Source organism: Cavia porcellus, unplaced genomic scaffold (assembly GCF_034190915.1).
Source record: "Cavia porcellus strain 051 isolate PalLab524CR breed Dunkin Hartley unplaced genomic scaffold, mCavPor4.1 scaffold_10, whole genome shotgun sequence".
Taxonomy (NCBI): domain Eukaryota; kingdom Metazoa; phylum Chordata; class Mammalia; order Rodentia; family Caviidae; genus Cavia; species Cavia porcellus.
Genome location: NW_026947493.1, coordinates 48,931,212 through 49,075,390, shown reverse-complemented (window position 1 = coordinate 49,075,390; position 144,179 = coordinate 48,931,212). Strand labels below are relative to the sequence as shown.

The 144,179-nt window shown below is 40.2% G+C and overlaps 2 protein-coding genes, 1 long non-coding RNA gene, 1 other non-coding gene and 1 pseudogene across 14 annotated transcripts; 2 read left to right on the top strand and 3 right to left on the bottom strand.

Annotated features, from left to right (window-relative positions):
- Positions 1 to 5,917: 5,917 nt before the first annotated feature.
- Positions 5,918 to 6,989, top strand: LOC100731352 (mortality factor 4-like protein 1; annotated as a pseudogene).
- A 23,519-nt stretch (positions 6,990 to 30,508) lies between these two features.
- LOC111754717 (U6 spliceosomal RNA) lies at positions 30,509 to 30,615 on the bottom strand. The gene has a single exon (XR_002789386.1). It is a non-coding gene; the product is annotated as a U6 spliceosomal RNA (small nuclear RNA).
- Positions 30,616 to 59,537: 28,922 nt separating this feature from the next.
- LOC134477899 (uncharacterized) lies at positions 59,538 to 82,044 on the bottom strand. 2 transcript variants are annotated; one of them, XR_010050181.1, is made up of 4 exons: positions 77,670 to 82,044; positions 75,494 to 77,325; positions 73,725 to 73,788; positions 59,538 to 59,869 (listed from the first exon to the last, which is right to left on the bottom strand). It is a non-coding gene; the product is annotated as an uncharacterized LOC134477899 (long non-coding RNA). The 2 variants fall into 2 exon arrangements; XR_010050180.1 differs by having other exon boundaries at positions 75,494 to 82,044.
- Positions 70,106 to 95,896, top strand: Sbspon (somatomedin B and thrombospondin type 1 domain containing). The gene is made up of 5 exons (XM_013143771.2): positions 70,106 to 70,377; positions 82,041 to 82,235; positions 90,605 to 90,695; positions 92,214 to 92,390; positions 94,286 to 95,896. The coding sequence occupies exons 1-5, from the start codon at positions 70,164 to 70,166 to the stop codon at positions 94,401 to 94,403; spliced, it is 795 nt and encodes a 264-aa protein (XP_012999225.2). The 5' UTR covers positions 70,106 to 70,163; the 3' UTR covers positions 94,404 to 95,896.
- Terf1 (telomeric repeat binding factor 1) lies at positions 85,348 to 139,648 on the bottom strand. Of its 10 annotated transcripts, none has more exons than XR_010050175.1 (13): positions 139,228 to 139,648; positions 132,914 to 133,009; positions 125,928 to 126,049; positions 123,368 to 123,454; positions 119,832 to 119,981; positions 118,706 to 118,815; positions 114,187 to 114,272; positions 110,356 to 110,447; positions 108,134 to 108,387; positions 104,276 to 104,944; positions 101,804 to 101,973; positions 87,833 to 100,751; positions 85,348 to 86,358 (listed from the first exon to the last, which is right to left on the bottom strand). XR_010050175.1 is itself a non-coding variant. In XM_003479926.5 (9 exons), exons 1-9 carry the CDS (start codon positions 139,535 to 139,537, stop codon positions 108,211 to 108,213), a joined length of 1,230 nt encoding a protein of 409 aa, XP_003479974.1. In that variant the 5' UTR covers positions 139,538 to 139,648; the 3' UTR covers positions 107,602 to 108,210. The 10 variants fall into 10 exon arrangements, 1 of the variants encoding a protein (XP_003479974.1); XR_010050177.1 differs by having other exon boundaries at positions 85,348 to 87,969; positions 90,871 to 100,751; XR_010050176.1 differs by having other exon boundaries at positions 85,348 to 93,534; positions 100,672 to 100,751.
- Positions 139,649 to 144,179: the final 4,531 nt, after the last annotated feature.

The window sequence follows — 144,179 nt, the reverse complement described above, 5'->3', positions numbered from 1 at the left end:
CAACTTGCTTCCAAATCAGCTCTTGCTTCCAAATCAACTCTTGCAAGGGTCTGTGTGGTCAAAGGAACAGTGTTTGCATGCAGTGTGGCTTCATGGAATGTCTCCTGCACAGTCCAGCAGAGCTTCTCACATGAGTTCAGTGCTCGGCTGCTGTGATCATAAATGCTTTGAACTTGTGCTTACATGTACAGTCTGATGGAACATGTGTGTGTGTGTGTGTGTGTGTGTGTGTGTGTGTGTGTGTGTGTCAGGAGATATGCGTGGGGGTGGTATGTGCATACATGGGCTCAGCCCACAGGCATGAGTGGGGTTGGAGGGAGAATGTTCTGAGCAGTTGGCCTGGGTGCCCAGCATTGGATCCTTTTTCTGGGATAGTCCAGGGTACCTAAGATTCCCAGGTGGTGGCCTGGCAGGGACCTGGCCTAGGTTTTGTGGTAGCAATAGCAACGGGGCAACAGGAGAAGGAGAAAGAGGAGGAGAGGGTAGGAGAAAGGGAAGGAGAAGGAAGAGTAACAACATCTGTGGAAGTTGAGGGGTGGGATCCTGGGAGAAATGAACACTTTGTATAGTGTAGGCAGAACCATGGCCAGCTTATCTTTGAATCCTAGCAGCACCTGCACAGATACTGTTTTTCTAGCCTGAGAACTGGGTGGGAACTAAATGTACTGTAAAAGTTCTTACAGTTGGGTGTGGGATAATCCTAGCACTTGGGGCAGTGAGGCAGAGAATGGCTGTGAGTTCAAGGCCAGCCTGGCTGACACGGTGAGTCAAGACCAATTTAAAATAGATAGAGATGCCATCCCAGCGCTTGGGAGGCTGAGGCAAGAGGATCATTTGCAAGTTCAAGGCCAGCCTGGGCTACAAAGTGAGCCCAAGGCCAGCCTGAACTGTGTAGTGAGACCATCTGAAAAGGACAAAAAATAAAATAAAATAAACCACATAGAAAGACTGGCCTCAAAAAATTACAGAATAAAAGCATACACAGAAACATTGCAATAGTAAAGCACATCAGGAAATTGTTAGAATTCTTCAAATAGTTTAGGTCACAGTGGCTGTGAACTTAAGGCCTGTATGCCACAGAAGCCTGCTTGTTATCACTGAAGGCTCTGAAGGTTTGCCATCATTGATTTAGGATCTCTCATTTTGAAGACTGTTGCAACATTATACATTAGATATCCACGTAGTAGACTGGGTGTGCTGGCACACACCTGTAATCCCAGTACTCGAGAGACTGAGGCAGGAGGATTACTATGAGTTTGAGGCCAATCTGGGCTTCATAGTAAGTTTAAGACCAACCTGAACTGCATACCAAAACCCTATCTCAAAAAGAAAAAGAAAAAAAAATCCATAGGGTTAGTAAAAGAAATTAAAGTTTGATCATTACATTTGATGGAAAAGAACTTTGGTCAAATATGAAGTTTTAGATGAGCCAAATACTAAGAAGTTCATCTTATCGTGAGTTTTTCTTTGTATTAAGTTTATAGTGACAGAATGCACACATTGACGTTCTGAATTATACACAAGTTACATTTTTCTGTACAACCTTACCTAGTCACTGAAATAGCAAAGGAAATATTACAATTCCACTATATATATATGTATATTTATATATGTAAAATTCAAACTAACATAAAACTTATTTGAATAAGGAATTAAATCTTTTTAGAACATTAGTTCTGCAAGAATCATCAGCTCTAGGTACACTAATATTCATATTTTAAAAATATTAGAAATTTATCTGAATGTTGTCTTGCTATAAAATACTTCTATGAAAAATTCAGCAATAGTAGCATCAACAAAAATATCATTCTCAAAATTAAAAACTGTAGGGGCCAGGAATTAGCTCAGTGTGTAAGTGCCTGTCTAAGAAGTGCAAGGTCAGGAGTTTGATCCTCTATACCAAAAACAAAACAAAACAAAACAAAACAAAAAATTGTAACAAAATAATTTGAGATGTTGCATTTGCCAGCCATCACTTCAATTACGCTGATTAAAAATGGTGTTGCCAAAAGCATAAGTCTTGGCCCACCAAATAAATTTGCATGAAAGCAAATTAGAAAAAAATTTATAATTAATCACACTAACATTATTCTTTATATTACTTGAAATTGACATTTTTACAATTTATGAATCTTTAAATATATCACTACTACCCCACAGTACATTTTGTGAGTAATAGAATATTTTAAATAAAAACAAATTATCTTTTCATGCCTTCAACTGTACTTTTCCCCTACTTTTTGCCTGAGACCCCATTTTTGAGACAAAGTCTTGCTCTGTGACTTATCGTGGTCTCCAATTCACAATTCTCCTGCCTCAGTCTTCTGAATAGTTGGGACTGCAGGCCTCTGTTCTGGGTTGGGTGAGGCACCACATTTTTGGTTTCTGCTGGGCCGTATAAATTGTGTGGCTGGCCCTGGTTATACACCCATATTTCAGGTGCAGGATGGTAGCTGGAAAATGTAGTTTTGGAGAATTCTACCTTCGGAAAGGGATTTATAATGTAAGAACCCCCTAGTTAAGAAAAGACTCTGTCCACCTTGCTGGCTGCCAAGCCAGTAACCATATTTATTCTCTCTTGATTTCAGTGACCTTAGCAAAGCCTGAAAGAGAATGAGGTTCGCTGGATTAATCCCACCCTTCTCAGGAAGGTTCAGCATCTTCCAAAGGCCAGGGTGGTGCATCAAAGGGAAGCAGGCTGTGCCTCACTCTGTGATGTGAGGGGTGGTTTCCCTGGCAACAGGTAGCCTCTTGGCTCCAGCCCCACTTTCTTGATGCTTCTGGATGCTTGCCTGCCTCCCAGAAGCTATTTTTGGTCTTTTTTTGCTCTCCTCATGCTCTGTAATGCACAGATTGGATCAACTGCTAATATTTACCTTTCTCAGAGCTGGGTCCCAGGAAGCTGTCATTGATTTTAAAAGGTTAGTCATATAATCACATTCCGTTTTCATGTTCTTTGGATGGCCACCTGTAGTCCTAGAGTCCTTTGCAAATACCCTGAGAGGGAGAAAAGAGCAAGTTTCTTTGAACCGAGGAGTGAATTCAAACACTTAAGTCATGAGGCTCCTCTAAGGGCCTTGGCAAACATTCGCTGTCAATGTTTGAGTCCTTATTTTCATGCCTTGAAAGACACTGTTAAGTGCTTGTTTGTGTGGATGACTAGTTTCTTAAACTAAATCTATCTTTCTTTCTTTCTTGGTGTACAATTTTATTTTTTTCATTCTTATAACTTATTTATTAAATCTTAATCCTTAAATTAGTCAGCTAAATTGGAAACAATTTATTCTCCTCTCCTTTCTCTGACTTCATGTTGGCTCAGAGTTCCTGTCTCTCTTATCTTAGATATGGCCCCAGTGATCCCCAGCCCCTGCTGCACTCTGCTGATTGTGAGGTGGGCTCCCTGCTGATGTCCTCCACTACCCTGGCTATGACTCTGGCTCTGTACCTTGTGCAGTAAAGAGAGCTCAAAGTTCACCTTTATTTCTGCTTGAAGACTGTGGCCTTGTGGTAGTTGGGATCTTCCATAGATGGTCCTCTGTAACAGGGATGAGTGTGGTATTCCTGTAGGAAGAGGGGCTGTGTCCTCCCTGAGCACCCTTGAACTGTTTGACTTTTTCCTTTGTTTCAATCCAAGTGGTCCCATGGTAGTCTAAGGACCAGAAATGAATATTATGGTGTGTGTCTAGCTGTCCCCCCAAAGCCTCATGCAGTCATGGCAGGTGGACTTTGCAGAGGTAGATGAACCTGGGATTTGTGATTGGTTCATTGTCTAGTGTTGGGATTAGGAGTGTGAGCGCTACACCGGCCCTATATTGGGCAGCCTGCGTGCAGTGTGAGGGAGGGAAAGAGGCTTGTTCTTCCCTTTTTGCTCTTGTTGCTTTTGCTGTCTTCCACCGCCAGGAACTTTTGCTCCTCTACTCCTGGCATTGGAGCCAGCCAGTGGACTAAAATGCTACATACTGAGGGCTAAATAAGCCATTCCTCCCTTAACTTGTGGGCATCGGGAATTTTGTATCAGCAATGAAAGAAAAGTAACTAACACAGTGGATAATCTTAGTGTTGACTTTTCCTTCCCATTCATTATATAAGAGCTCTGTCCTCCATTGTCTCCCTCCCTTGCCTTGGGCTGGGAGACTGTCTGGCTTCTAATGTGGCCCTCATTGTGGGACAAGGTGTTCTGCTATGGAACCATTTACTGCTTCTGCAGCAAACATGCTGTCGTGTCTGCTCCTGTATACATGTTTATGCTGCCCTCTGGGGAGAGACCAGCAGCTTCTGCCAGTGGGCTGGAAGCACACACCAGTGACAAATTTGCATGTACTTGCTCACTGAGAACCTGCTTTGGCAAGCTGGTTTACTTTCTCTTTGGATCCATGAAGGTGCTCCTGCTGGTGCTGTGTGTCTTGAGTCTGCAGAAAGGTTTCCCCATATGCACAGTGCCTGTTTTTTTGCATGATGTTACCCAGGCTGCAGCTTTTGTGTTGGGCCCTGCAGATGCTATGGTTGGAGGAGAAGAGAGAACATATTTCTATGAAAATACATGTGTAGGAGGCATGTACCATGCATTTCTTCCCCCTAAGTGTAATCAGAGGAGGTGTTCCAAATACCTTAGGGACCATGGAAGATTCCTGGTGGAGATGCTCTTCTCCATGGAGTTCCATGGTCGCTGGACTCTGCCTCAAACATAGGTATGTTCAATGTGTCCTCTGCTGGAATTGTGTGACTATGGATGTAGGTTTTCACAGGTGGTCTTGGGAGATAAATACAAATTTCCCATGGAGCAAAAGGACCTTCAGCCTCTGAAGAGGACATAGCTGAAGGTGAAGAGTGGACAGTGGAGGCTTCTGGGGCTGGGTGGTGGGTTAGTGGTGGTGGTGGTGCTGTGCCCATGACTCTGGGTGGCTGTCTCCCCAAGTTTCTAGGGAAACAGCCAGGAGACCTCCAGGGCCTTTGTAGGCCAGTAGCCTGTTGCTTGGGTACTTCAGCCACTTCAGCAGTATGGGTCAAGTATTGCTAGGCTGGCGCTGGGGGATATGAGGTTCATAGTAGCCATTTCCATGACACCTTCCTCCATCAAGACTCATTTTTTGTTGATCTAGAAAATGTCACTTTCAAAGGTCTACAAGGTTAACTTAAATTTGACCAGGGGTTTCTTGGTGTCTTGAATCCTCATGTAACGTGGGATAACTCTCCCTGCAGTTGTTGCTGCAGTTCTAATGGGGGCATTAAGCATGCCCTCTGCTTTCAATTTTCCAGTGTGACCTGAGGTAACACAGTGATGCTTCTGCACACCTTCCTCCCCACACCGTGTGGGCTTCCCATGTTCCCTGAGTCTCCTTGGCACATAGCTAAGCTGTGATCCTGTATGTACCCTCACTTTGCTCCACAGCAACCTGAGGGGACACATAGGAAGAGATGGGGGTATCTCATTCATCACCCAACTCCAGCCCTTCCATGCCAGTTGAGATGATCCTTTGCCAAGATCCAGATTGCATCCACTGAGGGCATGGAGATGTGGGGCATCATCCTGAGCTACAGCGCTGAGCTTCTTGCCTTCCTCCTGAGCCTCCCTGTGCCTCATTCTTGTTCAAAGAGTAACAACTATCAGGCTCCTTGGGAAAGGATGATGGCTGCAAAAGGAAGGATGGCCCATTCATGATCTCAGAAAGAGACCACCAAAACACAATGCATTAATGTTTTATGGATCATTGGAGCCAAGTCCTTTAGTTAGAGTTTAGAACCCTAAGCCCAAGTTCTAAGAGGGTGAACCAGTACTGTGTTTTCATGGGCCTCTACCTTTTGTTTTGTGGTGTTTCGTTTTTTGTTTGTTTGTTTGTATTTTTGAGACAGGGTCTTGTTGTGCCCTTCAGACTGGCCTTGAGCTCACTTTGTAGCCCAGGTTGCCCTCAAACTTGCAACATTCCTCCTGCCTCAGTCTACAGAGTGCGGGGATTATAGGCATGCGCCACCACACCTGGTAGATGGGCCTCTTCTTTATGAAGCAAAATGTGTAAAAGTTGCCATAAAGGACAAACAAGTAAAATACTTTGTACCCTACAGTGACTGGGATAAAAATTGTAATGAGTGGGTTCCAGGAAGCAGAGTACTCAAGTATGTGGACACCAATCTGCAGAACTAGCACAAATTTCAAAAGGCCAATCAGGAACAATACACAGAGGAAAAGATGACAGGGGCTTCTCCAGGAAAGAAGACATCTGATCTGCAACAGAAAAATGTTGACGTGAAAATTAAAAAGAACAAATGAAAAACCCCCTGTAATGGAAATGGTGACAGTGAGACACCTCAGCCTCCTCGGAAGAAGAGGACCTGGGTAGATCCTACTGCAAAAAATGAAGAAACATTTATGAACAGAGTTGAAATTAAAGATCTCCAAAGAACTAAAACCATGGCTTGTTGATAACTGAGACCTAATTACCGGACAGAAACAGCTGTTTTTATCTTCCTGCCAAGAAGAATGTGGACTCCATTCTACAGCACTATGCAATTATAAGAGATCTTGAGGAAACACAGATAATAAAGACCATGCAGTTAATGAGGTGTAGTGGGGATTAAAGAACACTTAAATGTGATGCTGGGCACTCACCTCCTCTACAAATCTAAGAGACCACAGTGCACTGAGATCCTTGCCAATCACCCCAACACACATGTCCGAGGCCTATGGAGCACCACACCTACTGAGATTATTTGTATAAATTGGAGCGATGTTGGCCTATACACTTCTGAATGAGAAGAGCCTTGCTTTTTGAGTGAATAATTTGCACGATTTCCTTAAGTATCTGACAAAGAATCTGGCAACTTTGTTTAGTGCCAGTGATTTTGAAGTGGCCCCTTCTGAGTACCAGTGGAAAGCAGTGTGAGGCACCCTCACCCCATTTGGATCTCTGTCCACACATTTTTGTTCCTAGTATTTTTCTTATTCAAATGACATACTGTGAAGATGTTAATGTGTAACAGAGTTGATGTTCATTTTGTTTGATTTTTAAGCAGAGAAAATAGAAAGGGTTATAGCTTCTTTTTTCTTTTTGTTTTTTCATTTCAAAGTTGCTACCAATGTATTCAGTGATGGACAACAGACGTGATGGAGTGTTTTATTGCTTAGAGGACAAAGCTGCTTTTGAATGCTGGTGGGTCTGTTCACTGTGCACTTTTATAATTCATGTTAATGTTATATGACAGAATGCCCTGATTCTGATTCTACAAGTCAGTGTATATAACTGAACATACTCATCCATTTGGGCTTTCTCTCTCTTTTTTAATAGTGCTTAAAGACCCCAACCTTTGCAAGTCATCCATGTTGTTCCTTGGACACTTTATCTTTGCTCAAATTGCTGCAGAATGGTGAATTTTGTCACGGTTTTTGTATTTGTGTCTAATGCATGTTTTAACATGACAGACACAATGCATTGTGTAGTTAAAGTTTTCTGGAAAAGTCAGTCTTTTAGGAATTGTTTTTAAGATCTTCAGTAAATTTTTGTTTTAATTTCCAAAAAAGAAAAAATAAGAGTTAAGATCCCTGTACCCAAGAGGCTGGCAGAGTTGGGGTTTCCTGGGTCATGATCCAGGGCTCATCTGTGTCCCTCCCTGTTGCCCCACCATTACCAGGATAAAAGAAACAGCTATTTTTGTGATGGTATTTTAAAAGATGAGATTGGCATTTAAATCATATTCCATAATGTGGGTGAGCCTCATTCAATAAAGTGGACGCCTTCATCGAAAGAGACTGACTTTCTCCAAACTCTCCTGCCATTTCTATCTATGTATCCATGGTTTCTGCATCCATGGATTGAACCAATCACAAGTCAAAAATATTGAGGAAAAAATTCTATCTATTCTAAACATGTAAGGACATCATTTTAATGTCATTAATCCCTAAGAAGTACAGTATAACAACTGTTTATATGGTATTATGTGTAACACCTAAAGTAATTCTCAGTAATCTCTGTGTGAGAGGATGTACACAAGTTATGCACAAACACTGCACTGTCATATAAGACTCTTGAGTGTCTGCGGATTCTGGCATCTACAGAGAGTCCTGTACCCAATCTCCAAAGATACTGGGGATATATATGATCTTTTTGACTTTATGAGGGTCTGAGGGCATAAGGTCATTCTGTTTTTCACTCTCAGAACAGTGTTACATGATTTTGCCCAACTGGAGGCTAATGAAGTGTTCTGCAAATGTTTATTATGGGCTAAGCTGGGATGCTCTGTGGGTCAGGGGTACATGTTAAATTAATTTCCAAGTTATATTTTTGGCTTTGTCAGAATGTAACTTCCTCATGTGTTAAGGCATAGCTACGCTGGTATACACACATGCACATGCATATTCATACGCAGGCACATACACATAATTGTGCTTTTTTAGAGAATCTGTATACAGGAATAGTCTCTGTTAATATTGTCCTCCTTATGACTCTTGCATTTTATTAAGCAATTTTATTGTTTTTTTCTAATGATAAAATGCACATTGTAGAAAATACAAATGTACAAAGATAGCCTCTGTAAGTATTTTGCTGAGTATCCTTTTTGCTATATTTACACAGACAGACGGACTCCACAAAGTTTGGATCATGTGCTTTTATTTTGTCTTTTTAAAAAATGAGATTAATTATAAGCATTTTTAAAATGTCATTAAAATAGTGTGGAATGATGTTAGGGCCTGCCCACTGGTCTGTTTCTGTGGGACATTTAGGTTGTTTCCTATTTTCTACTATAAATAACTCTGCAATGAAAGTTTTCGTACATAAATCTATGTCTGCTTTTCTGATTATTTCCTCAGGGAAGATTCCTGGAAGGGGAATTACGGAGAACTTTGGCCTCATAAATGAAAATTATGAAAAATGGAAGGGGAAATGCAATACATTAAGTAAATTGTGCTGCTTGACTCATTTTAACAGAGAAAATAAGAAACACCTGATATCCTGCAGGGGACAAAGTGGGGGTCATCAGTGATATTTGGGGAGCTTGTAGGTATGGTAGCAAGAGAACCAGATTAAGAGTCAGATTGTAGGGTTCTGGAACTGCTTCCTTTCTCCTACAGCAAGGAAAGGCTGTTTGCTCCTGGTTTCTCTGTCTGCAAGGGGAGAAATGGTAACTGCCTTGCCCACGTTGCAAGGGGTCTGGAGGGCCATGATGGACTGTGTGTGCAGGACTCCCTCAACCCACTGGCCTCCCTCCTCCTCTGAGAGGAGATGGAACCCTATTACTTCTGGAAAGTTTTCCAGAATAAATTTAGTTTTCCAAGAATAAACCAGTGATGTTTTTCTCTAGAATTTCTGCAAGCTCTTTTCTAGCATATGTAATGTGAAACAGTAATAATCAGTTTGTCAGATGGTCCACAAGTCCAAGTCTTACTTACCTTTTCTTCTCATTGGTGTTTAATACACTGTAAAGCATGCAAGAGATGCCTAATTAATGTTAATTAAAAGAAATGATATACAAGTGACTGTGATGCCACTTGTTGAGCTCCAAGTGCATGTCTCTTAACTTGAGGCATTCCTACTACAGCAGAATTAATATGACATTCACTAAGTTCCTGTTTGGTCACACAGATGCACATGCTGGAGAAACTCGGCACAGGTTGCTGTGGTTAGCAAAGTCTTCTCGTGCTAGACCTTGGTCTCTGAGAAACATTCACCTTCAATGAGGAGAAAATAAAAAATGTCACCCTAGGAAATGGAATCTCATAAGCAAAGTAGTACAGTGGCTTTAGGTGTAATGTTGTATAAATAGCTTGCTGAGTGGGTGGATGAAGACAGTGCAGCCTTACATATTCCAAGAACCAGATGGTTGAGTGTTGCTTACCCAAAGGAATTGTCTTTTCCATTAATGTGGAAACACACTGTACAGTCAACAGGGCTCAAGCACTTTAACTCACCTCATTTCAAAGCACAGCAACAAATGCCATTTAGCTAAATTTCCTCAGTGCTAGATGTAGAGACACAGGCCCAGGTACCTACATCTACCCGTCTGCCTCTTTGGATTCTCATTGGACCCATAGTGAGGGATCGGGCTACTCTGTCAGAACAGCTCTCAAGAGTGAGAGACACAAAAGTCCAGGCTACTTTATCTGGCTGATAGGACCCAACCTTTTGTTTTTTTTTTTAATCCAAGTAATATTGTTTTCTAAAGACCAAAATTTAGGAGTTATGCAGATTTATCACAAAATCATCAATAAGTTACCAAATAATTGTGTCAGACAATATATTTTGTCTCTTGGTCTCTTCAAGAATGAAGTTCAAACTTGTCTTTAAGATTGATGGGTCATACATAGATTGATATTTTTGAGGCAAAATTATTTTCAACTATAATTAATAGTAACCCTCCTTCTATTTTTCCCCAACAAAAGTAAATAAGACAACAGTCTAATTCACTGAGGTAGGTAGTCCAAAGTTCATATGTGGACTCTGTTGTCACCTGGGGCACTTAGGCCGCTCTAATCCTATTCCCAACCATCCTTAGGACAAGCCCTGCTTTTTCGTGTCCAAGATGGCTGCCACCATTTTAACTACCTTGGCTGCTTTCCTATAGGATTGGAAGAAGTTCAAGTGTAAGGGTGAAACTTCTTATAGACCTTTCTGGAAATCCCATACAATACTTTTTGTTATATGTCTTTGACTAAAACATAGTTGAATGGCCATAAGAAAATAGATGTGTTCATCTAAAAAACAAGTTGATTTGCAATAGTAAAAGATGTTTCCCAAGAAACCATTCACCTTTGTCACAGACTTGATTATACCTAACATTATCTTTGACTCACTTCAGAAAGCAAAGCAATGTCACATGCAAGTGAAAGACACAAAAATGTTGCCCTTAGGGAGAAAATTGTTTTCTGAGTCCTAGATTAAAAATTTCAGAGATGTTACAAGCAAGGACTTTTACTTTCTGAACCCTAGTTGCACAGGAAACAGTACTGAAAACAAAAAACGGATCATGAAAAATTAAAAAGCTTCCACACAACAAAGAAAACAACAGAGTGAGCAGACAACTGACAGAATAGGAAAAAAATTTTGCTAGCTACTCCTCAGACAGAGGACTAATATCCAAACAGCATTGAGATCCCATCCTACCCCAGGAAAAATGGTCATCCCCAAGAAATGAAATACTAACAAATGCTGGGGAGGCTTCTGGGGAAAGAGGAACCCCTTTTACACCATTGGTGGGAATGGAAACTAGTGCAGCCACTCTGAAAATTAGTATGGAGAATCCTCAAAAACTAAAAATAGAAATTCTTCTTGATGGCTATTTCTCTCTGAGGTATCTTCCCAAAAAAGTTGAAGACATCATGTTACAGTGATACTTGCATCCCCATGTTTATAGCAGCACAATTCATAGTAGATACATTTTGGAAGTTACCTGTCCACTAACAGACAGATAAAGAAATTGTGGTATTTGTAAACAGTAGAGTACTACATTGCCATAAAGAAAGACAAGTGAGTCATTTGTAGGAAAATGAATGCACCTTAAGACTATAGTGTGCGAGCCTGTGGAAGCCACATGGGGCGCTGGAGGGAAACAAGTCAATTCTCTCTTCCGGTGAGTCAGTGGAAGCCATGCTGGGCCTGGGAGAAGTAACAAGAAACCAACTGGCTCTCCCTGTGAGCAAGTGCAAGCTATGTGGGGTGCAGGAGGAAAAACAAGGCAATTTACCTTTCCCATGAGTTAGGAGAAACCATGCTGGGCTTGGGAGGACTAACAAGAAGCCAACTTACACTTCCTGTGAGCCAGCCAGCATGCTGTCTGGGAGACAAGAACATCCTCGCCCTCCTAAGTAGCTGGCTGATTCAAAGGACAGGCTGAGTTGACAGCAACTGAGGTACCAAAACAACTTAATGCTTGTATTGTTTGACTGATATGCAGGCCTAAGGCCAGTAGTCTGAGCATCTATTAAGAGGATAAAAAATGGAATATAGCAAATATGGGGGATTTCCTTTCTCTTGTTTTTGCAATCCAATATTGTCTTTACTGTCTTGTTTTTTTTTCCATTTTATTATTTTGCTTTATTCTATTTTCTGTTTTGATTGATTTTGTTCTGTTCTGTTTTGTTTGATTTTATTATATCTGTTTTATTCTATTTTCTGTTTTGGTTGATTTTGTTCTGTTCTGTTTTGTTTGACTGTATTATGTCTGATTTTATTATGTCTGGAGAGTTATTTTGAAGATAATAAGAGGCATTATGGTAGCCATTGTTATGTTCTATTATCCTGTTTTGAAGTCCTGTATGACTTTCACTGTTCTGTTCTGATTGGCTTTATTCTGCTTTATTTTGTTTGGTTTTATTTTCTTTAAAATAAAATTTAAAAATTTTTAAAAGACTATAATGTGCAGTGAAATAAATAGGACACACAGCTTAAATATATGATTTGTCTTACATGAGAAATCCAGATCATAAATAAAGAGTAAAACAAAATACAGATAATAGAACTAGGGGTATAGAACTTTCTCAAGTGGGAAGGTAATCAAGAGGTAGATGGTGAGGAGAGGGAGAAGAGGGAAAGGGGATGAAAAAATAATTGAGATATGTTAGGTATATGCACTGATTCCACACAAGGAATATAATCATTATGTTCTACAAACAGTACTAAACAATCAGAAATGTATAGCTCTATTAGAGCACTGATATGTGTAATATTCTAACCATATGTATATATATATGTATATATACATATATATATACATATATATAAAATAAATATAAATCATTAGGGTAGCAACTAATATTTGAATAAGGTACCTCCTATTTTACAAATTTGACAACTACTCTGTCAGAGTATTTTTTCCCCTTAGGTTTTTGAGACAGGGGTCCCACTCTGTAGTTCAGGCTGGCCTTGAAGTCACTACGTTCCCCCAGGCTGGCCTTGAGATTGAGGTAAACCTTCTGCCTCAACCTTCAGAGTGCTGGGATTACAGGCATGCACCACCATGCCCTGCCTATGTTACATATTTAATTATTTCAATTTTTTCTTATGAAATATAATATGCATGGAGGAAATACATAAAGCATAAATATTTCTTACTTTTTTGTTGTTTATTGAGATAGGCTCTCTCTCTGTAGTTCAGGTTGGCCCTGAATTCACTATGTAGCTCAGACTGGCTCGAACTCATGGGGATCCTCCTGCTCCACCGACCGACGTGCCCCAGACATGCCCCACTTTTAAACAGAGCATTCAAGTACTCCTACAATGTTAAGCTGGCCTAGGCAGCTCTGTGACGAGGGCAGATGTCAGTCTGTCACTTGCACGTCCTGAACGAGGAAGTGTGAAGGGCAGGCAACTTCCACAGGTTCAAAGCTGACTGTGCAGCAGAATTTGAACGCAGCCTTCTTTCTCCAGTTCCTGAGCTTTTACCCCAGCTTGCTCTCAGAAACTATAAAAATCCTGTGAAACTTGGCAGAATCAGAAGGAGGTGAGAACAGCTTCCTGGAAAATTATTGGTAAGTGAAAATGCTCGAATGGAGGAGTAGCCAGAGAAGATATTTCAACAAGATATCCCTGGAGCTCTAGGGGTAACTGCATGAATCACTATGTGAAATAAGCAGTATCTAGGGAGAGGGACATGCAAAATTGCTCTCAGAGATTGCAGATTTTACTATAAATGAAATAAAGGGAGGAAAAGGGCACAAGCTTGGCAGCCCTTTCTCTTTGTCACTATTTTTGGTTCCCTGTCTGAGGAAAGTTCTGAAAATTTCCTTGTAAGGACAAGAAAAAAAAAAAACTCTATGACCTCAGGGCCTCAGTAGAAGCGACCATGAACAACATTCCTCCTTCGCTGTAGTTGGAAAGAACTGCTAGTGATTGTAAAATCTTCCCCGTCTCCCACAAGTGGCCCCAGCTGATGGGATCCACTCAGGCTCAAAATGTCACTTCTGGCTTCATTGGCTTCAGCGTTTCTGTCATGGAATGCCCCTGGGGTTGGAAGGAGGTCACCCTCTAAGTAGAAGGCATGTTTTTCTTCCTTATGTAGGCATTGGATCCCAGCCCTTACATTAGCTACTTGGTGATATGCATTCGGTTCTTATAAACCCTTTCATCTATGGAGTTTCTTTTAGATGGTGGAAAGAAGAGAAGCAATGAAGACTCACTCCTACGCATCTGCAGATTAATTATCATAGTGTGAACAAGTTTCTGAGCAACACGAATAAAGGGTAATCTGTCTCTACACAGGAATCTTTAGCAGAGCCTTCTCATTTATTTATTAAACACATATGTTTGATGTGCATTGAGTGCCAGGTGAGAACTTTACAAATAGTAACTCACTTAATACTCGTAACAAAACTCTGAGAGGATTACTTTTCAAGTAAGGAAATTGAGGCATGCTAAGTTTAACTAGCTGGCCAACATCTATAAGCTTGTAAGTGGATGTGACACCCATACCCAGAACTCCCTTGTGTGGGCTGTCTCTCATCATTTTGTCTACAGTCGTCCAAGAAGATTACCTACTGGGAGATAAAGTAACTTGGTAGTATAGGTTGTAATGAGGAGCTTACTAGATTCAGGGCCTTGTAGAGTAAATGGCAGAGTATTCAATTTATGCTTTTCTGGAGGAAGGAAGGAAAGAAGGAAGGAGGAGGGAGCGTGGAGGAAAGACCATTGTATACTCAGTAGAGGATCTGGTTTGAGAATTTTCTTGAAGGATGTCACTGGAGGATGAAGCTGTTATCCTCTGTGTCCTCATTTCTTCAAATAAGGATTGTCGCCACCAGCCTGCTTCCATTAAAGGTTGTTAATAAATTAAGTCAAATCAGATTATATAGGTCAAAGTACTTTTTTGTTTTCAATTTTTCCTTGGTTTAGCCTTGCTTTGACTTTGGGATGAAGGAAAAAAAAAAGCACAATTCAAATTAAAATTCTAGTGTTCTCCAGAAGTCATTAGAACTAGCTACTAATCTTTTCCCCTTTGGCTGAACATTCCAACTATTACACCACTTCCCCAAATACAAAACATTCATTATTATAATGACAACTTCAAAAAGGAAACATTTTCTGAATGGCATTCATCCAAAACCTTATAGTACACTAATCTTTGAGGCTTCGAAATGTTTTATTGGCTTGCAAACATTCAGATCTCCTGTGTATCATGAAAAATAACCATGACAAACTAGTGATTACCTGTCATCTCCAGCAATAGTTTTCCTTGGAGGAAGCTTCAGATTTTAAGGCCCATTCCTAGTTTTCTGCCGTCTCTTTCTTGATCACAGAGCAGGGCCTTATCCACTTTGAGGTGTCTACTGTCTCTTTTCTTTCCTTTCCCTGGGAGAGTTTCAGGTATAGGCATTAGGAGTCCCTCAGGAGGACTGAGATTGGGAGAGGCAGCATCTGTGTCTGAGCAATAACTGGCTTCAGATTTTCTTATCTTTCTCCTCAATGGGATATCCCACAGGCATCGAAAAACCAACATACCTGAAGCTGAACCCATTATTACAGATTTTCTCCTCTTCCTCTGCTCTTCTTCAGTGATGGACCACCACTCGACCAGCCCTGGAGCTAGCCTTGGCTCAAAGATGTTTCTTGCCCACTGTCACCAAGTCCCACCAATTTATCTCTTTACTGCTGCCATCATGGCTCACTTTCCATTTGTCTTCCATATTGTGGGGGAGAGAGCTTCTGCAGCACAAAAGAATTGAAAAACCTTCAGTGGTTTCTCCTTGACATAGGAGAAAGCCTGCTATTGTTTTAAGTGTCCCCAGAGGTTCATGTGTTAAAAATGCTTGGTCTTCTACCAGTGGTGCTAGTAGGAGGTGGTGGAACCTTTAAGAGGTGCAGCCTACTGGGCGGTCTTCAGGTTATTGGGTATGTGCCCTTGGAGGGGAATGTGAGACCCCAGCACTTCTCATTTGCTTCTTGACAATGAAATGGCCAGTTCTACTTTGCCATAGACTTCCGCTGTGATGTGGCACCACAGCCCAAAGCAACAGGACCAATTGCTCACAGACTGAAAACTAGGAGCCCAAATGAACCTTTTCTCCAAGTGAACATAGGCCCTATCTGCTAGTATAGCAGAGAGGTTTTTAATGAACTGTTGCATGCCCACCACCCTGAGAAGCCTCTGCTCCTCTGAATTCCTCACGCATACCTGCCCTTAACCACACTGGCTGCACTGAATTGTAACATCTCCCGCTATTTTTTCTGGCTATCTTCTCCTCTCTCAAGTACGCACACCTCTTTGCTGCTATCACAGAGACCCTACGCCAAATCCTATGCTATTTGTTTGCCTTTGTGATACCCACTTTGGCCAGAAGATCTTTAAGGTTTTTAGCTGATTAATTTTTAATTCCAAACCTAATACAATAAAGTATGATATAAAATATTCATTCACAAAGTTGTTAAACGAATGAATATGTCCTAATATGGCATGATACATTGCTGCCTGTGCTCTCAGCCTTTACATGCAGGCAGAGCATACTATATCCCATGAAACAGTGTTGAGCAGGACATCCACTTCCAACAAAGTAAGTGTGGAGTGGACCCACGGCCACAGAATCCTCTGCTTGTATCGCAAAATGTGCCATCTAGAAGCAACCACTTCATGGAGTGCAGAACTGCTGAGTAGATACACAGCTAAGGATTCAGCTCAGAAGCAATTCTCTGAAAGGAGGGGGACTCTCAGACAACTCGCTAAGTCACTGTGACCTTTGCAGGAGGGCCACAGGGAACCAAAGGGTAAAAGGAAATGCCTGCACTTACCATCACTTCTTGGGATCCAATGGAGTCTTTGTGCTTCTCACCTCCTTCATGGAGGTTGTTGTGCCTCAAAGGGTGTCACTGATACCAAAGGGCCCAGGAAAGTCCAGGGCTCTGGTACTTGTGTCTCTACTTATCTCTCAGATGTGTTTTTCTTCTGATTGACTTAACTGGCAAGTATCATAGGTTGTAGGCTTCAAAATCAGACAGGTTGGGGGTTCATATCCTGGGTTTGCCACTTGTTAGTTATGGAAGCCTACCTGGTGAAACAGAAAGAGTAACATTCATTAAGGTATGAAGGGTTGAACTGAGAAAATGAATGTAGTGTGCAACATACAGTAAAAACCCAGTAAATTACAGATATACTAGTGTCATTATCCTTACTCCTAAATCAGGGGATACATCTAAGATGCATTAAAAGTCTACTAAACTAGGGGGACTGATGAGGCTTAGTCCTTTTCTAGTAAAGAGCAGAGATGTCAGCAGTGCAGCTGAAATTTATTTTTCCTAAGATTGCTTCCAACACAGAGACCTGCTATTTCTGTCATTGTGGCCCTTCACATAACAGCTGTGAACACGAAATGAGAAGCCTGCCAGTGTCTGCTCAGCCTTGCTACAGACTACTGAAGTCTCTCAGTCCATTTCTGCTGCTAGAACAAAATACCCTGGACCATGTAATTTATGTGCAGCGGACATTTATGTCTCAGAGTTTGGAAGGCAGGGAAGCTGAGGTCAGGGCACCAGTAGATTTGATGTCTGGTGAGGTTCTGTTCCTCCTAGAGGGTACCTTGTTGCTGTGTCCTCACATGGAGGGAAATGGAGAAGGTGAATAGACTCCCTTAGGTTCTTTTATAGGAGCCCAAGTTCCATTCATTAGGGTGAAGCTTAATGAATCATCGCTTCCCAAAATTCCACCTTTTAGTACCTCTACGCTGGGGTTAGGTTTTTACATACGAAGACACAAACATTTTGACCTTAGCACTCACCTTCAGAGTCAAGTTTTGCTTCACATGAGCTGCCAAGATCAGAAGCTAGGGGGCTCTTTCCTGTTTCTCTGACCACTGCACTGTCATCTGACCTTGCTTCTCGGAGGGAAACAATTTCACCTGGATAGTGATGAAGTGATTAGAAGATGAGTGTAGTCCTGCTCAGCGTCTCTCCTTACCATACAGCCCTGCAACCTGGACCAAGGTTATCTATTCGCAAATGTCCTGTTACTAGCAGCCAAATTGTAAAATGGAAAATAACCCTAATATCTTAAAATGAAAGAGAAAATGTTACTGAAATGGAAAAAGAATGGAGAAAAATTGTTTCTGGTGTTTGGAAAAGTCAGATCATGGTTAAGTAGAGGATCTTGGCATTATTTTTTTCCATTAAGAAGTTAAAAATAAATGAACTCTGAAGGTTTGAAAAGAAACTTCTATTCAGAGACTATGGAGACTGTATCTTTAACAACACTGAATCTTTACAAATCTGGGTGCCTGTGATAACATGCATTTGCAAAAAAAAAAAAAAGGTAATATGTTTTCAAAGAAAGTAGACTCTTTACCATCTTTGGGTTTAACTGAGCTGCAAGGTCTTATTTTTATTATGCATCACACAACTGACACGAAAGGAAACTACACACAGGGGCCTGAATAATTTTCTATACTTTCCTACAATTTATATAATGATGAATAAGATTAACAGTTAATTTATAATTAAAGTGAGCAAATTCCAATCCCTAAAACAAATATAGATTAAACAAACAGTGCACTGTTTTATATGCTTTGAGATTAAAGTTTACATTCCAGAAAATTGTATTTATCTTTTAAGATCGTCCTTGAAATAGGAGCACACAATGAGGTTGTGACTATCTCAAAAGGTTCCTTCATTCTTTGTAGAAAACATAGCAAGAGGTGGCACATACATTTCAAAGAGTGTGAATACACTTTTCTGCCCTGAGCGAATCTTTGTACTACAAAACTTACTGGAATAAAAATGCTTCCTAGCCCACCTCCTTTTTAATGACTTGTAGTTGATGTAACAGGATTTTGCCCCCAAGACATCAGATTGACTCTGATCTATAATTTCTTTTCATTTTAACCAAGACACAATCAAAGGTTTACATTTCTGCTGGGGATATTGCTCAGTGTCACAGTGCCTGCTTGGCAAGTGCGAAGTTGTGAATTCGATCCCTGGTACCCTTCCCCTCAAAGTGTTTAAATTTCTATTTTCTTATCAATTTATTTAATCAGACTTCTGAATATGGAAGTTATATTTTCCCATGTGTTGCAGTCAGAGGTTGTGCAGAGAACAATTAGAATCAGGACATGGAGTTTATACTATTGTTTTATGATAGTCACCCAGAATGAACACAAGAAGCTGCAGGAAATCTATCTGCAACACTAAAGACATAGAATATTTAGCCAAGGGCCTAAATCCTACAGCAATGTCCCACATGAGTCCAGATGAAAACCCAGAGCTCATGAAAATGCCTCCCAAGAGTGCAACTAGAGGTCCAGGGCCCACAAGTAGGACTCATGCCAGTCTGGTAGGGATCCATGCTGGGAAGGACCAAAGGTCAGCGGTGAAAGCCAGGAAGTCTATGCCAGCGGGGTGAAGGAGCTGTACTGGTAGGTTGAGGTTCTGCGCTGGAGCCGAGAAGTCACACTCACAACAAAGACCGGGGCTGTCCTGAAAGGCACCACAGCCATCCTCAGTGACACGGAGGCCCTGAGTTCCTCTGACGATTAATTTAGTTGCTGAATATCTGAATATTGAACTAAGTACTGAATCAATGAAAGTACTATTAAATTCATGTATGCATGCTATAGTTTTTCATAAATGGATGGAATGTAACACACCTATAGAAATATCAAGAACTCATGAAGTTTAAAAATTATTTTGTTTTCGATATATGTTGGCAGAAGACATTACATTCTACCATAGACTGATAACTCTTTGAGCAAAACAAGGATAATCCTTACATCAGCCATTAGTCTCTACCTGGTTGGATCCAATGTTAATTTTTCTTTTCTTTTTGACAGAGTTGATAGAGTCTTACTATGTAGCCCAGGCTGGCTCAAACTCACAGCAATCCTCCTGCCTCAGTCTCCCAAGTGGTGAAATTACAGAAGTAGTCCTCTATATGATTAAATTTTAACAATGTCAGGATTCCTTTCCTACAATTCACTCCATTAAATATGCAAGTAAAATACACGGTGGTTGAAAATATGGAAAATGTTTAAATTTTTAAAAATTACAGTAGAAAACACATTGCCAAGAAAGATGGGATAAGTATATTTAAAGTGAGCAGAAATTTTTAAGAATTTAGAGGGTAGTTAATGGTAATATTTTTATCATAATAAAAATTTTAATTTAAACATTCACTGTATTTCTGATTACCCCTCGTGTGTGTGTGTGTGTGTGTGTGTGTGTGTGTGTGTGTGTGTGTGTCTATGGCAGGTTAATTTCCTGGTTTGCAAGCAGGGTAAAATGTCAGACTCTTTATAGTTTCTGACTTACCCACTTTTGAAAAAGATTCCTTGGGAAGGAGGCTGAGGTTTCAAGTGCTGAGATGGTTTGTCCTAGTGAGTGGCCAAGGGTCTCCTCTGGACTGCTCATGTGAAAATGCTTCGAGCACCTTCTCAGTACCTCTCAGAAGTCATGCTAATCACTAAGTTTTCCTCTTAAATCCTCCACTGTGTTATAATCCTGATTGTAGACTGTTTATATCAGCACTCTGAAAGTCTGTACTCTAAAAGCGATACAGGAAATAGTTCAAAGGAAGAAACACACAGGAAATGAGAAATCAGACCAGAGACTTTGTTAAGAATGAGATAGATTTGTTCTGGGATTTTTAAAAAAGAGTTTGAAACTTGATGGATTCCTGCTTGCAATGAGTTTATCAATGAGACCCTCGATAAAAGAACCATCACATGTAGTGAAAGTGGCATCCCAGGATGCATTGCAAGACCATGCCCCATCCACACATTGCCCCTCACTATGGTGTCGCCTCCCATCAGGTACAGCTCAACTTTGGTGTGCGCTGTTGTGCTTGTTTCCTGTCGCCTAAGGAGAGCAATCAAAGAGGAACGATCTGCTGGTTTATTAGTTGGAATCTATTGAATGCTAAGCAACAGACAGTCTTGGTTAAACTCACAATTCCCAGTTCCTACCAAGCATCTGCTTTCTAGGAAAAAGTGCAGTTCAGATCCAAAATCAAAACAAAAACCCACTTGTTTTCTTAGGCAGTGTCCCTTTCCCCTTTATTGATCTCTAGAGTCTCCTGTAAAATCAGTTCTTACAATGAGTATTTCTGTTTCAGGTTTGCATTTCCAAAGGAATTTATCACACAAAATTTTCTCCACATAAAAGTGCTACTTGCTGCAATACTGTTCCCTACTGTAGACTGAGGGAAAAGTTGTAAGAACTGATGTTTTAGAACAGTGACAGTATTCTCTGGGAAGGTTTTTTTTTTTTTTTAATGGATTACATATTGTCATCTTAGAAATATTTGTTCAAGTTACAAAATTAAAGCATATAAAATGGACATTCAAACAGTGAGACTGCAAACAGTTCTGTTTAATGATCCAACAAAACTCAGTAATGTCATTGTCTATCTTATACACTTAAATATACATGCAGTTATACCATTTAGAGCACTTTCTTTTCCTCTCTTTTGTACAATGACTATTACACATTTTGGGTTTTATTGCTCCCACAGTTCTTATTACTTTTTTGGAAGAGAGTAAAACCAAACGTGACTTAACAGAACAAAGTCGGTTAAATCAAAAGGGTGGACATAATAGATAATGTAAAAACATAATACAAGGTGATCAACAATGGTTACCATAATGCCTCCCACTATCTCAAATAGAATTGCCTATATCATCAATTATAATAAAATTGAACAAAACAGTAAAGAATGAAACCAACAAAACCAAAACATTAGAGACATTACAGGTCTTCAAAGGTAGATAATAGTCAACCAGTATGGGCATCATGATGAATCCCACTATCTTCACAGCTGTTGCCTAAACTTTCGAACCTGGTACTATCAAGCAAAACAGAATAGAGGAACATCAGTCAAAACAAGATGGTGAGACCAATACAGGGCTTCAAATCAAGTTAATAGAAAATCAAAGTGGGTTACTATAATATATCCTGCTATTTTTTAATTTATTTTTCCCTTAATTAAAAGGATAAAAATAAAAAAGTAAATAATAAAATGGAGATTGAGATAAAAGAGGGCATAACAACAAAACTGCAGATCAAAACATAACTATTTAAGCAAAATAGTGTTTCACCACAAGATAATCCTGACATAAAAGTAGTTACCATATGGTCTCTTTCCTTGAAATCTTTTGAGTATAACTTCATATACTGTAGCATCAAATATATCAAAACAATGTAAAACCATTCAAGAGAATGACAGTATTACAGGGTATTTAGAATCAACTAACAGATAATGAACTATGGTTTCTGTATAATCTCCTTGTCTATAAAAGTTTTTGTTTATACTATCACATATAATAAAATCCAATAAAATACAACATGTTAAGACCTATGGAGACAGAAGAACAAAAGCTTGATGGGACTTCAAAACAAGATGATACCAAATCAGCACTACCTATTATGATGTCGTTTTCTCCAAAATAGCTGTTCCTATCATCCAATCTTCTCTGCCTCGTTTCTCTTGAGCTCTTTTTCTGTCATTAGTTGTCAGTTTGTTTGCTTCATTTTGTTTTCTGCTCCATTCATTGTGGCCTCTCGGCCACTATTTCTGGATTCTTCGTATTTTTCTTTTTTAGAATATCCTGCAGTATTCTCTATAGAGTTGAATTGGTGGTTGCATATTCCCCTAGTTCCTCTTTATCCTGGAAGCACCTTGTTTTTCCATCAATTTCCAGGGATAGTTGTGCAGGATATCTCAATCTTGGCTGGAGGTTATTATCTTTTAAAGCTTGAATTATTTCCCCCCACGCTCTTCGTGATTTGATGGTTTGTGCCGAGAAGTCTGCTGTAATTCTGATGGGTGTTCCCTTGTAAGTGATCTGTTTCTTGTCTCTGACAGCTTTTAATATTCTGTTCTTATATTGGATTTCTGGTATTTTGATTATTATATGCCTGGGTGTAGCTCTGTTTGGGTTGTAGGTGGCTGTGATCCTGTATGCTTCATACATCTGAGTATCTTTATCTTTTGCTAAATTAGGAAAATTCTCCTGGATTATTTCTGTGAGTATCTTTTGTAGTTCATTTGTTTGCATCCCTACCTCTTCTTTTATGTTCTTAATTCTTAAGTTATAGATCCTCTTATCATCTTCTAGTCTTTGTATTGTTGCTGTTTGTTTCTTTGTTATTTTTAAGAAGTTTTTCATTTCATGCTCCCATATTACAAATCTGCCCTCCAGTTCAGATAATCTATCCTTAGTTTCTTTCAAGCTGTTATGCTAGTTTTTGATTGAGTTTTTAGTTTCCTGGTAATCTCTTTGAACCTGCTTCACGTATTCTATGTTTTCTCTATTTTCTTCATCAAACAATTCTCCCCTCTTTTTCTGTTCTTCCATTCCACCATCTGCTTTTTCTTAGGTGGTGCTTAGCATTTCTCTAACTATTCTGCTTATGTCTTGCTTCAAGTCATTAATAACTTCATTCCTGAACTCAACTATGAGGCTCTGGAGATAGCGCTTTATCTATTGGTGCCGTGTCTGCTATTGCCTGTTTCTCAGGGTTGGGGGCCAAGGAGCCTTTCTTGTTGCTCCCTCTTCCCATATTCTTTGTTCCTTATATGTGCAAGCATATATAGGAGGCCCAGCTTCCTTCCCTGTTGGCCACAGTCTGATTGAATTGCACTGACTAGGTGTTCCCGCCCACCGCAGCACACCAGGGAGTTACCGACTGGGCAGCCTATTCGGGGCCCACCCCTCCAGACTTCTAGGGTGAACCTCCAGGTGCTGGGACCTGGGTTGTGCTAGCCTACTGGGTCTCAGCCATCAGTGTCACGTAGGCTAGGCACTGCTCACCAATCCCGCTTGAGAGGGGGATATTTGACTGAAGTCACTACAGCGCCCTGTTCTGGCAAGTCTGCCCAGTCCCAAAATGTCCTCTGTTGGAGCCTCCTAGACTGTGGAAGAGTCCCAGTTTCCCTCATTCACCAAAGGTCGATGCATGGCTCCCCACCCGTCCAGCTCTCAACTCCGTTCACCGATTCCCATTCTCAGAGCTTTTACGTGTCTCTCTCCCTGCCAAGCTGATTCAGACGCTGCAGCGGTGGCAGGAAACCCAAATCACGGCTTCCAATGGTGCGGGCTCTAGCTTTCATGCTGAGGCTTTATCTGTTCCTGTTATAGCACCAGGATTGCATTCCCAGTTGGTTTCTCTCAGCCCAGTTTGTTCTTGGGTCAGCAGGGTATATCTCCTCTTGGTTAGGATTCCTCCCTCCGCACAATTCCTGGATTCTAAGCTGGGTCTCAGAGAGCTTCTGTAGCTGCTGCTATCTGTCTGCCATGTTCTCCCAGAAGTCCCTCTCTGAGAAGGTTTTAAGGCAGAGATTTGCAATCTTTTGTGCTGAATAACTTACCAAGTATTGAAGAGAAAACTTGTTCCAAACATTATAGAAGTAAAAGCACAACTTTTTCCAAAAGAGCATTTCTACATATACATACATGAATGTCATTAGCTTACAAATTTTTGAAAACACTGCTTACCACCCAGACTACTTCACCAGACCAGTTTACAGCATTGGTAGTTGACCTCAGGCCAGGTAGACTTATATCCTGAACATAAGTATTTGGTGATTGTTACTTTAAATGAGTGATGTTTGATATTTAGGTAATTTGTAAAACCACTGATCCCATTTATTTGATTAGTGGGTATCTCTTAGGGGTATCTTGGTAGTACATTTCTGTTATGTCATAAGCTTATTTTCAACCTCTTGTTTTAAATAATAGGCAGGTCCATAGAAACTGCTATTCTGGACTGAGAAATTCTAACTTAAAAGTATTTAGCCTAGACCTTGTAGATAAGGAAACACTTTGGTTCTTTTGAATCTGATCATCAAGAGATATAATACAGCCACAAGTACAGCTCAAACAAGTGTGTTCCCTCAATTCATTGGTATCTAAGTGCCCTGATTTTGTCTCACTGTTTTGGCCCGAGTGATACTCCAGATGGTGCTTTGAAATAGCCATGTGTTGCTCAGTGAACTGAGCACCTTCTGAAAACTGCATTGTTAGGTCACTTTTCAGATGTGGGAACACTTTCCCATTCCAAACCTAGATAATATAGTATGGTCACTGGATGTGCACACTTTTTTCTCTGTAGTACTGCAAATTATACCCAGGGTTTGCGCTAAGATACATCCTGTTGAAGTCAGGGTTTGCAAGGGGAACAATTTAATATAGGACACATGATTTATAGGTTGTGTGTGTGTGTGTGTGTGTGTGTGTGTGTGTGTGTGTGCTTTTTATGAGACAGGGTCTGGCTTTGCAGTTTGGGCTTGCCTGAAGCTCACTTTGTAGCCCAGGCTGGTCTTGAACTCTCAATGGTCCTCCTACCTCAGTCTCCAAAATGCTGGAATTATAGGTGTGAGCCACCACACTTGGCTAAAAGAATTCTTTTTTTTTCTCGTACCAGGGATCAAACTCACAATCTGGCTCTGGTGCTGAGAACAGCTGAGTTCATATCAGGAAAGCCAACAGGACAAGCTTCTCCAGGAGAACCAACAGCACCACCTCTTTCTCTCCAGTTCTACTTTTTATTCTGTTGGCAACAAACCTCAGCTGGGTCCTACATATCCAGTCCCATGTTGATTCAATTGAGCTGGATAGTATAAGCTGACCACCAGTTGTCAACCCATTTCACATCCCCAGCTCTCCTTTATTTTTATCTTACTCCAGCGTCTTGAGTTTCCCAGGCTAGCTTTGAACTTGTGATCCTCCTGTCTCAGTATCCTAAGTAATTGGGATTCCAGAAATGTACCAGCATGCCTAGCTCTGAAGGTTTCAAGAAACCCTGTAACATAAGACATGTGAAACTGCTGGCAGTGAATGTAAATTGCATATTTTTATAGTAAACTGATTTTTAATAACTACAGTAGAAGAATACTCTAATATAGTTTAGTAGATACATAAACCAGTAATCTAGTCATTTATTATTACTATCAAATCAAATTTCCCCACAGGAAGAACATTGAACCTAATCATTGAATTTGGTTTGTGCCCAGAATCATGGAAAGAATTAAGTTTGTGAACCAAGGCACCACTGTACATAACTCATGTGCTGTTCTTCTACATGTCTGGCAGCTCAGTAGTTAGTTATCACCAGAACCTTTACTAACACACAAGTAAGGCACTGCACTACCATGTCACAATGACTTCAGTGTCACTAGGTGATAGGTGGTGCTGTTGGTTCTCCTGGAGAAGCTTGTCCTGTTGGCTTTTTGGGTCCATTATTCTCATGGGACCACCATCGTGTGTGCAGTGTGTCCCTGGCAACATCCCAGTGTGGTGTGTAACTGTGCTGAGCTGCCTGACTCATTGTCAGCTTTGTGTTCCTTTCTGTCACCGTGACATTGTGGGATGAGAACTGAGCATGAGATGTAAAGATTTAAGGTCCAGACCCGCTTTTCTACAGATGCGCTTGTGACTCTGGCTAGACATGGAGGTGTTTCATAACATGCCTGAAGTGGCTATGGTAGGGTTACCCTTGAACAGTCTGACTCTGAGTTCTTACTTGCTTCTCTATGCTGTCCTGCAATGGGGGTGCTATTGGCACTGGTAACATACAGTGCTGTTGTAATAATCATGTCTCACTGAAGTGAGAAAAGTATATTAGTTTCCCAGTGCTTGAATGTGTTAAGGTAATTTTCTTTCATTGCTTAAAAAGATGCCTTTTATTATTAAACTTCTATGATAGCTTTTTTTAAAAACTTGGTTTTATGGTTCCACACTCTTTCATCTCATGGCCCATTCCAATCTTTTTGGAGAACCACAACCATCCTGTGCCTCACTGAAAGAGGAGAAATCAGGAGGCTCAGACACCAACCCATTTCCTGTATTTCACAAATGGGTGTGATCTTGTGTAGTACAGTTAACCTCCCTAATGCTCAGGGTCCACACTTACAAAACTTTATAAAGGAGCTCCATCTCCTATCAGATCAACATTAAATTCCTATAGAAGCATGAATCCCACTGCAAACTGCCAATGGGAGGGATCTGAGCTTCTTTCCTTATGAGAGGTGAACATCTGATGCCATGAGGTGGAGCTGAGGCAGTGATGCTAGTGCTTAGAAAGGCCACACATACAGGCAGACTCTAGCAGGGAGACCAGCATAAATCAGTTGCTTATAGACTCATATTGAAACACTATCAGTGAGAGGCAAGTGACAAGATGCATATGGTGACTGACTTTAAGCCAGAATTCAGTGCTTTAGTCCATGAGTGACCTGTCATGTCAATTGCTTTATTTCCCACTTCCATCCATTCCTCTGCCCAACACTGAGCACTTGTCGCGGTCAGAGTTTTAGTAAAGCCCACAAGCTAGCCTCAGCCAAAAAGAGTAAAAAGGAACCATCACTGGAAAGCATCTTTGACAAGAGAAAGACTCAAAATTAGACTAAGACTGCCAACAATAAGAAAGCTGCATTTAAAAGAAAATACTAAACATTCTGCATGAATATGGGTTCATGTCAACAAATGGTTCATAGTCTCTTAACCTAATTTTGTGTAGTATCCTCTTTCCCTAAAAATAAGCCCTAGATAGAAAATAATCCGCCTTGAAAACCAGAGATCAAAAAATGTCAGCCCCAGCTTCTGGGGAGGTAGTGGAATTGTGAGCAACAGAGAAAGAACCTACATGAGATTTGCTGTTCAGACATTAGAGTATAGCAACATGAGGAAGAGAAGAAGGAGTAACTTGGGTCCCCAGGACCCCAGAGGGATCTGAAGTAAGAAGTGACGCCCATAGAGACAACACAGAGGGAAACTTCAATGAAGAAAGAAGAAGAGGACACTCATCCAGGTGTCCAAGAGGTCACCTGAACTCACTAGGTGGATGAGTCCACTTGAACTGCAGATGCGTGATGACTGCCAGCGACCTCAGAGGTCTCCATGGAGAACACCGGTGAACTGCAGCAGACTGCAGCAGCTGGTGAGATGCTACTGTTGGAACTTCCACTAGAGGGCAATTGGCCAGGAGCCTTTTTGCAGAGAGGCCAGCTGAGCTCAGCACTTGGAGGGACTACTGGTCCACCAAGTGGCTCCCAGCCAAGTTCAAGCTTATAGTGGGCATGGGGACTGCAGCAAGCTGGTGGGTCTGGTTCCAGCCTCACGGCTGGAGTACACTCTGAACTTCATGGACACAGAAGTGCAGGCTCACTGAGATCACCTACTAGCCTGCCGTGGAGCTGCTGCTGGCTTGCCGGAACTCGTTGATGTGGATCTGGACTCTATCTGCTCACATTGTCTACCAATAGCAGCAGAGACACAGCTTGAAGTGAATATTGTTTTTCTTCTTTATTTTCTCTTTTATTTCTTGTGGGGTTTTTTTGTTTTGTTTTAGCTTTTTTCTTCATTGTTGGGACATTGTTGTTCTTTTATATGAATGTGAACATGATTTCTAGTCTCTTGTCTTCTGCACAAGTTTCCCGAAGTTGGGTTCACATTTGTCCTCCAGTCTTGCTTTTAATATCCTCCTTTACTTCTATTTCTCTATTTTCCCCTCTAATTCCTTTTAAATTTTCTCCCCCGGGATAAAATTGCCATATTGAGGGCTTATTTACAGCACACAATTTTCTTTTTAGTATATTTTATTTGCTTTTGTTTTAAAGAGAAAAAATTCAAAATAAGACAATAAGAGAGTCACAATGATTGTGTGTTGTTATTTTTAAATTAGTTACTCAGTATACAAGATATTGGAATTTAATTGTCCAATGTTAGCACAAACCTTTCTTTTCAATTAACTAAGAGAAATTAGTAATATAACTATCTTAACAATTTTATATATTGCTTTTCCCTTCCTTTTCTCCATTCCCCCATCCCAGTTTCTTTTTCCTTTTGAAACTTCTTCCTATTTTATAATATCTATTGTACATTTTGGATTTTATTTACTCTTTTGGTTTCTCACACTAGAGAGACACTATGATGTTTACACATGTGTGTCTGGTTTATTTCATTTCTGAGTATGGTCTCTAGTTGCATCCATTTACCTATAAAAGTCTCCAGTTTATCCTTCTTTATGGCTGAGTAGTACTCTATTGTATAAAAAGGTCACATAATTTTTATCCATTTCTTGATTGATGGGCATTTGGGTTGTTTCCAAGATCTTTCTATTACAAATTGTTCACCTATAAACATGGGCACACATATATTGCTATAAGTACAATGTTTTAAATTCTTCTGGAAAGGTATCTAGAATGCGTACAATTTTCTGGTTCATTTTAGATTTTGTTATATAATCACAGGTTTAGCTCATATGGTTAAAGGTGGCAAATTAATAGTTACCTCAGTTTGTCATTTCAGGCTGTGTTTGATGCTATTATTATTGCTGATTGTACCACTTCAGTCAAAGCAACATAATTGTTCTAATCAGTTTTTCTTCCTGGTAAACCAAGACTGATATTGCCTACGGATCATAAAAAATACTGTAGGACAGTGCCAAAGAGCCAGGGACTGGGCCAAGTAGGCAACAATGTCCCATCCTCAACAAATTGAAGAGGTAGGATCTTGCAACAGACTCAAAACTCAAAAGCCAGCTATACCTAGAAGACATCTCTAAAAAGTAGTCATTTTCTAAAGGTTCTAAATACTATCAAAGAAGCTGCTCATCATAGGCTATTTACAAGCATCAATCCAGGAATTAAACTAAAAACACACACTCAAAATAAGAAGACACTTAAACAAATGTAACCCTAGATGTCCAGGCACCAAAGGAAAACTCAGGGAGTGATGAGATGGAATAATCCAAAAGCCACCCACCTGGACTCTCTGAGGTGGTAATGACAAACCAAATGAATGACAAACCAAATGAATTGACAAACCAAATGAGGCATTAGAAAAAGTCATATCAGAAATAATTTCTCAGATAACTACAGAGATGGTGACCATAATGAAAGACATGTTTCATGACTCTGGAGCAGATACAGATTAAAAAAATAGAGCCTAGGAAAACTATGCAAATCATAAATGCTCAACATAGGAAAGAAATGAAGTCCACAAAACAGATTCAAACAGATATGCAAGCAATTGAAAATTCTATTGAAAGTATATGCAGCAGAATGAGCCAATATAAGACAGATGCTCAGATACAGAAGACAGGATTGCAGTTAGTGACTGTGAAAAGAAAGATTTCTTAAAAATAGTAAGGGCCCACAAGAGATCGTTCCAGTATCTGCTAGATGGGGCAAAGAAGAGTAACATCAAATTGATCAGGGTCAAGGAAAAAGCAAGAGATAATGCAAATTACATATTTTTCAGACCTCATGGCAGAAAACTCTGACAGGAAAAATGAGTTTCACATACAGATAAGCAAGGCATATAAGGCTTCAATTAGCCAACACACACAAAAATGTACAGAAAGGCATAATAATCAAGAATAGAATATTAAAACCTGTTGAAGAAAAGAAACAAATCACTTATAAAGGAAAGTCCATCAAAATCATGGTAGATTTCTCAATGTAAATCTTCAAGTCAAGGAGAGCTTGGAGTGAAGTCATTCTCTCTCTCTCTTTTTTTTTTTTTGTACAAGGGATCAAACTCACAGTCTTGCACTTGCCATGCAGGCACTTATGCCACTGAGCTATATCCCTAGTACTTTATTTCTTTTTCTAAAATATGAAACACTTCATGAATTTGTGTGTCATCCTTGTGCAGATGCCATGCTGATCTTCTCCGTGTCACTCCAACTTTAGTATATGTGCTGCCAAAGCGAGTGCAGAGTCCTAAACGAACTCTACAAGTTCAAGTCCTAAAAGAAAATAATCTATGACCCAGATTTATGTACCCCACAAAGCTATCTTTCAAAATTGATGGTGAAATAAGATACTCTCATGACAAAAAAGCAATTGAAGAAATTTGTTACCACCAAACCAGCACTCCAAAGTTTTTTGAAGGATGTTCTATAAAAAAATAATAAGGATTAAAACTCCATAAACCCTAACAGAATGAATTCACCAGGCAAAGTGAACACTTAAGAAGAAGGGGAAAAAGGGGGAGCCAACAATAGTAAAATAACATGACAAAAAGAAGTCAATACATATCAGTTATATCCCATCCATGTTAATGGTCTCAATTTTCCAATCAAAAGAAAAAGACTGGCAGAATGGATCAAGATACAAGCTCCAACAATATGCTGCATTCAAGAAACACATTTAATTCATAAAAAAAATCATAGACTGAAAGTCAAGTTATGGATAACAATACTTCATGTGACAAGAACCCAGAAAAGGCAGAGGTAGGTACTCTGCTTGCTGACAAAGTGGATTTTAAACCAAGACTGATTTTAAGAGAGGCAAAGAAGGTCCTTACATCCTTGAAAAGAGAACAAACCAAGAGAAAGAAATAATACTCATGAACATATATGCACCAAATATCAGTGTAGTCAACTATATAAAACAAATATTAATGAACATGAAAAATCAAATAGGCACTAATACAATTGTATTGAAAGTCTCAATACCCACTGTCACAAATGGAAGATCAATCAGATAACAAATCAACAATGAAATATTAAAACTGAACCAAACTTTTGAAAAAAATGGACTTAGTTGATGTCTGGAAAGTATTCCACCCCACATTACAATACATATTCTTCTCAGCTACACATGGGACATTCTGCAAAATAAACCACACACTCACAGAACATGCTTAAGTAAATGCAACAGAATTGAAATTGTCCTATGCACATTGTCAGAGCATAATGCAATGAAATTGGAAATCAATGGCAAAAGAAACCACAAGATCTTAGTAAATGCATGAAAATTAAATAACACCCTATAAAACAACCAATAGATCACAAGTGAAATTAAAGAAGAAATTAGACAGCTTCTACAATTAAACAATAACACTATTACAATACACCAGAGCTTATGGGGCACAATGAAAGCAGTTTTATGGGAAATTTGTTTTTACCCATTTTTTTGTGTGTATTTTTCTTTTTTATCAGTCCCGGGGATTGAACTTATGACCACATATTTGCAAGGCAGGCTCTTATGCCACTGAGCTAAATCTCCAGCCCCTTATGGGAAATTTGTAAGGGTGAACACTCATATCAGGAAGAGAGCAAGCTCAAATAAACAAGATGTTGTACCTCAAGCTTCTAGAAAAGAAGAGCAAGTCAAGTCCAAAGGTCATATAAGAGAGAAAATTATAAAGATCAGAGCAAAAATTAACATGATGGAGACTCAGAAAACAATATAAAGAATCAATGAATTGAAGAGTTAGTGTTTGTTTTGCTTTGTCTTGTCCCAGGGACTGAACTCAAGACTGACACTTGCCAGGCAGGTGCTTATGCTGCTGAGCTATATGCCCAGCCAAGTTGGTTCTTCGAAAGATTAAATCAAATGAACAATCCCTTAGCCAACCTTATTTTAAAAAGGAAGACAAGATTCAAATCCATGCAACTAGAAATGAAAAGGGTGACACTGCAACAGGTTCTGCAGAAATTCAGAAGATCATCTATACCTAACTCAAGAACTTGTATTATAATAACATGAAAAATGCAGAAGAAATGGATAGATTCCTAGATAAGTATGAAATAGCAAATCTGAATCAAAATACAAAAATTCTAAATATCAGTAAAAAAATTGAAGATATAGTTAAAAACCTATCAACAAAATTTCACTGCTGAATTCTATAAGAAATTTAGAGAAGAACCAACACTGCTACTTCTTGAACTCTTTAAATTGAAAGGGAAGCCCAAATTCATTCCTGGAAGTAAGCATTACTCTGACATCAAAACCATAGAAGGACCCAAACAAGAAAGAGAATTATAGATCAATCTCCCTAATGAACATAGATGCAAAAATCTTCAATAAGATACTGGCAAAGAAAGATGCTGATAAGTAGAATGCAGCAAATCATCAAGAAGATTATATACCATGACGATCATGCTAGAGATGTAGGGATAGTTTAACATACACAAATCAATAATGTAATACACCATATTAACAGAACCAAAGATAAAAACCATACTATCATCTCAATAGATACAGAAAAAGCATTTGACAGACTCTAACATCAACTTATGATAAAAATCCTACTGAAAACTGGAATAGATGGTTTTTATTTCAATCTGATAAAAGCCATCTATGACAAACCAACAGCCAACACACTAGGTAGATAAAAATGGAAGGCTTTTGCTCTAAAATCAAGAACAAGACCAGGATGCCTACCATCACTACTCTTATTCAATATACTTCTGGAAACATTAGCCAGAGCAATTAGACTAGAGAAAGAAATAAAAGGAATAAAGTCAGGAAAGGAAGAAATTAAACTATTATTATTTGTGGATAACATGATATGGTACATAAAAGACCCAGAAAACTTCACCAAAAGATTCCTAGGTTTAGTAACCAGTTTCAGTAGCATAGCTGGATACAAAGTCAACATTCAAAAATCAATAGCCTTCCTGTACATGAATAACAAATTCACTGAGGGAGAAATTAGGGAAACAACATCTTTTACAATAGCATCCAAAATAATAAAAAAGAAAGAAAGAAATACCTAGGAAGCAATCTAATGAAGGAGGTAAAAGATGTCTACATGAAAAAGGAGATTGAAAAGATACAAGAAAATGGAAAGATACTGCATGCTCTTGGGTAGGAAGAATTAATATAGTGAAAATAACCATACTTTAAAAATTGTTATTCAAATTGAATGTAATCCTGATCAAAATTCCAACAGCAAGTCTTACAGATTTAGAGAAAACAATCGTAACATTCATTTGGGAGCTAGAATAGCAAAAGCAATGCTGAGCAACAAAGGCAAGGTAGGGGGCATCACAGTCACCAACTTGAAATTATAGTACAAAGCTACTGTGATAAAAACAGCATAGCACTGGCAAAAAAGAAAAAACAGACTGGAGGATTAATGTAATAATTTAGAAGATGCAGAAACAACCCCAGAAATATTTAGCCAACTTATTTTTGGTAAAAGTACTGTCTTAGTTACTTTTCTTTCGTTGCTGAGACAAAATATCCAATGCCCCAAATCAAGGAAGGAAAGTTTTATTTAGCTCACAGTTTGTGGAGGTTTCAGTCCAAAATCAGTTAGCTTCAAGGAAGGGTGACTTGGCACAGAGGCAACACTTCAAAATGACAGAAGACAGAAAAGTCAACAAGAGCAAAAAGTAGGGAGAGAACAAGCTGCTTCTCACTTATATTGTAAGCAGGCCACCACCACAGCAGGGCAGGTGTAGCAATCACAAAAGCTCCATGTACACCTTTTACACAGGCTGCAGATGTTTGCAAAGTAAGGACCTTCACTCCCTGCTGAATGGTTTAGTTAAACATCTAAATTTCTCAAGTTGACCTAATCATACCATTAGGTATCAACCATAACAGATACCTAATACTTTTGCTGTAAGAGAGAGAGACTTTTTAATAAATGGTGCTGGAAAAACTGGCTTTCCACATACCAAAGTTTAAAACTAGATCCATATTTTTCAAATTAGTGTCAAAATAGATCAAAGATCTAAATGTTAAAGCAGAAGCACTGAATCTGCTTTAAGATAGAAACGGTAGAACTCTTGAAGACATTGATGTAGGCAAAGACTTTGTGAACAAAACCCCAATCACACAGAACTATCACAAAAAAATCAACAATTGGAATCTTATCATTAAAAAGCTTTTGTACAGAAAAAGAAACCATCAACTGAATGAAGAGACAACCCATATTGTGGGAAAAAATGTTGCCAGTTGTTCCTCAGACAACCATCTAGACTATATAAAAACTCAAAAAAAATCAGATTCCCAAAATTTAAAGACCCAATCCAAAAATGAGCATCTGAAATAGACACTTCTCAGAAGAAGTACAAACAGCAAATAAATATATGAAAAATGTTCAACATCATTCTGCATTCAAGAAATACAAATTAAAACAATGCTGAGATTCTATCTCACCCCCTAAAGAATGGTCTTTTATCAATAATCTAACCAATAATAAATGCTGGACGGGCTCTGGGGATAAAGGAACCCTTCTTCATTGTTGGTGGGAATGCAGACTGGTGCAACCACTGTGGAAATCAGTGGAGATTCCTCAAAAAACTAGGACTAAAGGTTCTATTTTACCCAGCTATTCTTCTTGGTATCTTCCCCAAAGAATTAAAAGCATTATATCATAATGATATATGCGCACCCATGCTTACAGTGGCACTATTTGTAATAGCTACATCTTGGAAACACTTCAAGTGCCCATCATCTGATGAATGATTAAAGATGTGCTTTTTTTTTTTTTTTTTTTTTTGTCTTTTTCCTTTTTATCAGTACCGGGGACCGAACTCATAACTGCCTGCTTGCAAGGCAGGCATTTATGCCACTGAGCTAAATCCCCAGCCCCAAGATGTGCTTTTTTTTTTTTTTAATATAATGCAGTAATACTGAGACATAAAGAAGGTTAAGCTTGAGACATTTCTAGCTAAATGGATTGTGTACCATGACCGAGTGGAATCATGCTAGGGATGCAGGGATAGTTTAACATACACAAATCTTTTTAGCCATTCTTTTAAGTGAAATAAGTTGAACACACATGTAAATATTGCATTGTTTCTCTGGTATGAGAAACTAAAAGTGTAAATAAGGACAAAATTGTGTAATAGGTATTGTGAAATAGGAAGAAAACGTTCAAAGGGGAATGAGAGGGAGGGAGAGGGAAACAGAAAAGGAGGAAGAGAAAAGAAAAAGATGATGGAAGCCAGGCGTGGTGGCTCACACCTGTAATCCCAGCACCTGGGAGGCTCAGTCAGGAGGATCCTTGTGAGTTCCAAACCAGCCTGGGCTACAAAGTGAGCTCAAGGCAGCCTGAACTTCATAGAGAGACTCTGTCTCCAAAAGAGAAAAAAGAAGAAGAAGAAGAAGAAGAAGAAGAAGAAGAAGAAGAAGAAGAAGAAGAAGAAGAAGAAGAAGAAAATGGAAACAAAGCTTTTACAAATAAGAAGATGAGTCATTGAAAGGAGGGTAGAGGAATGGGGACAAAGAATCAAGTTGTATTATATATAGGTACAAATGCTCTGTGATGAATATGATCATTATGTATACCTAAAATGTGTCAATAAATTTAGTTAAATCTGCCATTACTATTCTCTTGCTCAGTGGCTACCCTTTAAGGCAGTAAGGCCAGGATAGGCTGACTGGGGCTGGAAGTTTTGATCTCTAATTTTCAAGGCTGGTTATTTTCCAGCTAGGTTTTATTTTTGATGAAACATGGAATGTGGTGAATAGCACATGGTGAATTCCATGAAGCCATGGAAATTTCAAGACTTCTTTACCACATGGACACAAAGCATCATGCATTAAAAGATAAACCTTTGGAGATTGTTCAAAAGAAAAGAAAATGAACATGAAGAATAGAAGCAATTATTGAAGGTCACCACTGCACCAAATGTGTGCACTGAAAGAATCATTCTTAGCAACTGCTTTACTAAGGCAATGGTTAAGAGTTGGTCCCATCTATTGCTAAGGACATTTGTCATGAAGTTTTAGGAGAGGTTGCTGTTCAAAAGGTGGTACATGGTTCTCTTTGGTTAGCATCATAATAAATGAATTGATGGAATAGCAGAGGATATTGTGGCACAATTGTTATAGATGATTAATAACTTGCTGTGATGTGCAATCCATTGAGTCTACTGATGCTGACAATACCACAAGGATGCTTATTTTTCTGCAGTATATTTTTCAGAAGGATGTGCACCAGGGTGTGTTATGTGCAGTTTTGTTGTCAGTCCACATCACTGCTACAAAATACTCAAGTACTGAATGCTTACATATCGGGAATAGTGAATTGGTCATTCTGTGTTGGTATATGCCCTGACAGAGGGGTGTCCAGGACTAGACAGCACTCTGGTCTCCCTACTCATGTAGAAAAATTTGCTTCTGAATGTGTCTATGCGTTGGGTGGATAGGCAGAAAATGAACTTAAAGGTTTTTTTTAAGGATATGACTAAAATTATTAACCACATAAAGCACATGTCCTTAACTCACATCTTTTAACACAGCTCTGTGAGCAGATGAATGCCAAGTGCATGTGTTTTCTCTTATCTTAGAAGTGACATGACTTTCTACAGGTAGATCATTGGCCACAGCTTTGAGTTATGAGAGCTGCTCCACAGGTTTTAGAAAAGCAGCAATTGACTGCAGCCCTTCCAGGGGGAGAACCAGCAGTGTCTCCTGAGATCCACGCCATGTTGGAACTTAGGACTCTGGGAAGCCAAGCAAGCACCTCCCCTCCCTGGTAAGCGGAGGCAGGGTGGCAGACTGCAGCCCTTCCAGGGGGAGAACCAGCAGTGTCTCCTGAGATCCATGCCATGTTGGAACTGAGGACGCTGTGAAACCAAATGACCATCCTGCCTCCCTGCTTAGCAATAGTGAACCTACTGCTACATGGCCTAGAATCAAATATCCCACTTCCCCTATCCTCCTTCTCCCCCCCCCCCCCACCACTAGCAAATGGGAACCAGAAATATGAGCATCTCCTGGGAGGTTGACCATAGCAAATAAGGGAGACTTCCTTCAACCATTTCTTTGAAGGCAAATATTTTTATGACTGTTTTGCTGTTTTCTGATTAATGGTACTGTTTTATTCAATATTCTGTTTTGATAAGTTCTATAGTGTTCTATATTTCACCTCATTTTGATATACGTGATTGAAAGAACAACTATTATAAAGATAACAAAATATACTGTGATACCTATTACTGTTATCCCGGTAACCTGCTGGGAAGTTCTGTACCAATTTCACTGTATGATCTTAGTTGGCTTTATTCTGACTTGTTCTGTTATATACTTTCAAAAGAAAGAAAAAAAAAGGTTGAATAATAAAAAAAAAAGAAAGAAAAGCAGCAATCACCTACAGTGCATTCAGTGACAGGGAGTAGGTCATAGAACTTGCTTACTCATGTGGCATATTCAACCTGCTCAGTTAACTCTGTCTCTCACCTCGGGAAAATGACAACTGTGTTCAAGCTGGCAGATAAGGTGGCTGCATTTAAAGCTGAACTGGAATCTTGGGGGTTATGAGTGAACATTGAGAGTTTTGGCATATTTCAAATGTTAGTGGAAATTTTGAAAGAGACTCAACCAGGGCCTTTTTTTCTCTCAACTGGTACATGATCACCCATCTCAGCTTTCAAAAGAGCTTGAGCATTATTTCCCAAACACAAAGGACTCTAGAACTGAGAGGAATGGATCATGACCCATTTGTGAATAAGCTGGGTGAATCAATTTGTCTGAGTTCTGAGTAGAGATTAAGAACGTAGTAAATCCTATTGGCCATATCAGCATAAGCGTATAAAACATTTTTCAAGAAAGACCTTTGAAGGATATTTTCACTTAATAGAGTATATTTCAATGGATTTACACCAAAGAATAAGAATATTTCAGATTATACAAGCAGGAACACTTTGAGCCTGGCCCAAAGTGGACAGAGTACATAGTAAAATGAGCTTGTTGATCCTTTAAACTTCAGGAAATAGGCTGATAACAACTCAGCTTCCTATTATAAAAAATAAGGCTGGTCTAGACCTCAGATTAAGGAACCACAGAGGTTCATGCCTAGGTTCTGAATCGAAATAGAGTTTGCTTAGCTGAGTTTTAAAATTGCTTCATTTGGTGATCTGTTTCTCCACCCCCTCACCCATTTTTTCCTGTTTTGAATGGAATACCTGAAACTGCTATTGTATAATTGCCTGCCACTGTATGTTCAGAGAAAATAACTGATAATGTTGTCGCTTTAAGTAGCTCACAATTCCACAGATGCAGAGGAGCTGGGTCCCAGGACAGATTATACCTAGCTTCTCACTCATTTCTCAGTTACATGAGTTAAATGACAGATTTGGGACTTCAACTTGGTGTGTGTGGTAGTGAGTTGAAATTTCGAGGACCTGGAATAGGGTTAATGTACATTACATATGGAACAGGCATGGATCTTTGAGAACCATAGATAGCAGAGGAGACTGTGATAGGCAGAATAATGTGTAGCCAGCCAATGTGTCCCCATTCTAATGCTTGGAACCTGTGAATATGTTATGTGACATAGCAAAAGGGAATCAAGGTTGCAAGTGCAACTAAAATTGATAATTACCTGACTTTCAGATGGGGAAATTAGTCTAGATTATGTCTGTGGGTGCCATCTATTAATGAGTCTTTAAAACTGGAAGAAGTTTTAAAGAGCTAGAAGTGGTAGTGTGAAAAGGACTGACCCTATTGTTGCTGGCTTTGAAAACAGAAGAAAGTGACCAAGAGCAGAGAAATGCAGGCAGCCTAGAGGAGCTGGGGAAGCACAGCAAAAAGTTGTCCCCAGAGTGTCCAGACGGGGACTCAGTCCTGACAACACTTAAACTTCTGCCCAGTAAGATTCTTGTTAGACTTCCAATCTACAGAACTGCAAGGCGCCACGTGACTGCTGTCTTAAGCCACTAAATGTACAATGCTTTGTTACAGAAATGCATTTGTATAGAAAACAAATACATTTAGTGTACATCAGAAACCTGGAAGGCTTACGAAAGTACAAATAAAATAGTTGGACCCCACTCCCTAAAGTTTCTGACTCATTAGATCTTGAGCAGGGCCTGAAAATTTGCATCTCTGAAATGTTCTCAGGACATGCTAATGCTACTAGATTAGAGGCCACATTTTGAGAATTTCTGCTTTATCTAATTTAAGCCCTACATTGGAGCCAACCATTCATCTGCTAAAAGTATCTCAGTTTATTAGATTCCTCTTTGTACACTTTGGCTTGAAAAATCCAGAAGAGACAAGAGATTTGAACGTGCAGGTATTTTGAAACAATGATCACTCTTAGCATGTACCCAGCAGTTTGTAAAAGGCACTTTCATTGTCTTTGGCATGTTTATGGGGATATGCTCATATCATAGAGATCAGCAGTGGCCCATTCAAGAATGTAACTAGAGATAACAGCGTCTGTGTGTCTTATGCTTTCATGGTATAGAGCTGGATCCAACAGTGTGCATCACTCAGCATGGCAGTAATCCTTGGCACGGAGCTCAGTGGAACAGTGACTTCAGAATGACAACATTGATCTTGATTTTAAACTGAGCTCAGGAATTATTGTGTTCTTAGGTTTCACTGCAAGCCTGGTGGTGCACACATTCTTCAGGTTTTCTTGCTGTGAAACAGCTCTGTTAAACCGAAAGAGCGTTCTACATGTTGAAGGGAGTCTGGCCCCAATGCCAGACATAGCAGCAGAGGGACTGGACAAGTTTCTTACTGTTGTTGGGCATCCTCAACTGTACTTTGAGAACAGTAGCCTGAGAAGAATAGATAATTGTATTGTTTTATCTTACAAAGCACATGCATGTCTTTCATCTCATCCTGTCACAAATATCAATGACAAAGTCAAAAAGAGAATCCAGATTTCCTGAACCTTGGCCCCATGTTCCTGCAACACTTTGATCTTGGTCTCTAGATCAAAGTCCAGAATATTCTCCATCTACAGGGGAGACTTGGCTGGGGGAGGGAGAAGACAAACTGTGACAGTGTCAGAGTCAGAGAGAACAGAAGGAATGAAAGAAACAAAACAAAAAACAAGGAAGATGAAGAAAGGAAGAAATGAGAAGGAGGAAGAGAGGAATGGACCCCAAGGCCCCTAAGTGGCAATCGGAGCCAAGCTCTTCCAGGTTAGTGGGTGGGAACAATAACCTAGGTCCTTGGGGACAAAGCCTCACCATGCTAATCCCCAGAGAAGTGGTGAGCCTGCAGAGTGATTAGTTTTAAGGACAGACTTTGTCACCTCCATTCCCCTGGGATCCTTTCCTTCCCCTAGGGGTTTGGCTTAGCTTCTCCCCTCTCTCTTCCTTTTCTTTTTCTCTGAAAAAGCCTGCGACTTGAGTCAAGAGGGTCCCCTGTCTGCAAGTTGCCTTGGGCTGTCTGAGGCTATACAGAGGGCTAAGGGAAGTGCGAATGTGGGCCAGGAAATGTAGGACATGAGAGGGACTCACCACGCGGCTGTCAGGAGTCCCACACTGCTGGCACCTTGAAGAACCCAGAGCTCTTCCTGATGGGGACATAGTAGGGCAGGACTGAAACAGAGAAGCAACCTTCCCATTCTTTTAAAGCATTTGTCTTGGCTACTGTAGGATTTAGATCGCGAAACCTTCTTAGAAGACTGTGGCTCACTGTACCATGGTGTAGAATGGTAAAATGATTGAGAAAGTCGAATGGAACCGTAGGATTGCTCAGGTGAGTCTGGTGAGCAAATGTCAGCGTGGCTGGTCTATGGACAGAACAATGGCAAAGAGGAAATGCTGGTCACATGTCATAGTAGGCACCATGTTTTGTTTTGACTTCTCACATCCAAAACCATCTGCTCCGCCCAAGTTCTCTTTCTTCTTCTTCACTGTTGTACTCCTGTTCTTGGTGCCCATATAGGCATCTTTGGAGGTAGTCAGACCCTGGCCCAGAATCCAGCACACTGCAGGTACAGGCGCACCACAAACCAGTAGGGTGAGGTCAGCAGCAGAGAGGCTCAAGGAGGAGCTCCAGCGGGTATCACTGGACTCTGCGTTTGACAGGGGTGTGGGAGTCAGGAATAAAATGGATGGTGGGATTCCATGACTTTCTAACTCCTCAGAACCCTAAGATTATAATTGTTATGTATTTTTAAAACTTCAGGATGCCAATATCTGCATCTGAAAGGAAGTTTAAGAAAGGTTTTTGGTACTTTTTTTTTAGCAAGAGGTTTATAAATAGTGCTATATTTTTTCTTAGGATAAGTTCCAAATTTTTTTACATCCTCTTTTAATAACATAATGGGAAAGCAAAAATCCAGAGACTTTTGCTATTATCATATGCTAAATACAAAATGAAAAGCATATGTTTTTAGAATTCTAGAAAAAAGCTACTTCAAACACAGTAAATACAATCATAAACATAAATTGTTTCTGCCTAAGGTAAGTTGTAAAAAGAATCAAAATTTGGGTCTTTCAAATCTTTCTACAGTACTCTATCATTTGGAAAGTCCTGGGGAAGCAGGTAAGCCCTAATAAATGAATGGTTTCTTATAGTGATAATGTCTGGTTGTAAACACATGAAGAAAAAGCCTCAAGTTTTATGAGTAAGGAAAGAGAATGAAATGAAAGAACAAATACGATAAAGTAAAAAAGCTTGAAAACACATGACTTCTAACAACTTCAGTTTTTTGTGAAAAGAAAAAAAAAAAAAAAAAACCCAGTCTCACCAATCTTTCTTTCTTTCTTTTTTTTTTTGATAGTGGGAATCCAACCCAGAACCCTATGCTTGCCAGGCAGGCACTGTGCCACTGAGCTATATCCCTGGCTTGTGCCACCAATCTTTTATTTTGTTTTGTTTTAATGGTGCTAAAAGTTTATTTGAAAAGTGAGGGGTGATTGGCTATGGAAGAAACCAGCTCTGCAGATGAACTTGGGCCAAAGAGAAAAAGAGGTAAAAGCAAAAAATAAAAGTACACACTGCATGAGAAACAGTGCACAGGCTATTGTGGGAACTCACTCCTGAGAGTCTTGTCTTGTTTTCTGAGTCAGGGTCTTGCTGTGTAGTTCTGGCTGGTCTTGAACTCACTATGTAGGTCAAGCCTTGGCCTTATAGATTCTCCTACATCAGCCTGTTGAATGCAGGGATTAAAGGCATGGACCACTACTCCTGACTGCAGAGTTACCAATCTTTGCAAAAATTTGTCAGGCTTTATATTCTTAAGGAAGAAAATTAGGGACTTGCTAAAAATAATTCTTAGCACACTGCAGAATCTAAATCACATTAAAACAATAGTATAGACAGCTAAGTTAGGTAGAAATATTATAGAGAGTCAGACAGGGACAGGTCCTCAAGAGTCAGTGCAGAAGACAGGAATACATTGCAGCTGTGGAGAAGGCGCATTAGTTGAGGGCCAGATTGCAAAACCAAAAAAAGGAGCCAACTACATCTGTACACTTCCCCTAGGGATAAATAGCAGTGATTGATATTCTAAATAGGTGTTGATCACCTTGTAGGGGGAGGCCAGGAAAAGCCACTGACCCACCTTCTCTAGGAAAAGGCCCTATTTTGTTCCATGTATGCTTGCTATTGCCCAATTTGATTCTCATTTAATCAATATTGCCTAAGCAACTATACTCATAATCTTATTGGTTGACTGTAGGTTTGTTCTGTCTCATGCCTATCTTGTGATTTCCCATTGGATCAATGTTATCTAAGTGATTATACTTGTAATCTTGTTAATTTATTATAGTTTTCCCACCTTAGACCCACCTCACCTTATGGTTTTGCTCTATAAAATTCCATTGAAAAGTGGGATCCTCAACAACCCTTTGGGACCCTTTCTGTCTTAGAGAGAAGCTTTATTTCTCCAATAAATAGATTCCTCTCTGAACCTCCATTGTGCCTAGAATTCATTCTTTGATTTTAAAGAACATGAACTTTTCTAGACATCTAGCAGGTTGGAAGTTTCTTTTCCCTACATCAACAACAACTACCCAGGATTGTCCAGGAATTGCTGTGTTTATTGTAGTCACAGGGATGCTGTAGCACTGAGCCTGTTTGGTACTGTTACTTGAATGTTCAAAAGGAAGTTCCCAAGGTAAATGATGAGCAGTGACATTGGCTCCAGCATTAGCCAGCTACTAAGAAGTAGTCTTTGATATTCAGCAGCATTTTGCCTCAGCCCACATATGATTTGGTGACCTTAAATGAAGAATTATTTCTTCACAAAGGAAAGAGAAGTTCTAATCTCCTTAACCCACTGGCCAAGCATTGTCTTACTTAAATTTCATGAATACACCATATCACTATCAAGTATTCTTGCCAAAAACTTTAAACTGTTTAACTATCTTCTTTACGACATAATAAATTCTGGAGGAGGCCTTGGATCAAGGCCTTTGTCCGTGTATCCTCACCTGGACCAGACTCAGGACCCATTGGCTGCTCATAACTAGAAATATGTCTTAGGGTCTTTATTGTTGCTGTGGGTTACATTGGAGTTAATAGATGGGAATTAATTTGTCAGGATTCCCCTAATATATCAATGGAATTGCAAATACAACTTTCTGGACTGCAAGATGGGTGGAAAAAGAGATTACAATATTTTAAGGGATTACAATATACAATACTGGAATTACAATAAATAAAACAATGGGGAAATAGGGAAATTAGATTAATAAGAATAACCTGTTAGGTAGGATATTAGAATAGAGGTTATATAACAAATTACTCTTAATTTCTAAAGTAGTAAGCTGAACTATCTAGGGTTAAAACAGCCTTTAAGATATTCACAGATTTTTGTGTAGATATATGTATCTACAAATTCCCAACATGATTAAGACAATTTGAATCGTTTACTAAATGATGCATTCTGGGTCTTGATGGTGGTTATTTAGTAAAGAGGAGCAAACTGATCATTCAGGGGAGAAAGGGAAGATTTTTGAAGTAATGTTGCTGAGTGGGCAAGAAGCGTTAGGGTTGAGTACAGGGCTAATTGCTCCGAGTGGTCCCTGGACCCACAACAGCTTGCAGAGTGTTGGTTATTGGTCCTCAATACGATGAGTCAAGAAGCTGACAGCAAATAACTAGAGGCAATTTGAAGGGTAATTTTGTGCTTGTTTGATAATTTTTAAGTGGGACTTTAAAACAAGATTGATTTCTTGTTACCTATGACAAGGAAAAGCATAACCAACATGATACCTGTTACTGTATTATTACTGCCTTCAGGGTTTTGTTAGTGTTGGTTTTTGTTTCTTTGGTGTGGTAATGCGGGCTTGAATCCATGACATTGTCCATGGTAGACCAGTACGCTACCAGTAAGTTTATGTCCTTAGCCCCTTTGCAGACCTTCTGATTCTGGATTCATGGATATGCTTCAGGGAGCTTGTGGGCCTCTTGGAACTGTATGCCAAATGGCACACAATTACACACAAACACATTCACTCTCTCACACTCATACATTAAGAGCTTTCAGCAGATTCTCACAGGCATCATGACCAAAACCCTTGCCCTTCAGTAATCCCCTCACTCTGCTTAGATTTGCCTGATTTAAACTCCCTTCTCCCCAGATTTTAAACTTCTCAAATGTTAATCCCTAGCTCTACACAATGCTGTGGCTCCCTCCTCTGCAGTCATTAAAATACAAATGTCTTTGCTTGGCTGCTCTCCCCACCACTCAGCCAAAAGGGAGCTCTTAAAACAAACACTTCAAGGAAATTTTGCTTCCACCATGGCAGACAAGCTCCTTCACACCCAATCTGGGTGAGGGGTAAGGTTTTAGGGAGCCGCAGGCCCTGACCACACAGCTATTGCCCATCTCGGTCCTACCAGCTTGGCAGGTTCTTTGTGAGCAGTTCTTTTTGGCTTAGCTACCCACCACACGATTAACTGTTGAAACAAATTCCAGAAAGCACATCAATTATTACTAATGAATTCCAAATCAAATCATCCAGAACTACAAAGGACTGCCAGATGTTTCAGGCAAGGAGAAAAGAATCAGCGGGAGGCACAGTAAGAAGAAAGATTCTTTCCCACCATTCCATTTACTTGGATCTGAAAGCTATAATTTATCAGGCATCCAATACAAAGACACATTTAAAAATATTTCTTGTAGATTGTTCTACCATTATTTCACTGTGTGATATTTCTTTATATTTCTATTGTATCTAATGAAAACTTTTCAGACCTCTTTTACATATTGCCAGAAATCAAAACTACAGCAAATTTAAAGATCCTAATTGTCTTTTATTCATGATTCTGGATTCTGGCAACATCATACCCTAAAAAAAATAGAGTGAATTTTCTGACGAGCTAAGCAAAGAAAGTTGAGTTTGTAGGCAGAAAGGGCTGAGGAAAGCAGAAACAGAGAACAAAAGTGGCATGGTTGTTTTAAAGTCACTTTCTTTGATCAAGCACCACCTGCACTGGTAAGCTTAACGCTCAGAGCCGTAATGTGGGATGGCCACAGGCATTTGACAGTTCCCAGAAGCTGCTCACTGGTAGAGAGATAAGAATCAGAGGCCCTCGGGCACCAGAAGGCTTCCATCAAAGACAGGAGAAAGTTTGTCCATCATGGATCTTATGTCACTTCATTAATGGTCAACTGCAACAGATCTGGCCATTTCCTAGGCTGCTCCACATGCATTGGAAGCTTCTTCCATTTGTTATCATGTGAAATTAAAAAATCTTCATAGGACCTGTGTCTGAAACAAAATGCTATCAGTCAGCTGGGGTCAGTATTATTGAAAACATGGGTGAATGCTATGGTTTGGATGTTTGCCCCAAGTCCCATGTGTCAAAGGCAGTGGCACTACAAGGGAGGAGTGGGAGCCAGTGGGAAGAAGCTATTCTACTGGAGAGGGCACGTCCTTTGAGGGGGTGCTGGGGCCCTGGCCTTTCCGCTCTGCTTCTGGGCGGCCATGAGCTGAGCAGCTTCTGCTCACATACTCCCAACATGACGGATCGATCGTGTCATCCCTGGTTGAGAGCAATGGAGCAAACCCATTATGGACTCAAAACTCCACAACTATGAGCCAAAGTAAACCTTTCCTCTTTTTACAGTGATTATCTCAGACATTAGCAGAACACCTACCACTTATGAGGTGGCCGATGAATAGACCTGAGAGTGAAAAAGAGGTTATCGTGGCATAAGAAGCCAAGAAGGGACTGAACACCCATGGTTTTCACCAGTTAGTCTTGCAAGTGATGGCAATAGGCACACACAGGACAAGTCCCTTGTCAAGGGCCCACTCTTGCTTTTTAAATATGGGCACAATCCTCTAACCTCAGCATTCTGAGAGGCTGAGGCAGGAAGATCACACATGAGGTTAAGCCCAGACTGGGCAACTTGGCAAGAATTTGTCTCAAAACTTTTGAAAGACAGAGGATATAGCTCAGGGCAAAGGCACCTGTTCAATCCATAATTGTAAAAATAAATAAAGGATTGCATGTTAAGTGTTTCTTTTAACTTATTCTCATCTTTATACTCATTTTAAATATTCATGTATCTCCCGTGAGCTTTACATATTTGAAACTTGTGCCTTTAAATTTTGGAACGAATAAGAGTTAAGTGTTAAATAGACGTTTGCCCAAACAACCAGGTTTTTTAAAAAAGGTAGATGCTTAATTAAAAAAAAAATAAGAACACATGTTTAACATCTCCAGTATGATCTTTATGAAATGAAAAGTCATAGTAAGTGCACTCTTGTTTGTCCTGTGTAAAGGCTGCTGAATAAGGCTGGATTTTTGTTTGTGAGCACATTTCATCCTGCATTCCAGCTCTACAATGCATTTGATTTATGAATTCTAGACATACTTTAGAGAAAGAAGTGGGCATGGTCAGAGGAGAAGTAATGGAATAAACACTTTCTTGTAATCACTAACATTCCAAAATAATTTTCCAGAGTGACTATCAAGCTAAAAACTACAAAAACAATGTTCTTCAATTTGCATTACATAAATCAGTGCAAAAAAGTTCTACTCAAATAGATTATTTAACACCAATTTTTGAACACAATTTTTAGAAATAATGAAGTCGTAATACAGTTAGAACTACACCTATCTTCTTTCTCACCTTCCTCTTCTCTTCTTTATTGGACTTTAAATTAATTTGTATTTTAAAATTATGACAAATACACATAATAAAATTTAAGCATATATTTAATTTTAAGAGAAAAAAAAGGTTATGAAAATTTAGAAAAAAGTATCTACATCAAGTTCCTTTCTGACATATACTATGATTCTCTTACTCTCTACTGGAACCAGTGACCAAATATCATGCTTGAAGCGACCAAAATCCAGTGTTTCTGTAGCATATCCTGCGTCATATCCTGGAGGAACGGAAGTGCTGCGTGAAGCCACTAAGCAAACGTCTATCTTAGTCACTTTCCTCTTGGCTGAAACAATATATCCAACCCTGAAATTTAAAGAAGGAGATTTTTATTTTGGCTCATGGTTTCTGAAGTTTTAGTCTATGATTTAGATCTAGATTTACATGCAGAACTGGCATGGCAGAGGGGCTAGGGCAGAGGCAAACTGCTAAGTCATGGTGACCAGGAAGCAGAGCAAAGTGGGGAGTGAGGGAAGAAGATGCACATCATAACATCCTCTAAGCTGTTACCCTGGTGAGACCCATCACTGAGTTTCTGTTTCTTCTTCTATGACATACACCTGAGAGCACCCTATGTGCAGTACTTCTGTAGGGGGAAAATGAGAGGTGACTACATCTCAGAACCCAGCATATGATATCACAGATAGGTAGCTGTATTGTCATTGTGGCCTCTGGGGGACAGCCAGCATGCAGATCCAGATCCCAAATTCATTCTGTATGTGCGTGCTTTGGTATATGTGGTATGTGTGCTCTTACTATGTGTGTATATTCTTGTGTTAAGATATGTCTGTGCCTGCATGTATGCCCTGGTCATGGAGCACAAGAGAAGGGAAATGATGGCTGTCTTTTCTAGGGTTTTTCACCCTGGGCACTATTAGTATTTTGGACCAGACAATTCTGTGTTGAGAGGGCCACCCTGTGTATTACAACACCACTGTTCTCTAACCACAGATGTTAGTAGTACCATGCTCTTCCCAGTTGTGACTACCAATGTCTCTAAAGATTGCCAAATGCTCCCTGTTCAGAATTGCCCAGGTTTGATAACTACAGCTCTATGTATGGGAGTTTTATTTTTCTTGTTGCCAAAAAAAAAAAAAAAAAAAAGTAAGTCATGGAGATGGGAATGCTCATGCACTGAGACCATGTGAACAAATGCTATACAGGGAAGGTTTCCGCCATAGAGATGACACTCCCATCTTATGCCTCACCTGCTGAACCAAAGAATCTAAATAAACCTGCTTGTAAGGAGAGATCTGGCCAATGCTACTTGAAGTCTTTCACGCATACTCTTTTCTGCACAGTTCTCTTGCTTTTTTGAGTTTCACATGCTGCTTCCAGAACATTCTCACCATCTATGCTCTCTGACCCAAACACAAATCTCTTTCTTCTTCAAAAGGTATCTCCCTCCTTGCGTTTGTGCTCAGGACACAGTGGCATGTTTTCCCATCTGCCTTGGTGGGCTTCTCTTATTCGGTCCAAGTGAGCACACTTTTGACCTTCTCCTTGTTCTTCAGGATGTTGCTGCTCCCCGCCCCCTCCCCAGATGAGAGCTGCCACATCCTTCCTGCCCATCACCTCCCACTCCTTCTCTTTTTACAGAACTCTGTCCAAACCCTACTCCACAGGGAGCGCTTTCCTAACTCTGTCTAGCAATCTCTTCTCTGCTACAACTTTCCCATGGCCGTATCTATTCAACCCTTGATGGACAGATTCTGAAAAGAGCGTCACTCGATAACATGCCTAATGGAGCAGCAAGCAAGTTCATTAAATTCCAAGAAATGCTTCACTGCTCTCTGCTGCCTGTTCTGAGCTGCATGGCACAGCCGTTGTGGTAAAGCTCAAGCTGTTTTTCATGTTTTTCTGGGTCAAACAATGAGTATTCTCTGTCTACTGATGGTTAAAAACACTAAGGTCTACATAGCAGGTGATTAGCTACTTACAAAGTCTGTTGAATATCAGACATTGAATGTGAACCACAAAATGAAGTTGCTTGGATGCTTTTCTTTCTTCCCATTCTTTGCTTTCTATTCCAAATCAATATTTTACTTTGTTTTGTTTTCCCAAACTCTTCCAATTTGTCTCCACTGGCATTTATCTCTCCAGTTTATAACAGTTTTTAGATTCCTAAATTCTGACTACAAAGGTACACGTATTTCCTAGTGAGAGGGAAAAAAGATTTAAGGAATTAAATGAGTTAAATAAAGGGGCACAAGTGGCTGCAGGAATGAAGGTGTTGTGGGACTATGGTGTGCCCTAGGTTCCAGACTCATCTATATCACAACACATTCATGTTGTTAGGTTCATTATTATATTTATTATTGAGCCAATAGTATTATCAAAGGCTATGCCACACACTTTTCAGGGAGAAGTTTGGGTAAATCTTGTGCTTAATGAATCCACTTAGTGTATTCAGAATGGCATTTTCCTGTTTGTTGTAAAGCACTGAGCTTTTATTTTGTTTTAAAAAAAAAGTCTCTAGGGAGTGTCATTGTGTCCTGGTTTTCATTAAGTTTACATCTGGTGAGACAAAAAGGAGCCATCAGCATGATCACCTGTCTTTCCGCTGAGGAAATGAACAGTCCATGTGTTCTCTCTGCCGAGATTTGGGCTTAGCACTCTAAGAGTTTCTCTCCTCTCCCTCACATCTCCCCATCACTGATCCCGCTCATTAGTGAACATTCATGCCATTTTCACCGAAGCTTGTCCATTTCACCCTGAGGAGCGCTTATTGTTGTTGTCAGCTCTTTCTCTGTTTTTATGAATAATCCTTTAAGACTCACCACCCTTGTTCTCTTGAACACATTTCATTTCTGCATATAGCAGCTAAACCTGCTGTCTTAATGGTTTTATAGAAGTCTGGAACACAAATTCACCTGTAAACCATATTTTAGAGATTATCACTGAAGCAAAAAAAAAAAAAAAACAAAACAAAAAATGAGGGGAGAACCACTTCAGTCCTATCCTTTTTTACCCTCCCTAGTGGCTGTCCACATTGGGTTAAATCTAACCTCTACCATTTTCCAGCTGTGCGATCTGGAATATGGTGTCTCAGTGTTTTTCTCTATGAAATGTATTTTGCATGGTTTTCATGAGGTTGAGTTAAAAAATGTAAAGGTATTTAAAACTATAAATATGTACTAAGTACATAGCAAAAACTCAGTATTAGCTAACCATATTGTTATTAGGATTGGGATCAGAGAATAGCACCAAAAGAAAAGTCTTAATATTTGTCTTGGAAGGGAGTCAGAGTGAGAGATGTGAGATTTCAAACAAGATTCCAGTCATGATGTTGATTCTCATTGTCTGAAAAGTCAGAAAATAATGGCTAGAAGTAATTTTGTGAAGCAGCGAACATCACTTTTTAAAGTGAATTACTCAAAACATCCTTATTAAAAAATAGGCAAATGATTTGAATAGCTATTTCATTAAAGAAGACATACAAATGGTGAGCAAATACACAAAAAGATGTGCAGCATGATTTGTCATTAAGGAAATGCAAATCAGTGCCACAGGATACTACTTCATGGGGCTGGGGCTTTAGCTCAGCAGGACAAGCACCTGCTTGGCAAGCACAAGGTCTTGAGTTCAATCCCTGGTACCCTCTCAAAAAAAGATACTACTTCATAAAAAAGGGAGAATACTAAGTGTTGATGAACCTATGGAGAAACTGGAACTCTAGACACATGGCTGGTGAGGATGTAAAATAGTACAGCTGTTGTAGGAAGCAGTTTAGTAGCTCCTCAGAAAGCTAAAGATAGAATTCTACATAATCCATAACGGCACTCTTGGTGTGATTTGGTGTATACCAAAGAACTGAAACAGGTGTCAGAACAAATGTATGCATACACATTCATAGCAGCACAAGTGTCAGAAGGTGGAAACAACACGCATGTCCACGATAAATGAATAGATAAATAAAAAGGTGATACTTCCATGCAATGCAATATTATTAAACTTAAAAAATGGAAGGAATCACTGATACATGCTACGAGGTGCATTAATGTTGAAAAATTATGCTGAATGAAAGAAGCCTGACACAGAAAGTCATAAGTCATGATTCTGTACATATGAAACAATCAGAATAACTAAGTTCTCAGGAACAGAACACAGACTGATAGTTGCCAGGGATCATGGGAAAGAAAGGCTCAAGAGTAAGCGCTTAATAGGTATGAAGTTTCCTTCTTTGGTGATGGCAACGTTTGGAACTACATAGGGGTGATGTTTGGACAATGCTGTAAACCTACCAAATGTCTCTGTGGTCCTACTTTATTGTCCCATGACAGCCCTCTATATACTGTGGGGTGACTGAATGTACATTTTCTTTATTATCTGTCCAGCTTGATGAAAACAAATTGCATTGAGTCCAGCTTAGACGTCACTTGGCTGGATCATTTATATGAAAATGGTTAGTCCTATGTTATATGAATTCCACCTCAATTTAAAAAAATGAAGTGAATCGCTTGCCAGTGAAAGTGATTCTTCAGGGCATTTACTACTTCAAGGAAGTACAAGCCATACTCTCTCAGTGTTTTCTTATGTACAGCTGTGTTCTGTTTAAAAAATGGAATTATGTCTGAGACCTGCACCATCAAGATTTTGTGCAAACATTAAATTGTTTTTGTACCAGAAATAGAACTTGTGACCTCGCGCTTGCCAAGCAGATGCTGTGCCACTGAGCTATAGCCCTCGCTTGTAATTTTATTTTATTTTTTTGAGACGGGGTATCACTATGTAGTTCAGGCTGGCCTTGGACTCATAGTATAGCCCAGGCTACCCTTGAACTTGCCAAGATTCTTCTGCCTCAGTCTCCTGAATGCTGGGATTAGAGGCATGCAACATCATACCTTAGCGTGTGTGAACATTATAAAGTGCACTCATTCAAACTAGATGGTTGCAGCACACTGGGCAATGTAATTTTATGATTACTGTTGATATGCAGCCAGTTATTGACTGAAGCACTGTTATGTGGCACATGACTTTTCAACAAACCTGAAGAAATACTTCCTTTGAAATGTAAAAACTCAAAACTGGCAGTAACTCTGGGCTTTAAACGTTTTCAGAGTCAAACCGCACTCTTTGTGGATGGTATAGCATGTGTGGTCCCTCTGGCTGGTAGAGTTGTCACGGCACTGGCACTGATGGCTGTCCAGATAGGCGGGCACAACCAAGTCACGCCCAGGTCACCCAATAGTTCGTCTGGTGGAAGAAGGAAACTGGGGAAAACTGTCCTAGTTAGAATTCTTCAGCATGCTCTGTAGGCACACATCATAACAGACACCCCTAGTGCTTTAATCCAAAAGGGTAACTAGTGGGGGATTTGGAAACATCACAACTGGACAATGTTAAAAAAGAATATTTCTGCTCATTTCATGCCAAATATGCCATCACTTATCAAGTCCCTGTGCAAAGGCAGCCCTGTTGGAGATCTGATTTGAGGATAATTATTTAGCAGTTCCAAATGCTTCCTTTCACTGCCAACATAGAATTTATGAGAGCTCAGTGAAATCTGTGGTTTTAGCCATATAAAACTTTCCACTGCTGATAAGTCATCTGTCTCATCAACAACTTACGTCACTTCAGTTTAGCTGCCCTCGTCCACGACATTGCTTTGTATCACTTGCAGTATCTTATCTTTTATTTCTGCTTGTCATCCAGCTTTGACTATTCTACAGCAGCCCGAATACCCCAGCAATGACTGCATGTCCATTGCTTCATTATCTGTCCAGCTCGTGAAACCCAATTGCACTGCGCCTGGCTTGGATACCAGCTGGTTGGCTTCTTTCCAGGTGTTAATTATTAAAGAACTTGCCTTATTATTTGATATTAATTACACTGCCTGAGTTTCCATGCAAAAAAAAAAAAAAAGTTCAGGAAAGGCATGTGACATGGAAACAAGTCCAGATCTGGAACATCCTTCTCACAGGACGGAGTGCACAGTGCATCTCAACGCTGGGAGGAATGTCACTGTGCTTGTGACTGTTGCAGACAGTAGATCACAGGAAGGCAAGGGTGATAGAGAGGTGGCAATCCTTGGAGCACCACTTCCGGCCACACATAGCTTTAATATTGGCCGTCAGTGGTTACTTTCATGTATTTGTTCCTGGGAGGTGTAATACAGTAGTTAGGACTGTGGACTTGTGAATCAGAGTAGTGTGAATTTTAAATTCAAGATCTACATTTATGTAGGCTATCTTCAGGTAGGCCGTCTACCACCCTATGTCCCTAGATTCCTCAGCCATCGAATGGTGGTAAAATTGACTACAGATTATCATTGTCATTACGAGACCCTCATTTCCCACTTCTTTCGTTGCTGTGACTTTTCCATCCACAGAAAATACATCGGCCTTGTCTAATCTTACTATAATGTGTTGTCCTTGACACAGGTGAAGTTCTCTACACACAGTGAAGCGCTGGGTAGTTGTTATCTGTCACCATTATTATTGTGGTAGCTGCTGTTTATGTGGGCTTCACCTCTTCTGCCTTTCCCCATTCCCTTATGGTGTAATTTTATAGAAAAGGAGCTAGTATCTTATTTAATTTTGAGTTACTTAATATTAAGCTATTCCATTTTTAAATTTGTTTTTGTTTACTTTGCACTGCGATTGAGTTCTAAGATCCCTGACTGGAAAGTGGGATGGGGTAGAGCGTTAGAAAGCAATGTGGAGCCAAGCAGCTACTCAGGGCTGGGCTGCAGGGAAATGACTTCAAAACAAGACCATGAGGAACCAACAATGGTGCCACCCTCAGGAAGAGATCCTCCTAAATGCCGCACTGTTTATCACTATCTTCTGAACATATGATCAGACTACTGGCCCTAGACCGATCGGCAATGTCAGTAAAACACCAAAGCACCACAGGCATCCAATTGCATTTCACCTCCATAGCTATCATCGCAGCCTGTGCTTTTCCAGATAAGTTGGTTACTTATTGAGGGGGAGGGTGCTGTATTTGTTTGCCAGCCCTGGTAGATGCCGGCATGACAGAAGAGGCTGGGGTCTGGCTGTTCCCAGTCTCGTGGTGACCTGCACATGGCGCTGGTTCCCAGACTGGGCTTGCTTCCTCATACTTTTGCTTTTAAAAGTACTCTGTTGGCCGGGCCTGGTGGTGTATGTCCATAATTCTGGTACACGGGAGGCTAAGGCTGGAGGATCACTAAGAATTCTTCAAGGCCAGCCTGACCTGCAGAGATCCTGTCTCCAAAATAAAACATCCAGTCCAGTCTAATCTAAAAGGAACTATCTATTCAGTGTGGTGATTGACCAATGTAATCCCTTTCTCTCAAACAGCAAAATAGAAGACACATACAAGCAACAGGGCGGGAAACTGTGCAGCGGGAGGGAGATCAGGGTGTTGGATGAAATAGAAAAAAAGGAAGGGAACTAAACGTGATTCAGATGCGATAGGTATATGTATGCCTTCCTCATGATGACTATAATTATTATATATCATAAGCATACTAATTTTAAAAAGAAACTTAAAAATACCAGAAAAAGCTTCCATCCTCAGATGAGGCACCAAGTGCTCTAACGCGATGGTCTTCCAAATATTTAAAGAATCTTGAAAAGCTTTGTACCACTCACTTTAAAACAGTCTGACATCAATTTTTTAATCATTGATGTGCTTGGTATAAAAGATGCAGTTTTTATTCTAAGGATTGAAACTGAAATAGCACTGTTATATTATTCTTCTAAATATATCCAATGAACTATAAATAATGTAGTTGTTTTATAATCACTACAATCAACTAATTGGTTGGCAAGGTACCAGCGAGTCAGCTAGGAATGAATCTGCAATGCACAGAAAAGTTCTCTAGGGGTAGGAAAGTTTGTGATGTTACTTTACGTTGCCTCCTGGGACTTCAATTTCCATTTCACTTCTCTCACAGAATTTTATCCTGTTATCTCGTTATGCTTGCAAGTTTCTATTAACCCCCCCATCATAATTTTCTTCAATAAAAATACTTATGTAAATGAAACATTTTAATTTCCTGGGTCTCTAAGACTGTGTTTAAGAATTTATTATGCAGTGAGTGATCTAATATTATTAGAAGTCAATAGACCAAAATAATATGCATGTTTTAAAATGCTTGATAATCATTAGACGTAAAATGTAAACAATTATTGGAAATGTATTTATTTTAGGGGGCCTAAAGTTTCTCCTCAAGAACTGGCCTGACCCAGGGAGCCATGAGGCGAAGCCAGGACAGGAAGTCCGTTCTTCTTGGGAAAGGAGCTGCAGGGCAAAGAGCTCTAGACGGGGTGACTGCCCTCAGTTTTTCTAACGTGGCTTCCTTCAATGGAAAGTCACCAGCTTCTTTTAGTCTCTTTCCCTTCTTTCTAAACTGGAGTTCATACATTGCTGGCCCCTGTTGCTTTAACAAAATTACAGAGTTTTACCTGAAAGGTGTTAAAAAAAAAAAAAAAAAAAAAACAACAAACTAGACTGTGACTATAGCTCAGGGGTAGAATGCTTGCCAAGCATGCACAAGGCCTTGGTTCAAGGAGGAAATGTATAAACGCTTTGAATACATTAACAACAAAATGCAGTAGTAATCACTGTGATTATAAAAGAAGAGAATGCCCTTCTGAAATCGGACCTCTGGGACTCAGAATTTAAGCGGCAGTTTGATAACTGTAACGCTGGTTTGATCTGATCTGTGTGGTATTACCTTTAGATCTTATTCATGCTGAAGGTATTAAAATAAACGTATTTTCCTAAAGAAAAACATAAACGCCCTTAGGGCTTCTTGAAGTAATCTTAAAAATGAAGTGAATGGGATTCCTTAGAAAATCCAGTGGCTCAAGTGGGAGGCCAGCTCTAGGCTGGATCCCAGCTCGGGACTGGAGCCCTGGACAGCAGCCGCCCACAGCTGCTGGGAAGCGTCTGAAGCGCACCTTTTGCACACCCGGCCAGGCGGCTTCTGGGCTTAGGACGTGTTTCACTCTAGCCTTTGAGAGACAGCGGGCGGGGTAGTGTGGCGGGGCAGAACACACAGTTGCTACAGAGTGAGGGACAGAAGGAAACAGCAGGGAGGGCAGGGGCAGGAGGAAGAATGCAGCATGTTGGAAGTTGCCTCATCTTGACTCCATCCGTTAAATCCCCTGGAGAGCAAACAGAGTGAGCAGGCTCCTTCTAGTCCTGGGTGGGTGCGGCCAGGAGGCGGGAGGGTGGTGGCCTCTCCCCCACAGCCTCTGTCACAGCCCGCTTTGAAGTTGACCTGAAGCATCCTTTCATCGTGTTTGCAATGCTGCTGTGGCTATAATTTAAACTTGAAACAGGAACAAAGTGTTTTTACTATTGAGTAAATCCTCTATGAGGAGAAATTCTTCTCTCTGCTTTTGCTTCCTTGGGGGTACACTGAGCCCGCGTTTCACACGGGTTGGGACCCAGCGCTCTGTGGAGCGGGTCCACATAATGGGCACCTGGACGAGTGTGGGTCAGGGCTCCTAAAAACTCCCTGCCTCCGGCCTTCTTTACCTTTGTCTCTTGGAAACATTATTTTTTATTCTTTCATATTCTTAAAATATTAATGCAATTGCTTTGCAAATGTCATGTCGTTATAAAACATTAGGAACAAGTACAAATAAGCAAAAACTAAACACATCAAAATAAAAACACATGGGCCACCTCATCCAAAGTTAATCTCCGTTTACATTCTGGTGACGGGAATTCATCCGCCTTTCTCTCTCTGTGTGTGTGTGAGTACGTAGTATTACTCTACTAGAAATAAGGTTTCTTGTAGATAATGCCTCTTTATTTCCTTCAGTTTGACGTAATTCTAAGTAGGAGTTTTACTTGTCTTCTTTTATAAAAACACTTTGGCTTCATCCACAAGGAGCTGACTCTTAGACGGTGTAATGCAATGTAATTTTCAGGTCCCTTTCTGAGAAGCTGAGTACTGAAGTTTCTTTTCAGGAAAATGATTTAGGGTTTTAAGTCAAGGATGAAATAGAGCTTGCTGAGCGAGCTTGTCTGATCTTTGGTGACAAAGTGTGACTGAAGGGCCGAGGATTTAGCTCAGTGGCATAATAAGCGCCAGACTGGCAAGTACAAGGTCATGAGTAAGATCCCCAGTACCAAACCCACCCCTTAAACAAACAAGCAAACAAAAAAAACAAATTGTGACTGAAAATTGTGAAGCAAGACAGCCCCTAACATGACCATCATACACTGCACTCTGGTTTGCCCACTTTGGTCCCTACAATTCCCAAGTCCCGTTATTCTGTGTGTTACAGAGTCCTGGAAAGATTCTCCGGTGGAGACATGCGTGCTTGTGAATACCACACAGAGCTTTATCTGGTATTCAGGAATGCCACAGTTTGGATTAGCTCACACCTGGGAAGGGAGGGAAAGCTTGACAAAGGTGTGGCTTGATATGGGGACGACTGAGAGAAGTCCAGGAAGGGAAAAATAAGGGAAGATTCCGAGTCTGTGTACTTTTCCAGCTTGACAAGTGTTCCAGTAGCAAGGACCAGAAGCTCAGTCAGCACAGTACACAAATGAACACACGCACATGCACACACAGAGCGAAGATGGATTACTGCAAAGATCCTGTGTCCTTAGAAGTTACGGGAACATGGAAGAATGTATCTATCGTAGGTCTTGGCAAACTCCGAAGTGGAGCCCCATTCCCCTTCTCTGCCTCTCTCTCTCTCCAGTCCTACTAACCCCCCCCCCCAAGCAACATCTTTTCATCACTCTATTGGCCCCAAATTATCTCAGGCCCTAATGTCATAGCTGAGATTGTTTCTGTATCTATTAATTCAAATTTGTTGACTAATAGTTTCCAAGAAGGGCTTGTCATTGAAGTCACTCGGGGCTTCAACTGAAGACTCCAGTAAAAAGGAATTTCATCCTTTTAACTCAGTCATAATCAGGAGGGAGCGAGGGAGGGAAGGAGTGATGCAGAGAGAGAGAGGGGGAGAGACAGAGAGAGACAGAGAGAGAGAGAGAGAGAGAGAGAGAGAGAGAGAGAGAGAGAAAGAGAGAAACAGATGGAAGGCAGCATGAGAATAGTAACCAGCACGTCTCTGTCTAGGTGGACTCTGCCATAGATGCTGGCTAGGTGTACTTGGGTCAAACGTGATTTAAGTACACACTCTATGGTTTGGTTGGAGGGTCTTCAAGGGCAGATGAGGTCATTTCTGGGGTGACATCAGTTGCAGTTCTCCTTCAATCCATTCTCTACTTGCCATTAGGGAGTTTTAAAAAACACGTGTAAAATCAGGTCTTGCTCACTGTAGCTTGAAAATCCTTCAGTTGATCTGCTATATTTTTAGATGAGGATTGAAATCCTTAACATGGCTCATATGGAGAGAGAGTTGACAGCAAGAACAGAGGAAAAAATCAAATGGGAAACACTAAAAGCAAAGCTGTATGTCACAAAGACACTGTGTAAACAGAGACACTGCTGTGTGGTGCAATGCTAGGGTTAAGGTTGCCCACCTTGGTGTGAGTGTTACCTGCTCCAAGAGGGGTGGCCTGGGTAAGATATAAGGCACAGAAAGAGGGTCACTGCTCATTGCTTGCTGCTTACTGCCTTTTGGCTGCTGTGAGCTGTTTCTCCTCTGTGATGCTCTTCTACCATGATACTTTGCTTTGGAGCCAGTCAACTCTGAACTAAAACCTCTACAAACTGTAAGCCAAACAAACTTCGTCATTTAATTTTGAGTATGGATATTTTGCTTCAGCAATAAGAAAGAAACTAAGACTGATAGGTAAGATGAGCTTTGACTCTCTTAGCTGTAGCCTTCTGAAATTTCTTGGTTTGAACCACAATTCTGGGAACATAAGCAGAGGACATGATTTTTGGTCATGGCAACACAGATCATAATTTTTTTTTGGTACGGGAGATTGAACTCACAACCTCACACTTATCAACCAGGCAAGCACTTAAGCCACTGAGCTAAATCCCTGGCTGATCATGAATTTTTTTTCAGTAACATAAAAGCTGTATTACTCAGTTTTCTCTGTATAACAAATATCTAAGATAATTAACTTTTATAAAGAAAAAGTTTATTTTGGCTCACGATTTTTAGAGGTTACAGTCCATGATCAAGTAGAGGCTCCACCTCCCGCCTCCATGTCCTTCTTAGACAGGCTCTCCCCATGTATTTCAGGCTGGTCTTCAACTCCCTATGCAGCACAGCCTGGACCTCACGGCGATCCTCCTGCCTTAGACTCCCAAGTGCTGGGATTGTAGGTGTGCACCAACAGGCTTGATAAGAGCCTTTGCTGGGAGTACAGGGAGAATGGCACGGAGGGAACAGTGGAACAAATTTCTTACCTCATGGCCAGGAAAAAGAAGAGAAAGTGTGCAGTCCCCCAGTCGCCCCTCAGGGGCAGGCTCAGTGACTGAAGGGCTCCTTTTTAAAGACCCCAACGACTCCTCAAAACACCAACCTGCAGACCAAGAAAGATATGGGTGTTTATGTGACACCATAGCAAACCGTCTCCTGTAAACTCATAGTAAGCAAATGAGAGAAATAGAGGACCCATGTGCAAGAGCCTAACCAAGTCATGGCCTCAGACACAAACCATACTGACAAGTTCCTTCTGACTTTTGATACCATGACCAGATGGTCTGAGGGACAATGGAGATATTGAGATAATTCTTTCAAAAGAGTAAGTCTAAATACTGCTTATGAGTGCATCCAGTTTTAGCTCAGTGGGTATATGGCAGATACTGAAATAATTCAGCCCCGAACAATCTTCAAGAATTGGTACAAGTGGAAATGATGTGAAACTAACTGCCAAGAGAAAATTAAAAGTTTTTATGGATGACTGGCCACCGTGCAGCTCATAACAGTATCTATAGGCTAGATGAAAAGTGTGACAACACTTCATTGGCTAGATAATTATAATGACTCCTGTAAGTTGGTGACGAGGCTTGAAGTGCAGTTTCTAAAAGCTGGCTCAGAAATATTTCTTTTATTTCTACTGAGCAAAGTGTATGTTCCCTGGGTCAAAGATGGCACCCTTCACTTTAACATACTAGGATTCTTAACAAATTCAGAGAAGTCTAACACAGCAGTGGCCTGAGGGTGGTGGGTGGCGGAAAACTCCTCAAAGACCCTTCATCTGACATCACATTCACCTTTCCTATCTATTTCTTGGTTCACCTCCGATGTGCCATGAAGCCCTTTTCTGTAGGACAGAAAATAAAAGAAATCGCATCTTCACAGAGAGGGCTGTACTTTATCTGGTGGACCAGGACTTCTGAGTCCTGATGCTTAATTAACCACTCCATCTTCTTTGCTGAATATTATTTTATAAATATCACTGTTATAAGACAGAGCACTAGTTGTGTCTCTCTTCTCCAGATTACAAGTGTATTTATAGCAGACATCATGACTCACGTTTGTATCTCTGACCTCTGCCCCAGTACCCTGCACATAGCTGGTACTCAGGACTTAGAGAAATGGTTGCACCTACGGCTGTGGGGAGTGGGTGGTTTGAGGAGTGGGGGAGGAATTGTTATTATCTCATAAAGATGTTGATTCTGGCTTATTTTTGACAAGTAAAATACTACTCACCGATAATGCAAGCATAGAAGAAAAAAAAAGAAGCACAGCAGAACGTGATACTATTTAAATGTGAGTGATTGGGGCAGGAAAGCACCATGTGGGAAATATCCCAAATGATGGTGGGTGAGGTAAAGAAAACAAGCTGGTTTAACTGGAGAAGGCCTGGGAAGGGGCTTCTGGGCAGAACCGGAGGTCTCAGGTGAAGTTCCAGGCGCACGGCCTTGTTTTTCCTAGAAGTACCCATTCTCACAGGCTCCCATGGTATATGGGATGCTTTTCTAGCTGACAAGGCAGCACAGGGAGGATAGAGGAGAGGATGGGAATGAAAGCCTGCCTTGCAATATCTGAGCAAGTTGGAAGAAGGAAGAAAAAACGGATTTTTATGGGTTGTGTTGTTCCCCCAAATTCCTATTTCGTAATCTGACCTTCATATCTTCTAAAGCGATCTTATTTAGAAATAAGGTCCCTGCATATAGAGCTATTGTCCAAATGCGGTCACGTGGGAGGGACACTGTCCTCACGTAAAGGGAGAGTTTGGATCCACAGACATGGACTCAGGGAGGACGCTCGGGGAACACAGTGGGAGAAGCACGGAACACTCTCCCTCCACGCCCTCGCAGCCCATGCGGCCCATTTTGTGGTTCTTTTGTACAGAAATCCTAGCAGACTAATACAGGAATGAAGGCAAACGTATTGATATAGGTTAAAAAAACATTATTTTCTTTAAACAAACAAACAAATATAGATCTCCTGAGATAGAATGAACCGAATTGTGGAATGTGAAATAGAGATCTAAGGAGAAATGGAGGAAGGTGAGAGCGCATTGCCTGCAGTTCCACAAACTGGACAGCAGAGGGAGCTGCTGATTGGAAGAGGAATAATTGTCAGTCTACAAAGGCCAAACTGGGCATTGCTAAGCATTCTGACCAATGCTAGACTGAGGTCTAGAATCCCCGCCAATTCTTGGAAGGCTGCAAAGGCAGGGACTTGGAAATATCTCTGGTGACTTTAATCTGTGCGGAGGTCATGTGTCCAGTATGATCCACAGACATGGAGTTTAGATTTCACTGCCTCTGGTTAAATGCAAATTCCTAGCACATTTGTGACTATAACTGTACCCTTCTCTGTTTGTTAGTCATATAAAACACGTAACTGTACTAAGTTGAGGAACACTTTTGGATACAGTCTGCACTATATTACAATAAGTTCTCTTTCCTCTTTTTTCTCTTTAATATCTGTCTTTTATTTTGTATTTTATTTATATGTTGAGTTTGTCATGTAAGAGGAACTATACAATATTTAAGCTTGTGTGTCTGAGTTACTTCACTTACATTATGGGCTCAAGGTGTGTCCATTTTCTATAAATAATTCAAATTTATCCTTCTTCGTGACAAAATAGTACTCTATTGTGGATAAATACCACATTTTCTTTACCCGTTTATCTGTTGATGGACATATAGGTTGTTTCAAGATTTGGCTACTATGAGTTGTGCTGCTATAAACGTGTGTATGCATGCATCAGTGTGATATGATCTCTTTAACTCTTCAGGGGTGATACCTAGGAGGGAAACAGTTGAATCAAATGGAGCTTCCATTTTTAGTTTTTTGGGGAATTTCCATATTTATGTCCATAGTGGTTGTATCAGTACATTCCCATCAACAATGGACCCAGCTGGTCTTCCCACAGCCTCACCAGCATTTGTTATTGATTGATTTCTTGATGGTAGCCATTCTTTCCAGAGTGAGATGCAATCTCAGTGTTTTTAATTTGCATTTCTTGAATGGCTGTTGATGCTGAACATTTTGTCACATATTTATTGGCTGTACGCTTCTCTTTGTATGGCATCTTACACAAAGTTAGAAAACAGTCTTTCTTTGTGGTGATAATTTTATCCCTTTAAACTTACTGAAAGTAGATGCACAACTTTTAAAATTACATTTCAAGCCAATAGTATGTTTAAAGCTTGCATTTATAACTATTTAAAGTTGATGTTTTATCTTGTTTAAGATGTTATTTATTTGTTTATTTATTTATTTAGTCAGGGTCTTGCCATGTAGTTCAGGCTGGCCTTGAACTCATTATGTAGCCCACGCAGGCCTGGAACTCATGGCAATCCTCCTGTCTCAGCCTCCTGAGTGCTGGGATTAAAGGCATGCACCATCACATCTGGCTTACTGTTTTTTCTTTTGAAACCTTGTGCCCTATTTGTTATCACAAAAAGTCTATGAATTTTTAATAGAAACCAGTTGTTAATTATACAATCAACTTTCTAAGTAAAAGAAAAATGTGGACTCTTGAAAATACACAGAACTGGTTTAAATGTCTCTAGTTTGGGCAATAATTTAACAATATTAAACTTTATCTCAACAATAAAAAATAATAACACCTGCCCTATAAGCTTCAACAAGATATGATACACTAATTATTTAATACAGCTCCTAGCACAAAATATGAAGGGCAGCTCCGTTGTTCCCAGTAAACAAGAGAATTTGGAGGCTCTGCGTGCAAAGAATATGTTTTCTCTCCAGCAAATGTCTAAGATCAAGGTCAAAGTTATAACATGCAGCCCTGGACCACATCCACGCCCACACAGTCAGGGTGTGCGCTCCTTCCCACTTACTTGTCAGAATTAGAAGCCTAGGAACATTCTTCTCCCCGGAAGGGGCACATTTCTTTGTGGTTTGTGTGGTACCCTCTCAGGCTTTATGCCCTTGCTCACACAGTGAGAGCTGCATGTAGGAAGAAAGAAGAATTTGCTATAAAGATCCCTGCTGTGGATCAGATGCTATTTTACCGTAAAAGGAGCAAAATTACATGACTTTTTAATGTTATCCAGATGATTTTCTCCTTTGCATTTTTCCAGCTTTGCTTATAATTCTGAAGAATTTTCTAGCAATGCAGGATTAATCCTGGCACTATCCATAGCTTTGTCAAATGTTTGCCAAGGTTGACTATGCTGACTATACCTTTTTCATTTTTGAATTCCATTTTATGCAAACTCCTTATATACGAACGGATGCGATGTAGTTTATGAAGTGTTTAGTGTATATGCTGAGGACTTTAGAGCTGGATGGATTGATTCAGGGCCAACAGACTTTTTCTCTAAAGGCCAGATAATAGATATTTAAGGGTTTATCGTCTAACCATTTATCCCTGATGCAGCTACTCAACTGCCCTTCAGCGTGAAAGCAACTGTAAGAAATTCAGGCATGTGCTGTGGATTGAAAGTGTCACCCAAAAGTTCATACTGGAAACCGAACCGCAATGCAACAGTGTTGAGTGGGAAGTGATTGAGTAATAAGGGGAGAGAAATTCATGGATGAATGGGCTACGAGGTGAACTGCTTCATTAGAAAGGCAGCTCACTGCCATGCACTGATTTTACTAGAAGGTCCTCAGCTGAAGCCTAGCAGATACTGCAGACATATCCTTGGACTTTCCAGAATCATGAGCTAAGTAAACATCTATTCTTAATAAATTGTCAGGTCTTTATTTCAGCTAACAATAGAAAATGGACTAAGACTGTATAACTGTGTTCCAATAAAGCTGAATGCTGAAATTTGAATTTCATGTAATTTTCACATGACCAAAATAGTATTCTTTAGACTTTTTCTTACCATGCAAAAAATGTTGAAAAGTGTTCCAAGTACACAGGCCATGCAAAATTTGCCTACTTCCAAATTAGAGAGTTAAGGTTACTAAGTCAGCATAGCATTTGCCTTATAGAGCTTCTAAAGGTCCTTCATTTTATGACTGAGATTTTCTAAGCGCTGAGAAATTCAACAGTTTTCCCAGGGTCAGGCATGCAGAGAAAATATGTCCATCTCTTGATTCCTAAATCAGATTTAAGATTTTTTATCATGCCATTGCTTCAATACATTTTCTGACTTATGCATATCTGTTGTGGGTTGGATGAGTATCTCTGCAAAGGTCCATATAGTGAAGGCTGAGTCCCTTGGGTGGTGCAGTTGAGAGACTGAGGCCTTTAGATGGCGAGGGCTGGCGGGAAATCACCCGCAGTGTGACCTTGGAGGGGACTGCGGGATCTGGTCCCTTCTTCATGTCTCATCATGCCTCTTGCTCCGCCCACTCCCACCATGATGTGCGGCCCTCGCCAGAGGCTGAAAGCACTAGGATCACTGGATCTTGCACTGGAACCTCCAGAACCGTGGGTCAGAATAAGTCTTTTTGTTTATAAATTAATGTCCAGAGGTAGTTTGTTATAATGATAATAAGCATCTATACAAGTAACTAATAAGCATCTATACAAGTAACTATTATGAACAAGTCACCGATCTGTGGACATAAATGTCTATCTCCAAATTAGTCCTCTGACTTCACCTTAGAGACCCTTAGACCTTGGAAATTTATCTTCATCGATATTACTTCAGCCTACCATCAAGGTCAGAGAAAGAACATGGGTACTTTCTCCCGAGGCTTGTACTGCTATTTAAGTACAGTAATTTTAAATTATATATTATTATTTTGAGCTAAAAGGATTTTTGGAGGTTTTCTTGGTGCACATCATCAAATTATATGAGGGGAAACTGAGGTCTAAAGGAAATGCTCAAAATTCCCCCTTGGCAGAATGAAAGCCAAGTCTTTTAATTGTACCATATAGCCTGACACAATAGTTTATGAAAGAAATTATTAGCCATAATTAAAGCATATCTTTTGTGTTAAAGTCGAGGACACAAATACAATAATTACCATTAATTACTAACTCGTTCTTATATAGCAGGAACTATACTAGACATGTATAAATTATATAATTTAATCCTTTCCTTATCTCATTTTGCAGATCAGGAAGTTGAGGCCTGAAGAGTTTATAGTAATTAATTTCCAGTTACGTAGCTAGCTGGTAAGTGACAGGGCAGCAGTTCAAACCTTTTTTCTTTAAAACCTGATCTCTCTTCACTTCCCTTATCACCTCTAATGAGTGCTTTTGTTTAAGCCACAGAGATTGCAAATGAAAATAGCATAAATTATTTAGGATTTACTGGGACAAGGGATTGAGAAGAGGGAAGTATGACTTCAACTGTCAGTCATCAAAGCCCTGCATTCCCTGGCTCTGTCTCTCCTGACCTGTGCTGAGATCTCGGGTCAGCTTCACATGAACCTTGTCCCCATTCACCTCGGAAAGGGAAAAGGTGAGACCAAATCTTCTATTGAACAAACCTCCTAACCCCTGGGACTTTGCACAAATGCCTGCGTGCTCCATCTACAAAGTATGAAACTGACCCTGACATTTCATTCCTAGAGCTTAGCGCTGTGTATACAAGGGAGGGAAAGGAGTGTTTCTTATGGAAGGAAAAACACGACTGTTAGAAAAAGAAGGAAAGAATGGATCTTTTATAAGCAACCAATAAATCTACCAGCTCCATATCCATTTCCATGTATTTAATCAGTATGTCTAGAGATACAGAACGGGTAGCATAGACTTTGGTAGTTGTGTTCATAACTGCTTGCTAGAGGGTGATTAAGGAAGAACATTATGCATCTCCACCTTAATGCAGCACTTTTAGAAACCCCCCTGCACATCTGGGCGTTATTCAGTGAATACATACTACCCTGTCTGGGCAGGGCCTTCCCAGAGTTACTGATTCTACACACTCCAGGAAGAAAGAGGAGACACTAATGGTAACACAGTCCTCATCTTTATAGCCCAGATTCAAAACTCGCCTCACTGTCCAGCCCTAGACCTCTTCCTCTTCCCTTTAACAGCATCCTCACCACGCGCTCGCTGTACAGCTGGCCATGTATCTAGCTCCTCCGCTAACTCCTTCCGAGGGCAGGACTATCTTTACCTAACCTCAGCCCTCAGCCTGCAGAAGCAACTCACCCCCAGCAAGAGAATGGGTGCCACCAGTGGGTCAGTGCCAGCTCTGACAGGAGGCCTGGATTGGACACTGTGCTGGTCATTTACCTCCTCTTGTTCCCCCCTTCAGCTAAAGGGGGGCATCATGACAAATCTGCCTCAGAGATTTTTTTTTAAAAATGCATCATGTAATGTAGAATGATGAAAACGCTGTCTTTCTGTATTTGTTTGGTTCTAAGATGCACAGCACTGAAACAAGTCGATGCTAAAATCTGTATACAAGGTTCATTGTAATTTAATTGGTAGTCGGTTTTTTTCTGTCCTAGTAGGACTTAAAATAGTGATATATTTCTCAATCTAAAATGTCTGATTTTCAATAAAATATATTGTAGAAATCCAGTATTCTGCTTGTGACAAGTGTCCCCAAACTGTATTAAGTGCTCCATTTGTCAATCTCAAGAGATTCCCTTGTAGCCCTTCTGGCATCCTGGATCCCTTTATTACCTTCCTACCCATCTTACCTGGATACAAATGTACACTTGCGTTTACAGTGTTTGAATTTAAAAGGTTTATATTTTGACTTTCACATACACTAGTTACAATACTGTATTTAGTATCATGCTTAATTTTATTGCCTTTACTTTGCCTTCCTATATAATAAGCTTTGAGTTAGGGGAAGACTCTTGTAGTGTTTGAGAAGAACAGTTTCAGTTCTAGATCCATTTCCCCAGTAACTATCTACACGTCTAATCTGCCTGTCATCTACAAAAAAGGGGTGCGAATATTTTCCTCATAGTTATGCAGAAGGCTATGAGATGGTGGAGGGGGAGTTCTCTTAAAATGGCTTTTTTCTGGACGCTGATGAACAGGTAGATCTCTGTTTCCCTCCATAGTTTTGCCAACCCTGGCCAGCTTCCAAAGATAATACTTCAGAAGAAAGAATGTCTTTTAAGGTACATTTGATTACTTCCTATATTCATTCCCATGATGGCTGGGATGATTTGTGTTCTCCAAATATCTACAGCCAGGGAAACAAAGTGGCCCATTGTTGCATTTGCCTGCATCCAGTTTCCAGCAAGGAGGTGAACGTCGTGGCTTTAAATGCCGGTGCCCCCGACTTTGCCCCATCCTGCAGCAATTGGTGCTTTTGCCAGGGCCTGCTGAAGGGCTTATCTTGATGCTTTCAAGACAGCACAAGCTCAAGCTTGAGACTGCGTTTCTTCAGTGCTTCTTACCAGACACAAGTTCCTTTTTATGTTTGCTTTAAGGTAATAATCATTTATTTGTAGCTTTCTTCCTCTTTTAAATTTTGTGCTTTCCCCTACAGTGCACATTAGTAAGACTGTCTTTGATTTTTACTTGGTGTTAGGCAAGTGGGGTGGACACTACAGTATACTACATAGCACCTAGTTTGTGCTCAATCTACAGTTGTCACTGTTTTTATAGGCATCTCATGGCAATCTGATTATCGTTCAATATTTAAGAGATGGACACTCAGACCAGGTATTAGAGATCACAGAATCAAAATGGGCACTAAATCTTGTCTGATTTTAAAAACCAGGACTCCTGAGCACAAACTCCAAACGTTTTGTTTTTGATTTTTTTAATCTATGTTTTGTCTAACTATTAAAGAAACAAAACAAGAAAGAGCCAGGTGTAATGGTGCATGCCTGTAATCCTAGCACTCTGGGAAGCTATGCATGTGGATTGCAAGTTCAAGCCCAGTCTGGGCAACTCAGTGACATAGAGGCAGCCTGTCTTTAAGTAACTAATTAAATAGGTCTGGGGATGCATCTAAGAGTGAAGACCTTGGATATAATTCCCATTATGAAACAAGGTGAGAGGTTAAAAAATGCACATATATATATATATATATATATATATATATATATATATATGGTATTTGAGTAGGCATTTGGCATTATATTTTTGCTCTCATAAACTAGAGCTCACCTTCTCCTTTCTGTCATCACTTCATGCTATTTTTTTTTTTTTCTGAAAATGAACTTGCCAGTGGGTCATTTTTCCTTACATCTTTCTGGAACTATTTCAGATTCTTATGGAGTTACCGAATAAGTATCTGCTTAAAGGCATTCCATGAACCAGACAGCCTAGGAGAAGGTGTGGAGGATAAATTACATGACTGAGTTAGTACAAAGCTGCTAATAAAACTTATAACATGGGTAAAAAGCAAAGGATGTAATTTGCTGGCAGGTTATTTAGTTCCAGCTGTCAAGAACTAAATTTCTTTAAACTGAAACAGGAAGAGAGATTTAGCCAAAGAGAAAAACAGAAAAGCTTTCCAGTTCTGAAAATTTATTTGTATGACCTCACAAACAAGAATTTCTTTTTGAGATTTGAGAATTTGGGCAATAAGGTAAACACTAGATTCTATGCTGCTCAGTCTGTATCTGTGATTAGTTTACAAGATATAATTCTTCTAAAGTAGTAAATCTCTTTCATTTCACACCATGTTTATTTTTTATATTTGGTTGCTATATTGTTTTACTATTTCTGCTTCTCATTTTTACTTTAGTTACTTTTTTAATGAGTAAGAAAAATCCCTCCATGGGAAGTCTTTGTATGAGAAAGGAAGGAAATTAATCTGTGAACTCAGTTGGATTTCTTAGGTTCACAAATGCAGAAAACAAAAAATTGTATCAGTTTAAATGACTGCAAAATACACACACATAAACAAAACTTCTGGGATACACATTGGTGAGCAAAACGTGAGGTGCAAAAAAAAAAAAAAAAAAAAAAAAAAAAACAAAAAAAAAAACAACCCAATACATTTGGAGAAAAGGGGATGTCTATTAAAAGTTAGGCATGCACTTTATTAAAGTCGTAGTTATTTCTAAGGATAGAACACGCTGTCTTTTGGGCAACTGCCTTTAAAAGCAAGCAGAACTTCGTTTAGATTTTATTTATCCTCTTCTCATGCATTAAGACCTCTTAAATGAAGCCAAGTGCCTGGAGCAGAAACGTCTTCCTCGAGGATGCTGCAGGAAGAGAGGAGGAAGGAGCAGGTCTTCTGGCCTGGTGTCCCGGAGTCTGGGCGGGTTGGAGAGCTGGGCTTCCCGGCGAGGTCGGCGCGGTGCGCGTCCCGGACGTGGGGTGAACCTGTGCGCTGGCCAGCCCGTCCGCAGCGCGGGGAGGAGGCCGCGCCGAGCACCTGCTTCTCCGCGCTGCGGCGGGCGGGCCCGGGCCACCTGCAGGGCGGCGGGGAGCGGGGACCGCGACGGGAGGGGCGGGGGGGGGAGGAGCGGGGCGGCGCGGGGGGCGGGCAGCTCGGGAGAGCGGCGCCGGCCCGGCCCGCCGGGTCTGTGCTGCGCCCCGCCGCCGAGCGCGGACCATGTGGCACCTGTGGCTGGCGCTGTGCGCGCTGGCGCGGCTGTGGCTCGGGGTCCTGGCGGGCTGCGCCGAGGCCGGGCGCTGCTGCCCGGGCCGGGACTCCGCCTGCTCCGTCCGCGGCTGGAGGTTGGACCGAGTCTACGGGACGTGCTTCTGCGACCAAGCCTGCCGCCTCACTGGGGACTGCTGCTTCGACTACGACAGGGCGTGTCCAGGTGGGTGCCCGGGCCGGGTGCGGCGCCAGCTGGCCAGGGCAGGTAGGACGTGGGGCCCAAGACCCCAGCCCGGAGACAGGTGTCCCCAGCCCCTTCCGTTGTGGAGTGCTCAGTCCTTCTGTCCAGGCATTGCATCCGGTACACCCTGACGTGGCCCAGTCCTCTCCATCTAGATAACGCCAGTGCCCAGGCAGTGCCCCCTTCCCACCAGAGCCCAGGCAGAGGAGGCTGAGGCTGCTGCTCTCCGGAAGGGTGTGGGGCCGCCTCTGCGGGAGGAACTCCTGCTGAGTAGGGCGCAAGTGGCCTGGACTGGAGGCACTGACCGGGTCCAGGGCAAGACCTGGGCCAGACCAGGGTTCATTCTGTCAACTCTCGGGATTCTTGAGGCTGCAGAGGGGTAAGGCGAGCAGGATCCCGTGACGTTCCACTGGTGCCTAGCTTGCTCCAGAAGTGGTTTTGTTCTGGCGAGCACGTTTTTGGGAGGCTGACGTTGTCCTTACCCCAAAATGTAGCACAACCTGGAGGTGTTGCCTCCTAGAAAGTATTCAGGAGATTCCTGTAATTCATCTTTATTTCTGTGATCAGGATTGTTATCTGTGGGTCCCTATCTTTTAATCTGATGGTTTTCCTTTAGGATCAGTGTTTATCATATTTGAATTTTCCCACAGTTTCTTTCCCCCTGGAGAGCTCAATCAATACCAGTTCAATTGAATTAAAAGGTAAAGAGAGAAATGGAAGGGTAAGACCCAAAGAACAAGATGTGCCTCAAAGAAGCCAGCGCCTTAGATCAAAAGTAGCTCTGCTCCCTGCTGATCACACTGGGCCCCCAAAGCCACACACAGGTTAGGTTTGGGCTCAGGGATCTCAGCATTGGCGTCTTCAGGACCTTCCAGCAAGAGGAGCACACTTGGCCTGTGCCACCCCTCAGTAAAGGAAGCCCAGTACGGTGACCTTCTGTCTGTGTCTTCACTAAGCAAGGAGGCTGCCAAGCCCTGGCCAGGCCGGTCACTCAGGCCTCATGCTGAAAGCATACAGTTGAAAAATATTAATGTTTTTGTTGACCCCGGCTGACAGCTAATAATTTACCTATGGACAGTGATCCTCATCTATTCTGTTTATTCATTTATTCTTTCTAACACGCTTTCTTGCCTTTCTTGCTCTAAGGCTGAAGTAGGATGGAATGGTCACCCTAGATGTTTAGAAGATGTAGCACCTTGAGCAGGGTTCCCCAGCCCTCCCCACAGCACCCTAAACTCCAGTGTGTCCAGGTTACCTGAATAACTCAAGGCAAGCCTCTGGCAGTCACTCTCGTTTATGAGGGGCAAACCCACATTTTAAGGATTATTACAGAGTTTATGTAATGCAGATAATATGCCCAGGACTGAGGTAAGCAAGGGATGGCAAGATGATGAAGAGGCACTCTTTGCATCTTAGGAGTTCATCGTCAGCAGGAACACAGGCAAAATGGCATGCGGTGTGCTAAATAATGTAGTCCACTCATCTGCAGGGCATGTGTTCCAAGACCCGCAGTGGATACTTGAAACTCCTGACAGTGCCAGCCTCTCTATACTGTTTCTTCTGTATCCTTTGTAGTACTGTCACAGAGTATCAGGGTTAGTCTCTCATCCATGTTTTATGCCCTGATGCCTCTTTTGCATCATTATTCTTTCACTTAGCTTTTTTTTTTAAAGTAAAATAAAGATATTTGACCACAAAACACTGCAATACCATGACAGCATACCTGATAACTGAGATCGTCACTACATGGCCAATCAGCAGGTAGTGTCTACAATATTGATACACTGGACAAAGGGATGACCCATGTCCCAGGTGGACAAAGCAGGACAGTATGATATTTCATCATGCTACACTGAATGGTGTGCAGTTTAAAACCTGTGAATTATTTCTGGAACGTTCTATTCTGTGTTTCCAGTGTGGTTAACTGTGGGTGTGTGAAACCATAGAAACTGAAACTGCAGGTGAGGGGGAGCTGCTACCCATAGAGGTGGTCTATGACGTGGTCTTGAACAACTCTAGGAATTCAGGGATGACTTCTCAGAGGAAGTCATGGGCAACCTGGACCTGGAGAACGAACAAGAGGTCTCTGGGAGAAGGGGCAGGGTGGGGTGCTCTAGAAGAGGAGCCTAAGGTCATTGTCCAAGAATTACCTCAGAGGTCAGTCTGTGTGCCAGACTTGTACTAGGCTCTGAGGCTGAAACAGTGAAGAGGACAGAGGGAGGACGTGGCCAGATTTGGAAAGACTCAGGGCCCTGCAAGGATGGGAAAAGACAAGGAGAAGGCAGTGAGAGGATCTTGCCATCTGATGAGGCCTCACAGTGCTGTGGTGAGTTGCAAAAACCCTCTAAGTCTTGATCTGATTACAAAGAAATCCTTTATTTTTAGTCTAGGAGGCAAAAATAGTAAAACCAAGAGGCAGTTGTTTTGATTCAGTGAGTGAGTACAGACAAGATGAGGTGAGCTTACTATCTGAGAAACAAATCCTAGCAAGTGCTTACCCAGGAGAAAGGCTCTGAGTGGTGAAGGAAGGGCTGAGGCCACAAAAGGAAATGGTGTCGATTAGAACTCAGAAAGAGCATATTTGGAAGCCCAAAAGGCACTTTTTCCCAGGGGATTGGCTGAGGACCTTGCAGACCTAGACAGAAGCAGCTCCGGGCTGAAAAGGCTCCTCCTGTAAGTTTTCTATGCCTGAGGTTTCTTGTGAAGGGAAGGAGAAAGTGGAGACCATGGGAAGCTGGCCAGGTGTTGAGAGGCATGTGCGTGGGTTGGCAGAGCTGAGGGGAGAGGAAGACCCTGGGGCCCTCCTGGGCTGGACCAGCAGGGCTGTGTGTACTGTGGCCTCGCAGCTCATTGCCCTGGGCTGCTTTGCCCTGGGCCTGCCTGCCCTGCCCAGAGCTGCCTGGGCAGTGGAATGCTGGCTGTGGGCAAATCTAGAGATGAAGGCTTCCATCATTTTCATGAACTTTTCCTTCCAAGTATGCATTGTTCACTTGTGAGCTTTTTCCCCCTGGAAGTAACCCAGCTGCCTCAGCTCTGCCCTTCATGTGAGAGAATGCTAGGTTCAGTCTTTGCCCGGCCCCCTACTGGCTTTGTGACCAGGTTCAGCTCCTTTGCAGAAGGACAAGGATACAGCCAGCGGCTGTGATTGTCAAGCAGGGAATGCCTGGAAAGCCTGGGCCCGGAGCACAACGGGGACTTTGATAGCGCTGCCGGTCAGCTCTTACGGACACCAGCGAACATTTTATGTGGTGAAGTACTTACATAATTTTGTGACAGTGTAATAAAATGCGTATTACTATTGTCATATGTAGTTTTCATTGTACTCCTACCTTGTATACACATGGCTCATCTCCCCAACAAGTCTGTAAGAAAGGCAGTTCTGTTCCACAGCTCCTGAGTGCAAAAACAGACAGGTCCAAAGTCCAAAAACTGCTAATGTTTAAATTTCTTTTTTCCTAACTCATTTGGTGATTACAGTTTTACTTGCCCTGAACTGATAGAAGACTATTGATAATTTTTTAAGATTATGTGCCATTTCCACTCTGAACTAATAAATGAAAAAAAAAGATTACATGCCATATAAATATATTTTGCCTCATAAGTATTAGCATGCTTAGTGAGGGTCTCACCTAGATGTGAGGAGGAGACACTCAACACAAGGCATCTACCCTGAGTGCCTGAGCTAACCTGCATTAGCATTTGTTCTGGTTGTTTTGTGGTACCAGGGGATTGAACCCAGGGGTGCTCTCCCCCTGAGCTGCATGTCCAGTCCTTTTTTATTTTGAGACAGGGTCTCAGTAAATTGCCCCAGCTGTCCTTGAACCTGTGATCCTTCTGTCACAGACTGCGTTGTAGCTAGGATTACTGGCATGTGCCACTGTACCAGGCTGTATTGGCTTCTTACAGAGGTCAGAGCTGAGCTTTGCCAAGGGCTCCCACAGCTCAAGTTCATGTGAATGAGCAAGTAGAGCTCAGACTTTGAATCTGTGATGTCTGATTTTAAGTGGCCACCAGCCACGCCAATGCATGGTTATTACATGTTCTTGGACATATCAAGTTAGTTACTGGGTATGCTTAAGACCATTCTGCTTCTTAGAATCTCCTCTTCTTTCAGGTTATATTATTGCTGCTCAAAGCCTTTTTGATTGATATTATCTTCAACCTGAATGAAAACTGTAATTGCATCAGTGTAACTAAGCATGCTTTATTTTTGTTTCTTCTGTTTTTTTCTTAATAAGTGCATTTTAGAAGGGGTGTAGCTAAGAGATAAAATATTGGCATTTATTTTTCTAAATAAAAAAAATTTTTTTTCTCATGTAAAAATACAAAAAATTAACTCCGTATGGTGCCACATTCCTGTAAGCCAGCTACTTGGGAGGCTGAGGCAGGAGGATTGCAAGTTTGAAGCCAGCCTTGTCTGAAAATAAAAAACAAAAGGGTCTGGGAATGTAGCATAGTATAGAGCAGGACTTGTGTGAGCTCTTGGGTTTCATCATGTGCCATTAAACAACAATAAAAAATCCTGTTATTAAAGCTGTAGAATAAAGAAGTCTCTTCTGAAATGAATTATCTCAGAAAATCATACTGTGATGACTACCTGAATTTAATATCAATCAGTGTACCATAAGTCCCTTCCCTGTCTACCAACAATTAATTAGTTAATTAATTTTCCACTGGGTGTGCCTGACCTGGAAAGGGCAGAGATAGAAGAGGGCACAGACAAATTCCAGTTGCCCTGGGAGAACTTTCTGGAAAAGACTTGGTTATTGGCTGCATTACCACTTCTCTAATTCACAAACTGGGTCCATGAAGTCTGCATGCTAAGGTCTACCTGCTGCACTCCAGGGTGCACTGGATCATGGGCAGCAACTGAAGGGAAGGGTAATAATTATCTCAACTAGTGTGGGACAAAAATTGAGTAGCTTCTGTAGACCAGTATTCTTTTAGGTTTATGGGGACCCTGTAAACAAGGTGACTGAGATCTGGTGGCATCATTGCTGGAAAGAAGAGGGGCACTGTGATGGTAAATAAAGGCTCCAAAACTCACATAGAGAAAAAATGTCTCAGGGAGTGATGATGAAGAACACCGAAGCTGTACCTGAGGCAGAGCCATGTGCAGGGCATCGTTTGGCTTCTTCTTCCTTCACCTTTGGTGAAAAACAGAGCGGGGCCTGGAGGTGGACTTGGCTTAGCAGCGTTTGGTTGCAGCCCTCAGGTGTGGAGTGAACGAGGCTGAAGTTGTTGGTGACCACCTGGCTTTGGTTCTGGCCCAGGCACTCTCCCGAGCACTTCGTAGCTGTTAACGTACTAGAGTCTTCCAGTCTGCTGATGTTGTTTTCTGTTTTGGTCTTATTTTATGGACTAAGTCACTGAGGCACAGAGAGGTTAGGTAATTTGTCAGAAGTCACACCACTAATAAGTGATACAGTGAGGTCTGAACCCATGAGATCTGGATCCAGAGCTTGTGCCTCTTAAACATTGTTTTTCTGCTCAAAGAAACAAAGCTTTCTGAGAAACTGTTTTGGAGGGTAGGTCCCAAATAAATACTGGCTGGATGAATGAGCCATCTTTCCATCAAGTCTATGTTTTGGGGGACTGGGTATCCCATTCTGCACCATCACCACCACCACCACTGTGTTTTTTTGGTGGGGTGCTGGGGATCAAGCCCAGGCTAAACGCATGCTCTGCTACTGAACTGCACACCTGGTTTTCTTTGAAATCCTTGATGGCCATCATGATGTCACTTAACATTTGTCAAAAAACCGTGCAGAGTAATTGGGGGTGTTTGTTACCTGTGACCTTAGAGAGCACTGCCATCTGGGGTATATCCACAGTTCCTTTTTTAAATACTAGTTTTCTTCCTTGACTGAAAAATATATATTTGTTGGAGACAATTTGGGAAATATAGAAATGCATAAAAGAAGAAAACAACTCACCTAGAAACCTGCTGCTCAGAAAAAAAAAATAGCATCATTTGTCTATTTTTATCCATGCCTTTTTACCTTTGGGTTTACAGGGTGTGTAAAATTCCACTTGTCTAAGGAAGCATCCCATTTCATTGTCTTGCCAGGATTTCTTGAACTTTCCCCAGTTAATGTCTCAAAAGAAAAATCATTGGGGTTCAGAAAACATGCATTCTGCAAGAAGAAAAAAATACTTGATCATTATATTGGAGCATTTTGTGGGGGCAAACAGGCTTTTGGGCAATAAAGTCACATTTAATTTTCAGAGTAGCTTTGACGTGTTACACAGACAAGGATATAGATGCAGATGTAGATGTAGATGATACAGACAGATAATAGGTAACAGATACACAGACAAAAGCAGGTGACAGCAGGAGATGGCTGTGTCTCTGTGTACTGGGAGAAAAAGCTGTCTTGCTTTTCTTTCATAGATTGTCAAGAGGCAGTAGGTATAGGTAAGTGGGTACTGCGGTATGTGGAGTGTATAAAGAACATTTCCATAGCGATAATCGATCATCTATGACTGAACTTATCAGTGTGAGGGATAAAGTACTTGGCCATGGGTGGCCTTAAACTTCGGCGGCTAAGAGCCAGGAAGCCTGTGCTAGATTACCAAGGACAGTGAATGCTGGAGTCTCTGTGATTAAGCAATGAAGCATTGGTACATGAAAATGAGAATAAGTCCTTACACTGGGCAAGAAATAATCCAAATATTTAGAAAATGAAAGACTCTTCTCTGTTTAGCAGTTTAATCGCTGCTTTGTGTGCCTGCGTGGATTTGACATCATCAAGAAAAACATTTTGAAAAATTATGTTTTGGTACCTGCAGACTGAGAATAACATGTCCAGGCCTGTTGGCACAACTCACTGAGCTGTGAGTGGATCTGGAGAAAGTCCAGTGGTAACTTTGAGAGGGGAAGCACCACAGAAAGATGGAGCCGGAAGCTGGAGTCTCCATTGGAGAGGTCTATGTTGGAAGGGAAGGGGACGTATGGAAACAGGAAGATTGTGAGTGACACAGATAAGATAGATACACATTTTTTTCCATCATATACTGCAACTTTGAATGAGGAAAACTGGGACCAAATAAACAGGAATACATCATGCCACAAATCATAAAATTAAAAGGGCTTATTACTTTCAAGATATGGTACTGGCAGGAGATATAGAAGGATTAGAGAGGATTTGAAAGGATTGTAGATGCCAAGAAAGACTGGATCTCTCTGTAAACAGAAGGCACAGAGAGCAATGTGCCTTCTACCTCACACCCTCTGGGGCTGCTGCTATCAGAAGAACCAGCAGTACACTGACCTGGATTGAGAATCCCTGTATTTTTGGCTGTAGGGGTTTCTGATATGCTCCGGTCCTTCCACTCCTATTTCTTATGGTCAGTGCAGACTAATGTCTGCTTCATGTAGGACATTATTCAGGGAAGAGGACTTGATGAATGCCATTTCATTCATTCATATTTCAGCAAATGTTTCTTGAGCACCATGGGACAAGCACCAGGCAAGAAATGAAAAATGGTCACGGTCCTTGACAGGAACAATAAATAAAGCAAACATATAATTAGGAATTGTAGAGCTACAGCAAGACAAGGAACGTCAAGCTCCAAGAGGAAGTGTGTGTGCATGTGTCTTTCTGTGTGTGTGTGTGTGGTGTGGACAGGGCTGGGTGACTACCTAGAGAAGCCGGGCAGAGAAGGACTCAGGAGAGGAAACAGTCCATCTGAGATCTAAAGGGTGAGCAGTACCCAGCCGTGCTCACTGTGGGGAGAATGGAGATGTGTACAGCAGTCTCCGTACAAATGGGCTTGTTGTGTTCAAAGCTTACAGAGCCCAGTGTGGCTGGGGCATGGAGCACAGTGGGTGTGGGGTGGGGGGTTGTGTGAGGTGGGGAGTCGTGTCAAGCTCCAGGTGGAAGTGGAGGTTCAGGCAGAGGCCAGGTCACATGGGGCTTGGTAGGCCATGGCAAGGAGTTTGGAGTTCATCCCAAATGAAATGAGAGAGATTTTTCAAAGAAAAAATCCCAGTGATTCACATTTTAAAGTCTTTTCTGGGATTGTGCTAGGATACAACTCTTCTCCCTGTTAGATCATGTGCAAACGTACTCTACCCCTGTGTGTAGGTTGATGACAGAACTCTACAGCTTGCCTGTTCTTGGCCATTCTTCTGTGGGAGGAAATCTGATCATCAGAAAGCTCTTGAGGAAGGAAGACCAGCTGGCAAATCAAGAAGAAACAGATCATTCCTTCACTCTGACGCTATCCACTGTCTCACTCTCCAGTGGGCTGAGCACCCAGGCCTACAATAGGGGCTCAGATGTCCATTTATGTCTCTGTTCTCCATTTCTCCACCCTGCATGTCTCTCTGTGGGACATCTGAGGATCATCTCCCAGATAAATTACTTGCATTCAAATCGCCATCTTTTGGGCTGCTTCTAGAGAAACCAATTGAATATTAGGCTGGGTTTAAACAAAGAAGAATTTGCCAAGATTCCTGGCAACCATTAATTCTAGGCTTCCTTCCCTTGAAAAAGGTGGAGTGATGATATCAAACCTATCTAGTGAACAGCTGGAAAGGAAAGACAAGCTTGGAGTCAGAGGAGATCATACCACTTTTCCTCAATTTGACTGGCTTCATTACCAACCGATGAAATTAGACTGAGAAATCGGAAAAGTCACATTTGAAGAAAGACTATTTTGATACGCCGAGCATAGATGTGAATGAGATAAGCTGTAGTGAGATAAGAGACACGAATACTAATGAAATAGTTCAAAAGGAAATTTGTGTCATGCAGATGTAATATATGACTGGTGGTAATAAATCTGTCTGAAGTTCCTGTACTTCCTATAACCTCTGTGACCAAAGAGCTTTTATGATCTTTTGATGGTTTGCAATCCAAATAACCAAAAGTTCACAAGTGAATCGGGAATAGAAAGGTGCAGAAGAGGAAAAATTACTCAGATTAATCTTCCAACACAAAATATTTTGTAGCACACATTTTTATTCATATAATTCTATGTGATCTTTTTCCCATTTTGTCTTATAATGAAGCCACTGTCCTGGACCCTATATTTTGATTGTCTAGTGGAGATTTAATTTTATTTTTTCAAAGTGGAGTCTGATTATATTGCTTGATCTACAACTCTAGGGACCAAGTGATTCTTTTGCCTCTGTCTTCCAAGTCACTGGGCATATAGGCATTGACACCACACCCAGCTCTGTATGGGACTTTTAAGATTATGAATCGGAAAGACAGGAAATAGCATTTTGCGAAGGACAAACCTTAGCCAAGAAAAACAACAATCAATACAATGATTTTGATTTTGAGGACTTCAACTGTAGGACCAAATCATATACAATAAACACAAACATGAAACACAATGGATGAAACCCCAAGAGGCTACATTCACTCAAAACAGTCTTCCACTGTCATCTTTTATCATATGGATAGTCTAACCCGAAGCCACGTTACCTAGTTCTTTTGTTGTTGTTGGGTGGCTTGTTGTTTGAGACAGGGACTGGCTCTGTAGTTTAGGTTGGCCTTGAACTCACAGCAACCTTCCTGTCTTGGCCTCCTGAGTGCTAGGATTTCAGGCATGTGCCACCATTCCCAGCTATAGTACTCAGTTATGAGTTAATGTCATGGCAAAATTTTATTTTCTAATGATGCTCAAATACTAATATTTGAAATAAATGCATTTAAAAGCCAAATATATCAGTAATTATTATTCAAGTTTAACATGTCAGACCAGTAACAACTGGACTGCAGGATGGAGAGGTCTGGAAGGAAGTGAGGTACTGAACAAATTAAGAACTGAAGGAGTCTTTCTCAACAGCTCCCATTCTGCAGCAGTCTCTTTAAATGCATTGGGTTCAAACGACCAATGAAATAACAGAATGAAATAAAAGGGGAGGGGTCAACAGGAGGTGATCAGAGCAAGAAATCACTTGATACCGGGCAAAGCAAAGTATGCATGGCAGACCTTAGGAACAAATACTAATATGGCTCATTGTTGCTTCTTTAGGTAGTGGACATGGCCTGGCTGTGAGTTTTTAGATAATGAAGTAAAACATGTTTTAAAGTAGAATTGAAATTTTACTGACAGATACTTATGTTGTGTGTGACTCTTTACACATCAGGGTAAGCTGTGCACTGCCAAATATGCCCTCCTCAAACCAGGAGCCCTATACTAGGGTCTGCTGAAAGGTGAACTCAGTCTTCACCTGTAGACTGTCAAGAGTCCACATCACGGTCTCAAGGACGCCAGGGTGATTCTGTGAACTCGAAAGTATGATGGTGGGCAGTAGGTTGGGAAATTTGGACTCAGTTTGTGGGGAATCTAGTTCAGGGGCACATCTGTTTTCCTGTTCTTTTCTTCTCGTATATTTCATTTCATGTCCCAAAGTAATTCAATTCATAAACTCATTAGAGTCCTTTTAAAAGACTCATTAGGACTTTCAATCTGAAAGTTAAATGGGAAACCAGCTGATTTTATAGTCATGGTGAAGAAATTGCAGTTTTAAATCCCATTTTCAGATTTGGTAAGCAGACTTCAGAATCAACAGAATAGAGTGGCTCAATTTGTCCATCGGATGACTCCTAAAACATGTCACTGAACTCCAGAACACAGCACATGGCTGGTTGCCAGAGGCCAGGGGAGCGCTGAGGTCTAACAAATGTGTGAAGTTTAGCACAGGAATAGAAAGAGCAAGACCTGGGGACGTATTGTGCCCTCCTCCACCTCTGCTGTGTGGTTGCGAGTGCTTCTTACTTTTCCCGGCCCTGACAGCTCACCTCCAACTCCAGCTCTCACTATTTATGAGCGTGTGAGCCACGAGGATGAAAAGAGAACAAATGGGGGAAGTCTAAGGAAAGGGGTCCCTGCATGTGACCCGACGGCATGTGTCTTGTGGAGACACATTTGCTGAGAACTGATTCGGGTAAGTAATGGTGGGTGAAGTGTGTTTTGTTTTTTTTGCTTCTTTCCCCTTCTATGTTTTCTACAATGAAGAGATATTACTGTTATAATAAAAATGGACTGGTGTTGGCAGAGAGACAGAAAGAGGACAGTTACCTGGTACAGGCATGCAGTTCATAGAAGTAACTGCAGATGGGCTATAGCACAGTATGGTAACTATGGCTGGCAACAATAAATGGTATGTTTCAAAATAGCTGGTGGAAAGGGGCCAGAATGTTCCCAACACAAAGCAATGAACATCTGAGATGGTGGATTGCCAACTACCAGGATCTATCTGGTCATTACGCATTGTATATATGTATCCAAATATCACAGTGTACCCTATAAATATGTTCAAGTGAAATAAGTGATCTGAAAAAGGAAGAAAAAAATGTTATGGCAGGCTCAGATAATAGCACAAATTAAAAGAGAAGATCTTATCTGAGGTTGCAGGATGAGGAAGTGCCCTGGAGGAATTTGGGTGTGTGTGCCTGGCTCAAAAAGACCCCTGGCACCCCTAGATCTCCCCGTTTCTCAGAGGCCTTCTGTTACCAGTTACCCAGGGTGGAGTCCATGTCAGCAGGGACCTGCCGAGGCTCTGCGAGTCCACTGGTCAAAGTGAAATTTCTGTGACCTAAACTTTCTGTTTGCATTGGCGGGACCGCCCAGGACGTTGGCTGGGCGGACTCAGGTAAGCACCTTGCGGCGCTGTTTTGCAGCTCGCCCATGCTTCGTGGGGGAGTGGAGCGCCTGGAGTGGCTGCGCGGACCAGTGCAAGCCAACGACCCGCGTGCGGAGGCGCTCGGTGCGCCAGGAGCCACAGAACGGCGGGGCGCCCTGCCCTCCACTGGAGGAGCAAGCCGGCTGCCTGGAGTACTCCACGAAGCTCGGCCGGGACTGCGGACACGCCTTCGGTACCGTGTTCTCAGGGCTGGGCTGGGCTCTCTTTGCTGACCTCTTGGCCTCTTCATTCCATAAAAGGTCACAGGCTATGCAGGGAAAATTCCAACCCTGCAGGGAGTGGGGTGGACCGGTCTGCCCAAAGGAGATAGGAAGCTCAGGAAACGCTTAATAGAGGAACTGATGGCCAGCTGAAAAAAGCCTCCCTCTCCCTGGCCTTCCTCTGAGGGCGTTTTTAATCCCATGGCCCATTCTCATTCTGTATGGGCTCAGTAATAAAATCAGCCACATGTATGGAATCCTGCCCCCCCGCAGAGGTGCTGGGACTTGAACTCAGAACGGAACAGTTGGACAAGTGCTCTACCACTGAGCTACACTCCCAGCTTTACACGCATGTGGTTTTTAGGTGATAAAGGAAGTTAGATATGATGCTATTTCATGCTGGCTGGTAATTTCACTTCCACTGTGATTCTGCATTAGGCAGGAGTTTAGATTTGCACATTATTTTTTGCATACTCATAAACGCAAATGGTAGAAAAAAGATAAATTTCTGAATGATGATAAAATGATTCTGTGAAAACACCTGCCTCTCTTCTCAAGCTGACAGGACTGAGTTACGTGTGACCCGATTTGTGATTTGAAAAGATTACTCTGGTTGTGAAGCAGCCAGCAGTGGGTTTAAAAGCAGGCTCACTCATGACCAGGAACCCAGTGAGTCTCACAAAGAAAGAGAATGGACCAGGATCGATGTATTGATCTGGATCGAACACAACAGGGCAAAACACTGACATATTGGGATAGCAAAGACCTTGTGTTTTTCATAGGTTGGAATACTTCAAAGCCAACACAACCTGCATCAGTCATTTAGTTCTTTCTTTTTTCCACACATAAATATTTACTCAGAATCTGGCTGGGCACCCAGGCTACAGTGGAGGAAGAGTTCATGCAGAGCCTGCTTTCACATAGGGCATGATCTAACAGAGAGGGATGCAATAATACGGCTCCAGGAAATTAATCCTGGAAATGGACAGCTGTGGGTGGCATATGGTACAGCTGATATTAGATGAGTGAACAGCAAGTCTAATGAGATCTGAGGGAGACGAAAGGCAGGAGATGCCCTGCAGATGGGCTGAGAAGTGTATAGTTGCTGGGACAGCCAGATCAAACCTGGTTGTCAGGTGTAGGGGGCTGAGGGATTCAGGGATAATGAGAGCAAAGGTATCACTAGGAGAGGCAGCGATACACCAGGCCCTCCTGGGCGGTGCTTAAATGGAGTGGTGGGGAAGAACAAATCCTCTCAGCATGGTCTGTCCAGAAGGAGACAGACTGGGGCTGGGATGGGGTGGTATGCAACAGGAGATGGCACAGGAACTCCCAAGATAGGACTTACGAGGGACCTTATCTGTCTAGGTGATGTCTAAGACATAGCAGGATGTATCTACATCAGAGCTAACTTGAGATCTTTTCACCTTTGTTTTGCACAGTACTGGAAATTGAACTCAGGAATTGCTGAATTCATTTTAAAATTTTTTAAAAATTTTTTAAAATTTTATTTTATTCTTAAATTTTATGTTGAGACAGCATCTTACCAACTTTAAACTTGGAATCTTCTTGCTGGGATTATAGGCATGTGCCACTATGCTGGGCGAGGGCAGGCTCTGAAGGTCCCGTCTTATTAAAGGCCAACAGATACTGGGAACAGTGTCACAGGTGTGTAGAGCAGGCCTTAAAAATCTGCTTGCTAGTCTAAGGCCATACCACCCTGAACGCACCTGATCTCCTCTGATCTCCCAACCCTAAGCAGGGTTGGGCCTGGTTAGTACTGGAAGGGAGACTGCCTGGAAATACGAGGTGCTGTAGGCTAAAAAAAAAAAAAAAAAAAAAAAAAAAATCTGCTTGCTTGACTCTCATTTAAAAAACCAAATTTGATTTTGATGGAGGAGTCTCAGGCTGTGGTGAGGAAATGGGTAACCTGTGGTTCATTTACATAACCCTGGGGGCTTCTTTGAGAACTGAGTGAAGGCTGTTTGTGGGGAGCACAGACAGCACCCTCTGACTTTTCAGAGCCTTAAAAGCCACTGGGGTGTTTTCTGCAGGTTTGTTGTAATCAGTTCTGAGATCGGAAAGGATTCCTGTGCTATAAATGGCGCCTGGAGCATCCCGTGGCTAAAACAGCATAGTTTTATCTTGGGTAGTTTAGTGCCTCTAGAGTAGCTGCTTAGGGAAGTAGCTGTAGGTCACAGTCTGGTCCAGTCAGGCTCTCTGCAGGAACACCAAGAAACAGCTTGGGGAGCAGACTGCTGTGATACATCGTTGATTCCCCCAACCCCTTCCCTCCCAGGTTGTTCCCAGGCTTCTAAAGCCCCCGTATCTTTAGAACAGGACTCTGCAGGAGGGTCCAGGAGAGGAGGCTAGGCAACACGGCCTGAGGAGGACATCAGCAGACAGGAGCCACACTCCTTAAGGGTGGCCCTGGGCAGACACAGCCCTGCGCAGCCCCTGGGACCTCTTCTTTAGTAGGAGGTGTGGGCCTCCTCTTCTCCAGATACTCTGGCTTCCTAATTTACTCTCCTGCCACAACACCTTACCAAGAGGTTGTGCTAAGCAAGCAGTCACTTGCCCTCACCTACGCAAGTTATTAGAAACTTTGGGTTCACTAGCAGGAGATATCTGTACTCAGTCACTTCTCCTTACAACATAAAATAATAATCTGGTTTGGCAAAAGGAGAAATCTCTACACTTTTAGCCCTGACTTTGATCTCCAAGGTCCCCCTTCCTTTGAGGTATTTTGGGAGGGATGATTCCTGTCACACACTGCCCAGGGAGAAAAGGAGGGATCCTGGACCAAGAGCAAGTGCACCACATCCCCAGAGACCCACCAAGGCCCATGGGTCAGAGCCTCTGGAGTGGCCCAGCACTCTGAATTGCAGCAAGGTCTCCAGGAGTCCAGCAGTTCCTGGCCCTGTGTTATAGGCTGGGCATGGATACAGAGCCCTGCCTGTATCACAGCTGGCAGAAGTTTCCAAAGTGCATTCTCTTTTATGACAATGGTGCACCAAGAGGGGGATTCATCTTCTCTACCATGGAACTTCTCAAAACATACAATGATACACTCACACACACGTAGGCAATGTGTTCCCACTTTATTTGATTAGATAACTTTTTTCTTAGAGGCATTTCACTAAAATTACTAGTGTTCATGGAATACACTTCAGAAAATGACGGACATTTAGGAGAAAAGAAGAGACAATAACACACACATCTGATCTCAGGAGTTCCTCAAGGATGCTTGGGTCTTGTTCCATTCCAGCTCCTGTGTTGCTTTTTCTTTTTCTGATGGCACAAGGTGCTGATTTTGTACTGAGTTACACTCCTAGTCTATTTGTTTATCTACTTATTAGATAAATAATCAGATAAACAAATCTAAGTTGCTCAGCCTGGGCTTGAACTTGTGAGCCTCCTGCCTCAACCTCCCGGAGTTCTGGGATTGTAGACATGTGCTACAACTCCTAGCTCTGTGCATTCATTTTTCTTTCGCTGACTTAACATGAAGCAACTACCACATGCCAGTGCTGTGGTATGTTTTGGGACTCCAGACTTCAAAAAAAAATGCACCGTCCTTCATAATGACCTGGTGTCGAGCATTGTGGCAGAGAGATGCAGCTTAGGTTGGTGTGGGAACCCAGAGGAGGAGAGTGTGCGTAAGCCCAGGTGCTCTCAGGCCTGCTGCTTGGTCTCCTGTACACTGTTCACAGAGCAGGGGGCTTTGCTGCATGACACGCGAACATCTGCAGGGCAGCGAGCTTTTATAGACATTACTGATTCACATTTTCATAGCAGTCCTACCACAGAGTGCATTAGTTTTCTATGGCTACAATAGTAACATTGGAAATTTAGTGACTTAATACAGCACACATCAGTCTTTGTGTGACAGAATTCCAACACAGGTCTACCTGGACCTAAGCCAAGGTGTCAGCAGGCAGAAATGAAGGCTCAAGGGGGTATCTGTGTCCTTACTTTTTCATGGATGAAGGGTGATCCTTAATGTAAGGAAAGCAGAGCAGATTGTATCCTGCAGGTATGTGAAAAGTAGAACTTGAAGGTGATGACCCTTCGAGTTGAAACTTGGATATTCACCTAAGGAGAGTTGCAAGCAAAGTGTTGAAGTGTTGGCTTCTGTTTGTTGCATATAGTAAAACACGAGAGCAAAGAGAAGAGAAAGATGTCTAGGACTAATACAATCAGGCTTTAACTGTGAAATTCTTAGCCTATCAAAAGGCAAAGGATGTTAAAATTTAAGCAGGTGCTAGAGTGTGTAACTGGACAGCCTTCTCGTATCTCTGTCCCTTCCTCCTGGCTGTTTCTCCTGTCTTCACAGGCGGCAACCCTGGCTCTCTCTGTGCCTTTCATCGGCAGCCACATCTCCCTATGACTAGATTTTGTTTAAGTCCCTTGGATTTTGTGGGGCTTACCTAGATAATCTGGGAGACTTTTCCTATTTTAAACATTTTAATTTTATTTGTAACTTTAATTCCTCTTTGCCATATAAAACAACATATCCATAGGCTCTGGACCTCTTTGGGGGCCATGATTATTGGAGGGAGGTGGACAAGATGATCCTCCTTTATTAACATATGCGGGCACTGGAGTTCTGGGAAGTGGCAGCACTTGTCAAGTCTATCAGAATTTAAACCTGGCCCTCGTGGCCCTAAACCCATGAGTTTTCCTCTTTTCATGTTGTTTTTCTGTTAACCATTATCACTAGCATGAAAACTGGGATTAGAGATTCTGATAACTAAGTAGAAAAATAAAGGCTCCATAAAGCCAAAGAATGAAACACAATCAGTGAAACTGTCTTGTTACTGAGCAAATAATAGCTGTGGATTTTTTCCCATTTCATCTAATCCTTGTGACTGCATTTTTCACAAAAACAGACGTAAATAACTGAATTACTGAATTTGTTGCACATTACTGATGTTCATATGAATTTTTCTCCTACATAGAGATCAGTGTGTTTCCAGGTAGCTGTTTGTCAGATTTCCCTTTAATTCTCTTTGGTACTGTATCTACAGAGCAGCGCTTTTGTAGTACTCTATTGTGTCCAAGGGCTTACAAAATTCCTAAGGCAAATTTAATTTACTTTCATGTTCAAAGGAATACGTGCGGTGCCATGCCTTTAGAAGTGGAAGTTGTTGTAAAACTGAACAATGTCAGGCTCACAGATTGCCAGCAAAGTTGGCAAATGGCCTGTGAACAGAGAATGTATTACATTAGAATATTGTTGTCAGGAAGGGGAACGGAAGGGGAGCTAACATTTATGGACAGTTTGTCCCAGGGCACTGAGCTACGTGTTTCTGCACATAAGCAGAAGTGGGACTGCAGGCATAACTAATTTCTAAATCATTCACCACTGTTAAGTAATGAAAGTTAAATGTGTGGGGCATATTAAAAAGAGGCGCTGGTTTGGAGAGCTTGGGGTGATCTGGCTCCTGGTCTGCTTGCTAGAGATTCCATGTAGGGGGACGATACTCTTGCAGTAGAATGTGCCCCCATTGAGCCCTGGGGTGCAGGGGCGGGGACAGAGAGCAGGCAGGGTGACTGGCTCACTTACGCAATGCGCCATCACAGGCCTTGAAGCACAGATCCTGAGTCTGAGGACAGAAGACATCTTTTGTGCTGGCCCTTTTCTCCACATGGCACCTCTCTGAGTCTGAGGAGTAAAACTGACATTCACAGTTTACAAAGTTTCTGCAAAGAAGCATGCATGAAATCACTCTGTGAGCCCGCAGCCTGTAAATGCAAGGGGCCACTATGGTTGCATGTTGGTCCGCCTTCTCGGCCTCATGGGACTTTGGAGTGTAATGTTCAAATTCGCCCATTTCCTTTCTTAAATCTGACTTCATGTGGAGGGTGGTGATTTGGGACAGAAAGGGAAAATAGCTCAGAATGTGAGTACTTCATGAGAACTAGGCTGCCCAGAATGGCGGAACTCTGCAATCATAGGTGACCCTGAGGCACAGGACTGCCTGTCTCTGCCCTATTTACATTTGAACCTTGAAGTTTTTCCTTCTGCAGTGGCGACTGGACCCAGGGCTTCACACTGAGCTGCATCTCCATCCCTTGTCTCACTTTTTCTGCAGTATCCATGAAGTTTGGTAGCTTTGAACTTTTGTACTGATACATGCAGTACAAATTAGGAGAGCATATAAATGATTTGAACAAAAGAAACATATCCTGAGGATATTTTAGTCTGATGTGTATGATTTACTACTAAATGTGCAAGCATTTAGCAGTAAATTTATTCTTCACTTCGTGACTAAACACATAAATGTGTCAAAAGAACAGAATTGAAAACACATGGGAAAATTACCGTCCTTTAGATGTTTCTGTTGCTGATCATTAAGTCTGAGAGAGAAGACTCCTGCTACATGTCCTCACCTCTGAATTTTTAAAATGCAAAAACTATAGTCACATTTAAAAAGCATGACATGGTTTTTCTGGAAATCAGTTGAACAAGTCACTGCAGCAAGAAAGAACCCTACCAGCTGGGGCTCTGGGTTTGCTGTACGGATGGATGTTTCCACACTGGGGAGATTGGGCACCAAACCACATGAAGTGGGAACCATGCCTGCAAGTCTTAGAAACAAGTGACTACTTGGCATTATTAGGCTGCTCTTGTCTTACATTCTCTAGTGCAATAAAAATGACTCCACCTCAAGAAAACCTAAATAAGAAATGAGACCTGCCCTCTAGTGGCAGGAAGGAGCCACATAAACCAGCCTGCAAGCTCTCCGCATCCTTTTCCCAGTCAGGGCCCTCCTGCCACTGCCCCTGTTGATGATGACCTTAGTATCTCAGGAGCCCTCATCAGCTTCTGTCTGCCTTTCACAGGGTTGTCCAGTTCCTGAAGTGAAAGGGAGGAAGGTTTGTTGAGCTGTCTCCCTTGCAGGGCTGACAGAGCCCTCCATATCCGAAGTGTACACCTGCAAATCAGCCAACCAAGAGGCGAAAGTATTGGAGGGGAAAAGTGCCTGTGTATTGAACAAGCAGACTTTTTCTATGCTATTCCTGGAGTGACACAGTATCACAACTATTTATTAGTGTTTATACGGTAGTATTACAAGTAAGATCCAGAATTGACTTAAAGCATATGGTAGGCTGTCTGTAGGCTATTTGTGAATACTGTGACATTTTATTTAAGGGACTTGAGCACCTGAGGATTTTGGCATTCTCTGGGGTTCCTGGGATGAATGACTTTAGGAAGAGAAGACCATAAGGAACCAGGACTGTGCGCTTTGGTGAAGATTTCATAATTTTACTCATCCATTTATTGCACACAGCTATTTAGTGTCTCAATGTATAAGGGATATATATATAGTGAGGAATGAGGCAAAACCCTGTCTTTTTGAAGTGACATTGGAGTAGAATCAAGAAGTTACCCCCAGGTGCGACAGATAGCAAAGGATGCAACTGTAGATTTAGTGACAATGTGGGAACATGGCTCACAAAATGAAATAGAAAAGGAGCTGAGTGTGTAGTGCACAACTGTAATACTGACTACTTGGGAGTCTGTGGCCAGCCTGGTCAACCTAGCGAGACCCTGCCTTGAATTAAAAAAAAAGAAAAGAAAAGAAAAGAAAAAGAAATTTTAGAGGGCTGGTGAGGTAGTTTGGTGCAAAGACCTGAGGTACGATCCCCAGTATATTCTTCCATCTGCTCCCACAAAGAGAAGAAATGTAGCCCAGTGGCAGTGCTTGCCTAGCACATGGAAGGCTCTGGGTTCCACCCCCAGGCAGCTCCATTCCACACAGTGAAGTGCAGTAGATCAGAGGCAGGAGGAACTCTTGGCTCTTCTCCCCCACCCATCCTGTCAGAGTCCAGGGCTGCCTGGGGACACTGTCCTGGCCAGCACCGTGCAGGAGCAGGGGGTGTGGGCTGCAGCTCCGGGAGCTGCGGGAGCACCCACACTTCTTTCCTTTGCTTGCTTTTATTCTTTCTCGTTTCTCCTGATTGTCCATTTTGTCTCCTTTCATTTCTCTGGGTTTTTTCTCCCTTTCATCTTTTTCTCTATTTTACTTTTCCTGTAATTTTCTTCTCTTACAATCTCTATTCCCTCACTTTCCTACATCTTTTTATTATTTCCCATTGGCTATTTTTTTCTCCTTCTCTTTTGGTTTTGTTACTGCAGACAAATGTGCTTGTCTGAGGCCTGCAGTCCCGTGTCATCTGCATGTGCATAAACCTTTAATTTGGTTCTGTGGATCTTGTAGCTTAGCCTCATTTCCCTGCTTGATGGGGCGCCAAGGGCTTAGAAATGGCATGACAGAGGATTTGTTCTGATTCCTTTGGCTGCGTGAATTTAACATAATTCTCCCTTTTGTAGTCCCTGCCTTTATAACTACCTCTGCATTCAACAAGGAGAGAACGAGACAAGCTGCATCTCCACAGTGGTCCAAGCACCCAGAGGAACCTGGGTAATTTGGTATTATTATTATTACTCTTTTCTAGTCACGTAGTCAAGTTTATCCAAAAGACTTATTTGCCTTCTCTGCTTTTTCTGTAACTTGTTCACCCACTTCCAGTAAAACATGACGAGTCAAGAAAGTACTTGTCCCCTCCCTCTTTTTTGTGGGGGCTGGAAAGACTTACCTGTCTCTGAGGTCTGATCCCCAAGAAAAAACAGGTACATAAAACATAAAAATAATCGTAAGAGCAAGAAAGATGCTCTTCCTAGAGTCTGTATGGAGCCATGGGCTCCAAAATCATCTCTCTCGGTGAACTTGAAAGTGACCCACACTTGAGTTCAGAGGATTTTTGCTGTTGATAAGACTGGAAGGCACCCCTATGCTCACCTGAGGTCCTCTCTTCTGCCATCAGATAAGAGATTGGATGGCCACAAGCTCACTAGCCATAACTGTTCCACTTCAGGTTTTTTTTCTTGAGAAGTGAGAGTATTAATACCCACCACTTGAGGTTGATATGAGCATCTAAGGAGACAATAGCATGGCAGGTCTTCAAAAGTTGATTGATGCAGAACTGTACAATTTCTGACCCCAATAACTAAAGATAAGCAGTACCTATCACTGTTAAAAATCTTTGGAGCAGTTTTTCCAAAGTTCCCACTTAACCTGTTACAACTCATTAGTTGATGAATAAAAATATCAGCCCATTAATCTGAAAATAGTGTCTTTCTTTTGTGACACTTGGGGTTTTTGTTGTCTGTTCCCCTGAAGACTTGGAGAGGCATGCTACACAAACTCTCAGAAACTCAGCATGTCCAGTACTCTTCCCTGAGAACTTCAGAGTCACAAGGATGTCAGCATTTCCAACAAGCCAGGATATGCTGACACCAAGCTTTGCCACAGAAAACATCGCTCAGCTTCCCATTTCTGCTTTCATCTGTGATGCCTGATAGAACTTGGGTGCTTGATTCCAAGTTGAGACTCACTGACATGAGCCCAGATGATGCAGGCAGGCCAGGTGGTGAGTGCAGGAAAGGCTCCTGGGAACTTCTGGGGGGCAGAACAGCACGGGTGCTGGCCTGGGTGTCAAGAACAAGCCTACTCTGGGTTCACGCAAGGTCCCCTTCTATTTATGTAATTCTTTACAATATCTGCAACATTATCCCGGACTGTCTTTCTACTAAAACATATGCTTTTCTATACAACCTGTCTGACTGGCAGGACACAGGTTGTCCAAATGTGAAATTCATGTTGATCATATAATTCAGTTACGGACTGAGAAAGATGAGAAAAGGTTTCCTCATGTTGTTCAGCAGTACATAGTGTAGTAGAAGCAGTAGCAGTAGCAGTAGTCATTCTGCAAAGGAGAAACTGTCAGCTTTGTGTGACTTGTGAGAAACTTGTGAAGATGCACTCATTCCCTGCTCGAGCTGGCCAGGTTCCCATGGACAGGACAGATTTCCTAAGACTTCCTGTGATGTTAGACCACCTCTAATTACAGCAAGTGAACCCTCCCCTGTTTTGCTTTAGATACTGTATGGAGTTCAAAACCGAGTCCTTGACTCCTCACTGTGCTCTGGAACACGGGCCCCTGACTCGGTGGATGCAGTATCTCCGCGAGGGGTACACAGTGTGTGTGGACTGTCAGCCTCCAGCTATGAACGCTGAGAGCCTTCGCTGCTCCGGGGACGGTCTGGACTCTGATGGGTAAGGGAGGGAAATGGATTGCAAGACTCAAATTATCATTATGTCTTCTGAGCACCTGTCCCCTCCGCACTCTGAGCCGCTGACCAGTATGTGACATATGTTGTGATTTGAGCAGTGTGGAGAAATCATCTGTCCAGCAGTTCCTGAGTCCAGATCTTCAGTTCTTACTGCAGGGCTCAGGCTCTCTGAGCAGAGTTGCATGGGTCACCTTGGCTCCTGAGGTTCAGATCAGGTACCCAAAGGAACACTAAAACCTGATTGTTTCATAGTAATATTCTGAAGATCATTTAAATCCAACTCACTTGGGATACAGAAAGAAATGTGTAGACTCCCAATCCCACTTCAGATCAGGTAAATTGCAGTCTCTGAGAGGAGCAGATTTTTAATACTTGCTTTGGTTGGAGGTCAGAAAACTTTTCCAGTTAAATGCTAGAGTAGACTTTTTGGCTCTGTATTCCATCTGGCCTTTGTCACAGCTGCTCAGCTCTGATACAGAGGCAGGGAAGCAGGACTAGATGCTATGTAAACCTTGGCTTTAACTAACGTTTTATTTATGGATGCTCAGATTTGAATTTCATAGAATTTTTTATGTATCATGAAATTCTTTTGTCATTTTCTTTTAAATCCTTGTAAAGGTAAAATCATTCTTAGTGCATAGTCTGTACAAAAAGAGGCGCAGGCTAGAGAAGGTCATGGTTTGCTCACTCTGCCCAGCGTTTCGCATCCATGCTGTTCTGAGCCAGCGCACAGTGGGGTTTTCTCATGAAATCATGATCATGAGAATGGTAGGCTCAGCTCTGCAAGGTGACAATCCCATGCAAATCCACACATTTTGTGAAAGAATTCTCTCCAAAGACATTTCATCACCCTGGAAATGGATCTCAATCCTGTACTTATCAGCTATATCTGATAATGCCCTTTGTAATTAAGAGTGTTAATGTAGGCTGGAACAGTTACTGGACAGAGACCAATTTAGGTCACACATGGATTATAGTTTCCAGGATTTCAGGTAGAACTGGTAAAAATCCTGATGGAACAGTAAAATATCGACCTTTCTCATTAATCATTATTTCCATTGTATGCTTCAATACTTAATGATATGAATTTATTAGTCACTTGTGCCTAGAAGCCTTTATTGAATATACTGTATGAATAATAAACTGGGTAAGGAATTCATACCAAATGAAACTTAATATCTTTCTGAATACCTCATCCACAGTTTGATTTTAAATGAATTTATAATTCAATTTGTACCCCATAAAGAAAAAGCTTAAACCCCTGGCTAAGGGAGCAGTAACTTTAAAAATAATAATTTTAATAATCTGGCCTTTCTTGCTTTCCGCTTCTCCCATTTTTATTATAAAATCAAAGACTTGGAAAGAAATCAAAGAGTGCATTTGGCTTAGACTCTCCTATTTATTTGTTTAAGGTCTCACTACGTAGTCTGGGCTGATCTTGATCTCACTATATAACCATGCTGACCTTGAACTGTCAGTAATCCTCCTGCCTCAGCCTCCTGAGTGCTGGGATTAGACGGGTGTACAACCACCTTACCCAGCTAGACCTTCTAGTTTAAATATATGTGAAACAGTCATTTTCCTTCTGCGGTACTTTTATTCAGATCCAGTGGAAGAAATGAATAAAGCAACTCCAGGAAACTCTCTCAACACAAGGGTACCCTCTAATAAGGGATAAATTGGTAACTTATTTTGACAGAGCCTAAGGAAAAGAAACCTTTGTGATCACTGAAATTTAAAAAAAAATTTATAAAGCACTTCAAAACTCTGAGATTAGTATTTTTTTAAAAAAAATTCCCAAACCCCATTCTATAATTTTGTAAATTAGAATTTTCTTTGGTTTGCTTTTAGTGTAACATCTCCAAATTATCATTTCAGAAATCAGAGCCTCCACTGGCAAGCAATTGGCAATCCTCGATGTCAAGGGACCTGGAAAAAAGTTCGGCGTGTAAACCAGTGTTCTTGTCCAGCTGTTCACAGTTTCATTTTTATATAGATTTGCATGTTTTCAAAATGTGTTCATAAATGTGCTAAATATTGTTGTGTTCAACACTTACAGACCTTCAGACACTGTTTGGCTGAGGTTCTGGAACACAAGTCATTGCCACGCAGTGAGGAATTTGAGAAAGGAAACGTAGGGACTGATTCTCAAGGAAAAGTGTCTTTATCTTTACTAACATGAGGACTCACTAGAAAAGCTCCTGTGGTCTTATGTCCTTTGTGTTGTATGTTCCAAGACCGTATGTCTGTCTGCACTAGAATTATGACCACATGGTCCAGTCTACTTTTTGGTGAGAAGCCTTTACTTAAATGGATTACTTAAAAAATGGATATTTTTTAAAAATCTTATTTCATAGTCTCTTAAAAGATTCTCATTTTTAAAAAGTACATATATATATATTTCTGACACATTTCTTATGTTATTCCATACATGGTGAAATAATTTCAAGTAAAATTATCAGAAATAATTTTCTACAGGGAAAAGTTGTTTAAAATTTCTATCAGAGTTTTAATCAATAGCTATGCTACAATATTTTTTGGAGAAGAGATTTTTTTCAGTTAAATGAAAAGAATAGTCAAATATGCATTCTAGGTCAACAGATGTCTTTTAAATATTGTAATTTTCATGAAGAGAAATTTTGGTGACAATGAACATAATTGCTTTCATATGAAAATTCTATCACTGTTCCTGTCTAAAATCATTTCCAAGGCTTGAAACCTGAAGCTGGATAAAATAATCTTTCAGGGTCCAACTTCAAATTTAGTTGATGGGGGCTCACTGCAGTACTTTTTTACCAATATATATTTGTTGGTTTGAGGTGGAAGGCAGGAGGAGCACAGATGACAGAAGCCATGGATTTCACTGCGGGTGCTATGATCACACACACAAGAGAGAAAACACAATCTACATATTTTATGATTAGAAAGAGCATCATGAGCACAAGAGAAAATGGCCTGCTGAAAGGACCTGAGATGACAACTTAACACTGCAGTTAAGAGCCACACCTGGGCTTCCCATCCAGGGCTTGCTTTCAGTGAAAAGCCAGTCTGAGCTGTATAAGCCAACCCTGCTTCAGCTTAGGAACAGATCTTAAATTCAGAATATTTCTTTGGAGAACTGAGTCTTGAGATATAACCTGCATAAAATTTGTTTTCAATTGTATTACATGGTTATTCACTAACAAATGGTTTACTACAATGCATATTTCTTGGTATTAATGTAATGACAGCAGCAATCCTAAAGGGCATGGAAAAGTCACAGCAGCAATATTTCTGACTGTACTGTGTCAGTTATTTTTTATGGAAAATTAAGTTCTTCAGAAATTGAAAAATCTGAAGCTCATCAAGGCTAGCAACTGTAGGTTCAGTATTAACATTTTAAGACTTTTGAAAACATTTATAAAGTACAATATTTGAAGATATGTCTGAGTACTTTGCAATGTTACTTAAAATTTTTATAAAATAAACTTTCTGTTCACATGTGTAAAAGTTCTTCACTTGTTTGACTAGAAAATAACCCAAAATTTCTGAAGGGTCAAAAAAGGAAGAAAATTTCACTGAAAATACAAGAAGAAATCCTTGAGAATTAATAGGTATGACTACTAATAGCAGTACAGCTATGGCATTTATGGTTCCAATGTGTAACATTTAACATAGGGTTGTATCATTTTTCTCCTTATGCATTTAATTTTTAGCACATGAGAACAAATTACTCTCATATTAAAGTGGTAGTTTGTTATTTCTGCTCTTGAAAAAATTTCATAGGCTGGAAGACTTGACTATTAAATAATAGTTTTGAAAAGCTTGTTATTAATTGTACAAGGGCCCTAAAAAATAGCTCAGAACTGAAACATGTAATCCAAGTGATTAATGAAGAATCAGGTTGATTATTTTTAAAGTTAAAGATCAAAGAATTTAAAGACCTCTTGGGATTCTTTTTTAATGAATATCTTACTGTTAAGGTCCTTTCTACAGACACTCCATGATGATTTATGGACTTGAGAATCAATTATCAAACTGGTGTTCAAATGTGCATATGGAAAGCAATTTGAATAAAAAATAAATATAGTCACCAGGAAAGGAGAGGAAAGGTATTGGGGATAATGATAATTTTGAAAAGTTAAAAAAAAAAAAAAAAAGGAAAAAAGAGTTAAGAGGACAAAAAAACCCCAAAAACCAAAATCTCAAGAAGAAGTATAATTGCACCAGTCTGGCTTTAGTTGATTTATTTGAGACTGTCATAATTTAGCATAAACGATGATAATTTAAATTGTTTGGGTCTCTTCTGGTATAAAGATTTTAATCACAGTCGGGCGTGGTGGCTCACGCCTGTTATCCCAGCACTCGGGAGGCTGAGGTGGGAGGATCTTAAGTTCAAGACCAGCCTGGGCTACAAAGTGAGCTCAAGGCCAGCCTAAACTACATAGCGAGACCCCCATCTCAAAAAAAGACAAAAATAAATAAAAAATTCAATCACTCATCTTTGCACAAAGTATGCACAAAAGTGATATAAAATAAAACTAGTTTTTTGCGCTGTAAGAATATTCTAGTGAAGTCTCACACAAACAATTGCAAATTTCAGGGAGTGGTGGCTTATGTCTATAATCCCAGCACTGGGGAAGCTGAGGCAGGATTGCTCAGAGTTCTAGAGGTCAGCCTCGGCTACACCGTGAGTTCAACACTGCCTAGACTACACAGTGAGACTCTGTCTCAAAAACAAAACAGACAAGACAAAACAAAACAGCATTCCATCCCTACCCCATCTGCAAGCTGATTTTGAAAGCAAGGGCTGGGCATTCTGAGGAAGAAGAGATCAGGTGATGAGACACTGGAAGAGAAGTGAAACTTCTAGGTCTAAGTGACTGATACACGTTTACTCGTCCTTCCAAAATTTCCCTGGAGATCATAGGACTCACCAAGGAAATTAAACCTGTACCACAGCCCAGTGATTCTGAAGAATTCTTTGAAGATTCAAAGCAAATGAGCTTCTACTGATGGATAAGCCAGAAGTTTCGCTTTCAAACATGTAAAGATGTGGCCCTCTTGGTGCAGGGACAGCATCTCAATCTCATAAAACAGAGAGAAGAAGGCAGAATCAGAGGTGAGAGCCATTCTTTCAAGTGAGAATAGAAATGTCCACCAGAGAGCAAGATGAATTTTAAAAATTTCCTCCCCTAGAGATAAATCTGTGAAATTTAAAATCAAAGATAAAGAAAAGACAGGACATAAAACCTTTCAGAGAGAGGAAAACAGATGACAGTGCAGGAGCGGGAGTCCCTGGGAGAAGGCGGCAGTCTTCTCATCACCATGAGTGGTGTTTGAAGGCCAGTAGATGAAAGCCTCCGTGCTCTGAGGTAAAATGTGAACCTGGCATTTTCTGTCAGCCATTACTGAGAAAGTGTGAAAGCAAGGTAGAGACTTTTGAGGGACAGGGGGACTGAACGGCTTTATCTTAAAAGTTCTACTGTTAAAACAAAAGCAAAGTTCCACTGTTATCAAAGTAGCTCCTTGTAAAAGTAGCTCGCCAAGTAAATGTTACTGGGTTTTGGGTTGCTCGCCTTTTGGTTCTTTACATCTGGAACAAAGAATTGAATGAAATGAGCAAAAGCAGTGGCAACATTTATTTGAGAAAGTAACAGTGAGGAGTGAGAAACTGGCTCTGCAGAGTAACCTTGGGCTGAGTAGAGGAGGGAAAAGCAAGATAAAAAGTATATCCTGGAGGAAGCAGGGCAGGCTTAGTGAGGAAAGCATGACAGCAGGTTCTTGGTGTGTTTCCCTTTGTACTGTCCAAGTCTCGGGGAAAACCATGAGAACATCTACACACGGGTCCTGAGAGGCAGTACTCAGGTCCCCTACCTCAGGCTGAGGTCAGAATGCCGTCCTATTTGTGTTAGTCAGGGGTTGTGAGGAGAACAATTAGAATCGGGACACAGAATTTATATTATTTATAATGATCACCCAAAGTTTAACACAAGAAAGTACAGGAAATTTGTCTATAATACTAAAAACAGAATATTCAGCCAAGGGCCTGGATCCCACAGCAATGTCCTGCATGAAGACCTAGAGCCCATGACAATGCCTCCCACAAATCCAACTGGCGGTTTAGAGCCCACGAGAAGGATTCACGCCGGTCTTTTTTTTTTTTTTTTTTTTGGTCTTTTTCCTTTTTATCGGTACCGAGGATCAAAGTCACAACTGCCTGCTTGCAAGACAGGCGCTTATGCCGCTGAGCTAAATCCCCAGCCCCCTACGCTGGTCTCTTTTATGGATCTAAGCTGGGAAGGCCCATAGATCAGTGATGGAAACTAGGAAGTCTATGCCAGCAGGGTGAAAGAGCTGTGCTGGTAGGTTGAGAGTTCTACGCTGGAGCCAAGAAGTCATGCTCAAAGTAAGAACCAGAGCTTGCCTGAAAAGCACCACAGCCATCCTCAGCAACATGGAGATCCCAAAACTCACACTGGGGAAGCTAGACATGATGAGCTCCTCCAGGAGAACCAACAGCTCAAAACAGCAACACTTAGAGAAACCCATAATGCCTCGCTCTTCTCCTACAAGTCTCTATTTATGCTGGCAGATTTCCTCAGGTAGGCCATCTCTGCTCAGCACTACACTGGTTTAAATCAGCTGGTGTTAAGCTGCCCATCAATTTTTAATCTATAACATTACTGGAAACCTGCTCGAGTTCTTGGAGAAGTCCACATCCAGGGCTTTGAGAACTGTTCTATACAGGTGTTCTGGGGTCCTATAATTAACAAGTCACACCTATGTTCCCAGCCAGCTTTCCCACACCCTGATCTGCTGTCACTCCCAACATCTAGAATCTGAATAATGGGAGTTCTCTATGCCCAATGTGTGTCTGGCTAATTAGTTTTCTTAAAAAAAAAAAAAATCACACTAAGATATCATGAAATTCCTGATGACTAGATATGGAGAAGCATCTAAACTCTTCCACAGAGAAAAAAGAAAGTCACATGTAAAGGATCAGTAACTAGAATGGTATCAGACCAAAGAAACATTTGAAATTACAGGATAATAGAGAAACGCCTTTGAAATTAAAAAAGAAAGTATTTTCTAACCTAAAATCCTATACCCAATAAAAGCATTAGTCACATGTGAAAACAGTATAAAGGTATTTTCAAAAGTGCACACAAAATGTTTCATTCTATGGATCTGTCTGGGGATGGTTTAGGAAGAGGAGGTACTTAACCTAAACAGAAGTGTAAGACAAGTCATAGAGGCCAGGAAATAGGAAACATGCCAGGGAGATGCCTGGGATCCGCTGGGCATGGAGAAAGCATAAATTAAGCTTGACAGCTTGTGCCAGCTAACCTGGAGAACAGCCTGACCAGCCAGGTGCAGGAGGGCGGAGGGCTGAAGTGTTGCTCAGGGGTGGAGCTGCTGCTTAGCTCGCATGATCCCCAGGGATACAAAGCAGGAGGGATGGTACCAAGAAAATGGCACAGCGGTTAAAATTACTGACATAATTCAGTTTGTTCAAAGCCCTTCAGTTTAGTCAGAGAATTCGGAGACTGAGTAATAGGCATCAGAAACTACACAGCTCACAGAGTTGCAGAGTCCACATTGTCATGATATAAACACTAACTGTCCATTTAGCCAAAAACTGCTAGAAAAGTGCTAGAAGTTAGAGAAGAAGACCACATACACAGGAGGAACGTGTGTGCATGGGCTGGGTACCGAGGGAGCACACAGCCTGAACACTTCATTTTACATGGTAAGAGATGTGTAATATTGTAAACTTTTAAAAGTAACAAACAGAATCATGAGCATGTTTTCAAGGTGCTGAACACCTCTGTAACACAAAACTCTGGGAGGCTGAGGCAGAAGGATACCAAGTTCAAGCCCAGTCAGGTCAACTTAGCAATTTAGTAAGACAAGGGCTGGGGATGTAGTTCAGGGCGAAGGCCCTGTGTTCAATCGCCAGTATCAGAGGAAACACAAAACAAACCTGAGAACAGAGCTACAAAGTTGAGCAGGGTCCTACCAAAAACTGGTAAAAGAGAAGTGTGTTTCTCATTTTAAGCTGTGTAAAACAATTTTAATTTTGAGGTTATTAGTATACACTAACTTCATAAAAATGGAAGTAATATTTCAGGAAGAAACTACAAATAAAAATACAAAAAACATCAAAATCTGAAAGATGACAAAATGTCATAATTTTGCACTACTGAGAACACTGGACAGAAAGGGAGGGTATACAATGCACCTGGACACCTGAGTTGTTGAAGTTTTGTGACAAAGGATACTTTTTCGTCATTTGGAGGCAGGGTTTCACAATGCAGCCAGGGCTCCTGAGTGCTGGGATTACAAGCATGCACCACTGCACCTGGAAGGATTAATTTTTTTATAAATTAACCATACTTCTAGGATTTAATGTGAATAATATACTATATAAACATCCTGTAAATTTGTCAGCTTCTGTTTTTTAAAGAATCAACCCCTCAATCCCTGCATTTGGGAAGCTGAAGCAGGAGGATTGCTATGAGTCTGAGGCCTGAATTACATAATAAATGATTCTGTCTCAAAAAAATAAAGAAGTTTAAAGAAATGAAAGAAAAACAATATGTAACAAGTTAGGAGGAGCACAGGAAGGGGGAGGGATTCCATGAAGAGCTCCATGACCTGCCTTCCTATCAGAGAGCTACAGGGTTCAGTGAAGGTTAAGTAACCACATGTTATTCAGGACGGAGATGATGGGAACCACCAGGACATCTAAAACTCGGAACTTCTGAGGCTGGTAACCTCTGAAAAACCGAACTGGGAAACTTACAGACTATAATGCCAGTCTGTATAATTGTATTTTTCCTTGAGACAGGATCACTACGTAGTTCAGGCTGGCCCTGAATTCACTATGTAGCCCTGGTTGGCCTTGAACCCCTGCCTCTGCCTCCCCAGTGCTGTGATTACAGATGTGCGTACTAAGCCCAGCTGCCAGTCTGTGTACTGAAAGAAAAGTCATACAGGGAATATAAAAGGCTCAAGGGACACTGATGGAGGCACATCTTATCTCTGTACAGACTGTCTCTGTACACGATAGGGATAATGTACCACGCTACACCATGACGGAGAGTTCCAGATTTATAACAGAGTCTTACTCAAGTTCCAGATTTATAACAGACATAATCTTTCTCCCCCAAATTATTGAGTGGGTTTTTGTTTTTTGGTACTGGGGATTGAATTCACAATCGTGTACTTGCAAGGCAGGCACTTATGCCATTGAACTAAATCCCTGGCCCTCTCCCCAAAATTATTCATAGGATTCTTTTAAGTAACTGCACATCAAAGCTGTCACAGTTGCTTTCACCATTTTATAGTGGAAGGTAGGTTTGGGATTAGACAAATGAGTCTGCTTGATGTCACTGCCAAATGATGACTTACCAGAGAGAAAAGAGTGTCTCAGGTAGAGAAGACATAAACTTCTGAAGAATACACTCCAATTACAGGAGCATTTGAAGGAATCCCTATATATTCTAGTGTCCAATGCAGCTGCAGAGTTCCATTTAGTAGGCAGAGTCCTAACCTGGGCTTCATGACAAGGACATTAAAATCTAGAAGAATAAAGATGAGGTGAATTCTGCCTGAATAATGAAGTGTTTCCATTATGCATTATCAACAACTCAATAAAAATTCTGTCACATCAGTATGATTTAGGACAAGGCCAAATAACCAAAGCTTGATGCCTTGTCTGTGACATGCAATTAATACCATCCTGCCAATGAATTTATGCAACACAAAGCTATGCACAAAATTATAAAGTCTAAGACAGATAGGCACTTCTTAAAAACTCAAATGGAACGGTAATAATTATCGCTTTATCACCTGTAAATAACATAAAACAATTATTTTTGTTTGAGAGTTATAGATCACATATATCATCATATTCTTATGTCAAATTTACCTACTTTGCTCTGTCAGCACAAGGATGGATTTAAACAATTTATTTGAAGTATTTGGACATATGAATGTGTGTGTTGGGGGTGGTAAGCGAGTGAAAACAAGTTTTATGTACCAGTTATCAACATACTGGCTCTCAGCTCCAAGGCTACCTTTCCTTGCTGGCTTTGTGGCAGCTGGCCCAGGACTTGACTCTGACCCTCTCCTGTCAAGTAGATACCAGGCTGTCACTACCTATGTCCTCACTATTATCATGCAGCAAGTGACCTGTGCAAATGAGGCTTGTGGTGCCCATTGCTGTTCCACAACACTGCCCACAAGCTCTGGCTGCTTTCCTCACCACCAGCCGGCTGTGTGCCAGATCAAGGAATTTCACTCGGCGGAAAGGGCAGGCTCCGTATACTCTATGGTTTCTTCACTGCTCTTTTCAGCAAGAGCAAAACTCCAAGCTCAAGGCCAAATCGAGGTGCAAACAAACACAAACAGCAACAGACTGAGAATGTACTCTGTCAGCAATAAATCCTAATCCTTCGTCACCCCAGTTACTTCACACACAACTGTGGGAGCACTGCACCAGGTCTAAGAGGTCAGTATTAGTCGGTTGCGCTGTGAACTTGCAGCCTAATTCTCATTACTACGCCTGTCTTAGAAATGTGACCCATTAACCCAGCTTCAAAGTTGTATTGGGCTGGGGCTGAGCTCAGAGGCAGAAGCGAGCTTTAGCACATGGGAAGCCCTGGGTTCTGTCTCCGGCACCAAATAAATGAACGAGTAACTACGATTCTAACCTTGGAAAATTCCAAACCTGGAAAAGGAAATATACCAGCTAAAAGGGTAGTTTTCAGATTTGGAAGAAACTTCTGGCCAGTCTGGCAAATTTGAAAGAAAATAAAATCTAGAATTCAACAGCAAGATGCAGCAAATTACAGCCTGCTGCTTCCCATAAATAAGTGTACTGGATCAGGTGCACCTAGTCAGTTACTTTTTTCACACCCAGTCATTAGGTACTATGATTATTAATTCCACGCACAGTACACAGACTGCATGGCCCATGGACCCTAAAATATGCGCTATCTTGCTCTTCATAGAAAATGCTGCTAAACTCCCCACACCCCAGGGGTTAGATAATCAGTACTTAACGTAATTACTGATGGAGCTGGGTTTAGATGTCTTTTCTTCTGGTCTGTCTCTGGGATTTTTTTTTTTAACTTCTTTTGGTTTCTGTTTCTTGCCTTTGTGTTTGCTTTTGGAGTACTCATTAGTAAAACATTTTAATATCTAATGGTTATACATATCATTTTAATGATTGCTCTAGATTAAAATATTCATAAATTTTTATAGTTTCAATTATTCCTAATACATTTCTTATGAAATATAAAAGCTAAGTAACCAAAAACTGGGAGCAAGTTGAGACTGAATACAGACAACGTGCAGAGTATGTGGCAACAGAACTCTGACCCACAACAAAGCCAAACCACAGTCCCTGTGGTCATCTAGTCAGAACGGTCAGGGCTTCAACACCCCAGAGATTGTTCCACTTCCAACTCAGGACTAGTGAGACAAAGCCAAATGTGTTCCCCAAACAACCGTAGAAAATACCTCTTCTGCTTTCTGGTCAAGCTCCAATTATTCCCGGCAACAGCTTGCAAACTGGCCTGAAGCTGCCATTTATTTTCTTTCCTCCCCCATTGTAAAGCTGTATAAATATACACTGTGCTTACCAAACACTTTTTTGCAACATGCATGAAATTGTCTGTTCTCACTTTGGATGTGGTCTTTATTTCTACAACTTAAATGTACAATAGCATAATAACTGTGATTTACCAGCATTCTGTATTATGATACATATGTCAAGGCAAATGAGTAAGCTACAGCTACATACAATGTGGACTATACAAAAATGTTGACAGAAAAGACGGTAAAGAACACAACATAGGTGGATGTGGTGGTGCACACCTGTAATCCCAGCACTCAGGCGGCTGGGACAGGAGGATCACTGTGAGGTCAAGACCAGTTTGGGCTATAAAGTGAGCTCAAGGCCAGCCTGAACTGTGTAATGAGACCCTGCCTCAAAAATACAAAGAAAAAAAAAGAATACTTAACAGCATTTCATTTAATTTACTCAAGTGTATAAACCAAAAGTACAGTACAAAACACACACACCCACACTTTGCAGATCCTTTGGCATTGGAGCCTCCTTCAAAGTTTGGCCAAAACAACTCTCTCTCCCTTAGTCTTTTTCTCCTAAACATTACTCAGAGGCACAGCACTCAAGTCCTCTTGGGCTGCTGGTCAGTGTCCAGTTCTGGACTGTGTGTGGCTTCCCAGATTCCCTGGTTACAGCAAAGCCCAAACCCCTCCAGGAGTTTTGGTCTGTCTGCTCCATCCACTGTCCCAACCTCAGGTGGCTGGAGGCAGCCTATCTTGGAATGTTTTTAATACTGCCTGGGACACTGGCCAGCCGACAGAGGGTGAAACAAAGGAAACCTCTGACCTGAACCTCAATGAACAACTGGATGAAAGGCACAGGACACATTTCTGTGAAGGCGAAAAGGTCTGCATTGCCCTCCTCGGCCCCATCAAGCTGCACCACGAACACGGGCTGTTGACCTAGGAGGTGCAAAGCTAGAAATAAAGGGTTGCAGATAAATAAAAACCCCAAAGCTCTTTCACCATAGTTTAGTACTTTTATCACTAAGCACTCCCCCCTTGTTCAAATTTTTATTACTAGAGTTCCAAAAAGTTAATTTGAACAATTTTTATATTAAAAGTTGTTGGAGTAGAGCAGATCTTTGAAGCTCCCTGGGCTGCCAGTTTGAAACATCATTCTCTATACAATACTTATAAATACAGTGGACCCTCGGTTATCAACCTCTATTCGTTCCAAATTTATGTCTGAACACTGTAGAGTTCAAGAACTGAACATACTTTTCCCATAAGATATAATAATGGAAAACCAAATGTATTGGTACCTCGGTTCATGAATTTCATGCATCCCATGTTTCTGGAAAAGGTGATCTTTGGGTCTGTCACCTGATGCAGGGTTCTTTTTTTTTTTGGTACCAGGAATTGAACTCACAACCTCACGCTTGCCAAGCAGGCACTTACGCCCCTGAGCTAAATCTCCAGCCCGTAACACAAGGTTCTCAAAAAAAAAAAAAAAAAAAAAAAGAAAAGAAAAGAAAAGAAAAAAGTCGAATGTATTCATGAATCAAGGTTTTGCTGTAATTCGTTCTGAGGCCCAAAAATTACATGAATAAACTCATTTTTCCAGAACTTTAACAAATTTTGCAATGATCTCTTTTGATTGAGATTCGTTTTTCCTTAACTTTACTGCTGGTATCACTAACTTTCTTTGGAGTCATAGGTATGATATACAAGTAAAAGTGCAAAATAAAAAAAAAGCTCACAATGGCAAAGCACTATAAGCTGTCACAGATTAACACAAGCATCATATGGTGTCAGGGTGAGACCAGCACTTAGAACAAAGCATCATCCCTCTGTGTCTGTAGTGAGATGTGATGCATGATTCCCTCCCAGCTTGTACAGGTTTTTCTAGTAAGCTTTTTGGTTCCACTGGTCAGCAAAGTTACAAACACCAAACAGATTTTTGTAAACTTTCCTCTTCTAGTGGGAAGTTCAAATTTGGAACTGCTTGACAACTAAATTTTAGAATTAAAGGGTAAGTTAGTGGTTGCCAAGAGCTGAGGATAGATGCAGGAGGGAAGGGAATGTGGTTATGAAAAAGTAACTTGAGGGATTCTCGTCATAGTGGGGATGTTTAGGACCTTGCTTCTGGCAGGGGACAGATGAACACAAATGGTAAAGCTGTTTGGAACTAAGCACTCATAGATTATAAAACTGGGAAATGTACAGAAAATGGATGGATTGCATCTGCTTTAATTTCCTAGTGATGACATACTGTACTTTACAAAATATTAATATTGGGGGAAATGGAACCAAGTTCTGTTACAGTACTGTGCAAAGGATTTTTGGATTATCTTTTACAACTCCATGTGAATTTACAATTAATTATCTTCACAAAAGGTATAATTAAAAAAAATCAAACTAGAGATGAAGATGTTTCAGGAATATCTGTGGTTATAATTTTTTTTAAATATCCAAAGTTAGATAGAAAAATGTGATGTTTAAATAAATCTAAAGTAGCCTTTTGTAAGGAAAGTAAATTTGTAATACAAAGCATCATGCTGTAGTATAAGTCATTATGATTTTTTCTTTATTCTTCCTTTTTTTTTAAGGTCTTGCTATGTCATCTAGGCTGGTCTTGAACATGTAACATGCAATCCTCCTGCCTTGGCCTCCCAAGTGCAGGATTACAAGTGAACACCATTAGATGGCTTGTGACTTTTAAGTTGTGTATGAAATAACAGTACATATTAAAATCAATGGCATCTTAGATCTGTTGATAATAGTACAAACTTCTAAGTAAAGGGCTTGGTTTACAAGTCTGTTTTGACTCAGGATGCCAACTTTGGCATCAATCATCAGTGTTGTGGCTCAACATTGACAGTCTCTCACAGTGTTATGGTTGGTGTCTGAGTGGCCCACAAAGCCGCATGCAGTTGTGGATATAATTGGTTCGTTGTCTAGCGCTAGGATTGGCAGTGTAAGTGCTGTACCTGCCAAGGGCGGAGCTAGCATACAATATAAGGGAGGAAGAAGGCATGTTTTTTCCCTTTTGTCTTTTCTGCACTTGCTGTTTGCAGCCTCCATGAACAGTTGCCCCTCAGCCAGGCCACCCTGCCTTAGAGCCAGCTGAGTATGGCCTGAAACCTCCAAAACTATAAAATAACTAAAACTTTCCTTGATTTATTTTGGATATCAGGTATTTATCTCGTCTCAAAAATGAGAAAAAAATAACCAAGACATAGTACAACAGGATAGACTGAGTCAGAAAGCAAAATTTTTCATGTTTCTGTTTACAATATACAGGACAACAAAAATTCAGGAACAATGGGAAGGAATGTATAAAACAGAAATGGAAGAGATTATAAAATGATTTTTATATTAATACTTCAAAATTTTCAAACACTTGTCAAATAAAAGTCATAGAACTCAAAGTGCTATATAATTGTTAGTCTTTGACTGAAACTTCTATAGAAATTATTGATGAAAACTCAAAGTTGTTAAGTAAACTTATGTCTGACCTTGTATTACTTATAGATGTCAAGATGATCATGGTTAATACTAAATTAAGCCTTCGTAGAGTATGATTTATGCCCAATACTGATTTACTAACTCAAAAATATCCCAAGAACTCATTATCAAGTGATGAGCTTTATTTTAAAAAATCATCTTTATCAAAGTTTTAATCTTAAATACACACAAAATGGTTCCTAAATGAAACACAAAGCTATTTTTCCTAATAGCACAAATTTTGTCATAGTCTTTTTGTTTGTAAACTTTTTCCTTGACATGAAACTGAAAGAAAAATTTAAGTATATAAAAAAAATCATAGGTTACTTTGTGTATTTATCACTTTTAACAAATGTCTTAGGATGTAAGTAGTATATTAAGACCATAAATCATTGTATCTTACAGTACTGTTATTACACAATTATTTACAAAATTATTTTGTTGTATCTTGTGAGGCTGAGTCTAGCTTACAATGAGTTGGGAAACAGAACTATTTTTTTCCCCTTCTATGAAGTTTTAAATTTTTTGCTGGGACAGAATTTAGGGGTTGGGTAATGTTCAATGTATTTACATTTTATCAAACAGATTCTAATGCATAATTTTACAGCACATATCATTACTAACACTGACAAAAATAAATTAAGAGTTTGAACATACCTCAGTGACAAGCATGTTGTAAATGCAACATAGTTATCAAAATATTTAACTGTTGTATTAAACCTCAAGAGTCACATTCAGTCTTCACTGTCTGAGCAAATCAGTTTTAGTCTCTTCATGGTCCTCCATCGGTCTTTCAACATAACACTTGTTCGGTTGTTGAATTTGTAACGTAACAGTATTTTAGACCAGTTTCCCTCTCCATATTTCCTCACGCCAGATTTCAAATTCTTGTCTTCTTCCCAAAGCCATGGCTTTTGGTAAAAAAAAAAAAGAAGTTACTCACATGAACAATTCTTTGAAAGGAACAAAGCTGATATAATACAACTTTTCAAAAATCAACTTCTTAAAGAATTTCTCTATATAGTTTCTAGATTTTTATAAGACACTGTATAATAACTTGCTAAGGGTAATTATTGCTCATTTTATATAAGCTCACCTGCCAAAGGTTGGAACGCTAGAAAGTGACAGAGCTTCTACCTCCATTCTGTTCAGCTTTACGTTCACACTGCCTGCCAGCTCTTTAGAAGTAGAGGACTGGAGATTGCACACAGGGCCTCCACACTAAGTTTCATCTTTCACCACTTTTTATTTTTTATTTTAGACAGGGTATCACTAAGTTGTTAAAGGTTGGGCTCAACATTTTCCTGCCTTAGTCACTTAGAATTTGAGACTACAAATTCATGCCACCACACCCAGCCCTCATATTTCCTCTTGATCCTTTTATGTAATTCTTAAAAGACTCCTTCATAATTCTAAATAGAATTTATACACGTTTAGTACTCATTTAATGAACTCTGAAAATTCTGCTCTACTTGTGTTGGGGGAAGTACACACAAGGACATAAAGCTGATGTCCTCTAAAATGAATTTGCAAAAATTCAACATAAATTTAAGACATATTTTATGTTGGCAGCAAGTAACTGCAATTTAAAGAAGCTAGGGATTTGGCTCAGTGGCATAAGCGCTGGTCTGGCAAGCGTGAGGTTGTGAGTTTGATCCCCGGTACCAAAAAAAAAGTATATAATTCATATATGGTAAAACTACTGACTTTTGGCATTTGCTACAGACGACCAACTCTTGAGATCTGACCATGACTGATTATGCCTACACTATAAGAAATGCCCCAGCAGACTTCCACATTTTTGAAGAAAATTTAGCTTATCACCTTACACTACTAAAAAAAATAATCTCAGCACACTTGGGAGACTGAACAAGGAGTAAGTTTGAAGCCAGTGTGGACTATAAGGTGAGACACTGTCCCCAACACCCAAACCAAAACAAACCAACTAATCAAAACATTGGTAAGCAAGTGGAGGAAATGAAATCCATATGCACAGTCAGTGGGATAATGACACAAACATGGCAGCTGCCCCAAACAAGCAAACAAAACTACCATACAATCCAGCAATTCCACTTCAGGGTGTATGCCTAAAAGAATGAAAGGAGGGCTTCTGAAAGATGTTTGTACTCTCATGTTCATAGCTGCATTATTCATAATAGCCACAATGTGGAAATAAATGCATGAATGCATGAATAAATGAAGCAAGACGTGGTATACACACATTAAGATGGCAAACATTACATTATATGCAATTATATGTATTACAATGAAAGAAAAAGGTAGTTTCTGGTGTTTGATGCAGTATCAGAAAAAATCTAAAGAAAAGTGAAGAAGCCTGAAGAAAGTGGATGATTCACAACCATAAAAAGTGGCAGTGAACACAACCATATCCCTTGTGAAGTTGGAGCCGCCATAAGCCTGATTCCTCTGTCCTTACTCTTTATCTGCATTGTGACTTGAACCCAAGAAATGGTCTCTTCTATACCTGCTTTTGCCATTGCCTGTCTGTGACACTAGCACCAATTCTGCTGCCTACAAATTCCTGGTCACTGAGTCTCTAGACAAAACTGACATCTTCCTATGCTTATCTATGGCTGACTGACTTAACCTCTTTCTTACTACAAAGCCTCATTAACAGATAAAAAAGCCAAAAGGAGAAGCTGGGAGTGGTGGCACAGATCCCAGCTCTTAACGGCTGAGCAGGAAGGATACTGAATTCAAGTTTATCCTACACAAAGTCCCCTGGACTACATGGTGAAACCCTTCACAAAGCAAACCAAACCATGTAGGTGTCTCCCCGCCTTAAGTTACAAGTGATGAATTGACTGTTGTAACTTTAATGTTGATGACTACTATGCAAACATAATTTAAAAAAATACCTGTTTTTTCCTAGCTCTCCGGTTTTCATGAGTTACTGTCTGATTTGTTGAGACAGGTTCTTTAGTGTTTCTTCTGTGTTCCTTTCTTCCACCTAAAATTTAAAAATACTAGCATCAACATTGTTTCATATCAAATGAAAATGAGGAAGGAATGAAGTTTTTGAAGGTCATAGTAGATTTAAAGATCCTGTTCGTTTTTAGCAACTCTAAGAACTCCCTGTCTACATTTTTTCCTTCAAATCAAACCTGGAAGCAGCATGATATGAGGATCACAGTTGTTGAAAATCAGAAGGGGAGTATTTTGCATCTTCATTCTTTTTATGTCTTTAAAAAACTTATATTCTTGAGCCTAGTAACCTCAGTACTGTGGGAGGCTGAGGCAGGAAGATGGCAAAGTTGAAGCCCAGCTTTGGTAATTCAGTGACTTAGCAAGACTTTACTTCAAAGTATACAAGAACCTGAAATGTAGTTCAGTGTGAGGGCCCTAGGTTCAATCCCCAATAAATTTCCTGTCCCTGAACCACCCATACAGAAAAAAAACACAGGATTTAAGTTTTCTTTTAACAATGTTTACAGTTACATGATGTAAAACGAGAAGCATGGGCCTTTTCTCCTTTTTATTTTCTTCTTTCTTCTTTTTTTTTGAGGCAGTCTCACTATACAGTTCAGACTGGCCTTGAGCTCATTACGTAGCCCAGGCTGGCATCAAACTCTTGGTGATCTTACTTCTTTCTTATTCATAGTCAATTTGGTAAGTCAAGAAATAAATGCGTGTACGTAACAGACAAGAAACAGAACTACAATTATGAAAAGATGGTAAAAGCATACAGAACTTAAAAGAATCTACAAATAGAGTAGAGTAGGTTGGCTATAACATCAGTATACAAAAGGCAATATATACATAAACATGTTAAAGATACACATTTTGTTTGAGTAGGAACACACAATTGTCAGTTTATACCAAAGTGATCTAATTGTTGTAGTATAGTTTCAAATAAAAATTTCAACAGAGTTCTTTGTGTAACTTAACAAGATTCTCCTAAAATTGCTGGGATTACAGGTATGGGCCACCCTGCCTGGCGAACAGCGATTTTAATATTAAAAGAACTACTTCATAAGTGCCAGAATATATACATACACACACGGAAAAAATAAACCACACAGTTTTCTTTCAGTAACTGATAAAATGTGTAGGTAGCGAACAAGATGAACAATATTTGAACAGCACTACTAACAAACTTGTCCTGGTATTTTAAAATATTCCATTCAACAACAGCTTCTAATTTGCATTCTTTTAGGAGTTCATCAACAGCTGCCAAGATAGACTGGACTCTGGACCTTTAAGGATCACAGAAAAGATAAGAACTGAGAGGTCTCACTAAGTCACTAACTTGCTTGACTGGTCTCAAATTTGTGATGCGCCTGTCTCAACCTCCCAGAGGATTGGCAGGAGAAAGAAAGGAAGGGGTGATATGGCTTATATCTAGATGTGTCCCCAACTCATGTGCTTATAGGTAAAGTTTTTGAGAGGTGACTCTACCAGGGTGTGATGCTAGATTAATCCACCAATTGGTTTAGTGTAGTTCTGGGCATGGATAGGGTTCCTGAAGGGGGCAGAACCACCGTGGGTGTGGGTGGTCCCAACCAACAGGCTTACAGTCAGGATGGAATAAAAAGGAAAAGAACGAGGCCTTGTCACTTTCTGCCTGTTACGCCATGTTCTGTTTCTCCCCTTTGAGGGACCTCTATCACGCCACGATGCACTAGAGCCAGTCGACTATGGACTGAAACCTCTACTAACTTTCCTTCTTTAATTTGTGGGTTTCAGGTATTTTGTACCAGCAATGAGAGAGTACCTAAGACAAGGAACAGGAAAAGGAAAGAAAGAAGTCAAACCATCATTTTTAGCAAATGATATGATCCTCCACACAAGAGGTTCCAAAAATTTCACCAAAAAAACCCCTCCTAGTCAATTTCAGCAATGTAACAGGCTACAAAATCACAAAAATAAACAGCATTTCTGTATGACAATAATAAACTCACTGAGAAAGAAATTAGGAAAATAATACTTTTCATAATAGCATCAAGAAAAATTAAATACTTAGAAATTAATTCAACCAAGGAAGTGAAAGATCTCTACAATGAAAACTACAGCACTTTGAAAAAAAAAATCACAAAGTACATCAGAAGATGGAAAGATAAACCATTTCTGGACAGGGAGAACCTATAATTAAATGGTCATAATTCCAAAACTGATACATGGATTTAATGCAGTCCCAATTAAAATACCAACAGAATTTGTCACAGAACTAGTAAAAACAATTCTAAAATTCCTATAGCATGAGAAGCAATAGAGAGCATAAAATCACAATCCTGGAATTTAAGTTATAATACAAAGCTATAGAAATAAAAAGAGTATTGGCCAACCTCCTCTCCTCCCCAAAACCCAAAAAAGTAGATATATCAGTGGAACAGACTAGGGAACATGCTAACAACTCTAGGCACACTGAGATAGCTAATCTTTGACAAAAGGGCCAAAAATACATACTAAAGAAAAAACAGCCTCTTTGACAAGTGGTGCAGAGAAAAATGGCTGTGCACATGCAGAAGACTGAATCTACATCCCTACCTTTTACCATATACTAAACTAAAATAAAAATAGATCAAAAATCTAAACATTAAAACAAGTACTTCATCTGCTGGAAAGCAGAATAGGCAAACTCTTCGAGGGTATAGGCACAGGCAAGGTCCCTCTGAACATAACCCTAACTGCGCAAGACAGAATACCAAGAAACAACAAATGCGATCACATCCAAGGAAAAAGCCTTTACGTAGGCCAACAAAAAAGCCAACACAGCGGGAAGACAACCTATAAAACGGGGTAAAGATTTTGCCTTCTGTTCCTTAGACAGAGGACTTATATCTAGAATATACATAGAACTCAAAAAATTAGATACCCCAATGCAAAAGATCCAATTAAAAAAGGGAAAGCGTGGGCATGAAAGAAGAAAAAACAAGCCAAGTACAGTGTTACACACCTGTAATCCCAGTATTTTTGGAGGCTGAGGTAAGAGAATCACAAGTTTGAGCTTAGGGCAGAGAACTTAGTGAAACTCTCTCTCCAATAAAAATTTATAAACAAAAACAACTCATATAAAAACAAGAAACAGATTGGTTACCAGATTTTCCCAGGGTAGCACTCAAAATTATGTTTGCAAAGTTGTGATAAAGAACTGATAATGTGGATGTAAAGATCAACAAATTATAGTAGCTATAAGTTATTAAAAATAAAAGTAAATCAGGGCCAGGGATTTGGCTCCTTGGCATAAGTGCCTGCCTGGCAAGTGCGAGGTCGGTACAAAAAAAAAAAAAAAAAAAAAAAAAAACAACAGTTATGTGTTGATCAGCTGATAAAAACGTTGTGACCAAAGGCTCAAAAGAATCTAACTCAACATTTTCTGTAGGGGTAATAATTCAGTATTTGTAACTCAGTGGTCTTTGAATCTTTAAAAAAATATACCTACTAGTGCATAATGAGATTTGATTATATATATCTCAAAAAAGTATCTACTGGAAATTACTGCATACAGCAATGACAGCAGAGTAGTATTACTAGCACAGCAAAAGATACCTAAGCTAGGCAATAGTTTTCTAAATTAAACAGCACTTCAAACTTTATTATTTAAGCCCTTTGCTGCTTTGGCTTTCTGAAGTGTGCATCTTTTTGTGTTAAACAGGTGTTTCTCTTTGTTACAGGGTGAAGCCTATCATTTGATCATTTTGAGAACATATCATCTTTCCAGTGCTGAAACTGCATTAAGTAGTACTCACTTTGAAGAACTCCCACTCTTTCTTTCTTATTAAGGTCTTGCTGACAGTTTCCTTGTTTCAACTTAGATAAGATGTTCTTGTGAAACCTAAATAAAATGCAAAAGCTTGTGATTGATTTGAAAAAGACAGAGGGCAAAAAAAAAAAAAAAAAAAAAAAAAAACCCCAGACAATTTATCTTGAGACTGAGCCTGCTTATTTTGGTGCTCTCCTTGCCTACGGTCCGACATTAACCTTTTACCTTAAAATTTCTGCTGTCAGGCTTTTTTTTTCTCTCTCTCATCTCTTTTCTCTACTTCATTTACTCAGAAATTAAGACAGCCTTTTAGATTAAGAAAAAAATTCTTCAAACTATATACTTTTATCTCTATAAACATTCTATGCAACCAACTAACAATCTCTCCTCTTTTCCTCTTTCTCCACACCTTCTATTGTGCGCCTTGGAATGCCTTTCTCAACTCCTTCGCCAGTTCTTCTGTCTCTCCTTGGGGAACAATTATTTCTTTCCTTTGTGGCCTTTTCAAGTAGAGAATGGCTTAATCTTCCATCCTCCATAAACTAGAGCATCCCAGAAATGGGTCTTTATAGTTGACCTTTTGTAGTACTGGGGTCAAACTCAGCACTTCACATGTGCTAGGCAAGCAATCTCATGCTAAGCAAAAACTTCAACCCGTGAGGAATCATGCTATTGAGATATTATTACCTTTTACTATCTTCATAGCCACCCACTATCGTTTGAGGCAATGTCCATCACTCACAAATCTTTCTTGCACCAAGTCCTGCTATTATGAAGAATTTCTGTGTTTTCCTGAACAAGCCTCAGAACATCCGAGCTTATCAAATCTATATCTCCCAACAATCTGCACACTAAATTAAGCTGCCTCCTCCCATGGTTCTACTTAGCATCCCAAGTACTCTATTAAAATAAATCATTCATACAGATCTTCTGTTCTCCAGACAAGTTAAATGTAAACTCCTATTCTCTTCCTGTTTTACCACTTTATTTCATGACAAAAAGTTTACTAAACATCTACTTTAAGGCCACGCCCTTCCAACAATGGCCTTGTAGAAACAATGTGAAACAGTTTGAAATTTCAACATATCAGGACCTTGAAGTTAGCAAGATCTTGAGATACTTTTATTCAGACCATTTACATAGCAGTTGTAAGAATATATTTAGGTCAAAAGACAGAAAAAAAAAAGAAATGTCAATTTATTTCACCTCAATAAGGATACTATCACTCTCTGACCATTCATTTATCACTGAAGTGTCACTAACACTTCAAAAGAAGGAAAAAAAAAATCCTAAGACCATAAACAGAAGAAACTGTTTCAGGATAGAACTACTTTCCACATGTTTCAATTCATAAAAAATCTTTGCGAATAGTGCCTGGTTATGACATGGTTAATTTTTCTCTGATATGCTTGACAGGTATAAAGTAAACTTTTCCAAACAGAAGATGGCATAGTTAATGCTGTAACATTCACAACATCACTCTTTCAAGGCTCAGTTCTTATTTCCATGAAGTTGTTTAAAAGCTTCACTGAGGTATAATGTATATGCCAAACATACTGTGTATGTTCAATGTATACCAGTTGTTGAGTTCAATTTCAATTTCTTGTCCTGTCAGTCTCCACTTGAATTTTTAAAGATTTTTCTTTGATATAGTTAAAATAGCTTCCACAAACACAGCAGAATCATATTCACCTAGATGCCTTCAATGGTTCTATTCTTCTTTCCTAAAATGACATTTCCTTTTCCATCTATCCCTAAAATCATAACCACTACTTCAAGTCCCTGTGCAAATTGGACACCTGTTAGATTTATCTCAGCTCCCTCATTTGTTTTCACTTGTTTCCTGCCTATAATTCTTACTGCCTCAAACAAATAAGCTTTATCTGAGCAAAATGTTTTAGTCTCAATAAGTTTCAATTTTTCTTGCACTTGTATGACCTCATCATCACACTTCTGACCTATGCTAGCTTCATTTGCAAACTACTGATTAGCTAGACAAGAATTCACCCTGGTAACCTTTGAGGTAGATCCTGAATAGTAAGTAAGAGCTTGCTTATGAAAGAATAAAACAAACACACACACACACACACAAAGTGAATCCAAAAAGGTAGACAGAGAACTATTTAAATAAAGATCAGTGAGAAGTTCTATGTTGCTAGAAAGTATCACGCATGGGGCCAGGAGGGAACAGCTCCCCTCCCTCTTCTTTATTAGTATCTCTGTGTAGTACACAGTTTGCATCCCTTGTGGGGAGTTGATACACGGATACATCTTCATTCCTTTTTTCATCCACTTTCTCATCCATCTCCTGATCCTCTTCCTTCTGTGTCACATTTACAAAACATATTCATACTCCTTGTGTGGAGGTGACAGGTACACATATGTATCTTAACTTCTTTCTTCATCCCCATTCCCTCCCTTTCAGTCTTCTGTTCCTCTCCCCATTTAAGAAAGATCTGTCTCCTTACTTCCTATTAACTATCTTAAAAATGTATCTCTTTCTATTTTGGGTTTCTCATATAAGAAATCATCCACTACATATCGTTAGGTGTGTTTCAGAGCCCTCAGTGGGTGTTTCAAACTAAGGAGAGCACCAAAATACATACAGTGGCAGTCTTCCTCATCTAGTTTTAATTTTTATAATTTTACTTAGTAGTTGGCCACTATAGCCTGAAAATATTAAATGAGAAACTGAAGAAATGAACAATTTATAAATTATGTACTTTCTAATAGTGCGATAAAATCCTGAATCCTCTCTGCTCTGTTCTGCATGGGACATGCACCAGACCAATGTTCAGTGTATCCATGCTATAAAACATACTTATAAACCATGCATGTAAAACACGCTTAGTAAATCTCTCAGTTTTTAAGTAACGTAAACATTTAAAAATTGCAACTTTATATGTAGGACTGGGGGTTAAAGCTAAGGTTCTAAGGAACAGTACTTAGGTAACTAAAGTGTAGTACAGTCAAACCTAGGTTCATAGGGGATAGTACTGCTATGCAAGTACTTTATCACTGAGTCTCTATAGTAACCTTCCTTACTTAATAATGGACCCAAAGCACAAAAACAAGTGACACTGGCATCTTTGGATATGCTAAAGAGAAGCTATAACATGAACTCTTTAAGTAAAAAAGTAAAAGCTCTCAACAAGGAAAAGAGAAGCATATGCCACAATGCTAAGTTCTACTGTAAAAACAAATCTTTGAAATTCTTAAGAAAGAAAATAATATTTGGTTAGGCCCAAGAGTGCATGCTTTTATTCTCAGCTACATAGGAGGCTGAGGTAGGAGGACTAAATTGGAGGCTAGCCCAGGCAACTCAGCCAAGACTTTGTCTCAAAATAAAAAGGGCTGGGGATGTAGCTCATCAGTCAAGTGATCATGGTACTGCCGTAATGACTGGAAACAAGGAAAAATAAATATATATTACTTTTTTTAGTTGCACCTCAAACTATAAATTTATGGCCACAGTGCATACATACAAGTGCTTAGTTAAGAGGAAAGGGAATTAAATTTGTGACTGGAGTCAGGTTTGATGGCACGTGCCTGTAATCCCAATACTCTGTGAGGCTGAGGCAGGAGGACTGCACGTTCAAGCTCAGCTTAAGCCAACTTACCAAGGGCCTGTCTCAAAAAGGGGGGGAGGGGTGGGGAAATGAGGATGTAGGTTAGTGAGAAGGCCCCGATATGATCCCCAGTACAAAAGAAAATGTGGGTCAAAAACGTAAACAGAAAAGATGCTCTATCTGAAGGCAACATGTCACACCCTAAAGCACTTTATAAATAGAGCAGTTTCCTTTTATACCTGGGAGATACGTTCCAAGAGCTCTAGCAGAATCCTGAAACTAAATAGTACTGAGCCTCATATATAAGCACTTTCCAAAATCTGTTGCAGTAACTTGTAGTCTGAGGTCTAACAAAATTTTTCTAGCATAACTAGAATTTTCTAGCAAAACTAGCATAAATTTTTCTTTTTGCACAGTTTTATACATCTTAGTAAGGTCAACACACAAAGTTTTACTTTCCTTATTAGGTCAATATATTTTGTCTTTCTACTTAAAGGAAGCTTCTATTTTATGGGTTTTCTGTGACATGTCCATACTGCTAACATCATTACTTTTATAGTTTGGGGCCATTATTAAATAAAATAAGGGTTACTTAAATAAGCAATGCAGTAACAAATGTTAACTGATAACTGATGCTATGGCTTGTGTTCAGATGGCCCCCTCCGTAGCCTTATGCAGTCATAGGTGGGGCTTGTTCACCTTGTTGAGAATAGTACAATAAATCACTTACATTACTTAAATGGTTTCATTTTCTTATTCCCTCGTTTTTGCTTAATGTATATAATTTGTACAAGTCATGAAGTAACTATAGGATTTCAAAGATCTAAATAATAAGTTATCAGTAAGATAACAGAACATAAAATATTTTTACTAATGATTCACTAGCATTGTTTTTACATAAAATAACATTCTTAAGACAAAAACGAGTTTACAAACCTTTTTTCTTTAATCAAATTAGCTTCAGTTTCTGTTTCATCATCACTGCCAGATTTATCTTGAGAAGCTATTATTCTTGTGTTCTCACTTTCCACTACTTTTACTGCTGCCTTAAAAAAGTGGTGTGCAGAGAGAAGCGAGAGACAAAAATGCATTAAGCCAGTTTAAGTGAAGATCTTTAAATTAAACCTTTTGTTTACTAGTCAGAGTTAATGTATCTGCTCACTAGCCAATAAAGAGCACCATGTTATTTTTTCATCAGTAATTTTAACAGTGTTGGCAACTGCTTTAGCTATCTGCTTGTTTCATAATAACTAAAGATCTTTCCTAATAAACGTTTGATAGTGTTTCTAGGATTTTAAGAAAAAAAGAAATTAAAAAACTAAACTTCAAGATATTCAAAAGTAAACCACCTCTAACTGTGATGCTCCATTGTAATATCACATTAACTTTTTAAGGCTGAAACAAAATTATGTTAAGCCAGGCATGGTGACGTGTCTGTAGCACTCTGGGAGGCTGAGGCATAAAGACTACAAGTTCCAGTCTACCCTGGGAAACTTAAGTGACTAGGGAGAACCTGACTCAAAATAAAAAATTAAGAAACAGGGAATTTAGCTTAAGTGTGAAGGCATAAAATCAATCCTATGTACTACAATAAAGGGGGCAGGGGCACAGACATAGCTCAGTGATGCCATAGCTCAGATACAACGCCCTGTGGTCAGCTCCAACACTGAAATAAATAAATATTAAGGAAAAAAAATAATCTCCTTGAACTCATCTTTTTCTTAAAAATGTTAAAAAATTTTATTGAAAATTCACTTAAAACTGAAAACTAATTTTCAATTATTTCTTAACTCATCGTAAGTTTTCCTCTCAACTTTTTAGTCTGAAAATTTCTCCAGCTCATATTCTGAAAACTGACAGGGCTCGGTGAACACTTGCCTCCCATGTGAGAAACTCAAGTCTCTATCACTAGCACTGCCAAAAAGAATAGCAAAAATATTATAGAGATCACCTACAAATCTTTCAGATTAACTAATTTTAACATTTTACATTCTTCTACAAAACCATTATGTAAAATGTTCTCCTTTATTAATATCCTTGTTCACTCCTTCAAACAATATACCTTTATTAGAAAAGTTGATGATTTTTCTCTTAGCACCCAACTCACGAAACTTCTAACTTTCTCCATCATGCGGTTGTAGCTGAAGTGTTGAAAAAAGGAGTGATATGGATCTTTCTCAGAGATTATCTTAATCAATTTCCTTTCCAATGTCTAAACAAAACAGGAAAAACATATTAATGTAAATTACAAAAATAAAATTCAAATACAAAACATTTTGTCATATTTAACTCAAAAAAATCACTTTACTAAGAAGCTTGGACACAATTACAAATTTAATTAAATAATCTGCTGATATGTATTTTTCTTTTTATGTCCCCTGCGACCACTAACTTTTGAGTTTTTGATATTTCGACACATTATAAGAGAATAAAGAGTATTATGGAACTAGACACAATGTATCTCACTCAGTGGTACAGTATCTGCCTAGCAAGCAGGAGGGTTTATGCCACCCAGGCAACAGCACAAAAAACCAAGAAAACAAAAACAAAAACCCCAACCCAACCCAACCTAATGCAACCCAAACTGAAACAAAAATTGATTGCATATTACTGAGTTTAAAAATAAAACATTATCCCAGGCATAGTGGTACATGCCTGTAATTCCAGCACTGGGGAGGCTGAGGCAAGAAATCACTCTGAGTTCCAGGCCAGCCTGGGCTACACAGTGAGTCCAGGCCAGCTTGAACTACAATAGTGAGACACTATCTCAAAACAAAACAAATGAAACAAAAGACCATTATCAGTATGGTTGAAGTCCCTGTTTACTGCCAGAATCTGTATTCCATTCCCTTCCCTCACCTCTGAATTCAGAATTTGCCATTCTCATAAATTCCTTTATAGTTGCATTCCATATGCATGTATCCATAAATACAAAGTACTGTTTAACATGGTTCTAAGATGACTTTTTTGGGTCTCCTCTTATGTACAAGTTTTTCTTGGAGAGTAGTTCACTGAATGCAAGATAGCATACACACACACACACACACACACACACACACACACACACATTCCCCATACCCATATGCTGGTAGTGCTAGGGATTGACGACATTGACGACATTCACACTGAGCTACATCGTCAGCCATTTTTTCTTTTGAGACAAGGTCTAAGTAAGTTGCCCGGGCTGCACTCAAACTTGTGATCCTCCGGTACTAGCTATCCCAGAGTATGTGCTACTATGCCTGGCAAAACCTACAGAACTTATAAAGCCTGGGATTAATAGCAGACAACTGTTACAGTGAGGCCTGGGTTTTTGTTTTTGTATTTAGGCCTTTAAAACTGCCATAAAGACACACATAGGCATGTTAGGATCTTTGGAAGTAAAACTGGCTAAAACTTGTGCTTGTAGATTTTGCTAAAATGGTCTTCAGTTTACGCACAAATTTATACTCTGGGAATGAACTTACGGCAGACAGTCTAATCATTCTCCATTTTTTGAATCATTAGTGTTAATTATTGGCCAGACTGTGGGATGGGAAATTGTATTTCAGTGAATAACGGTATTTGGTATTGCCCTGATAGGCATTAGTGAGGTCAAACATTTTCTCTTAATCTCCTAATGTTCACTGGATATTAAGTTTTTCTTCCTTTTTTCTTTCTCTCCCTTGTTCTTTTTCTCTTCCCTTCCTTGCTTTTCTGCAGTCCTGAGGACTTGACCCAGAGCCCGTGCACACTGGCAATCATTTTAGCACTGAGCTACATCCCTGGCCTTTTTATTGATACAGGGTCTTCTATGCTGTCCAGGTTTGCTTTAAACTTATAAGCTCCTGCCTAAGCCTCTGACGTAGCTGGATGACAGATGTGCACTAGTGTGTATGGCTATTTTATTCCTTTATAAGACACAAGAGTGGAGTTTTAGTTGTGTGTAATGTTGCAGATATAGAACAAGGAACTCAAAAAACACATCCCCTGCAATCACTACAGGATTATATCCTAGCAGCAGGGTCACATCAATGATGAACCTTACCCAAATGGCAGTTTACTTTTAACTCTATCTACCAGCATATAAAAAAGTTCTGTTATTAGTCATCAGAGAAATGGAAATTAAAATTCAGTACAGCCAGAATGACTGAAAAAAAAAACCACAGGTGAAGTCTATAGAGCAACTGAAACACTCCCGCCCTACTGGAGGAACTGCCCTGACTACCTGGGAAAACTATTTGGTAGTATCAACTACACCTGGGTATGTGTAGATGACTTGAACAGGTCGGGTCATACTATACTCTAAGTCACTTCCTGCATAGCGTACTGCCTTGGTGCACATTCTCCCACCTGCATTCTTTATGAAGTGAATGGAGAATAACTGCCATGTTTGTATCCTCTTAAAGACTGAATAAGTAAGACCAGGTGTAACACGGCATGCTTGTAATTCTAGCTACTCAGGAAGACTTCACGCTCAAGGCCAGGTTAGAAGAATAAATAAATGAACAGATGACTATGTGCATTGCTACCATTCAAGAATTCTAGTCCTAAGTATACCCTAAATAGAAACGCGCATTTATCCTACAAAAGACATACAAATATGATATAGCTAAACTAAGTGTGGTGGTGCATGCCTGTACCCAGCACTCTGAGAGGCTGAGGCAGAAAGATTCCAGGTTCAAGTCCAGCCTTGGCAACTTAGTGACTTAGTCAAACTCCATCAAAGCAAAAAACGAATAAAAGGGCATGGGATGTAGCGTGAAGCCTCTGGGTTCAATCCTCAGAACTCGAAATAAAATTGTAGATGACTGATAAATTTCATTGTACTAATATTCAATGACTTCTTTGACTATGAAAATTTTCCAATACTCAGTAATGCAAAACAAAGCAAAAAAACCCAATATAACTCAAACTGGAAATAACATAAAAACCTACTATATGATTCCATTTTAAAAAGTTCACAACAAGTAAAACTAATCTTCAGCAGGATTAGTAAGGGTAGCAGACCTGTTTGAGAAGATACTACTTTCCCAAGTGGCAAGAGGGATTTGTTTCTGGTCCAGGGGCTGCTCACACTAATGTATTCACCTTTTATTAAAACACACCTACTTATACTCTATGATACATGGATTTTTCAGAGCTATCTCCTGTCCAATAAAAATTTCTCTAAAAATAATATACAGAAATCATCTTCTTTCTTTGAATATGCTTAACTCACTCCAATAACATTAGTATTTTACAAACTGAGGCCTACGGATCTCAACATTTTGAGCAGGTACACACACACCCCTAATGAACATAAGAAACTCCAGAAAAACAAGCAAGTTAACAATAGCTTTTATACTTGTGTTGCCTGATATGGTAGCCACTAGCCACAGTTGGCTGCCAAAACTTTGGACTAGTTAATATGAATTTAGAAATATCACATCTATAAAAATCACACCAGATTTCAAAGTTTGAAACAAAAAAGAAATGCAAAATATCAATGAATTTTATATTAATTTAATATTCAAATGTTTTTGTTAAGTTAGAGAAAGCAATCTTTTTATCCTTCAGTTTTGTTTTCATTTCATACAAACAGTTATAAAAGTCTATGGTTTTAATTTAAGCAATTACCGTGTGACAATATGGGTCACCAAATATTCTTTCAAAAACTTCTTCTGCTTCCTTAAAACTGCCATGTTCCATACAAACAGCTATGGCCTTAAAGACAAAAGACAAATACATAGCTTAGATTGTTTTTTAAAACATTTTTTAAAACGTGCAATAACTTATGATGGAAATAAGCCAAATCTGACCATTTAACATATTTTCACATGCCAGGTATGTGATGGCCTATAATCCAGCACTCTGGCATGTGATGGCCTATAATCCAGCTCTCTGAAAGGCTGGCAGGAGAAAGCCAAGTTTGAGCCCAACATGAGCAATTTAATGATTAATTAGATCCTGTCCCAAAAGGTGCTAGGGATGTAGCTCAGGGTTCAATACTCCATACTGCCAAAAAACTCTTATGATCTTAATAATTTTTATTTGATAAGTTTTTCAAAGATGCCCTATCTGTGGTTTGACAAGACACAAAAATGAATTACAAAAAATTTCACTGGTCCTGAGAATATTTACTAGTAAATGTTCAGCATTCTACTTCTAATTTAGGCATTAATAAATCAGAAGCTAAGTGACAGATATTCTGGATTTGCTTAAATATGGTAAAGCCTTGACTTACAAACATTTAGGCTGCAAATTTTCACAGATACAATGAAACTTCCATTTGGTTTTTTAATGCTTTACACGATATATAGTATTAAAGATGTAGTCTAAGACTTCGTCAGACTTATGAACAAATCTGAATTATGAACATTCTTGTGGAATAAAACTTGTTCTCCTAAGTCAGAGCTTACTACAATAATTTTCAGTGAAAGACAAATCAGAGGACACAGATGCCTCTTATGATGGTAAAATTCACCAGTCAGAATCCCTAGAAATCTAGAAGCAAGTCAGATACTCCTGAATGACCATTTCACACACTGGCCTTTCTGATATCACAATGCATTAAGATATGGAATGACTATTACTATCTGAGTAGGTACATAAACTTGCAGGCTACTTAAACCTCTTGATGTCTCAATTTTCTTATACATAAAAAAATTGGAAATAATAGTATAACTCTTTACAGAACTGTTAGGCAGATTAAAGTTACACAAAGTACTTAGAGTAGTGCATGGAAAATAGTAAGCAATGCATGCACTAAATAGTTGTTACATACTTTATTTTTTACAACTCAACTTTACAGCAGCAGGGTAATGAAGGTCAGGTTTCTCTAGAGCCCCAAATGACTGGGCAAAATGAAAAACTTTTGTCCTGAGTTGAATTCTAATACAAAGCAGTCATTTTTATGCTCACTTGCTTCTCTTCAGGTCTCAATTCCACTTGACAGTCATTACACTAATTTTTGGGAAGGCCGGATATCAACTGGCTTTTCTGTCTTTGCTCATAAATTAATTTTTAATTCTAAAAACTTGAGGAAAAGTTTAACTGAGAAAAGCCCAGTATTAGTTTTGATTGCTAGCAAAACATTTTTATTACATCTTTCAATGACTTCTCAATCTACTAAAATTCTCTCCACATGGTTAACATTTTGTATCTCTTGCTCACCAAGACCAATAATCTATCACTCATTAGAAACACTGCCCTAATAAGTGCCTGCCTGGCAAGCACAAGGTCATGAGTTCAATCCCCAGTACCAAAAAACAAACAAAAATAAAATAAAATAAAATGCGGAAATAGATTTACTTAAAAAAAAAAAAGAAAAGAAAAAGAAAAAAAAGAAACAAACACTGGCCTAGGGTGTATCTCAGTGATACAGCACGGGGTGGTTGGAGCAGTGCATGAGCTGGGATTGGTGGGAAACACTTCTAGGTGCGTCCTGAAGCTATGGTGTTGGGGTCTATGTCTAGTCGCTTGTCCCTCCTTCTCTAGCACTATTCCTGGCTTTGCTTCCTGGCCACCATAACTAGGCAGCTTTCCTCCACCACACCTGTGCACCATGTTTCTGCTGTGGAGCCAGCTGACCATACACTGACTCTCCTTGAGAAGCGAGCCAAATTAAATCTACCTTCCTTTAAATTGTAGATGTAGGGGCTGGGGATTTAGCTCAGTGGTGTAAGTGCCTGACTGGCAAGCTCGAGATCATCAGTTCAATTCCCAGTACCAAAAAACAAAACAAAACCAAAACTACCCTAAACTGTGCATGTGGGGTATTTTGCCCATCCTGGGAAAGCTAACTACCACAAAGCATATGCTTAGAGACCCTGGATTCCAACCCTAGCATAGCACCAAGTAACTCACAAACAAAAATATCATTTTTATATGAATAATCCTTAAATTGAAATCAGGAGAGCAAAAATCTCTGGTTTTTGAAGGTTGCTTGGTAATTGTTAAATAGAACCAGTATCCTGTATTTCCTGCAAGACAGGGTTAACATTCACACAAGTATGGAATAAAGTACTAAGTTGTAGGCCTGGACCTTATGTCAAGACTACGAATAAAAAGTCAAATTTCTAAAGAAAAAAAGACTATTAAAATTTTTACTCTGTATTTACTGTCCAATTTCCATTACATTCCTTTTACTTTGGATGGTATATATTTTTCATGCTTTAGCACAAAGCAACAACCATACCTGAATTTTAATTAAGTTCTGTATTTCTTCATGAAGTTTGTCATGTTGTTTTTCAACTGAAGCCCAAATCATCAGGGCTGATTCCAACGGTGTAATTCGTTCATCACTTTCGAATTGTGCATCTTTTAAAAACAACAAAAACAAAAGTAACTTAGACAGCTAAGTAGAACCTTACAATGTTAAGTTTTTCAAAAGTATATCCCTTTCAGTATTTATTGAGCTGTATATTATGCACTGATCAAAAATATGGTGAATGTTTAAAATAAAATAAAAAAAAAGACATATTGCTATTTATCCCTCTAAATAGCCTTCCTTGCTTTGTTAAAAACATTTATCACTCTTGATACTGTCTGAGGCAGTTCTGGAGACTATTTTTCTGACTGTCCTGACTATTTTCATATCCCAAATGAAATCAACACATTCTCTTATGCAGTCATTTTGACTTTGTGGACAAGGCAGATATTGTATAATATCAGACTCAGTGAAATAAAGTAGATGAAAACATAAGCCTGACTTTCCATTTGATGATACCTGGCAGCAAGATTCACTGTATTTTTAACAGTACTTCACAAAGACACAAAACAGGATTTCCAGAACTGCTTCAAAAGATAGCAAGGACACTGGGGCATGTTCAAAATGAGGGGGAGTATTTTGAGAGGGATTAATGGCAATGTGTCTTTTATCATATAAAGCTGTTTTAAAAATTTAAACACAGGGGCCAGGATATAGATCAGCATCCCAGTGTCTGCTTGGCAGGCACAAGGTCTTGAGTCTGATTTCCAGCACTCTAACAAAACAATACCAATAAAAACCATAAACTGTATCTTTTGATCAGTCCTTGTAAGAGCCAGACGTTGTTCTCATACATGCCAGGTTAGGGAAGTGGTTTTCTAATTTTCTCATTAAGATCAATTTCATAATTGGGAGGGGATACATACAACTCAAGGCTATTCTTCATTAAAATACTGAGTTGCTAGTCTTCGTGTTTTTCCCAAAGGGGTTTAATAAGGGCTCACACATACTAGGCAAGCACACTACCACTGAGCTAGATCTTCAGCCCCAAAATATTGATTTTATTTTCTCCAGCATTTTTGAGAGTCTCAAGGTAGTCTAGGATGGCCTTGAGCTTACAATCTTCTTGTCTAAGATTGCTGGGTACTGGAATTAGACATGTGCCAGCACATGTGGCTCCTAAAATAATTTTAAGGGGTAAAAGAAACTACATTTATCATTACTCATTAGAGAAATGCAAATTAAAACCTCACTGAGATTCCATCTCACTCCTGAAAGAATGGCCAGGATCAAGAAAACCAACAACAACAAATGCTGGAGAGGCTGTGGGGAAAAAGGAACTCTCCTGCACTGTTGGTGGGAGTGCAACCATTGTGGAGGTCAGTCTGGAGATTTCTCAAAAAGCTGGGATTGGAAGCCCCATTTGTTCCAGCTATTCCACTTGTAGGCATATTCCCAGAAGAACTGAAAACATCATACCACAGTGATATATGTGCACCAATGTTTATAGCAGCACAATTTGTAATCGCCAGATCTTGGAAACAACCTAAGTGTCCATTAACTGAGGAATGGATAAAAAAGTTGTGGTGGTATTTTTATACAATGGAATACTACTCAGCTGTAAAGAAGGATCACATTGAAAAATTTATAAACAAATGGGCGCAGCTTGAGACCATACTCATGAGTGAAATAAATCAAACTCACATGTATGAATACCGAATAGTTTCCCTAGTGTAAAAAATGATACAAATACAATAAAAGTATGTGGTGGCTTGAAGCCTTATAAAGTTTTCACTTGTTAATTGGAATGGTTTTATTCTGGGCTGTTTGATACTATTTTCAGTGATATGAACAGCTATTTTGAAGAAAACAAGACATCATAATAGCTAGTGCTGATTTAATATCAGCTTGTTGTCTTTTTTGTCTTTTTCCTTTTTATTGGTACTGGGGATCGAACTCACGACTGCCTGCTTGCAAGGCAGGCGCTTATGCTGCTGAGCTAAATCCCCAGCCCCCAATATCATAAGTTTTTGTTGGATCACTGAACACAACTGTTTGCAGTCTTACTGTTTGAATGTCCACTTTGTATGCTTAATTTTGTAATTTAATCAACTATTTCTAAGATGGCAATATGTAATGTACTAACTAGTGATTTCTTACTGTTTATTTTTTTGAAATTCTGTATTACTTGTACCCTTTTACTGTTTTTTCCTTTAAATAAAAAAAAATTTAAAAAGAAACTACATTTTACATATAGTATCACAGTAATAGAATTCTTAGTTTAACCTTGACTGCATTATACTAAATCTCAAGATAGACCCTCAGTTTCTTAACTTATAAACTGACTAAAATAATTTTATAGGACCTTGAAGAATACTTAATGTAATTAATGGTTGTACTATTGCTACACTTTCCTAAGACAAAATTTTGGTCAGGTTATCCTGAACAAAGCTTGTAACTAAGTAGTCAACTACACATTTAACTCAATTCAGCACTTCACTAATCTATGCATGTCTTCCATGTCTTATAATCTACAATCTAAGCAAAAAAATGTTTGGTAGTCACATGTACAAGCTCTTGCCTAAAAAACCACATGCATCTCAAGAAATAAAACAAAGTACCCTTTCTTGTAATGCTTATATACTACCAGGAGACACGCAATATATTAGTAAATAGTAAGGGGTATAAAGAAGAACAAGGGTACTAGTAATCAAGAACGGTACAGTCATAGAAAAATTCTTTTAAGCAGTGTAGTTTGAAACTGCCTCTCTGAGCAAATGATAGGGGAGTCAAGACTGACACAACACAACATGAAGTAGAATAGTTACACAAGATTTAAACAAGAAATATTCCAAAAGGGACAGTAGGGTTAGTGTTCAGAGTACACAGTTAGATGTTCATCATTTAATCATAGATGAGGTAAGCAGTTGTCCAATTTGAATTTTGAGTATAGAACAAGACTCACACTAATGGATTAAATGTGGAGTGTGAGAAAAAAATAGAAAATTTAGTTCTTAATAAATGGGTTAAGTGATGCTGACATTTATTCACACAGGAAGTCTAGGTGAAGAGTAAGTTTAAGATAAACATGAAGAAATCAAGAAATCTATAGCAACCTGTGATTTGCCAAATGATGAAGTTTTTGTTTTGTCTAGAATATTATTTTTATACTCTTTCTGAAAAACTGAAGCAACTCTTCTAGGCGATGTATAAAATCTATTTCCTCAAGTGCTTTCCTTACTCCAGCTATAAAGTATGAACTTTCTCAGCCCCATCCCCTTACATCTTTTTTCAGTACTAGGGATTGAACCCATGGCTTCTGCAGTAAACTCCATTTCTGGCCCTTTTATTTATTTCATGAGTTTTAAGTTGCTCAGGCGGACTCAAACTTGTGTACCTTGTGCTTCAGTCTCCCAGAGTGTAGCGACTACAGCTATGTGCCACCACACTCAGCTAAAAATTCATTTCAATATTTGTCCTTCTTAATATATACATTTTTAACTGATATTACTTAATCCTGCTCAATAATTTGCTTCCCACCTTACAAATATAAAATATGGAAAAATGTTAGAGCTTAACTTCAAAAATTTAACCATTTTGCCATTCACTTCTAGTGGCTTTTAAGTGTTACAGTTTGTGTCTGATGTGCTCCCAAAGCCCCATGCAGTCATGGGGGCAGGTTTCTATAGTTTGTTCATAGTCCATTGCTGGGATTATGGGTGTGAGTGCTATACCCGCCGGGGTAGGCAGCCTGCATACAATATAAGGGACAGAAAAGTCTTCTCGCTCTCCTTCCCTTTTTGCTTTCTGTTGCCTTCTGCCACTATCAACTGATGCCCCTCTGCCATGGCACCCTGCCTTGGAGCCAGCTGATTATGGACTGAAACCTCCACAACCTGTGAGCTAAATGAACCTTTCTTTTCTTAATTTTGGATGTCTGGTACTTTGTCCCAGCAATGAGAAAAAAGTAACTAACTCAATAGGATAGTGTTGAATTTGTCCACTGCAACTAAAACAAAGGTGAATAAATTATACTATGGGATACCTGCAGGAACAATGAAAATGAGATGAACTAAAATTCCAAGGTGACAGAGAATCCTTTCTGAGGTGAGCTGATGATTTAATTTGTTTTTTTTTTTTCCTTAACTGATTTGTCCATTTTGGATAGGGCACAGAATTCAGTATACTCTAGAAGCAGGACTTTTCAGAGCAAGGCAGAGAAATAAAGGCTCTTGGTAGTTTCTTTGGGGCTGGTGTGATAAACTAGAAACTAGATAAACTGTCAACACATGACTGGCCTTTTCTCATAAGACATCTGTTGAGTTCTGGGATAGTGTAGGAGGCTGGGAAATCTCTCAATCTTACAGATATGGATCTTAAGAAATAAAGACCCATGAGGAGAGAAAGTCTGCCATAAACAAAAATTTCCTGTTTGAGAGACATTTGCAGTATTTTAAAGCTATGTGGGGTAAATGAAAACCAATATAGTAAACACTAGTCATATATAATTACTGAGTAGTTAAAATGTGGCTAATCCAAATTGAGATGGCTGTAAGTACAATATACATACCAAATTTATCATAAAGACTTACCACAAAAAGTAAAATTATCTCATTTTCATGGATTACTTGTTGACATGTTGTAGGAATATTAGATTAAATATGATTAAAGTTAACTTCACGTTTCTTAACATACCTATTTAAGTTACATATCTGGCTTACATCTGTTGAGTAGTACTAACATACAGCAACCACTAAAAACAGTATTATAGTTTTCATATACCAAAAATCCTTTAAATGTTTCTTCATGTGAGTCCATTATAATGAAATATACTGATCCATGACAGCTGATCCTGGCCATTAAACCTAGGATACATGACCAAAGGAAATCCTAGCCAGGCCTAATGGTACATGCTTGCAATCCCAGCAACTGGAAGGCTGAAGCAGCCGGATTAAGGCCAATTTAAGAACTTCGTTAACAATGCTATTTTATGGTTTGCAAGGTCTGGAATTTTTCAGTTGTGTGTATATCAGCCTGTTTTTCTCTGCAGCAGTTGGCTTTGATATGTCCGGTCTCTTTCATATCTACTCTGCTTTCCCCAGATTCCCTAATACCAACTCTCCAAACTTAATCTCAATCCCTAAACAAAGCAGGCTACATGAGCCAGAGATCACTTAGTGAGTTCCCTGAAAATGTTACTAATACTTAGGGATTATAGAATGTGTTTTCAAATTGGAGTTTCACATAAATACTATCCAGTACTTAGGACTTCTGGGAAAGCATTTTTAAATTATAAAAACCAATTATTTGTACCAATTTGTACTGTAAATGACCATGCTATAAATAAAATGAGCCAAAATTGCTAATTTTAATCTAATATGAACCATGAAAAAAAAGGAGAGAGATTGTCGCTATAAACTGTTTCTTTTTATAAGTAAGTGTCTACATCAAGTTTAAATAAAATATTTCAAGTATCAGTTGGACATGGTGGCATAAACCTGTAATACCATACTTTCAGATGCTCAGGCAATAGTATCACAAGTTATAGCTAGGGAGACCCTGCCTCAAAAGAAAAATAAAAAGGAGACGAAGGTCTTGAATTCAATCCCCAGTACTGCAGAAAGTTTCAAATATCATAGTGACTAGTAAAAATAGCATATAATGAGCATAAGCACAAAGTTACACAATAAAATTAAAAGTGAAATCTGTGAGTCCACAAAATAGTTCTACTACAGCACCAGAAACACTTCAGATCCTATAGAAATGTAAGTTCCAGAGGTCCATACCCATCTTATAGATTATGAAACTATAGGGAGAGCACGATTCAGCACTGTTGTCTAAGAGGCTCTGCAAGTAATTCTATAGCAGACTAAAATTTGAGAACCACTGCTCCAAGAAGACAGACACTATTTCATTTATAGTAACATGGTAGATTTTGAGTAACTTGTTCTGCAAGTGTTCCACAAGATAAGCAAAAATTTATAATAAATTTTATCTTGTAAAAGGAGCAATGTCTTGCAATATTAGTATGTGATGACGAATGTTATGTGATCACAACTAAGTCAGTGGTTCTCTTTCCCTTCTCATTTGCTTGCTTTTATTGTGCTGATCTCCCAACACCAAGAGGTCATAGAGAGCTCAACTGCAGAGTAGAAGACAGGGATCCCCGACTTCGAATGAGATTAAGGAGATGTGTAAAATGTGGGAAACAGTACAGAAATATGTAGAAAAGGACCACATGAATAAAGCTGTAGCAGTGCAAGCAATGGCTCTTAAACAACGCAGTGTCACATTGCTGTGAAACTCTCAAAAGGACACAAAAGCAAGTGACACTGCATAGGTTCTTCATTAAAGTCACACGACAAGAAAAACATTCCACTGAGTCAACAGATAGCAAAAATTCTCTTAAGGTTACGGAAAGTCGTTCTATACAATAATCCTCTTCCTTCTTGTCTCTCTCACACCATTCATGAAGGTTTTCAAAGCTAAGTGCAGGTTAACTTATTTGCCCTTTTTTTGAGACAGGGTCTTATTATGCAGTTCAAACTGGCTTTGGAACTATGTAGCTCAGGCTGGCCTTGAACTCCCCTGGCAATCCTTATTCCTCAGTCTCTCCAGTGCTACAATTACAGGTGTGCATGTTTATTTTTCTTTATATTTTGCATTTTCTCTATTATTTTGTATTATATTAGATTTTTATATGAATATTTTTGGGTCATGGAATAAATCAACTGGATTTTCATTATTTCTTATAGAGAAATCCACTTTGGTAAACAGGTGCACTGAATTACAAGCATGTTTCTAGAAAGAACTATGCTAAATGTTTTATCGTACATATTTAAATAGACATGTGTGCTCGTATTCACTGGCCAGATCCCTATAAGTAAACTCTGAAGAAGTTTCCAGTATTCCTTCTCATTGTCTTATATTTGAACATAAACTATTTCCAGTTGAAGATTAGAATATATATTTACCAAGGGATTTTCCTGCTGCAATTCTTGTCAAAAACTGGCATATGTATACAGTTCTCAACTGATCAGATGTAAGACTAGGCAGTCCATGAATAACAGCTGAAAAAGAAAAAAGTAAATTTTATTAAGATAAAACCAAACAATGCAGTAGTGGCATTACATGTCGTTAATTAACAGATTACAAACATCTCATCAAAATTACAATAAATTTACAGAGCTGCATGTTCTAGTTATTTAGTTAACTTTAAAAAGCCAAACAAAAGTGGAGGCTGTAGGTACACAACTGAAAGCCCAGTGCTCTGGGATGGTGAGGCAAGAGGATCACCTGCTAGGATCTAGCCTGGGCAACTTTGCAACTGTCTCAAAAAGTGAAAAGATTGGTGATGTGCAAAGGTCCAGAGTTCCATCCCCAGTATCATAAACAAATCATAACATAAACAGCTGCCTCAAAAGTCTACAACTTAAGAATATTCAAATTGTGAACTTTCACAGATACAATACAACTTGCATTTAGTTTTTCATGCTTTACACTGTATATTTGCACCTGTTTATCACAGTGGATTTCTCTATAAGAATATTTGTCAAAGGTGCACATTACTCACTTTCTCAGATTTCCGAATAAATCTGACTTATAAAAGTTCCCCCAACATGGAATTTTTTCATAAGCTGGCGACTTAATAACTCACATGCAGGGTAACAAATATTTAAAATTATTTTCCTCTGAGTTGCTCTAGTGTGATAAAAAAAAATTATTTTCCAAGTATTACAGTATACTAGCAAGAAAGATTTATATCTGTTATTTTATACCATGAAATTCCTTATATTACAGGAAATGTTATATTATTTCTGTCAAAATTTCAGTTATGTGATTTTGTTCAGTTCACAAAGCTGTATTTTAAAAGTGTACTAATACTTACTTCACAAATATTTGCCTATCTAGGTGTTACACCAGGCAGTGGATACATACGATGTTGAGGAAACTGAATCCCAGAAAAACTACACCCCCAGATTTCAGTGAGCTAGCTCATCAAAAGACAAATAACTAGACTACTAAAATAAAAATGTCAAACTGAAAAAGACAAGTACAGAATGCTAGGGCAACAAATCACAAAAAAACCTTAAAATGTATTTGTTTCTTTTTGGGGAAAGAATTGTCAGGAAAAGTTTACCAGAGGAAATATTATAATGTCTAAAATACAATACCTTTATTATACTTTACTGCAGATTTGGTTGGTATTTATATGTACAAGTGTACATATGTATAAGTGTGTGCATGTATTATAGCATAAATAACTAGCAAGTCAAGAAGCAGTTCTGTGGTCATCAAGCAGACAAAACAATACTCTCTTTTCTCAATTCTACAATGGCATAATCTCATGATGTGACAGAGATTATGTGGGAAAAAACCCCACATATACATATACATGTGGCACTGGGGATCAACCCAGAGCCTAATATGTACAAGGCAAGAACTCCACCACTGAGCCACATTCCCAGCCCAAGTAGTATCTATTTATTTATCTTTGTCTTTTTGAGACCGGGTCTTGCTATGCCATTTATGTTGACGTTGAGCTCACTCTCAATCCTGCTTAGGGTCCTGAGTGCTGGGATTACAGGCATGCATCACACATCTGGCTCCAAATAGTTTTTAAGAGAACAGATTTATAAGCAATGTATACAAGTGACTAAACATTTACTGAACATCTACTGCTAGACTGTCCTAGCAGCTGATAACCAAGGGATAAGACAGCCGGTCCCTGACCCTTACAAAGTGTTTTTAGAGAAGATACAAATTAGTTATGCAAGTAACTAAAATTTTATTCCTTTTTTTGGGAGGGAGTACTGTGAATCAAACTCAGGACTTACACTTGCAGGCAGGTGCTTACGTAGTGACTACAATTTTAATGAGTGCCACAAAGGATAGGTATAGTCAGTCCTCTGCATCCATGGGATTCTGTACCTGCAAATTCAACCAGGTATTTTTGAAGCTCAAAAATGTTTTAAACAATAATTACACTTGTGCTTAACATCCAGTAATTTTTATACCTGTAGGGACCCAGACACAATATAATAATTATCTATGTAACACTTCACATTGTATTAGATATTATCAATAATCAAGAGATGATTTAGAGTCTGGGGGAATGCAGAGGTTATATGCAAACACTAGGCCATTTTTACAAGGGACCTGAACCTCCAGTTTCTGTTACAGGTGGTGGTGGGGGCACAGACCCAGTCCCAGACCAATGGAGGACAGAAGAGTAGTTTGGAATTATTTATTCAATCATCTATTTACATCAGTGAGGACTTTTTCTTTTTTTTGCACCTCCTTACTTTCTGGAACTAAACAGTTTTGGGTCAGCTTATGTACGCTCCATCTGAGCCCCAGAATCAGTCATTTTCTGAAGAGCCCTGCTTCCCATGGTAGAAGAATGGTGTCAAGAGACCAAAATCTGGGTGCTTGGTATACTTGTGCACCTAGGCATGCTTCTATGCCCTTTCATCTGACAGAGCAAGTAAATACATGGGTGCACATCAGCCCAAGTCGACACACAGTCTAAAAATATGTTTACTCTTGTGCTATAGTTTGGATCCAGAATGTCCTCCAAAGATTCATATGGTAGAGGCTGGGACCTCAGCTTAGTACCAATGAAGTGAGGTAGGATTAAAAAAAATAAAGATAGGCAGGAGACAAGGAAAACTGGAATTTTAACACTATGTTTTAAAAAAAACTACAGCTTATTAACAAAGGTTAATCAAAACCAGCTTAAATTTTTTTCTCTTTCATCCAGATGCAGTAAGCCTGGGCAAGTCCCCTGTATCTGCGAATTGACCTTTTTCACACATGACTAGATCATCTCTTTCTACCTGAAAATCCTACTTCCTCCATCCTTAAGGAAGGAGCAGTATTAGTGGGCAGCAGATCTCAAATTCAAACACCTGTAAACAGTCTGCAATCTAATATCAACTCCAACAGATGGGTAACTGGACAGACAGTAGAACTGTACATCCTAGATCACTCAATGTGATATACCCCACAGTACACCCATCTCTATGGATCACCAGATGATTCTCTAGGGCCTACATTATTTCTCTGAATGTCTACTTTTACATTTAAATATCTAATAAATCCCTTCACATCTCTTAGATGTGTCCTGAAAAATTTACCCCCCCAGAAGGAAAGTCAGTGAATCTGCAACTTAATTCCAAGTTACGAGGTGAGTTTAGGAAGCTCCTAGAACCCTGTCTGATGACAGGGAGGTTGTGGAACTTTACAGTGTGGAGCCTAGTGGGAGGTTTTAGATCACTAGAGACATGCCCTGGAAGGGATCTTGGGACATCTACCCCCAGCCCTACATAGATTCTGTTAGAGGTTGAGGTGAGTGGTTATGCTTTAACTTTAACACATGCTCCTGACCTACTGTGCTGTCTTGCCCCAGGCCCCCAAACAAGGGGACAAACAAGGAGCTGAAACTTCCAAAACGGCCCCCAAATAAAGTGTTTGCTTTATAAACTGATTATCTTTTGTCACAGCAACACAAAGCTGATTAACACATCTTCTTATTATTAAATAATTTATACTTGTTGTAGTTTGGCATAACTGACGCCATCTTAGGGGAGCTCTGCATTTAACGAGTATCCTGTATTTGACTCAAGAGAGTAGACAATTACTCAGTACAATCCCATGAGAAAAGCAGAATGAGCTGCACCCACAGGAGAGAAAAATTAACCTGCTCAACAAAGAAGCAGGATACAGGTATCAAAAATTAGTGTAAGATTTTAGATAAATGGTTTCCAACAGGATGTCTTTTTGTGGATCTCTGTTTTAAAAGCTTTGTAACTTTCCAGTTCAGTACCACTCCATGGGGCTCTGAAACAGGGGTCTCTATATGAGTGGTAGCTGAGCTCAGCTAACTAAATTTCAAATTTATCAGTTAGACTGCTTGGATTTCTATACTGTTGATGAACTCACTTCAATACTGATGTCTCCAACTCTAACTCATTACCATATCATTTTGTTACAGGCAGTTGAGCTAGTTAGAAATACTATAAGCAGTCAGAGGCCCTCAAGGAAGCCAGCACAGAGGACCAAATGTCTTGTAACCTTGGAGGAGACACATACCTCTTGCTGTGGGCCAGATCTCAAGACAGAAGCCAAAACAAATGCAACCACACTCTAGGTATAAACCTTAGGGATCAGGTATGGATCACCTTGAGAAGCCAGGAGTCACATCCCAATTCCCTACAGGAAGAACTTGATCCACTGATCCGTAAGAATGTTCCCTTGCTATGTGACACCCTTCCCCACTTGTCCCTAATTTAGTCAATTCTATCTGAACAATTAAACTTACTGGTTATAGCTCTGTCCCTTCTTATGCAAGTTCTCAGTTTTCCCTCTTAGACTCTCCTCACCTCATGGTTTTACTCTGTAAAAATCCTTAGTAGAGATAAACTTTTGGCAACCCATTCAGGCCCAGTCTGTCTCTCTCTGAGACAGAAGCTTTCTTTCTCTCAAAAAATATTTCTGCTCTTAACCCTAGCTATTCCTGAAATTCATTCTTCAATTTTAGAGAATACGAATTCATACCAGACATATAGTGGGTCAGGACTTTCTTCCCCTTTGTCAGCTACATTGTTATTTAGGTATACAAAGAAAAGGTCTTTAAGTTGCAATAAAAGCATGAGTCTGAAATTATGTATTTCTAGTTAACTACTTCACTCCTCTGTAATGTTGGAGCACAGTTATAGTGTAGAAACACATTCATGTAAACTTATAGATACTTAACTCCAATCAAGTTGCTGTTCCACTGTCTCTGGTAAATTCAGTTGACTCTGACAAAGTCCCACCAACTGCCTACACCGTAAGGCACTTGGGGCTGACCAGCGCTCTCGCCCAAACATCCCTGTATTATGGTAATGTCCTTACTTATTCACATTCAGTCAAGGCTTTCTTCTCTCCTGAACCATTCCTATATTATGGTAAAGTCCTTACCTATACTTTATTCAGTAAGAGAATCTTCCCCTGGTTCCTGGAATGTTTCTATTGTTTCAAGACTAGCCAGGATGTCAATACAGGATTCAGTGTATGTAACCGAGTTTTGATCACTTGCTTTGTACCCCCTACTAAACTCCTTCCGGATTCAGGGTGGCTGCTTGAGAGGAATTTACCCTGCAACAGCCCAATGGTGTGAATATTAAATGCTGCTTTCTTAGCTCCTCGATGTAAGAGTCTTCGGTTTGGTTTGGTTTCAGAAATTTCCCGCAACAGTAATATTACTTGCTGAACTCACCAGATTATCATGAAAATGCAAGGCATCAATACAATTCATTGAGGATTTTCTGTAAACACAAGATTTATACTACAAATATCCATTTACACAGTAAGTTAAATGTCAACTCTGAATAAAATACCAAAGCATTTTCCTGTTACTTTTCAAAAAGCTGTTCTAAAATCCCAGCGTTCTGGAAGGCTCAGAAAGGAGCATCTCAAATTCAAGTGCCCCCTGGGTAGTTTGATAAGACCCTGACTGGGGAAAAAAAACCGCAGCAAAGTGGTCCACACCTGTAATCCCAGCATTCAGGAGGCTGAGGCATAAAGAGCAAATCGAGATAGTCAGCCTGAACTAAAATTAGCCTGACCCTGTCTCAAGACCACCACCAACACACACACACACACACACACACACACACACACAAAAGATTAAATGGGGGTGGGACATAACTTTACACAGGAGCCCAGGATTTAATTCTCAGAACCTCAAGGACAAACAATGACAGCAAAAATACTGTGTGTTAATCTTCCCATTGGGTCTATTTTTTTGTCCATTATTTACAGGTTTTCTACGCTGCAGATTTAATTTTTTTTTTTAATTACGAGAACTATACCTATCAAGCAGGCCACAGATGGTTTAAATCCTCACAAAGTAGCATAGAACAGACTAACGACTGGGGCCATAGACTGCAGAACAAATATAACAGTACCGGTGTGCGGTACTCTGAGGTTGAGGAGAGGTTCTTACATCGAACTCAGCCTGGGCAAGTCAGCGATGTAAGCCGGGTCAAAGAGTGGGGAGGAGCAGAGCTCAGAGCGAGGGCCCCGAGTTCAAGCCCTGTACCTCGAAAACAAAAGCCAAGTTTAAAAACCACCGAAGAAAAGCTCCAACAGCGACGAAACGAACTGCACCCTGGGTTTGGCGCAACTTTGTACACTGACTCGTTTAATGCTTGTGTCCACCGTAACGGGGTCTTATTTTCATTTTACCGAAGAGAAAAGGCATCTGGGCGGAAAACGAGGCTCCGGGCCCACCCGCACTCACCCTCGGCGCTGTCGCGGATGCGATGGAAGTCTTCGGAGCGGCCGTCTCGGAACGCCCGGCACAGGGAGAGGCAGAAGTAGTCCAGCATCCAGCCGGCAGCCACGGCCTCGGCCTTCGCCACCAGGTCCGCGTCCTCCTCCTCTTCCTCAGGGACCCCAAACTCCACCTGGCAATCCAGCAGCTCCTGGCACTGTATCTGCTCCTGCTCGTCCCTGCCCTTTTGCATGAGCTCCGGCTCCGCGGCGTCCGCAGGTTCCCCGTCAGCAAGTCCGCGCGGGACCGGAGACGCCGAGGCGGGCTCCTCCGCCATGTTGAACCTCTCGCGCCTCGTGACGCCCCCGAGCGCGCCGCGCTGTGATTAGCTCCCTGCGGAGAGCGTGAAGCGCGAAGCCGCGGTGTCGCTTCCGCTGGCGGACATTACAGAAAGGGAATGGCCGCGGGGTTGGGCCTGGCTTCTGATTGGCCGAGAATTCCCAGTCAGTCCCTGGCTAGGGTTTGTGGGTGGAGCCTGGGATCCAGAGTTTGGAGGCCTACAGTGACCTGTTGGCGGGCAGTGCGGGTGGATTTGACCTCCTTTTAAAATGCAACCTAGATCGAAACAAGCTTTGTTAAAATGAAAATGCATTTTTCCGGCAGCTACTTCAAAAGGTCATTAGTCATTCTATTGGTCATCTAGTCATTCCAATTCAAATCTGCAGTTTACTAGCGTGTTGTAGGCGGCGAAATTAGAGTTTAGTATATAGTCAGGGAGGGATTGGGCCCTTAAAGAAGTCAGAACAAAAAAATAGACATCAAAGTTGTGGCTGAAGGCGCATCTGAAGGCCAGGCCTCAAAATAAAGATGCAAAATAAAGATGTAATGACCAGGCTTATATGGCCCAAACAACAGCTTGAGATAGTACTGTAACTAGCACCACCTGTCCCAGAAAATCCAGCTAGGCATCAGATGCCCAAGTGGGTGACCAGAACATCTGACTGAAAGAGTTTTGGCCCAGACAGGACACTGTAGCTGGTAAAGCCTCAGGCAGATCCAAGGAGCTCCATCTTCCCCACCCCTAGGAATTTACCTATGGCTCCAAAAGAATACCAATGGGCTGCCTGTGCCTCCCTAATGCCCCCTCAGGCTCCACCCCAAACCTAAGCTACATATATGCCTCCACTCCACGTGTTCCACAGAGAGATCATGGACCCGGGTTGGGAGATGCCACGCCCCAGGGGATTGGGGTTGTCTCTACCGGCATTCTCAAAATAAAGGTCATGTATATTTCATACTTCTTATCTTTTCAGCCGCAGCTGCTGCAGGTCCCCCACAGTTCTATCACTGACCCATCCCTTCTGAAAATTGCTATTGTTCTTTCCATGTATCCTTGCTACGTGACTCATTTTTCTATTGGATCTGTATTGGTGGAATAGCTCTACAATATTTGAAATCTTATAGGTTGATTGTACATTGTACCCATTTTGTGACTTTGCTGTATAAATTAGTCAACAAAGAGCCAACAATGGCCAATCCATTGGGGGATAACTCCTGGAAATCCAGGAGCTATGCTTCCCTTTAGTTCCAATAAAACTCCAAACTTCTTCCTTTGTTTCCTGACTTCATTCCTCATCACATTTGCTATCAGGTCAGGAGTTATATTTCTCTTGTATCAACAGGATCACAAACTAAAACGACTTGAAAGAACTGATATCCTTGCCTTCCACCTCTGACATGCACCACATAATCTGTCCCTAGCCAAATCGAAACACAGGTTTCTGGGTTCCACTACCGGAGTTTCAACTATAGTTGCGTTTAGGGTATACGAATCTAATTAGTAAGTTCTCTGGTAATGCTGAGGCTGCTTATCTGAGATCGCCTTTTGAGAAGTACTGCTTGAGGGCTAGTAGATTACTATGGAAAAGTATGTTAATTGGGTTGTAAGACTGTAGGACAGATAACTGAATACTTACTAATCACTTTGCAGCGCTGGAGATCAGACCTAGAGCCTATGTGTGTGACAGGAAAGCGCTGTAACTAAGAACTAAGCCTCCAGTCTCTGAATGCTTATTTTTAATTTTTAGTCTTACAGGACAAGAGGAGGTTCTAGGTGTGTGAGTATGGGAGGGTTATTGTCTGTTTCTTGATATGGTTTTTAGTTGTTTGTTCACTTTAGGAAAATTCATTGAACATAATGTTTGTACTTTATTGTATTTTGATTTTATCTGTATCTTACTATCTCCTAAGGCAGTAGTGTTTGGTAAGGGTTTAGTTTACTTTAAGAGTTGAAACTAGGGTCTCACATTGCTAAACAAAGGCTCTACTACTGAGCTGAATCCTCAGCCTTTTATTTTAAGATATGGTCTCAATAAGTTGCCTAAATTTGGCCTTGAAATTGAGACCCTCCTGCCACAGTGTTCCAATGGTGAAAGCTAAACAGGCAGAATATGAGTTAATCTGCAGTTACTCTACAGTTACAGTAAACCTAACCTCTTATCCCATCAAGCTTCTTAGAACTGGCATATGTTGAGTGGCCATAACATTCCACACATAACATTCCACACAGGCCAAACTATATGTAAAAGCAAATAATAAGCATACCTTTGATATGGGACACACGTATTTCTTCTTAATGGCATGTGGCATCTTTCTTGCAGTTGATGCGACTTCTATCTCCTATTTTTATATGGATACTAATCCAATTCATGAGGCAAACCTCTCACAATTCAGTGCCTGGGAGGATCTCTAAAAGTATATTGAGTATTAGGCTCTAATACATGGATTGTAGTGGTGGTGGTGGTGGTGGTGGTACGCGTATGTAGAGGGGGCTGGATCAAAGTTCAGCATACACCTAACATTCACAGTGTTCCTAATAGTGCCCAGGAAGTTTACTAAATGTATGTTATGTATTAACATTTAATTTTCACATTTAGTTTAATAAGTAAATATTATTACTAAATTTTTGTACTAGAGGTTAAATCCAGGGGCACTCTACCACTGAACGAATTGCTAGGATGGGATTTGAATTTGTGATTCTCCTACATCAGCCTCTCTCAATGCTGGGATTATAGGTGCTACTGTTAAAGCATTAAAGCCAAAAGCTACTGTATGTATCAACTTTTTGCAGATAAGTTTGTGGATGTAAAAAGTAGGATAGGCAGATCCTCCCACTTAATGACTTAACATGTCATGGCACGTGAAGTTTTTCTTTCTCACAGTAACATCATTTCAGATAAAAAAGAGTAATATTTTATCTTGTTTAAGAGCAGGTTAATCGATCAGTAGAAATTATTATTTTTAATTTGTCATAGTTGCTGGAGCCAACTTAGTTTTCTCATGTCAAGAGACTATGGGTTTTTCATAGAGGAGAATTGTCAAGTTTCAATCAATTAAATCTTTAAGAGGGCCAGTGTTAGCACCCTTTGGGTCTGGTTAGGAGTCTCTGAAACTGACCAGTGTCTCCTAAGATCCACACCATGTTGGAACTTAGGACGCTGGGAAACCAAGCAACCAGCCTGCCTCCCTGCTAAGCATTAGAGAACTTACTGGTGCACGGCCTAGAGTCAAACATCCCACTTACCCTGTCCCCCCTGTTAGCAAATGGGAACCAGAAATCTGAGCATCTCTTAGGAGGTTGACCATAGCAAATAAGGGGGACTTCCTTCTACCATCTCTTTGAAGGCAAATATTTTTATTTCTATTTTGCTTTATTCTGATTAATGGTACTGCTCTAATTCAATATTCTGTTTTGATAAGTTCTATAATATTCTGTATTTCATTTTATTTTTATATACGTGATTGAAAGGACAACTATCGTAAAGATAATGAAATATACTGTGATACCTATTACTGTTATCCTGGTAACCTGCTGTGAAGTTCTGTACCAATTTCACTCAGTTGGCTTTATTCTGTCTTGTTCTGTTGCATTTTACTATTTTCAAAAAAAGAAAAGGAGTCTCTGAAACTGCAGGCAGGAGCTTGGTCGAGTTCAAGGGCCGCTTCATCAGCAAATGAAGGCATAGAGGGTTGCTCCCTGAGCTGTTTCCAGCCCTTGATGTTGTTTGAGGCAGCTGAGCCAGTTAGAAATATTATAGGCAGTCAGACAGGGCTGGGCCCTCAAAGACCAAATGTCTTATGACCTTGGAGTAGACACTTGCTTCTTGCTGTGGGCCAGATCTTATGACAGAAGGCAAAACAAATGCAACCATACCCTTAAGTATGAACTTTAGGGATTAGGTATGGATTACTTTGAGAAGCCGCAGTCACCATCCCAACCCCCTATGGAATCACTGATCCGTAAGAATGCTCCTTTGCTGTGTGACTCACTTCCCCATTTGTCCTTGATTTGGTCTATTTACCTGAATAATTAACCTTATTGGTTGACCATAGCTCTGTCCTATCTCATGCACATCTACCTTGTGAGTTCCCAGTTTTCCCCACTTTAGGCCTGCCTCATCCCGTGATTTTACTCTATAAAAATCCCTAGAAAATACAGAATTCTTAGCAACCCATTTGTGGCCCCTTCTGAGACAAAAGCTTGCTTTCTCTCAGTAAATATTTCTGTTCTTAATCTCTATTGTTCCTAAAATTCATTCTTCAATTTTAGAGAACATGAATTCGTGCTGGGATAGAGTAGGTCAGGAATTTCTTTCCCTTGTATCAATGGGACCCTACCTGCGCATCACAGATCAGAAGAGGGAGTCTGACTGCATTAGTCTACATTCTGCCACTCTTAGCTGTCTGACCTCAGGAAAACTAGGGAGACTTCTTTCTTTCTTTGTAAATGGTCATCACGGAAATTATCTATCAGAGTTGTTATGAAGATTACATGATTTAAAAGCAAGAAAACACTTAGGACAGTTTCTGTCATAAGTGCTCAGTAATATCAACTACCCTTGATTTTCTCTTTTATTATGGTTTTCAAACATTTTTGTACAGAAGCTCTTTGATAACTTTATCTTACTTAACTTTCTTTG

Excerpts from the sequence above, each read along its gene's own strand:
- Terf1 (XM_003479926.5), bottom strand. The coding sequence starts at position 139,537 with ATGGCGGAGGAGCCCGCCTCGGCGTCTCCGGTCCCGCGCGGACTTGCT. Across the intron at positions 119,982-123,367 it reads GTGACCCATATTGTCACACG|ACATTGGAAAGGAAATTGAT; the intron begins GTAATTGCTTAA and ends TGTTTTGTTTAG. Across the intron at positions 114,273-118,705 it reads AATTTGATTAAAGAAAAAAG|GTTTCACAAGAACATCTTAT; the intron begins GTTTGTAAACTC and ends CATTTTATTTAG.
- Sbspon (XM_013143771.2), top strand. The coding sequence starts at position 70,164 with ATGTGGCACCTGTGGCTGGCGCTGTGCGCGCTGGCGCGGCTGTGGCTC. Across the intron at positions 90,696-92,213 it reads AAGCACCCAGAGGAACCTGG|ATACTGTATGGAGTTCAAAA; the intron begins GTAATTTGGTAT and ends GTTTTGCTTTAG. Across the intron at positions 92,391-94,285 it reads GACGGTCTGGACTCTGATGG|AAATCAGAGCCTCCACTGGC; the intron begins GTAAGGGAGGGA and ends TTATCATTTCAG.